This window comes from Pinus tabuliformis, chromosome J (assembly GCF_031772625.1).
Source record: "Pinus tabuliformis cultivar Carrire ecotype Pingquan chromosome J, CPIR1, whole genome shotgun sequence".
Lineage (NCBI taxonomy): Eukaryota > Viridiplantae > Streptophyta > Pinopsida > Pinales > Pinaceae > Pinus > Pinus tabuliformis.
Window position 1 is genome coordinate 446,852,662 of NC_142295.1, and position 144,179 is coordinate 446,996,840.

Below are 144,179 nucleotides of genomic sequence, written 5' to 3' on the forward strand. Positions count from 1 at the left end.
GGATGACATGAACCGCCGCCAAAGCAAGCTTCTCGACATGAGCATAGCGAGACTCAGTATTAAGAAGATTCCAGCTCAGATAATAAACCATGTGCTTGTTGTCGTCATTGTTGTCCTGAATTAACACCGTAGAAATATTGGTATCAGTTGCAGCCAAATATAGGAATTAATCGCGACAGTAATTAGGGGGATGCAGTAAAGGAGCACTAATCAGGGCGTTCTTTAAAGCATTGAAGGATTCTTGGGAGACTTCATCCCAAATAAAAGGGATCCCCTTCTTAAGAAGGTGAGTAAAACCTTTAGCAAGTTCGGTGTAATTAGGGACAAACTGACGGAGAAAATTAGCTTTTCCCTGCAAGCTCTTCAATTGCAGCAGTGACGAATGAGGGAGTAGATTGATTATGGCCTCAACTTTCAAAAGATCAATCCCGATACCTTCACGAGACACAAAAAAACCTAAGAGTTGGCCAGACTCAACACAAAACACACACTTGTGTGGATTGAGATAGACATTATAATGCTTACATCGTAAAAAGATAGCTCTTAAGTGATCCAGATGGTCATGATGTTAAGCCGAATGAGCAGGCAAGTCGTCGAGTATGGCTGAACAATGTGTCGAATTTCATGGAATGTATAGGACATTTCTCACTAAAAGTTAGTGCCAACATTATTCAGAGCAAAAGGAAGCTTTTTGTAAGTGAAAGTATCCCAAGGATAGATAAAGGTTGTTTTATGTTGATCGACAGGTGAAATTTTAATCTGGTTATAGCTAGAAAAACCATCCATGAACGAAAAAATCTTACTTCCAGTGCATTCGTTGATAAACTATTCGATGAAGGGAGTAGGATAATTGTCCTTACGACACGTGCGATTGATATTGCAGTAATCAACACAAACACGTATCATGCCGTGCTTTTTGGCAACAGGGATGATATTGGATACCCAATATTTCAATGGAATATGATAAATGAAACCTGCTTTTAAAAGCTTCTCTACTTCTGCTTTGATAGCAACAACCTTTCGAGGGTGCACAGGGCGAAGTTGTTGCTGAATAGGCTTAACACTAGGATAAGTCAGAATCTCATGCACCACTATGGATGGATTGATACCAAGAAGTTCCTTGTATGACCAAGCGAAAACGTCTCGGAATTCTTTAAAAAGTTGAGTATAAATCTTGATCTCATCTGGAGAACAAGAAACCCCTATATGGATGTTCTCAAAAATTCCCGGTTTAACGGAAATGTCAAGAGGCATCGTAGTAGTGATGTTTCTCATATTACCCTCTTACAAGACTTCATGTACTTGGATAGGTGTTTGAAGTGGAGTTGTAGGAGAATTCACAGAGAATGAAAAACATACGCTTCAAAACAGGAAGGCATCTCATCGAGGCTAGGGAGAAAGGGAGAACGATGATGTAGACTATTCCATGGAACTTCATCCAAAGACATGACCTCCACGATACTCTCGTCAATGGGGAATGTCTCGTTCAAAGGATCCAAAAAATCAAAAGAACGAAGCCAAGGAGATGGAACGTAAGTGTCCAGTTTCATACTAAAGACAATATGACTTTTTGAAGCAGCCATCAAAGCTAAAACAATTTCTTGATAATTTATCTCCAATGGACTTAAAGGCATAATATCGCCTAAAGAGTCAATTTGATCATCAGTAGTGATAATCCAAGGATCTGTAGAGTCCGAGATCATATTGACTAAATAAATATTCATAGGTGAGAGAGAAAAGGTACCCATTAAAGCAGAGTCTTTGAAGAGACCTGCTCCCACACTCTCGTAAGGAATCTCAGTATTGCCCACATAAGAAATGTTACTGTTCGATGAACCAAAAGAAAAGAAAGATAGTTGATTAACCATGACAAATTTTCCTTCATGAGGACAACGAAGCACACGGAACAAATAAGACACCACACAAAACATGGCGTGAGTCGAACTTTGCCTGAGAAGAAGGTTGTAGTTGAGATGGGAATCTACAACTTCCACTTCTAATTCAACAATATTTCCTTCTAATGTAATCAACAAATTCACGAGAATACCGTATGGTCATGAACCTATGCCATCAAAGGCTTCCAAGGTGTTCGGAGATTGGTTAAGAGGAGGAGAGCCAATGGATTTCTAACACGAAACTAACATGATGCAAGTCGAGGCACCTTCATCAATAACTGTTCGATGGATCGTCTTTCCTTTGATAAGGACCTAGATTAGAAATGCAATTTGATGAGGAAGATGAGGTACATGATTCTCCAGATTGAAAGTAATCAAAATCGAATCAGAAGGATCGATAACACCTATGGTAGACAACAATGACTTCCACTGCATTAGACAAGATTGAAGAACCTCCAAGGCAGACATCGCCGAAGGTGCCTGAGCTAAATCCTCAACACTATTGTAGTGTTGCGCAACTCTAGCATTCAGATTGAAATATGACTTTCGAAGAACACCTTTGGGGGGTGGTCAGATGATAGACTCACTGTTAGGGATCTCGATATGGAGTGAACCAGAAGAGGACGGAGCAAAAGTAGAAGGCGTATCAGTGGCTTTTTTCTCCATCATTTGTTTAGACGCGACTTGATAGTCCTTAGTTTGAGTAGCGATCGAGATAGGTGATGAACCTTGCATCATGAACACTTGGGAACCTGAGGAAGCAGAAGACAGAGGTTGGTCTACCAATTAGGTCTGCTGTGATGGAAATGGTTCTTTTAAGATAGCCAGAGTTCCTTTTAGTAAGCAACTAACTTCAGATCGTTAGGGACAATCCTTAATGGAATGATCCTCCTCACAAATGAGGCAAGAATACTTTAGCTTTCTTTAAGAAGCATCATCAACAAAAGATTTAGGAAGGTCCTATTTTGGGGCATTGACTTTGGCCTTACCTTTTCCCTTCTTTTTACCTTTTGAGGTTTTGTCTACTGCGGTAGACTGGGCATCATGTACCTTAGATTTTTTACCAGGACTGGACAAATTCTTGGAGGGATTATTGGAATCAGTGTTCGAGACTGATTTTTGCTTCGAAGAAGCTTTCGCAGGAGTTTGAGACATGAAACCAATCACACCGTCAACAAGTGGTGTATCTGGAGACTTCGATGTTGTTAGATCTGATGATGATCTCGGAGCCTCGAGTAACATCTAATACAATGTGCTAGATCGCGAATAGACCTGGTCTAAATACTAGGCATGAGCAATAGCTTGCTCTTCAGTAACACATCCGCCCATGGCTATGTCCTTAGCAATTTTGTTAACGAATGATTTTGTGAACGATTATGTCAACAACTCATATGAAATCTCAAACTTGATGAGGCGACGTCGACGTCTCCATTCATGGATATGATCAGAAATGTGGGTCACGGTGTCTTTCTTAAGTGACATAAGCAAATGAGTGCCAGTTTCATAACGAACCGACAGTTGGAAATGAGCGAGGAAATCCATAGCGAGAGAGTTGAAGTCACTGTAGGTACCTCGAGGCAATTCAATGTACCATTTAGTGGCAGAACCTATGAAAGTTTCTTGAAAGAGTCAAAGATGGATAGAATCATCAACATACGAATTGGAGGAGCACCAGATATGATATGTCATCACATGGGCTTGTGGATCCTCCTTCGCTTTCCCTCAAATTTGGGGCAACTGCTTGGAATTTTAAGCAAAACTAGAGGCCAGTAAGGCGAATGAAGAATGGGATTATTCATAAGCCTCGAAGCATTGGGCAACTCCAACATAGCCAAGAAAGACAATTGTGTGTTAAACAACATATAGGGCTTTTGAGGAGACCCAAACTGTGGAGTCCATCCTTGTTGGTAAGGATTTTTCCCCCACAGTGGAGGATTTCGTCCATATGGAATCTAGTTTTTTCCCCACTGAGGGTTACCTTGCCTGTAAGGAGGATTCTGTCTTGGGTAGGTTTGATACTGCCTTGCCTTTGGTTGTTGATGAGCATTGTACGTGGCATACGGGTTATAAGGATGTTGAACCTCTTGACCCTAGACGTAAGGAGATTGACCCTGGTCATGTAGGGGTTGGCCTTGACCTTGCAAAGGTTGACCTCGCTGATACGCATATAAGGCTTGCAGCTTCCAAGGATGAACTTGTTGCTTCAAAGGCTGGTTTGCTGTTGTAAAGGTTTCCCTTGCTGCTACAAAGGTTGAACTTGCGAGGACAAAGGTTGGGAGGACTATTGCAAAAACTGTGACTGTGGCTGCAAAGGTTGCTACGACTGTTGCAAAGGTTTCCCTTGCGGTTGTAGCAGTTGTACTTACTGCTGCAATGCTTTCCCTTGCTACTACAAGGATTTCCCTTACTGCTGCAAAGGTTGTCCTTGTTACTGCAAGGGTAGCTGGACAGTTCCTGGGGTTATACCCTAATGGTATTGATAGTTACCGAATTGGATCTGGCCCTATCCACCAGGCATAACGGATTGACCAGGCTGAACATAAGGTCTAGCTTAAGGAATGTGAGGTGGATTAGCCATGTTTTGTGAAACATATGGTACACAAGCCGGTTGGAATGGAACTTGAGCCATATACAACTGCTGATATTAGATGTTACCTGACCCAGATGGACCAGCAGGGTTAGGAATGACACCATAAAAAGGTTGATTCATTCCAACCATGTGAGTTTGTAATCCAATCAAACTGGTTTCACCTAACATGAGAGGAATATTCAAAGCTTACCCCCCAGGTGGTGGCACAGTTTGTCCACTCGTTGGAGGGATAGAAGAACTTACCGAGACCTGACCCAAGACAGTGATCTAGATTCGGGTGTGAAGAAGGACCCTTCCAAGACCTTTTACTTTCTTGACGTGTTAAATTGCAATTTAAAAGAACATTAATGAATACATCTGCATACTATAAAAAAGAGGAACATAACAATCATCAGCACATGAGAACAAAAGTCGTTGATAACAGAGTTCATCCAGGAGGGACTACGTCTCCGGGCCCTGGTGTCAAGATGGTGTAGGCCGCTGCATTATGTGTTGTCAATAAGGTGATGTACACAGAGATGATGTCTCGATCATACAAGGAAGAATGCCCTCACGCAGGAGTGGCTCTAAGATATGTTTCACAACTAGAACTCTCAATCAAAAGACTCCTATTAGTATGACACAAAAAAAAGCATGGTGCGCATCCCACCAACATGGCACAAAAGGGATGTCAGAGCAAAACACATGCGTGACGACAACAAGAGTATCCCAGCGACATACGACAAGGGATCTCAAAGCATGACATAAAGAGTTATGACAAAAAGTACATCACATAGAAAGATTTTGCATCAAATCAAGCAAGGAATCATGACAACATGTAATAAAAAAGATCCTGCATCAACATCAATCATGGATCTATACAACATAATGCAGAAAGAAGAAGTACATGAACAAATCATATACCTCACAACCAAGGGCCATATGAAGCAAAGGCTGTCAAAGTGCTGAAGCTTGCTGAAACATTGATCTCACAACATCGATCGCAAGAAGAACATTGTTCGCACATGAAGATGGACATTTGCACTAGCACTTAGAAAAGTGGCTGAAAGAAGAAATGAGATAAAGAAAAATCTGAATACACCATTAGATTTTTGGCATCGAGTAGTGCTGAAACGATTGTCCAAAACCTGAATTCTGAGAATTTGAAAATTCGGAGTTCAAGGAATCATTTAGATTCCCTCGGGATTCCTCAAAGATTCTATTTCAGGGATGGACTGAAAATCCGTTGCTCATATGTAAAATCTGATTACACCATTATGATCCCTGCAGAAAACCATGAAAAACAAGTATAAACTCAACCATATTCTGACAAAATGATTTTTTACCTCCTTGGGAAAATTTCATGGCTCATGGTTCCGCTCCCTGTTTTTGCTGAAATCATGGTTCCACGTGCATTCTGAAAATGACTAGAAAATGCAGACCTCTAATTAAGAAATGAACAACACCATTGTGTTCGTGGCGAGGAGAGGTGTAAAAACCATATAAAATTTGTCAAATTCTGACACAATGAAAATTTTGCCCTCTTGCAAAATTCATGGTCCCTGCATTCAAAAATTATTAAACTACCTCGAAATCCATGCCCTATTCTATCTCGAAATTTGTGCAATCCTTCTCCTCGGTGCACTGGTGAGCTGAGTTTAAATATAAAAAAGTGGGCAAAATTTCTAATGAAAAGGTCGTTGCCCTGTTGGTGGCGGAGGAGCCTAAGGAGGTGGAGGTTCCAGGTTCCAACTCCTGTGGAACCAAAATTAATCACGTCACCAAAGCTGTTTTTCTAATAGCACGCAGTTATGATTTGAGGCGCGTTCAGTTTGGTTTTGTTAACCGCTATATTAACATAGTGCGTAGTCTAATGAGGCGAAGGAGTTGCTTGGAAAGTTATGGGAATTCCGATCATATTTAGAGAAAATCCGGCAAAGATTTTTGTAAATCCAAGTTATAGTTGTTAAACTTCAAAATTTTAGGTGTCCTAGATGTTTTCGGTGGTGCTAAATCCATTTCTACCATCAAAAACATGATTCAAACATTGCCTCTACAAGATTTTTTGATATTTTTTTGCCCGGATTCCGTCCACTTTTGGCCGTCCGGGCAATTCCTCCATCTCGTTAGACGAGGCCTTAACATAGCAGGCATAACCATTTGAGGTGTTGTATTAAAATGGGCGGGCATTGGTTTAAATGAAGTGTGGGGTGGTTGGGTCCGTGCCCCAAGGGCCGACCCACCATCCCTTGACTTATACACGTGACTTGCTTCCTTTTGAAGTTTGTTTATATTAACCAAATATATATTTTAACCATATTTCATATATGGTTTCACCATAACCATATGTTTTTTTTTTTTTCATATATGGTGTTTGTTTTTTATAATATTTTAATATAAAAAAAATTATATATTAACTTTTTTTTACTTTTTTTTTTGTTAGGTAAGCACCCATGGGGATTTGAACCAGTGACTTATCGCAAGGAGTGCCTTAACAATACACCCATTCACCGTCAATCCAAAACCACGTGGGCTTAACTTTTTTTTACTTTAGTTAATATATAAAAATGATTTTGTTATATAGTTTTGATTTCTTTATTGTTTTTATATAGTTAAGTTAATAACTATATTAAACAATTTTTGTTATATGGTTTTAACCCCAAAATGATTTTTGTTTGTTGTGTTGTTTTAAGAGGCCAATGACGGACTGCCATGTGTCAATGGCTGATGGGCTACCATGTGGGTCCCACTTGCTTACTGGGATGCCATGTGGCACATTGTGGGCCCCACTTTTTCCCTTGTCATGTCAAACTTTGAAGAGCTCTATCTTTTGCATACAGCTCGGTTTGGAAAACCGTTCGCACCTCTTCGATCAGATGACGAGATCTACGATCTGGTCTTGGGTTGAAGTCATTCCGATGAATTTGATTTTTGAGCATCCTTGAGTCCTCCTTGTCCTGTGTGTGTTCCCGAGGATCCACTTGGATCAGACAGTTGGTTGAACTGGAAGAGTCGGTCGAAATGACGAAAAAGGTTGAGATGGAATGGTAGGTTGAAGTGTAACTGAAGTGACTGTAGTTTGTACAATCAGTGGAGAGGTCGTGTTTTGAACAAATGGCCCTGATGTAGGCATAGCGTCGGAAGACCAGATGGGGTTCTGATACAATGACGAGGCACTAGGAGTGCCCGAAACCAAATGAACTAAAGATGTATTACCATGTGGCAACATGGGCTCACTAATCTCAGGATAAGAGAGAGACGTGACTCTTCCTGTATAAGGAAAGCCTTCTAGAGGGGACTCATATCCCTGCTTATCATCTACGTGAGGAGTATGGGTAGTAGAGACTTCCGAATGACCCGGAGAGGAGACTAGGATCTCGCCTTTTGACTCCATAGGTGGAAAAAACTAGTGACGAGGAACTGGAGATGAATGAGGAGATAAATCCAAAGGAATACTAGGCCGATCGTACAGGCTGTAAGGGTGCTGAGGAGATATCACAATAGGATCGAACAATGGGTTTAGTGGATAGATAACTAGCCGCTGCGGACTTTCCGGAGTCTGCAGACTCTCGGGTGTCTAGATAGGATTATTAGAGAAATCCAGATTAGATTCTTGAGGTGACCAAGAATCTGATGGAGGTGGATGAGAAGGCAAAGGTTGGATACTCAGAACAATTCCAAGTTCAACAGCTTGATCCTCAAGCGACCGAGGAAGTTCCAGATGAACTCCTTGGGAGGACCCTTCAGTATGAGACAACAAAGGGGAATTATGAGACAGACTCAATGGTTCAGTCATGGTGGCTTCCCCTCAACAACAGAAAAGGAAAGGAAAAATTTTGATTATGGCTTTAAAAATCTTGAAATTAACAGGGAATTACTCAATTTGGTCTAAGAAGCAACTGCTCGGGATTGACATGTTTATCGTGGGCAATTAAATTTTAGAAACAAAAATTTGACTTTTCATCTTTTAAGAGTCGAGAAAAGGGCGAAAAGGTGACTCTAGTCGCTTTCAATAGTTTTGCAAGCTTGAAAGGACAAGTTGCTCGATGATCTTCTCAAATTTAAAGAGTTAGAAAAGATCAAATGACTTCTTAGGTGAATCTAGGTAAAATGAGTACCAAGTAACCATGAACTGCAATATACACCTTAGCCAATAAATTGACCAAGGACTTGATGTACGTACAGGATATCTCCCTGAATGTTGTGTTCGGTGTGTCAGGTTTACAAGGCGGCAGATTCGGCTTCCTATGGATAAAGGATTGCAACATAGGGGGGTCTCCCTTTATATACACGACGATACAGGGAGCACAAGTCTGTGCTAGCGCTGTCTAATGCCGAAGCAAACAAAAACTACTAAGTTTTAAATACGTCAGAACACGTCTCTAACCTATACCACTAGATATGATTGTTAATGTTTCAAATTCTCCTTAGGTTAATTGATAGATTTTAAAGTTGATCTTGTAATTATGTCTCAATTTCAAGGCCTTAACGATGTTACCTCTTCCTAAAATGAAAACTAGATGATGAAATGAAATCCTTCAATTCGATGAAAGCTATCTATGTAGGGAAGAAGATCACTCAAATCATGCATAAAACCAAATGCAAAAATGCATCCATGACACTCTTCAAACGCTAAATGCAAAATATGAAATCTAATCTTTCATATGATAAGAAAATGCAATGCCAAAACAAATCTTAAAGCAAAATTTCCTTAAGATATAATGATGATTTTTCCTCTTTTTCAAAATGCAACTAATGTAATCTAGTGCAAAGGAAAATTGAGTGCAAGTAGGCCAAGAAATATGACAATCTCTTTCACATTAATGATTTGAATGCAACTCAAATTGCCTCGAAAATTATGAAAAGAATAGCACTTTCACTTTCACTTCGAAACACAAAAACTTGAAAACAAACATTTCCTTTTCATTCCAATGACACAATTGATTTGTAATCTATCGTTCATAAAATGAAGCTTAAGTAACTTTTGCTATATCCACTAATGAAAAAAACTCAAGGCACAAGAACCAAAAAGTGATCTGCAAAGTATGTCTGAACACACAAAGACTCTTTAACACAGGCAATCGATCTCTAATCTCTGATGGGAAGACCAACGAGTGTACGAAGGTTGACCTAGAAGACGTAGAATCCTAAAAGGCTAATCAAACTCCAAGGACACTCAAGCCAAGTTAAAAGACATTGGAAATCAGACAATGAGAGAGTCAATGAAAACACACTGGTAAATCACAGGGGGAAGGCAACTAGAACTAAAAATAAGAGAGAAAACCCTAAATTTCTCAATTTTATGCAATCATCGCACCTGTCAGGAGTGTCACACGGAATGAGTCGTTCTTGCAGACAAGACCGACCTCCCTAGTGTCTAATGATATCTAGTGACAAGCAAGCCAATCAAATCCTATCTTTCTCTAAATATGCAGTTTATAAATAAGGCAAACAAGTGTTTTAGGCCTACCTTGGGTCCAATGCAAGTTTGTGGAAGCCTCGCTCCTTCGATCCAAATGAGCTCTCTTGTAGTGAATCTGCAAATGCAAACAAGCACACAAATTAAATAGCACCTGAAAAGCCAATATCATAAAGCATACTTATCATGATGATCAAGGAATTCATGAAACAAATCACATAAGACAATTTGTTGAGAAAAATGAATCTGATTGTATTAATTCAAATCAAAGAAGAACTTTACAACCTGTGCCTTGATGCTGTACAAGCTCCTCCAAGGGTCCAACAAGAAGTCTCCTCTACTTTGACAAGTTTTACTCTCTTCCCAATGAAGCCAAAAGGTATGTGATCTCTCCTCTCAAGATTAATGAGGAAGTCTCAATTCCACCAGCATTTACCCTAAAAAATGTTCAGCTTCTAACCTCCCTAGCAACCAGCCCAATGCCTTAATTTATAGTGCAATGGAGGGAAGTTACTAGGTCCACCTTCAAAGGGATAAAGCCCTCCTTCAAAGGGATAGCTCCTCTCATCAAGGGATTAGATCCTTCTCTTTTGGGATGCATGAACCACCTAAGAACGAACCATCCACGTCAAAATTCCTTCTAGAATCATCTAGAATTAACCCAAAGTGAGTTTTTTAGAATAAACTTGCACCTTTTTGACTTTCACAAGGGTCCGCACCCACTCCTTTAGAGACAGAGCAGGCAGGTCCGCAGGTAATATGAACAGGGGGTGCAGGACCACAGGGAACAGTGAGAGAAAGTGCGGAACCAGAGCTTTAATGATTTTTAAGGTCTTTCTCTCATTTTCAAAGCTTGGCATGAAGAATTGAAGTTTGAGACTTGCTTAGGAGGATAGTATGAATGATGATACACCCATACTGACTGCAAATAGTCATGGTGACAATATTTTTGTGTAACAAGAAGTAAAGTAGCAATCATCGTTACTGTAACTAAAAAACTCGCGATATCATCGTGACCATCAGGGTCAAATCCGCGATGGTCGAGGAAAACAAAAAAGAAACTCAAAATTTTCAAAATCAGCTCAAGTTAACAATCTTCAGGCCTCTACCAAACAATGACATTGACTACAAACAACCAATGAAGTCCAAAAATCAATGGTTGATCAAACTCGTCAAAAGACAAGGTAAAGGAAAGGAAGGAAAGGGTCATAGGCTCCCCAGTGGAGTCACCATTTTGTTGACAAGGTTAATCCTCTTTGTGGATAGAGACGATCTATCTAGCCCAATGAGTGGGTCTAGCAACTGAAGGGACAATCAACTAGACATCTTCCTAGATTATAATTTAAAAGTAGAACAAGAGAGAAAGCCTGCCTTGCTCTGATGCTAATTCGATTTCCTTTGTTGAGATCCTTGAACCGCTTGTGTCATGGACTTGTTCCTGCTTCTTCCAGCGCTTATGTACCTGTACAAGTAACCAAGAAACAACAAAGCATGCCAAAACCAATAACAAATCCAATAATAACCTATTTAGCTGATCAAGGAATCCCAAACCAATACATACATGAACATATATATTTTGGGAAGATGAACCAATAGTTGTATTATTATTTAAAGAATAAAGGGGAAGCTTACAAGCATAGCCTTGATGTTGAAAGGCTCTCCTTGAGTGGTAATCCAAGTCCAAGCCAAGAAACTCTCCAACATTCCTTCTCCAAGTCTAATGAATAACCTCTAAGCACAAGTTCAACATAGGGGTGCAAATGGACGTAGATAAACCATTTGGGAATGGTAGAGGGGCAATTTATAGGTTGGGAGGGGGAGTTAGGCCTCCTCCAAAGATAGGATTAGGCCCAGATCTCAAGGAGGTAGCTCATAGGGATGAGACCAAGAGGTCAAATTAGGAGGATTTTACCTCATCTATGCGAAACCAACTCTAGCTTGCCACTTTGGGAGCTTCTAGATGACGAAGCTTCTCATCCTGTTTAGGAAAAATTCCTTTTTGGGACCATCGTGAATATGAGAGACAACAGAGCGATGCCATTGCTAGTTTAACAAGGTGCAACAGGCGATCATCGTGATTTTGGGCTTCATAAGGGCAATGACCCTCATTTTAGGGTTTCATGAGCCATTTCTTCAAGGAAAGCTCCAGATATTTTCCAAGTAAAGTTAAAGGAGGGATATGAGATGTATACATGGATGAGTATAATGTATAATGATCATGTTTCAGGCACTTCAGGGTATGTCATAGGGAAGTGCAGGAGGCATGAAAAAATATTGTGTAACACTGCCCTAATGAAAATCCTAACCTTAGTAACATTAGTATGCACCAGCCATTTCATGATGGCCTCCATCTTAGAAGGATCTATCTTCAATTATCCTCCACCGATCACATATCCCAAGGACTGCTGCGCAAACTCACACTTCTTGAGATTTGCTAACAATGTTTCCAACACCTATGTCAAATGTGAAATATGCTCCTCCTGGGTAGCACTATATACTAGTATATCATCCAAATAGACAATAACAAATGAATCTATGAAACGGTGCAATAAATCACTCATTAATATCATAAATGTAGCTAGCACATTACATAGGCCAAATGGCATAACTAACCACTCATACAAACCTCGTCTGGTTTTGAAGGCGTTCTTCCATGTATATTCTTCTTTGACTCGAACATGGTGATATCCAAACTTCAAGTCCAATTTGGTGAAATACTTTTTTTTGTTGCAACTGATCTAGCAGATTGTCTATCATAGGTAGGGGGTATATGTTCTTGAGCATGATTTTATTCAATGCCCTGTAATCTATACACATCTGCCATGTCCCATCCTTCTTTAGCACAATGATGATGGGTGACCCACATGGTGATGTACTCGTTCGAATGACACATTGTTCCAACAATTGCTGCAACTGTTTCCTCACCTCACTTGCTTCTATAACAGACTACCTATACATCCCAATATTTGGCAATGGGGAGGTTGGCAATAGCTGGATCTCGTGCTCCACTTCTCTCTTAGGGGGTAGCTCTTTAGGCTCTCGGAACACGCCCTTGTATGCCTGTAACAAATCCTCCAATTATTTTTTTATTCTTATTAGTACACCCCTCTAGGGATTCCTTGCCTCTTATTGACTCCTCTACAGACTGATTTTCTCTTAAAAACAATAAAACATATTTCTTGTTGGAACTAATCAATTTCTTGGCTTGGTTGGCACTTACAAGTGAAATTTTCGACTTTCCTTTGTGCGCGTTGATGATGAATGATTTTCCATCCTTGGTTAGCCCTCCTCATGAATATTGCATCACACATTTACATGTATGGACTTCCAAACACTACTCCACATACATCAAGGGTAACCACATCCAAATCTACTTCATTAATAAAATCAACACTAATAGCAAATCTAATTTTACACTGGTTTTTACCTTCAAATTTGCACCCTTATGTACCTATCCCAGTGGATATGAGTTTGGATGATCCGAACTTAAATAGGCATGCAACAACTTATAAATATACTCATAAACATAGAGATGCAGCAGAAAAACACTTCATTTCATTAATAGAAAAATACTGAACTATGCTTACAAACAGAACGGAAATAAGATAGCTCGGGCGATGGTAGCTTATCTCTAAGAAGAGATTTGGTGGCTGCATGCCTCTGAACTGAGTTACAATGAGGCTCAGGGCCCTTTTTATTATTGAACAATAAGAGAAAAGCCTTAAACAACCAAAACCCTAACCCAAGGAGATGTAACACCAAGAGTTTATGGGCCCTGTTGGGGTTAGTTGGGCAGCCAACTTCCAGGGGTCGTAACTTGGTCATATTATCTCCATTTGATGTGTATGATACCTTGTTGGAAATGCCTCTTTGAGGACTAAAATTTCTGATGTGATTACCTTTGAAATAGATGCATTAAGTTTTCTAAAAAAACGTTGTTTAGGGCCTCAAAACAACTCCAGAAATTTAGGACCCGAAAATTGCCAAAAATAGTAAACTGTGCTATAATTAAGGAAACTGAAAAACTGAAAGCAACAATGGTGAGGGTCCAAGTGGAGTAGGCGGGTGGCCACCAATATCCACCTAGATTAGTCCTCCCCCCTTAGAAAGAAATGGTCCCCATTGCGTTGAGTTCCTCCATGAGATGAGGAAACTTCTGCTGAACTTGGTCCTTGGTGAGCCATTTGCCTTGGTGAAGGAGTTGGCCTACTTTGACAACTCGATATAGTTGTATCCTCTGTTTCCGAGTGTTCTTGATCTATGTGTCCATGATCTGATCAGTTGTGGCCTGTTCCATGCAGTTTGGGTTGAGCTCTGTTGGTGTGAACTATTCTGCAATGTCAGATGTGTCTAACAATGGTGGAAAGTATGGCCGAAGGCGATCTACATTAAACACTGGGTGCAGACCAAGGAACGATGGGATGCTGAGCTCAAAGGAATTTTCCCCGATGACCTTGGTGATGGTGTATGGCCCATATTGGAGTGGGCAAAGCTTGCGGTGGGGTCCAACAAGGCGATCCTTCTGCAAATGTAGCCAAACTTTGTCGCCCACCTGGAATTTGTGCGATAGTCGATGTTGATCATGGTGCTTCTTGTACTTAGCATTGGATCCATCTAATATATCATGGACCTATTGGTGGATGTGTTGAATGCGCTTAATGAAGCTGTTAGCCCTTGCAGCTTCACATTGCACGTGAGCCGAATCTAGGTGAGTGGCTGCAAATGGTATGGCCACATCAATGGGGCATAATGGCTGAAATACCAACTGTACCTAAAAGGGGCTGTGGCCTGTTGAGCTTTGGAGAGTTATTTTGTAGCTGTGTTGGACATAGGGGAGACTTTCATCCTATGTGTGTGGATGCTTCGAGTTGTACATGCGCAGAATGTGTACGATCATCATGTTGACAACCTTTGTTTGGTTATCGGTTTGGGGATGGAAAGCCGTGTACTTAGTGAGTTTTGTATCCAGCATCAACCAGAGACTTGACCAAAATGCACTTAGGAATCTGATATCTCGGTCTGAGATAATGGAATGTGGGATCCCAAAGTGTACCCACACTTTCTCAAAGAAGAGCTTAGTAGTGGCCTATGTTGTGATACTCTTCTTGCAGGCTGCCATGATGGCCATCTTAGAGAATCTGTTGATGAGCATGAAAACAAAATCATTGACGTGCTTAGTAGAAGGAAGGTCTGACATATAATCCATGGAGACATATTCCCAGGGCCAACTAGGAGTAGGTAGAGGAGTATAAAAACCTTGCTTCTTGATGGTCGGTTTGGCAATGGCACAGGAGGTGCAAGATCTAATGTACTTCCCAACATCCTGACGAAGTTTCGGCCAATAAAAATACTTCTACAATACCTCCACGGTCTTCTCTACTCCGAAATGTCCAATGACCCAACTGTAGTGCGCCTACCAAATCATCTTGGCATGCTCATTTAAGGAACACATATGTGTCCCAAGTGGCATAATAGTGCATCCTGAAGGTGAAAACTTGGAAATTTCTTCCCTTCTACGAGTCTCTGGTATATGCTGCTGAATTTTGGATCGCTCTTGTAAAGATGTAGCCACCCTGATGTATCGTGCCCACAGGAGTCGAGCACAGTGATTAGTGCCATGACCGGTGGTTAGCTAAGGCAATCAACAACATTATTCGTGCTGCCCTTCTTATATTTAATGTTCAAATGGAACTGTTGCAGATAGGTGGACCGTTTTCTGATGATGATCGTTTTGCAACTTCCCTTGTGTCTGTATGAATTGTAGAGGCCGGTGGTCTGTGTGGATGACCGTTTGCTTCCCCAGAATGTAATGCTTCCATTGACGGTAGGCTTGCACAATGGAATAAATTTCTTTGTCGTAAGTGGGTTACTTTCGGACTATGTCTGAAAGTGTCTCACTATGGTAAGCCACTAGATGCCCATGTTGAGTAAGAACTACACCGATAGCATAGTCAGAGGCATATGTCTCAATCTGAAATGGTTGTTTCAGGTTTGGTAATGTGAGTACTGGTGCAGAACATAGGTGATTCCCCAACTCAGAGAATGCTCGCTATTGGGTTTCCAACCAAAATAACTTGGCTTTCGCTCTGCCCTTGGTGACTTGACTTAAAGGCCAAGCAATATGAGAGAACCCAACACGAACCTATGGTAGAAATTGGCAAGACCCAAAAAGCTGCGAGCTCTGCTAGAGTGGTTAGGGTTGGCCAATGCCGAATGACTTGTATCTTGGATGGGTCCACATGTACACCCTGATCATCAATGATGTACCACAAATATTGAACTTGGGTTAAGCCAAAGGTACATTTCTCCAAGTTAGCTCACAACTTGTGTTATGGAAGGGTTTGAAGGACCTGTCGAATATGATGGAGGTGCTCTTCCCAACTCTGGCTGAAGATCAAGATGTCATCTAAATACATCACCACAAATGCATTGGTGAAGGGCCGCAAGATGTCGTCCATCAATCTCATGAAGGTTTCAGAGGCATTCATTAATCCGAATGGCATGATCAACCATTCAAAAAGGCTCTTGTTGGATTTGAAGGTAGTCTTCCACACATTGGAGGGTTCGATATACACCAGGTGATAACTTGATTTCAAGTCAATATTGCTGAAATATTTGGCCCCCTTGAGCTGGTCTAGAAGGTCATCAATCCGTGGGATTAGGTACCTATTCCGGACAATGATCTTGTTCAACGCCCGATAGTCAATACAGAGCCTCTAGGTCCCATCCTTTTTCTGTACCAATACAATCAGGCTCCCACAGGGTGATGAGCTTGGCTTGATGTGCCCTTTCTGTAGTAGTTCCTGAATCTGCCTCTTGATCTCATCATTCTCTAGAACAGAGCGTCGATAGATCGGTCCATTGGGTAGCGATGCGCCCGGGGTTAGATCGATGGAGTGCTTGACCTAACAGTGTAGAGGTACCCCTGTGGGTGAGGCGAAAATGTCCCTGTACTCCTCCACGACCTTGTCCATCTATTGCTGCTGTGCAGAGGAGCCCTGCTTGGAAGTCGTGGCCACAACCTTCTTCTTGCCTTAGGGGCAAATCATAAGGAAAATGAATTTCCTGGTCTGGGAAATGATCTTACTGCATTGCTTTGCAGTGATCAAAGAGATGGTGGTAGGCGGGGCTACCTCCGGTATCCTGTACAACTTATTAGCCAAAGTAATAATCAGAGAGCAAGGTCTAAAATCGTATACAACATGTCACTTCCACAAGTACAGTTGTCCTAACAATACATTAGAAACTTCAAGAGGAACAACGTCACACAATACCTCATCTGTGAAGGGCTTGATGCTATAGGGTAGGCGACACTATTGGTTGATGCGAAGATCTTGTCCTTGGTGAAGCCATCCGATGGTGGACGACTATGGATGTGTTGTAGTCTTTAGGCCCAGCCGCTTCACGACTTCTGCTCAAATGAGGTTCTTTTGTCTCTTGCTGTCGACAATGAACTGCAACATAGAACCCTTCACCCACATCTGTGAGTGGAGGAGGCATTCACCCTCATATGGATCTTTAGGCTCAATTTTCTGGATCTTTGTGGTGGCCACGGTGGCATTGGGCTTCGCATCAATGATCTGCTTCCCTTTGTCAATCCCCTTATCGGGTTCTGATTCAGAGTCGGAACCTACATCTGATTCGGAAGCCTTCAGCTTAGCCACCAGTGACTGCTTGGCCCGACACTCACTTGTATTGTGAGTGGAGCTCTTATGGAACTCACACCATTTTCCCGTATCCTTCTTCATCTTTGTGGTGTTGTTCTTTACTTGCGGCTTCAGCGGGTTGTCCTGGGTAGCCCCACCTTGGCTTGGTCCCTTGTTTTGTGGTTTGGGGGCACCTTTCCCTTGCTTTGGATTCGCAGATCCAAAGTCTCACTTCTTCTATTTAAACTTCTGCTCAATCTTTACAGGATACGCCGTGTTGAGCGAGGAAATGTCTAGGAACTCCATCTCGTCATGGACATACTTGTGTAGACAGCCACAGTACTTGAGAACCAAATGCGCTTAGTATCCTTGATACCTAGCTTCGTGCGAAGGGTATGGAAAGTATTTGTGAACTCTGACACATCTTGGTCCCTTCCTTGCCATAGCGTGGTCCACTTTATGTATTTATCTTCATAACTCCCGACAGGGTAATACTGTTCCTTGATGGCGTCTCGGAAATAATTCCAAGTGGGTGCAGCTGAAAACAATGAGGGTTCACTCTCGTCCTTTTGTTCACAGTAGGTTTCCCACTAGTCCTTGACGTGTGGGGTGGATTTGAGAAGTGCAAACGTAATCTTTTCCCGATTGGAAAAGTCATGAACTAAAAAATATCCTTCCAATAGATTTAACCATTTATCTATGGCGTCTGCATCTATGAGGCCTTCGAATATGGGAATATCAAAGTTAACTTGTACCTTAAAAGGAGTGGTGCCTCTAGAGTGGCTACTGGATGAAGATGCATCGCCTGTGGGTAGCCATCGAAGGATATGGGAAAAGTTATCCATCATCATGTCCCTTTGTCGCTCGAGGGCTTCTTTGAGCAACATTTTGAAAGGATCTCCTACCCCCTCATCTTTCTTTTCTTCCACCATGGGAGGTTGTCAGGTTTTGCGAGGTTGATCCTGCAATGGTTCAACCAGATCGAGCCCTAACTCCTTATACCCTGACCTCGTTGGGGACATGCAAAGAAAAACAGAGAAAGAGCAGACCGCTCTGATACCACTGATTTGAACTTAAACAAGAACACAACAACTTACAAATATACTCATAAACACATAGATGCAACAGAAAAACACTTCATTTCATTAATAGAAAAATATTGAACTATGCTTACAAACAAAATGGAAATAAGATAGCTCGGGCGATGGTAGCTTATCTCTAAGAAGAGATGTGGCGGCTACATGCCTCTGAACTGAGTTACAATGAGGCTCAAGGCCCTTTTTATTATTGAACAATAAGAGAAAAACCCTAAACAACCAAAACCCTAACTCGAGGAGATGTAACACCAAGAGTTTATGGGCCCCGTTGGGGTTAGTTAGGCAGCCAACTTCCCAAGGTCGTAACTTGGTCATATTATCTCCGTTTGACGCGTATGATATCTAGTTGGAAAGATCTCTCCAAGGATTACAACTGCCAATGCAATTACCTTTGTAATTGATCGATGAATTTTGACAAAAAATGTTGTTTAGGGCCTCAAAATGGCTCCGGAAGTTTAGGACCCAAAAAGCTGCCAAAAATAGTAAACTGTGCTACAACTAAGGAAACTGAAAAACTAAAAGCAATAATGGTGTGGGTCCAAGTGGAATAGGTAGGTGGCCACCAATATCCACCTAGATCATTAGGTGATCATGAACTTCCAACCCCAACTTCTTGACCAGATCTGCTGCAATGAGATTTTCCTGTGATCTTAAGTCAAACAGAGCATCAATCTTCGTCTTCTTGAACTGTATCTTTACATGGAAGGGTTTGATCTCCTTCTCTTCCTGTTGCTGAAGGCTACTTAGATTCACCTCCTTCTACACTGACATACAAATTATCTTCTCATCCATGTCCGAGCTGCTTTCAACTTGGTTGTTCGATTCGGTGGCCATGAGATTCTTCTTCTTATTATATTTCTTCTTGTTCTTTGGGTTTAACTCTGGATGCAACTTCTAGCACTTCTCCTCTATATGGCCATCAATGTTTCAGTGGTTGCTAGGATCTTTGCACTAGTGTGCTGTGGCTTCCGTCTTTTTAAATTCCCCCCCTTGTTTCTTCTTCTTCCCCTCCTTAGAAGCGTCTTGTTGCTCCTTTTGCTTCGATCCACTTGATTGAGCTCTTTTCAGACCTATGTTCTCTAGGTACTGTGTCTGTACACAAGCCTCGTCCACCATTTTGGGCTTGAAAAACATCACTTTCTCACGCAGATGGAAGTGCAAACCCCCCAAATACTTTAGGAGTACATCTAGGCTCTTTGGAGAGATACCCAAAATTATAGCCATCTTTCTGAATTCTGTTATGTACTCCTACACGCTTTGGCCTGACTTTTGCCTGAAGTAATTCCACCTGATCCACTGGTCCTCCACGTACCCAATGGGATAAAATTGTGACTTAATGAGGGTTTTGAAATCCTCCCACTTAGTCATTGGAGGGTCTCCCTCTAACCTCAGGGTTTCTATGTGGCTCTCCCACCAAGTTATTGCATGGCCCTCCAATTTCAGCAGCGCAAATGAGATCTTCTGCCCTTCCTCGATCTAATGGACACTGAAATAAACTTCCAGTTGTTGAATCTAGTGATTCATCTTTGGAGCATCGATCTCACTGTGTTATGGCTTGATATCAAATTTTGCTTCCACTTTAAATATGGATTAGTCCACGACACTCAAATTGGGTTGATCTTTTCCGAGGTATTTCTTCGGCTGGTTATCTGTGTCTTCTTGATCTCCCGATCCCCCTTCTGATTTGTCCTCTGCATTTGAACCCCCTTCTTCTCCAAATATCCCCATATTATTGCTTAGGGCCACCATGAGGAGGTTGACATTGTGGTTTATATCCGTGACTTGTTCTTCGAGCCGCGAAAACCTCACCTCTACAGGATCACGAGGTTCATTTACAGATTCATCGCCCATGATTAGGGTTTTAAAATTTTTGGCCTCGCCGATCTAGATCCCTGCAATATCCACAAAATACCCAAATAAACCCACTCTAATACCAAATTATCCATGAACTGCCATGGTTATTCCACTAGAAAGTTCATCACAACATATCTGATAATATTATATTAAAAATATGAGATTCTACACTATTACAGTTTTATTTAATTTCTAGATCTGTAAAATTAACTATAATTAGTGTATGCATGTAAAAGTAAATCAATCAGAAAAGTAGAGAATGACAAAATAAGCTCACACACACATAATACACAAGATATGCTCTTTGGGAAACCCTTTCGGGAGAAAACCCAGCTGGAAGGTGAGGCCGCTTCGCTCTCTTTCTCTGTCTGGAAATATGGATGCAGATACAAAGAAGTAATGTTTGTGTCCCGTGGGCTGCTACAGTGCACATATCCTCTCTATATGAACTACCTCCTATCTCTCTTGGCTATCTTTTCTCAACTATGGAACAAAATGCTCTCGAAAGAATGGAATGCCTCTTCCTCCTAGTGGCCCAACTATAATACAACCCGATAACCTACTAGTGGTTAAGTTTGACTACATCAACTCTTAATTAGAGCTACAAAATGTACTCTTCTAGAGTATTTTACATCACAAACACGTGTTTATCCCCTTTTCCATGAATAATGGGGTTGACGCGGCATCTTCCCAAACTATAGGTGTGAAAACAGGAAGGTCAAATTCTAAGTGGCTTAAATTTTGCATACGGACTCCGATTGACACGATTCTTACACCGTTGGAAATATTTCTGTGTGTAGAATAGCATGAAACATTGTTTCACTTAAATGGCAAAGTTTTACCCCCAAAAAATGTCGTTTGATGCCTCAAAACACTCCCAAAAGGTTTTAGACCCCGTTTTGCCAAACTGGGTCCCACTAGTAAAAATGCTCTCGTGAGCTGATTCCTCCACTTTTTCCACTCCAAATGAATCGATATGGATGAAAAACAATATAATGATACAATTCAGATAATTTGATGTGTGACACCTGCCTTAACTAAAACATGACACTTTGATTTTCTCACAAACTTGACCAAAATACTTAGAGAAAACACATGCAATGACTCTTAATACTTGCGATGACATCATGCAAAGTCGTAGTAGGCTCCTAAATTTGGATGTAGGAAAAAGTTTTTGGAGGGCGTTGTAGCATCGACAACACTTGGTGTCACACTAGTAAAAGTCTATCTCCTATGCCTTGGTTAATTCTTTCGGGCAGGGTCTAGTCCTTCAAGGAGTATTGATTCATCATGCAGATTACTTTGGTTTCCCCACTTAACCTATGCATAAACATAGTTCCATCTGTCCTTTCTTGGTTTAACACAAACATAGAGCCCACCATATCGCAATGTTTCGAATCAAAAGAAGGGTAATGGAGTTTACGAGCTATAGATATTTAGAGTATATTTTTTCATCTTTGGTGTTGCTACGCTACTAATAGGCCTTGAGAGTACCCTAGTGGAGTCAGTTCAGGAACACAAACATTGCTCTGCTTCCAATGAGCCTAGACAGTACCCGAATGGAGTAGATTTCTTCACTTCCCTCCACAGGAAGTCTTTCTCTTCTTTCACCCTTTATTTATTTATTTTTAAGGAATTGTGCATCAACACTTATTTATTTCATGGGTGGAAGATGGATGCCGACTTATTAAGGGCAGAGGAGGTTGTCCCTTCAAAGAAGTATGTATAAAACCTCTGATATTGATTTGATCATTTAGATTTTTCCCTTGTCCTTCTCTACTGATTGGATTAGTGTGGAAAAAACTGAAACATAAATAACCGAGTGAAGGCATAAGGTTTCCAGAATAGAAACATATATCATGGCTCGACACAAAGCTCTCCTTATGGAAGGATCATATTTTCCTCCAAAACATCATCAACCAAAAGGTGTAACCAAGATAAAGTAGGACCGAAGGTTAGGCAAATGTTATGGTGTCACAAGACTATTTTCAATTTAGCCAAATGCAATGAAGCCAAAAGACACGTTTACACATGAAACTTATTTACATAAATGAAAAGAAACAAACAAAATAATGAACAAAAGAAAGGAATAAGAATAGATTATGTACATAAGGTAGGGCACATCCCTAGACCATCATTGAAAGTATTATTTTAAATCTTAGCCATTTACGGGAAGAGAGTCAGTCTTCCCATCTGAAGATTGAAGACGATATGTGTGATGGCCAAGATTCTCATGCATGGTGTATAGTATAATCCACAGGGGTTGGAACTTAGTATGTTTACCTTTGTATTTGTGGGATTTATCCCACTTTAAGAACAGTTCACCCACATTGAATTCATTTTTCCCTGCAGACTTCTTGTCAAACCATCTCTTGAAACGACTTTGATGGAGAGAAAATTTTCTTTAGCTTTAATTATTTCTTCCTGTAGTTTGAGGAGGGTGTCTATTTTACTCTAAACCAATAGGCATGGCTTACCTTAGGATTCTTGCAAAAGTTTAAGGGTAGGAAAATAAATATTCAGGGGTAGGATGGCTTCCTTTCCATACACTAGGAAGTAAAGAGATGTATTCAGATAAAGCTTACGTGTGACTTGATCACCCCATAGGGTGTTCGCCAAAGAAGAGTGCCAACTCCTTTGTTAAGGTAAAATAGTCTTTTTGATAATACAGATAAGGTTCTTATTGGTAGACTCTGTAAGGCCATTTCCTTGTGGGTAGTAATTAGCAAAATTTTTCAATACAATTCCATTTTCCAATGCAAAATCATATAGTTTAAACAATGAAAAGTATGTTGCATTGTCAAAAAATAAGTGAAGATGAAATGCTGAACCTGGTAATGATATTTTGTTTGAGAAGTTAAAGACCTCCTGATCATTCACTTGCTTGAGGGGAACCGCTTCTATCCACCACGTGAAATAATCTATAACAATGAGGATATAGCGGTGTTGCTTTGATGAGTGCAGAAAGATCTCATCGATAACATCCAAGCCCCATTGTTGGAATAGTTCTTCTACAACAATAGGTTGTAATGGGGTGATTGGCTTCTTTTCTCAACAATGCATTTTTGACAGACCAGACACTTTCGAGCATAAGCGTGAGAATCTTTGAAAAGTGTGGGCCAATAAAAATTGGACCACATGACTTTATGCATCGTAATGTCACCGAGAAGTTCCCTCTAGCTGGTCCATCATGAAGGTCATACAATACATTTTATAAATTTGGTGCTTCTAAGCATCTGAGCAGGACTCCATTATAGTGCTTTTTGAATAGCACCCTATTTACCAACTGATAAGATATGGCTTTCAATGTAATTGCCATCTTCTGTCTCATAGATAAATGAGAGGGCAGAGTACCATGCTCAATATATTGTCGCCCATCTACGTGCCAAGAGTTTGGGATGTTAGTGGGGGTAGCTCACTCAACATTATACATATCGATCTACTGCTCCCACCTAGATGAATCATCTTCTAGTGTATTGACAACTTTTGTTGCTGGATGGCATAGACCATGTCCATAGTGTTTGAACTTGAGATCATACTCCTGTAAACCAATCATCTAGTTTGATCTTCTTTCAAACACCTGATGTTGAACAAACAATGATTTGACTGTTAGGTGTGGGACAAAGATAATACAATGATTTTTCAAGATATAGGGTCAGAAGTGTTTCATCGCCTTGTAGACTGTGTAAGCTTGTTTATCGATGGTGGGATAATTAAGCTCAAGTCCTTGCAAGCTGACACTCATGCATGATATAGGGCTCTCATTATTTTTATAATCTTTCTGTCTAAGCACAACGATGAGAGAACTATCAGAAGCGAAGGTGTAGAGAAAGAAATCCTTGTTGAAGTTTGGGTTGTACAGGGTTGGTGCTTCTACAATTTCTTGATTTATACAAGAAAATGCGTCCTTTTCCTTCTTATCCCACTTGTATATTTCATCCTTCTTCATCATTTCTAGGATTGGCTTTACTATCTGGGCATAGTCAGAGATGAATTTGCAGAGAAAATTTATCTTCCCCAATAAGGACTACATGGCTTTCTTATTCACTGGGAAGGGAATCTTTGTGATGGGCTTGACCTTTTCAGGGTCCACTTTAATCCCACTTTTCGCAATGATGTAGCTCAAGAGATTTCCCTTGGACATTGCGAAAATATTCTTCTTGGGATTAATAAATATCTCGTATTTTCAACATCGCTAAAAATTTACTTCATATGATGCAAGTGGTCAGATCTCTTTTTTGAAAACATCATGACATCATCAAGATACACCACTACAGTCTGACCAATCAAACCACGAAATGTGATGTCCATCACATGTTGGAATTTTTCACTAGCATTCACAAGCCCAAATGGAATTCTTTTGAAAGAAAAGGTGCTCCTCTTCGTTCGAAATGTTGTTTTTAGTTTGTCATGTTATGACACTAGAACTTGGTTGTAGCATGAAAATCCATCAAGAAAAGGAAACATCTCTAACCCTGATACTGTCTGTAAAATTTGCTCCATTGAAGACACCAAGTAGTTATTTTTTTTTCAAGGCGTGATTAAGGCTATGGAAATCCACAGACGAGCATATTTCCTTGGACTTTTTCTTCATTGGGACCAAATTGGAGAACTATGTTGAATGTTGCACCTTATAAATGATCTGAGCATCTAACAACTTCCTTAATTGTTTCTGAATTATAGGCTCAAGCGTTAGATGAACTTTCCACAAATTTTGTTGAAAAGGCTTGGCCCCTTCTTTAATCAAAATGATGTGTTGTATTATTCATGTGTCATAAGTTTTTAGACCGTTGTATGTCCACAGGAAAACATCTTGGTACAGATTGAAAAGGCGAATAAAGGCTTTCTTCTCTTGAGGTGTGCGGAAAGTATCGATATTGACAAACTTTGGATCTTTCTCTTTGCAAAGGTTAATATGTTCACGCGACAGAGTGGCACTGTGAGTCTTCACATTCACCAGTTCTCAGAAGTGATTATGCAAGTCATACAAATTTTATTGTGACACCACACCCTTAGGCACGGAGTTCTCTTTTCTTTCTTGAGCCGCATCTTGCAGTGCTTTGTCGTGCTCGTCTTCGTCAATGGCTGCATCTTTAAACATATTAACGTTCCCCATGAAATGAAATATCTACTGGTCATAATTGAAAATGCACAAATTACTAATATTATTATGGACGAACGACTTATAAAAGTATTCAATAGAAAAACCATCCCTCATCGATGCCAACCTAGTAGCAACATTTTCTCATGCATATGCAACCACATTATGTATTCTAAAACATAAACAATATTGAAAGCTTAGAATTACAAAATAAAATGCCATACCTCCTGTTGATAACTTTTCAGATTAGGTGACACACGATGTATAGTATTTTGTACCTATCGTACGATAATGTTAGAGTCACCTATTGCTTTAATAACTCTAACTTTGAGGTCAATGGATTTCTCGAGGCCCATGATGAGTGCTTCGTATTCTGAGGTGTTGTTGGTGCACTCAAATTACAAGAGGAAAGAGATCAAGTGTTTCCTCTATTGTGGGTATACTAAAACAAAACTAGCACTAGCTTCCTCTTGTGTCTTTAAACCATTAAAGTATAAAACCCAAAAATAAGAAATACTAGAGCTATGTCCTATAGTAGTACTACTAATATCTACTGTGGCTAGGTCATTTTTGCTAGCTGGACTGAGAAGGAGTTCCAGTTGTGTATCTAATGGGACTGGGGAAGGTTGAGCAAGATGGAACCCAAGGTCAGTTTCCAAAAGGAAATTTCCAAAAATTAAATATGCAAAAGAACCAGGCTCGTTATGCCCCTCGAAGGGTGTGATAGTGTGTTTCATGTAAAGTTATGATTCTACTTGGATTTGGTTATTCCTGCCCTTATATAGAAGGCACAAATGTGACCAATCGGTAGGTAAATACCCTTGTAATTTTCTAGACCAATCCCTACTTAATAATACACTGTAGGCTTCGGGGATGTCCACAATCACTACGTTTATACATTGGTGAATTCGTTGATCAGACAATAACATAATACGAACATTCTTGAGTTCACGAATAGCTTGGACAAGAGACCTGTCTAGCTAAATTCTCTTTGCATCGATTTTATACCATTTGGCATTGATTTTCATAGCGACAGATAATGGAATTATGTACATAAATGCACGAGAATCAATTGTGTACATTGTAATTGAAAATTTCGAAAGAATAAAAAAGGAGGGCAAAGAGTGTTTGCTTCTAATATTACAACATTAACTGATTCCAGGGAACCAAAAGACTTACCAGACACCTTCTGAGGAAGAAGCATTATCATCTTATGAAGGTTGTGAAAGGGCTCAAACAAGTAGTTCCCACTGGCCTACTATCCTTGTAAGCTCGAAGATTGAAATATTTGCACGAGCTTTCTTCATATCTTCCACTATGTTGTAGTCAACTATTTCATATGTAGCAGGCATTGCTAAAGTGTCTAAAGGAGTGACTTTATTTGATACTTCTGAAATGGTATACTTTCTTTTGCCATTGGTGGGAGTGTTCTTCGTTGTATCAACATTTCCATACTTGCTCGGAGTGTTTTGAGTAGGGTTGACAAGTAGTGTGATTTTTCTTAACAATTGTTCTTTCAATTTATTCCTCGTCAACTCGTGTTCAGAAACATGCCCTTGACTTCTCAACTTGTATCGACTATTTTTCTTCTGAGCCAAGGCCTCATTTAGTGGTGGTTCTTCAACATTTTTATTTTCAGAAGTGAATACACAATTGATAGTGTTCACTGTGTGTCCAATACCCGCAATCTCTTTAGTTGTGGTGGGTTCTTCCTTTTATTCCATCTGCTCATCTGAAAGTATCGTGCCAATAACATGCATAGTTAGAGCATTCATGTTGTGGTTCCATTATGGGCATGTCTTTTCTAAATGATATTCTTGATGAAAAGAATAATATTGGTCCATGGCCATGCTTTCAACATTAAGCACAACATTTGAGCTCTAGGCAGACTTAGCTGGCTAATTACTGCTATTGTTGTTATTCCTTCTCAAGAAGTTGAACTTGGGAGGCTTACTATTGACAGTGGTCTTGCTTGTCCTTTGTTTTAACTCTACCAACTCATTGGATAGAAACTTGATGGTCCTGGTTAAGCTTTCAATATCAGTAGCTTCTTCCTCCTTGGCATTTCTTGAAGAGGCATGAGACCTTTTACAATCTTCCTTGGAGTATTTATACAATTCATCATCAATAATGACTCCAATAACATGCAAGTCATTTTTTACTGTGATGGCTTCTTCAAAATTATGCACCAAAGTTTCTTTCGCAACTCTCACAAATTGTGAAATTCTTGTTGGCAAGGAAAAAGTGTAGTAATCAATTGTGATTGATTCACTAGGCTTCATATCTAGTGAAAACTTGTTCAATATCTGATTGACCCTTTGATTTTGTTGGGTTGTGTTATATTCTTTCCACGACTAGCCTACGTAGTTAATCGAGGGATTAGAGAGGGGTGAAGCCCCCCCTTCGTTGCACTAATTGCGAAGCGAGGGGGTCACAGGGGGCGGCAGCCTCCCCTGTCTAGGGGGTTTGAGGGGGGCAGGTAGCCCCCGTCTACGGGGTTCGGGGCAACGCGCTAGGGAAATTTTTTTTGGACCCTATATTAGGTTGGGTGGACCTACCTATGGTTTTGTGCATGGTTTTCGAACATGGTTTTGGACGTGATGGTTTTCGGTCCATGGTATTGGATGCTTTGACATGTATAAATATGTATTGTAACATTGAAAGGAACATAATGAAAAATCAACTTGGTAGTCTTGGTTTTGGGATCCAGGGAAAAATATCTGTGTATATGTGTTTCATGTGTTATGCTTTCACATTGCTTATTTTCTGTGTTTTAGAATTCGTATGCAGGTAATTTTTGTATGGGGTTAAAACCTGCATTTGGTATCAGAGCTATTTTGGCTTCAAGGGGACACATTTATTGCTGAGGGGTTTTGCTTGGGCCTATGGTAGACCCTTTTCAGTGCGAGATCTACAGGATCAATTTTGGTGGTGAAAGGAGATGGTGAGTAGTGGAAAGATAGAGATCAAGAAATTTAATGGTCAGAGTTTTTAGTTATGGAAACTCAAGATGGAAGATCTATTGGTGGATAAAGATCAATGGATCGCGGTAGATCCAGGTACTAAGCCAACGGGAGTATCCGATGAAGAATGGAAGAAGTTGGATTGGAAGGAAAAGAGCACAATATGATTGTGTGTCTCAGATTTAGTATTTTTGAATGTATCAGGGGAAGCTACGACGAAGGCTTTGTGGGACAAGTTAGGGACTTTGTACCAATCTAAGTCTTTGGTGAATAAATTGTTCCTATAGAAAAATCTGTATAACCTGAGGATGAAAGATGGAGACTCAGTGGCAGAACATCTGAACGCATTTAATAATGTGGTAAGTCAGTTATTATCTATTGATATTAAAATTTTAGATGAAGATAAGTGCATCAATTTGTTGTGTTCTCTACCAAATTCATGGGATAGTCTGGTTATTGCAATAGGTAACAATGCAACTTCCTTGCAGTTTGATGAAAGAGTCTCATCCTTACTAACAGAGGAGATGAGACAAAAAAATATGGAGAGCCAGAATGGTGATGCCTTTTCTGTACGAGGACAGTCCCAGAACAAAAACAAAAAATAAGTCATCGAGTGGGAGATCTAAATCTCCAGGAAAACCTGTAAAGGTGGTTTGCTGGAAATGCGGAAAGGAAGGGCACTACAAAAGGGACTATAAATCTAAAGCTCTTGACAAGGGAAAGGTATCTGATGATGCTCCTTCTGCAGAGGCGAAAACCACCTCAGATGAAGGTGGGGATGTGTACTGTTAGCTCTGCTACAGTTTGCAACATTTGATGGATAAAATTAGGTCAGGGAGTGCTAGTTTGGGTTGCAAAGGGTTTGCAGTAGTTTATTTCATCCTTCCCTTTCATTTTCTCTTTTCTCCTTATAACTCCCCACACCTCTGTTTCCTCCATCCTCTTAATCTTCTTCATTCTCCTTTAAACCCCGCTTAAGCCCTGTTTCCGGCTCTCGGGCATTTTTGTTTTAACACTATTAAACCCCGTATAACCCATTTTCCCTTGGTCCCGGGCCCGAAGTTAAACCTACGAATCCATGGATTATATAGCCGCGCGCATATAATAAAAATCATAACCCGCCGGGCCCTCACCTGTCACATCATCCAACAAATATGTGCGTTGATCCTGGGCCGTCCGATCCTCCACCTCATGATCCGACGACGTATGCAGCCCCCGCCCCGTGAACTTGCAAGAATGATAACCCGAGGGGAAAGCTATTTCCCCGCTGTCCCATCTACCACGCGGCACCTTATTACTGGATCGCGCCATCATGTACGAAAACCGCCCTTCCCCCATGAGCGGTGTGGGGAAACTGCTTACCACCACCGTACCCTCCTCCCGCGCACTATCTCTCGCGCATATTCTGCTTCCGTCAGCCATTGGATCATTCCCGCCGCGATCCAATGGCCATCATTCATCTGTTCACGCCTTCTCCCGATAGCCCACATACTCCGATCTCCGCCGTCCATTTTGTCATCCAACGGTTAATATTCATGCCCAATCCATCGTCCATTTTCAATGCATTTTCCGTGTTTTGAGCCTGTCCTATGTACGCGAAGAAGGAAGGAGGACATGATCCAACAATCTGCACATTGAATTCTTAGCAACCACATTCAAAGAGCAGCACGGCCAAGGATGAGAAGGATATACTTGAGCAGATAAACATGGCATTTCACCTGTTTGTGAAGTACAGCAGAGCAGCAAAAAGGTCATTTGTCCATTAAAACAATGAAATTGTATCAGAGACCCATATCTACATGTAAATGCGGTTGGTGGTCAGTCATGACCCCTCCATGCATAGGTTAGCAGAGATCCTTTGTAATCAACCTTCATATATACACAGAAACAGAATGTAAAAAGGTTGATGAATGTTATTCTGATGTAGACTTCAACTTCTGGAGACTGTAACTACTATGACACCTGCAACTTCTGGTCTTCATTTTCAGCTAATGCAAACTTCTTTTGCTGTTAATTTCTCACTTTCCACTTCTTCTTCTTTGTTCCAAGTTGTGCCTGTTATGCATTTATTCATGTGTTGTTGATGTTTAGTATTATAGGGGCTGTCATCCCACCTATGTGTTAGAATTTAGCTGTATCATTGAATTTGTATGCATGTTTCTATTGTTTTAATGCCAAAGAGTTGTAATCATGTCTGTGCATTAGGAAATAGATTTACAGACCTTTAAACTGGTTGCAGCTGGCCATCACAGGGTCCTGTGCATCTGCTGGTGTGATCAAGTATTCTCCATTATCAAATTTTTCTTAAACTATGAGTAATTGGTGGTCTAAAGCCTTGTAGTCTGGGGGTGTTCACCCATGTCTGGGGTTAAGCACAGTAGAAGTGGTTATCTGGCTTGAATATGCAACATTTCTTTCATTCATCCACCATTTTCCAACATTTTTGTTGAGTTTGTAATGTTCCCGAGCATCTCTGAGATACAACCTAGGAGAGTTTCTTGGGGTGATAACATTAATTGGCATCGTTTTCAGGGAGAGGAGAATTGAAGCTCAGCATCCCTGGGAGAACGACATGGTCTCAAGCTTTGATGATAGACAAGGTTTGAACACAGTTTCTGGCTGTAATCATCTATCTGGCAACTCCATTGGGGAAGGCCATCCTTTGGCGACTCCAAATTGAAGTTCTGGCTCAGTTTGTGAGACATACTCGAAGAAATCCTCAGAAATCACCAGCTGAACCAGTACCTGACCCTGAGAGGACTGTTAAATCGAAGAAACCATCATAGAAAGGGGCATCAGGATCAGGTAAGCCTAAGAAATCTCATTCATCTCTAAAAGATAAAGTTATTGCTGAAGATTTACAGTTTGAAGATTTAGAGCACAACACTGTTATTAAGGAAATTCCTTCAGAGATTAATATAGCCCCTTTGTCAGTTAGTTCCCCTTTGAATCTCAGTCCAAAGAAAACTTCCCATTCAGTCCAAAACATCCCTTTGTCTCTGCCATCCATCACATTATTTCCTGCTATTCAATCTGCCACTATTCTTCCACATATTCCAATCATGGCAGGACAACAAGCACCTACGAAGATAGAAAGAATTGTTGCTGCTAGATATGGACCTTTAGTCTTGCCTGTTCCTTTAAATCCTATGCCTATGGGAGAATATCAAAAATATATGCCTAAATTCACTAGAATAGAGGGAGTAACAACAGAAGAACACCTAGAAGCTTGTTACAGTTATGCTGATAATTTAGATATAAGTGAAAATGATGTGTAGATGAGAGTGTTTGTCCAGAGCCTTGATGGAGAGGCCAGGAAGTGGTTCAGAGAATTACCCCAGAGATCTATAACAGATATTAAAGCATTAGATGATGCATTTTTGAAGAACTGGGGAGATAAAAAAGACCTGCTGTATTACCATACTGAGTTTGGTAACCTGAAGAGGGAAAATGGTGAATCTTTGCCTGATTTTAATAAAAGATTTAATCGAATGTATAGTAAGATACTAGCAGAGGTAAAACCTACTCCCACCTCTGCCAAACTCACTTATGTGAATGCTTTTGACTCAGATTTTTGCCTATTGTTGAGAGAAAGGAGATGTGCCACTCTGTCAGACATGCAGGATGTAGTTCTAGAAGTAGAGTCTAATATCATGGCTGTAGAAAAGCTCAAAAGTCAAGCTGGCAGGAGGAGATAGAGAAATCAGGCTTCTACTTCTTTTGCATCATCTTCAGAGCCTAAATTAGACAAAATGACTAAGATGATAGAGTCATTGGCTGCTGAAATTTCTAAGCTGAAAGTTGAACAGAATTTAGAGAAAACAAGGTAGCTGAACACATTTGCTCCAAGAAACCCCAATCCATTCAGAAGAGCAAATGAGTATAATGAAGAGGGGTGAAGATTCAAAAGAAGATTAGAAAGCTAAAGCTCCTTTCCAAAATGTAGTCATGGAGGAGGAACAATTTGAAGAAGATGAGGATGAAATTCACTGCATGGAAGATAAAGGCAGCACTGCATTTTTGACTTTGGCCGCTTATGAAGAGTCTTTGTTGCAGGAACAAGACAGTCAAGAATGGGATAGAGAAGCTGTCCTACAAGCTAAACAACAGCAGAGATATAACCTGAGGTCGAATGCAAAGAATGTCAAAGAAAATTCTGCCCAAAGCGTTGATGTCCAAGCAGAATCACAGAATGCCAAATACAAAAGACCAGCAGCTGATCCAATCATCCTCAAAGCTCCAGTTCAAGAGGTAAAAGGTTTTGATAAGTTACAAACTTCTTTTAGCTTTGAGTCAGAAGTACAGAAATTAAAAATATTTGTGCCTCTGGTAGAGTTGGTGAAGAGTGAAGTATTTAGAAAGGCTATCATTGAAGCCCTTGCGCTAGAAACCACACAAACCTCCACTGACTCTGTTCATTTGCAAGATGACAAGCCTGCCATTGTGCTTAGCCCTATGATAGAACCTGCTGATAATAATTCTCCATATTTTTATGCCTACTTGACCATTCATGATAAAATCCTCCACAATTGCCTGCTAGACACAGGGGCCAGCCACAATTTAATGCCTAAAGCTGTCATGGAAGAGTTAGGCCTTGATATCACTAGACCCTATCATGATTTATTTTCTTTTGATTCAAGGAAGGTGAAATGTCTTGGATTGATTAAAGATCTAGCCATTACCTTAACTCAACTGCCCATGAAGAGTATGATGATGGATATTGTGGTAGCAGATGTCCCTCCTAAGTTTGGCATGCTGCTGTCCAGAGGGTGGATTAAGAGACTAGGTGGGACATTGCAGAATGATCTATCTTATGCCATTGTCCCAGTGTTTGGAGGAGAAAGCAAGAGATTGTACAGAGAAGCATAGCTGGCATATATCATTAGTGATGAGAAGAATCCTACAAATTATCCGATTTATGCAATGGACACTGATTTTGGAGCATGTATTCTCCAGATAGAAGAATCTCAGAAGGCCTCAATGCAGCTCAGGAAACCAACAAATCAGGGCAAAGAAGAGCAAGGAAGTTAGGTTTGGGATATGTTCTTTGATGGAGCATGTTCCAGGGAGACTGCAGGAGCAGGGGTGGTGCTAGTATCTCCACAACAAGAAAGCATTCAACTATCTTTTAAGCTGGTTTTCCAAGTCACAAACAATATTGCAGAATATGAGGCTCTGCTGTTGGGCCTTAATGCAGCAAAAGACAGAGGAATCAAGAGTATAAAGGTATTTGGAGATGCTGATATGATTATCCAGCGAGTAAATAAAACATTTCAAGCAAAGCACCCAAGGCTGAAAGCATACAGAGATGAGGTATGGAGAATCAGAGGTTCTTTTCATTATTTCTGTATTTCATATATTCCTAGAGCCCAAAATCAGCTTGCTGATTTCCTTGTTGTGTCTGCTAGTCTGTTTATTCCTCCCATGCCTCTCAGACTAGTTTATGAAGTGGAAATGAAGTATAGACCATCATTGATAATGTCCAGCATTGGAAAGTTTTTAATGATGATGATGAGATAAATAGGTTCTTTCAAGTCATTGATGAATTTTCAGAAATGCAAATTGACCAAGAAAATGAAGCCTTGCAAGAAAGCCCTCAATCCCAGCTTAGAAATAAGATTGGTAAAGACAGCATTGTCCAGCTTCCTAGTAATCATATTCCTAAGGGTCTAATTCCTCTTGAAAGACTGTTTGATCAAAATGATGTGCCTATAAAAGTTTCCCAAAAAGAAGACCAATCTGCAGTCTGTAAGCATGATATAGGAAGTCCAGGTCAGCCTAAATATGTAAATTTGTCCACTCATTTGTCTGCTGATCAAAGTGCTGAATACTGCAATTTAATGAGGCAGTTTGCTGATGTGTTTGCTTGGGAGTATAATGACTTGAAAACATATGATAAGAACATAATTAAGCACAAAATCCCTCTAGAGAAAGACACTATTCCTTTCAAACAGAAGCTGAGATCAATAAATCCTATGCTTCTTCCATTGATTGAAAAAAAAAATTAAAAAGTTGTTGGCTGCCAAAATCATATTTCCTCTTAGATATTCTAAATGGGTAGCCAATCTAGTGGTGGTGAGGAAGAAGAGTGGAGAAATCAGACTGTGTGTTGATTTCAGAAACTTGAACAAATGCTCGAAGAAAGATAATTATCCCTTACCGAAAATGGAGCATTTGCTGCAAAAGGTCTCAGGAGCCAAAGTAATGTCTTTCTTGGATGGTTTTTCAGGCTTTAATCAGATTGCTGTGCACCCAGATGATCAAGAAAAGACTGCATTCACCACTCCTTGGGGCACTTTTATGTATGCCAAAATGCCTTTTGGGTTGATGAATGCTGGAGCCACCTTTCAGAGAGCTATGGATATAGAATTTGTGGGAGAGAAGGATAAATTTGTCTTTATCTACCTTGATGACATAACAATATACTCCAGCAGCCATCAAAATCATTTACAACATTTGAAAAAAGTGTTTTTGAAGTGCAGGAGGTTTGGAATCTCAGTTAATCCCAAAAAGTCACAATTTGCTTTAGAAGAAGGCAAGCTGTTAGGACATGTTGTTTCTGCTGCAGGTGTCCGAATTGACCCAGAAAGAGTGAAAGCAATACATACTTTTTTTGTTCCTAGATCGAAAAAGGATATCCAATCCTTTCTGGGCAAAATTAATTTTGTCAGGAGGTTTATTCCAAATTTTGCAGAATTGGTGAAGCATATTACCTCCATGTTGAGGAAAGGATCAGAGGTAAGATGGACTAATGTAGTAAGAAAATCATTTGAGTCTATTAAGAAAGCTATAATGGAGGCTCCCACATTAATAGGTCCAGATTATAGCAAGGAGTTTCATGTATTCTCATTTGCCTCTGAAGAAACCATTGCAGCAGTGTTATTGCAGGCAGATGAAGAAGGTTCAGAACATCTAGTAGCATTTTTCAGTAAAAACTTGAGGGATGCTAAACTGAGGTACGATATTATTGAGAAACATGCATATGCTCTTATCAAATCCTTAAAAGCTTTCAGAGTTTATATCTTGCATTCAAAGATAATTGCATATGTGTCGTCTGTTGTAATAAAGGATGTCTTGACACAACCTGATGCTGATGGAAGAAGGGCAAAATGGATCGCAAAAATGATAGAATTTAATATAGAACTAAAGCCCACCAAGCTGGTCAGAGGTCAGGGTCTTGCCAAGTTATTGGCTGAAGAAAATTGCAGATCTTTAGATATTGATTTCCTGTGCACAATTGTAGAAAATGGTCAGATAGAGAAAGAAGAGGAAGAAACAGCTGAAACAGTGAGGAAGCAGTCAGTGGCCGAAAATCTAGTTTCATGTAATTGGTATACTGCAATAATTAATTTCTTGTTGAAGCTAGAAATCCCTTCATGATTTACTCAAAGTCAAGCCATAACCATAAAGCTTAGGGCAGCTAAATATTGCATCAATGAAAATCTGCTTTACTGGAGGGATCCATCTGGAATATTTTTGAGGTGTCTAGACAAAGAACAGTCAAAAGAAGTTATGCAGCAGTTTCATAACAGCATGTGTGGAGGGCACCATTATTGGAAAACTACAACCCATAAAATTCTCAGAGCTGGGTACTATTGGCCCACTTTATTTTCTGATGTGTTTTCTTTTGTTAAATCTTGTGACAGGTGCCAAAGATTTGAAGGAAAATAGCAGTTGAAGTCCCTGCCCTTAAAACCAATTCATGCAAAAGGACCTTTTCAGCAGTGGGGTTTGGATTTCATTGGAGAAATCAATCCACATTCCAGTGGCCATCATAGATGGATATTAGTAGCCACTGACTATTTTACGAAGTGGATTGAAGCAATCCCTACAAGGAAGGCTGATCATAATGTGGTCATGAAGTTTTTGACAGAGAATATCTTCAACAAATTTGGTTGTCGACATAAATTAATAACAGATAATGCAACAACCTTCAAAGCAAAAGAATTGGTGAAAATGTGTGATTCTATGGGTATTAAAATTGTTCATTCCACCTCATATTATCCACAAGGAAATAGTCTGGCAGAATCCTCTAATAAAAGTCTAATCAGGATAATTAAAAAACTGTTAGAGGACAATAAAAAGAAGTGGGATTCAAAGCTCAAATATGCACTGTGGGCTGACAGAGTGACCATTAAAAAGTACACAGGGAATTCTCCTTTCAAGCTGGTATATGGTACTGAGGCTGTATTCCCAATTCAATTAACTCTCCCTGTGGCAAAATTCCTTCAAATAGAACAGAATGAGGAAGAAGAAATGGCAAAGAGAATCACTGATTTAGCAGAGGTGCATCAGATTAAAGAACAGCTGGTTGAAAAGGCTGCAACACATCAGAAAAAGATTAAGGAAGCCTTTGACAAGAAGGCAAAGATATATAATTTTCAGGTTGGAGACTTGGTTTTGAAGTGGGATGCACTGAAAGAAAAGAAAGGCAACCGTGGGAAATTTGATGCTTTCTAGACAGGGCCTTTCATCATTTCACAGGTTCAAGGGAACAACACATTCATACTGAAAAGTATGGGAGGTGAGGCAGGTTTTGATGGCCCAGTTAATGGGCGTTTTCTAAAAAATTATGTTTTTTAAGGTCTTTGGGCCTTAAAAGTTGTAAATATAGTGTTTTGATCAGTTTTAGTATAGATGCAAAAGACTCCATGCCCAATGGAACACTAGGAATTTTGGCTAATTTGTTTTCAGTTGGAAAGGCATTGGTCTGCAGGTTCTTGAGACCTCACAGGGAGGATCTCATCCCCAGAAGGAGCCAGTGTTAGCTCTGCTACAATTTGCAACATTTGATGGATAAAATTAGGTCAGGCAGTGCTGGTTTTGGTTGCAAAGGGTTTGCAGCAGTTTATTTCATCCTTCCCTTTCATTTTCCCTTTTCTCCTTATAACTCCCCACACCTCTGTTTCCTCCTTCCTCTTAATCTTCTTCATTCTCCTTTAAACCCCGCTTAAGCCCTTTTTCCGGCTCCCAGGCATTTTTGTTTTAACACTATTAAACCCCGTATAACCCATTTTCCCTTTGGTCCCAGGCACGAAGTTAAACCTACGAATTCGTGGATTATATAGCCGCGCGCATATAATAAAAATCATAACCCACCGGGCCCTCACCTGTCACATCATCCAACAAATATGTGCGTTAATCCTGGGCCGTCCGATCCTCCACCTCATGATCCGACGACGTACGCAGCCCTCGCCCCACGAACCTGCAAGAACGATAACCCGAGGGGAAAGCTGTTTCCCCGCTATCCCATCTGCCACGCGGCACCTTATTACTGGATTGCACCATCATGTACAAAAACCGCCCTTCCCTCATGAGCGGTGTGGGGAAACTACTTACCACCACCGTACCCTCCTCCAGCGCGCTATCTCCCGCGCATCTTCCGCTCCCGTCAGCCGTTGGATCATTCCCACCGCGATCCAATGGCCATCATTCATCTGTTCACGCCTTCTCCCGATAGCCCGCATACTTTGATCTTCGCCATCCATTTTGTCATCCAATGGTTAATATTCATGCCCAGTCCATCGTCCATTTTCAATGCATTTTCCGTGTTTTGAGCCTATCCTGTGTACGCGAAGAAGGAAGGAGGACATGATCCAGCAATCTGCACATTGAATTCTCAGCAACCACATTCAAAGAGCAGCACGGCCAAGGACGAGAAGGACAACCTTGAGCAGATAAACACGGCATTTCACCTGTTTGTGAAGTACAACAGAGCAACAGAAAGGTCATTTTGTCCATTAAAACAATGAAATTGTATCAGAGACCCATATCTGTGTGTAAATGCGGTTGGTGGTCAGTCATGACCCCTCCACGCATAGGTTAGCAGAGATCTTTTGTAATCAACCTTCATATATACTCAGAAATAGAATGTAAAAATGTTGATGAATGTTATTTTGATTTAGACTTCAACTTTTGGAGACTGTAACTACTGTGACACCTGCAGCTTCTAGTCTTCATTTTCAGCTAATGCAAGCTTCTTTTGCTGTTAATTGCTCACTTTCCACTTCTTCTTCTTTGTTCCAGGTTGTGCCTATTATGCATTTATTCATGTGCTGTTGATGTTTAGCATTAGAGGGGTTGTCATCCCACCTCTGTGTTAGAATTTAGCTGTATCATTGAATTTGTATGCAGGTTTCTGTTGTTTTAATGCCAGAGAGCTGTCATCCTGTCTGTGCATTAGGAAATAGATTTACAGACCTTTAAACTGGTTGCAACTGGCCATCACAGGGTCTTGTGCTTCTGCTAGTGTGATCAGTATTCTCCATTATCACATTTTTCTTAAACTATGAGTAATTGGTGGTCTAAATCCTTGTAGTCTGGGGGTGTTCACCCATGTCTGGGGTTAAGCACAGTAGAAGTGGTTATCTGGCTTGAATATGCAGCATTTCTTTCATTCATCCACCATTTTCCAACATTTTTGTTGAGTTTGTAATGTTCCCGAGCATCTTTGAGATACAACCTAGGAGAGTTTCTTGGGTGATAACATGTACTTGGCTTCTTCAAGTACACAAATAGATCATGAGGCATGGCTGATTGACTTAGGTGCATCCTTTCACTTCACTCCCCATAGAGAGTGGTTCTGCGAGTATGAGAAATATGATGGTGGTGATGTCTTCTTAGGGGATGACAAGAAGGCTAAAATCGTTGGTCACGGAAAATTCAAGTTGAAGTTGCAAAGTGGATGGGTTAGAACACTTTCGGGTGTTCTACATATTGCTGCATTGGCCAGAAATTTGATTTCTGTAAGCAAGTTGTATGATGCAGGTGTAAAAATAGTGTTCGAGAAAGATACCTGCAAGATGGTTTAGGGAGCACTGGTATTGATTCGAGGAGTTTGTATTGGAACTCTATACAAGTTGCAAGGTAGAACTATTGTTGATGGGTGCAACTGTTCTATGGTTCCTGAAAGTGGAGCAAAAAATCTAGTGGTATCTGGAGAGAAGACCATGTTGTGGCATCAAAGACTTGGACATATTGGAGAGAAGAGCCTTCGAATACTTCATGGTAAATGTATGGTAGAAGTTATGAGTAATATCTCTCTGGATTTTGACTTCTGTGAAAATTGTGTATATGGGAAGCAGAATCGGGTGAGTTTCCCCTCTAGTGGTAAGAGGGAGAAACAAATATTAGAGCTTGTGTACAGTGATGTGTTTGGACTTGTGAAGGTTCCATCATTGGGTAAGTCTATGTACTATGTATCATTTATAGATGACTTCTCAAGGAGTACATGGATATATTTCCTTAAGAAGAAATCTGAAGTCTTTGATAGGTTTAAAGAATATTTGGCTCTGGTGGAAAACCAGACAGAGAAGAAGATAAAGGTGTTGAGGTCAGATAACGGTGGAGAGTTTTGCAGCAAGGAATTTGAAGAATTCTGTAAGAAGTGTGGTATAGCATGACAGAAGACTACTCCATACACACCTGATCAAAATGGAGTTGCAGAATGAATGAACAAGATGTTGATGGAAAGGGCAAGAAGCATGCTCAGTGGTTCCAGGTTAGGACAAGAATTTTGGATAGAGGCGGTGGAGACAACATGTTACCTGGTCAACAGATCACCTTCATCAAAATTGGAGGATAAGACTCCACAAGAGATATGGAATGGTAAGAAACCCTCTCTTTCACATCTGAGGGTATTTGGATGTGATGCATATGTACATGTTCCAAAGGAGAAAAGAAACAAGTTGGATAGTAAATTTGAAAAGTGCATCTTTATTGGGTATAAGGATGGTTTAAAGGGTTATAAACTTTGGAACCCAGTAACAAGGAAGGTTGTGTATAGTCGAGATGTGGTGTTCAGAGAGGTGAAATATGTTATTAAACATGAAATCCAACCAAAGGAACCTGAGAAGATAGAGTTTGAGCTTAAGGAGGAAGAATCAGACTCTACAACAGAGGAGGAATAAGAAGATGAAGAGCCACAAACTTCAGTTGTGAGAAGATTAGTTCAAGAAAGAAGATAGCCAGAAAGGTATAGTCCATCTACTTTCTATTCAAATTTTGCTTTATTCCATTATTGATGATGATCCCATAACTGTGAGGGAAGCAGTAGATTTAGAGGATGGCAAACTCTAGAAAGAGGCCATGGTTGATGAAATGGCATCTTTGCAAAAAAATGAGGCTTGGGATTTGGTGGAGTTACCGGTTGGAAGGAAACCCATTGGCAACAAATCGGTGTTCAAGAAGAAGACAAATGCAGAAGGAAAGGTGGAGAAATACAAAGCTCGGTTGGTAGCAAAAGGTTATTCCCAAGTGTCGGGAATTGATTTTGGTGATATTTTTTCTCCTGTTTCCAAGGTAGCTTCTATTAGATTACTTTTATCTACTGCTACTGCTTTTGATTTTGAGGTAGAACAGATGGATTTGAAGACAAAATTTCTTCACGGGGATCTGGAAGAGGAGATCTACATGAAGCAACCTGAAGGTTTTGTGGTGAAGGGTAAGAAAGAACTGGTATGTAAGTTGAAGAAGTCTTTGTATGGGTTAAAACAGTCACCAAGGATGTGGTATCAGAAATTTGATACATTTATACAGGGACTTGGCTTCACCAGAAGCAAAGTAGATCACTACGTGTATTTTAAATTAATAGGTGACCATGTTATTTATGTGTTCTTGCATGTGGATGACATGTTGCTAGTTGGAAATGACAAAGAAATTATCTAGGATTTGAAGACCCAATTGTCCTCCAAATTTGACATGAAAGATCTTGGTGCTACAAACTATATTTTGGGCATGAAAATTAAAAGAGATTAGGTAAAGAGGAAGCTCTGGTTAAACCAGAGGAAGTATGTCAAGACAATATTGTAGAGGTTTAATATGTAGGATAGTAAACCAGTGAAGGTTCCTATTCCTGTAGGTGTGAAGTTATCTGCTGAACTGTGTCCCAAGACACAAGAAGAGGAAGAGGACATGTCCCATGTTCCATATGGTAGTGCAGTCGGTAGCCTGATGTATGCGATGGTCTATATTAGACCAAGCATTGCACATGTAGTGGGAGTATTGAGCAGGTTTATGTCAAAACTAGGAAAGGAGCATTGGACAACAGTGAAGTGGGTTTTCAGGTATTTGTGTGGCACTAGTGATTATGGTTTGTGCTACCAAGGAAGACCAAGATTGGATAGAGTGTTGGATATTCGTGGCTTTGTTGATGCAGAATGGGCTAGAGATTTGGATCAAAGAAGATCTACAAGTGGGTATGTGTTTAACCTATTTGGAGGTGCAGTCAGTTGGATGAGTAAGAAACAATTTGTAGTGGCACTATCAACTACAGAGGCAGAATACATGGCAACCACTCATGCAAGCAAGGAAGCCGCTTGGTTGCAAAGATTGTGTTCAAGTATGGGGTTAGTACAAGGAGCTATAAGGATAGATTGTGACAGCAAAAGCTCAATTTTCTTGGAAAATAACCCTGCTTATCATTCAAAGACAAAGCACATTGATGTTTAGTATCACTTTGTGAGGGATATGATAGAAGACAAAAAGGTGTTGCTGGTAAAGGTGGATACTTTGAAGAATACTGCAAATGCATTGACAAAATCTATGAGCTCTGAGAAGTTCTATTGGTGTAGAGAAACAATGGGCATTGTAGGGCTGGATAAATGACTAAGCTCTCTTGTGGCCCCCTGTGGAAAGAAAACAACAAGTGGGAGGATGTTGGGTTGTGTTATATTCCTTCCATGACTAGACTATGTAGTTAATCAAGGGGTTAGAGGGGGGGCGAAGTCCCTCCCTTTGTTGTGATGATTGCGCGGCGGGTGGGTCACAAGGGGTTTGAGGGGGGTGAGTAGCCCCCATCTACGAGGTCCGGGGTAGTGCTCTGGGGAATTTTTTTGGGACCCTATATTAGGTTGGGCAGACTTACCTATGGTTTTGTGCATGGATTTTGCACATGGTTTTGGACGCAATGGTTTCCGATCCATGGTTTTGGACGTGATGGTTTTCGGTCCATGGTATTGGATACTTCGGCATGTATAAATATGTATTGTAACAATGAAAGGAACATAATGAAAAATCGAGCTGGTAGTCTCGGTTTTCGGATCCAGGGGAAAATCTTTGTGTATATGTGTTTCAAGTGTTATGCTATCGCATTGTTTATTTTCTGTGTTTTAGAATTCCTATGCAGGTAATTTCTGTACGGGGTTAAAACGTACAGATTTAAATCCTTAACTTTCTCCTTTTCCCCCATCTTTAAATTCTCAAACTCCTTTAATAACATGGATGACATTTATCATCAACAAACTTTTCAAGGAACAACCTTTTAAACCCCCTCCAATTCTGGATTGAATTTACATGAAGACTATGATATCAAACAATTTCTTTACCATCTAAGGTACAAGGAAAGAGTCTACATGAAACATCGTCATAACACACCTTGAGCATCTGCAAGTGTAGGTAGAATTTATCCAAGTGGTCTTCCGCCTTGATCACCTTATCAGGGTCATATTTTGTTAACAAATTTTTCAGGTGGCTTGGAATCTTATGTAAAATGCCCAGAAGAACGAGTGGGCCTTGAGTCATCCAATCCAGATCGATCTTGGTTTTCCATGTTCTCATCTCTATGTTCCTCCTTCCCTTCAAAATCTGAGGAATCTTCTCCTTGACTATCTATCCCATGGAAAATGTCGTCCGAAATAAAAACATTATCCTCGTACACTTTGTTGAAAGGTGGAAGTTGATCAATATGTTTTGTGTTGTCTACATATTCTACTAACTCTTCAAGAGTGGAAAAAACCAGATCTTCCACTATAGAAACCATTATAATACTACGATTTGTTTCTTTTCTCTTCAAAAAATGAGGAAGATTCTATGCTTCAATAATTAGCCTGATAATCTTCGTAAACTGAAGGGTTATAGGTCGAATTGCCTGGATCTGCTCATAAGTAACTACGGAGGTTGGTTTCAGGACAGGCTTAGAAGATTCACCTGTTTCAAGAATATGAGTCGGAAAGGTTCAAGGAATGTTGTTGCCTTGTCCGGAAGAAGAATGATGTGGGTGTGTGGAGTTACCAGCCATAAAAAACTGGCTACCCTCCTTCTTGTGAAAAAAAATGTTGACAGTGTTGGACCTTCCAACATTGAAGGGGGGTCTCCTCGATATTAGGTCCCAATTAGACCTCATATAGTTTGGTGTAGGATTCCCCTCCATAATGTGGTCCCAATTAGACCTCATAGCAATTGTGTTTGGTGAATGTTCGGTTGCAGGTGTATCAAGGTTCTTCTACTAAATAACAAAATAAAAGTGAGCCCTCTAAGAGAGAGGTAATAGTACCACCGTAGCAGAGACACACGCAACAATAAAGATTCATCTAACATCCAGTGGAATAGTCCACAACTATGCGATGACTGTTACAACCACTAGAACACATTCTCAATATTATAAGCACTAAAATAACTGAAATAGTTCAACTATTTTAGTACAAGTGAAAGAAAACATGAATCATAAACATTTATAGAATAGTCTTACAAACATTCATAATCCATGCATAAAAATGTGTTGGTCATCATATTTCAAGTATTAAGTAAAAGTCCTAAGATACATGAATACAACGAATATCACTAGCGCCAATAGTGGAGCATTGGAGCCACTACTTTCTCCCCAAAAGTACTAACTTTGTCTCTCTGATTCCTTATGGGAGAATCCAAGGTGAAAAGTCCCTTTCTTGTATAATGAGGGTGTATATATAACAAATGGGGTGATCCTTCACCTCCCTCGTGACTCTTGGACTACCCTCATGATTGTTTGACTTCTCTATGATTTTTCAACTCTCACATGACTCTCCATATTTTGTACATGACTCTTCGACTTTCACTTTACAATACATTTTCCAATATGGAATTACATAAACCACAAAATTATGTAGCACATAACGACTCTTAGCATGACACTGATGACATGGAAATTTCAAGCATTCATTGTTGTTGCTAGCTATATGTCTCCTTGAAAGATAGAACATGATCTCTTCTTTCACCTCCATATGGTTTAGAGATGAGAAGTCTTCAGTGTTAACTTGATCTTAAGTTGTTGTCACAATATGATGTCCCTTTACTTCTTCTTGACTAATCAACTTGTCTTTGCAGCTACAAAGGTGTATTCTAGCATGGTCTCCTTTTCCACATCCTTCATCATCATCCTATCATAGCATGATAAAATACCTGCGACTGCAATCCACTCATGACAAGAAGACATCAGAATGATAAAACGTCTAAGATGTTGCATGATGATCCATTAACTGAGCTAGAACTGGGTAGCAGGCTGAGAGAGAGACTCAAGGACTGCACAATTGCACAACTAAGGTAGTTAAGGGTTAGGATTGAGCCTTGATACTATGCAACACGTAATTCAGGCTGGATTGGGCTTGACAATTGTGCAGTTGAGGGATTCAAGAAGTCAGTTTGATGGCTTGAGCACTAAGTTTTCCCACTGCATATTTCTAGGAGGATAGGAGACCAGGTGATTACGCACTTGTGCATTTTAGGAGCTCATGTCTGAGACTTGAGGACTAAGACTGCACAATATGTATATTAGGCTTGGTTAGGGGAAAGATTGCATAGTTCTGGAGCTCAGGGGCTAGTCTTGAACACTGAGATTGCGCAGTGCGCAATTATGGGAGGCATAGACCACATTGCGTAGTGCCAAGAGACAAGGTTGTTTCTTGAGCACCGAGGATTGAGGTTTCGCATTGTGCAGTTTAGGCTAGCTGAATGAGGCTAAGTGGCCATATTGGGGAGTTTTTCCAGTTTTGACTAAGTGTTGGATCAGTGAGATGTTGTTGTACAAAAGCAAGACTTGAACATGATCACACAATTTGATTAATTGACAACAAAATATGGAACAATTAGAATACATGAACAACATACTTTTCCTCAATTCGACAACTCTGTGATGGCCTACACTAAGTGTGACACCAAGGATACACTTTATGACGACAGTGACGACACTTGCGTGATAATGCTTGAAACTTTGGAAATGAGTGCACTACATGTTTACATGGTAAGTACAAATAATTAACATAAATATTATCCCTTGGAACAAACCAAAACCACACTTGTGCGATGTGCGACACTTGACTTAGCTAAAAGACGACACTTTTATTTTCTCACAAATAGGACCAAAACACTTAGAGAAAACATATGCAATGACTCTTAATAATTGTGACAACAACATGAAAATTCAAAGTAGGCTTCGAAATTTGGATATAGGCCAAAATTTTTGGAGGGTGTTGTAGTAGCGACAACATGTCCTTATTTTTTTGCTTGAGGGAAATCTTTTTATATGGTTGTAGTTTCAAAAATACCCAATCCCCATTTCAAATTCCCTTCACTGCGATGCTAATCTACTTGTTGGTTCATCCATTTTTGTGCGATAAGCAAGTTGTTCTGCAATATTTTGAGAACCTCTTATTGGTGCTCTATATTGTCCTGCAATGCTTGAATCTTTATAGCCCATTTTCAATAGTGATGCAATGGATGGAGGATGATATCCATAAATTTCCTTAAATGGGGACATTTTTGGTGAAGTATGGAAGGATGTGTTGTACCACCATTCTACTAATGACAACCACTTGAATCATTGTGTATATTTATCACATGTAAAGCAATGCAAATATTCTTCTAAACATTTACGACAATCTTAGTTTCCCCATTTTATTGAGGATGATAAGATGGGTTATGAGCCAATTGAATACCCAAAAAAGGAAATAATTTTGTCCAAAAATTCTAGTGAAAATTGGATCTTTGTCACTTACAATAATCTTCAATATTATCTGTTGGACTAATTTCCATAAATTCTTCTACCATTGTATTTGATTTAAAAGGAGGAGGAATAGAGAAAAATGGGCACATCTTTTCAATCTATCTACCACTTCCATGATGACATTGATTTCGTTAGCTTTGGGTAAACCTATAATAAAATCCATTGAAACTTCTTCCAAATTTTGGCTTGGTATAATTAATGGTTGTAAGAGCCATGGGGTCTTGATTGTGTCTCCCTTATACTATTGGTAGATCACACATTCAACCATAAATTTTTGCATTTTTGTTTTAAGAGCTTCTTAGAAAAAATATTTCTTGATCATACGGTATGTTTTCAAGAATCCTATATATCATCCTATAGGAGAAATGTGTAATTCCAAAATGACCACCTATTTGAGTTGAGAATCTTGCATAAGTGATATTGATACCATAAAAAATCATTCTTCCACATAAAATTTTCTACTGCAATGGGGTCCTCTTGTAGTTTCTAAATGATCTTACGTATCATCTCATCATACTTCCATTTTATCCTTTTTTCTTCCACCCAGTCATATTGCAAAATAGAAATGGCACATAGTAAACCCCCTCTCCTCCTCTTTCCTTGAGAGTGCATATTCTAGGATATTTTTTTTTTTGCTTTGTGTAGACAATTTCAAAGTCATAGCCTAGCATCTTTGTAGCCCATTTTTATTGATCTTCTTAAGATATTATTTGTTACAAGAAGTAACTAAAACTAACACGATCTATTTTTACTTTGAGGTGTCTTCCTAATAGGTATGGACACCATTTCTATTGGAGAATGCAATAAGGTAGTTATTAATTCAAATTATCCTTAATCTTAATAATTTCTCGTGAAATTTATTTAACTTCTTGTGTTTCTTTATTAGATCCTTTCATAAAACAATTATCAATTTCATACACATTAAAGACAATGGAAACAAAAATTAAGCTCCAAGCTAGGGAAAAACCCCTCTAAGGGGAAAACCCAAAAAAATATCTTCTCTTCTTATAGAATCTGCTTCAAATGAGAAAACCAAGACCCAAACCTGAATACCAAAGCCTCTTCTTGCACCAAGTCAACCATCCAATAATCCCTTCCAATTAGGTCAAAGTCCAACCAAGTCAACACGAGTCAAACCCTTCCAGAACTGCACCAAACTCAAAATTGTAGCCCCCAAATTCAATATTTCAAAGCTGCAATAGACCTGAAACTTTGGCCCATGCAACAACTCAATATATTTACACATGTGAGAGATATTAGGGAAAAACCTCGACCAAAACTTTGATTTTTCTTCCTTCTTGCTTCAACTTCTTTTCTCCTTTCCTTTTTGACATTGACTTTCTTGACTCATGAAAATAAATATTTTGACATGAAAAACATTAGAAGCATGAAGAACATTATTTACCTAGAATACCAATCAAAAGACGCATGAAACCCATGCTTTAAAATAATAAATTTTCTTTCTTCTTTTTCTTATTACATAAGATATACATATTTACATGAGTACAATGACAATTATGAAGACCGAAACTAGTTACATTTTCCAACAATTTCTTAACTGCACGTAGTATGGCCAACATTTATTTTTCATAGATGCATCTAAGTAAGTTCTCTCCTTTAAGTTGTCTACTTTCAAAGGCAAGGGACCTTCCTTATTACATCAAAACTACACCAATGCCATGGCCTAAGATATCACACTTCACAATGAAGGTTTTTATGAAGTTAGGTGTGGCTAAGATGGGGGTTGTACACATAGCCTCTTTAAGCTTTTCAAAAGCTTTGATTGATTCTTGAGTCCAAGAAAATGCTTCTGTCTTTAATAATTTCATTAGAAGTGCTGCTATTTGACCACAATTCTTGACAAACTTGTGGTAATAACTTGTGAATCCTAAAAATCCTATAGTTTATTCAAGGTTTTAGGGATTGGACATTCAATCACAATTTTAATTTTGTTAGGGTCCAATTTGGCACTCTCATGAGATACAATATGACCCAAATATTCCACTTCTTGAACTAAAAAGGCACACTTGGAATTCTTTGCATATAGTTTCTCTTCCAATAGTATAAAGACCTTATCAATATGTCGTACATGCTCCTCTCAAGATTTGTTGTAGATTATTATGTCATCAAAAACTACTAAAGCAAATTTTCTAAGGAAAGATATGAAAATAGAATTCATCAAGCTTTGAAATGTTGAATTTTCACTAGTATGTCTAAATGGCATAACAAAAAACTCATAATGTCCTTCACGTGTTCTTAAGGTTATTTTGGGAATGTATTCTTACTTCCTTATTATTTGATGATATCCTAAACGAAGATCCAACTTAGTAAAGAAAATTTCTCAATGCAATTTATCTAACAATTCATAACAAACATAAGAAACTTATCTTTAATTGTCCTTTTGTCGAGTTGTCTATGATATGGACACATAAGCCATGAAGAATCCTTTTTATAGCCATCACCACTAGTGAAGAGAAAGCACTTTGGCTAGGTTGAATGATCCCAACCAAATATTTCTCGAATCATATGCTCAATCTCACTCTTTTGTGCATATGGATACTTTTAACACCTAATGTTAGGTAGCACACTTCTAGGTTTATAATGAATATCATTCCCATGATTTCAAGTAGGTAGAAGACCCTTAGGCATCTCTATAAATTCCTTGGAATGATTGTTAATAAAATTTTTGAGATCTACTGGAGTAGAGGATATGGATGTTTGAACATATAAATAACACAAATGTGTAATTACACCATGGTGTCACTTTTTGAGTACTTTTCTCATGATATTAGAGAGTATAATTTTGGAGGGTTTCCTTTGGATACCTATAAGCTCAACTTCCTTTCCTTCTAAGTAAAATCTCATGAAACTATCATGAAAATGAAGGGTCATTGTTCCCATGATTGTAACCCTTGGAACCCTAATACAACATCAACACCACCCATTTGGACTGCAATCGTGGGACTATCCAATAAATACTCCCCCATATTTAGATCAAAACTATGGCACTTCCCTAAGCAATTAATGTTACTTCCATTCGTAATCATTACTTGGAACTATGGTGTTGGAAATATAAAGTAATTGAGAAGTTTTTCCTGTTCATAATTGATGAAGTTATGGGAACTAGCTGAATCAATCAAATATTGTTACCTTTTTCTTTTTAATATATCCTTCTATCTTGAGGTTTGTGGAGTACTAATGCTAGCCAATACATGGAAAAATATTATAGTAGTAGTCAATTCTATCTCTAAATCTTGTGATGATTCCAATTCTTGATCTTCTTCCTCTTCATAGTCTATGTAGAACAAATCATTTTCACCACACTTATGCCCCTTATTATACTTGTTGTCACAATTGAAACATATTCCATTTACTATTTTTTCATATGTTTGTTCAGGTGTGAACCATTTTGGTTTAGTGGGGTTAGGAAAGGAAGCATGATGTTCTCTATAGTTGTCAATGACCACTCTTCTAGTAGCCATATTTTTCTTTTAACTTTCCTTGTGAGACCGAAAACATGATCTAGGGATTTAGGTTCCAAGAAACACACTTGATCTGAAAATGAAACTTGATCGCCTTCTGACACTTTGAAAGTATGATAAATTTGGATCTTTAAACATTAACTTAATTTGCAACTTTTCCAACTGTGAATAGTTAATTTTTCAATGAACTTAAAGATGAAACAAAATCACATGAAACCCAACTTGAACAAAATGAAGAAGAGAGAAACCATGTGATAACAAAGTTCACCCCTCTTGGGCTACATCTCTAGGCCCTGCTCCAATGGCTAGGTCGATTTATTGATCTTAGCAACAAAAAGAGTAGATTACAAATCTTTGATTCATAGAGTAAACCTCCTTCTAGAGTGGCACTTGTTTATCCTACAAAAAAAATTTCTCCTTCAGAGAACTCTCACTCACAATTGGCTCAATAGCAAAGACAATAATAGCTTCAAAAGAAAAAGGACTCTCTCACTCAATGTGGCAACAGGTCCTTGTACTCATTTTGAGATTAAAAGCACAAAATTCAACTACTTCACAATGAAGTGTTGAAATAGTATTTTCTCACAAACAAATTGAGCATAAACTGAAAATGGATGCTCTAATGAAGAAACAATTTTTGTAGCTGTGTCTAGAAAGCTTGAAAACCCTTGTCTAGGCTCTTTCCATGCTCAACAAGGTCTCCATATGGCCTCAAAATAGTCTTTTTCTACAACACAAAAGGACTTGACTCTACAAATTGTCCAACATGCAATGCTAAAATCACAAAAAATAATGTTTTCATTAAATTTAAAACACCCAATACCCCTGTGTAGGCTCTTCTTAGGCTCAAAAAGATTGAAAAATGGCCAATTTAGGCCTCTTGAACATTTATCTATTATTTATACTACAAAATGACAAGACTGGCTAACTGAGAAACGAAGCGTGCCTTTTGGCAAACCACTGAGCGAAAAATTCACCTGGGACTGGTGATGATTCCACCACAAATGGTGCACATTGTTGCCTACTTAAATGCGCCAATAACACTTAAGCACCAAATTGTGTAGAAATTGCTTGCAGATTCAAACTGCAGATTGTAATATGCTAAAACAATTGAATTGAATCTACTCTACTCATTAGCAGAAACAATAAATGATCGATGAAATGACGAAGCATAAAAGAGAAAGAATCCAATCACACATAACACAATAATTTTTAGGGGAAATCCACAACTAAAAACCATTGCTACCTGTATATTGCATTAATCATAAAATATGAGAAGATTACAATGCTTTGCTCAAGCCCAAGCAACCTCTGCACAATCTCAATCTATTTCACCGCTTCACAAATAAGCCCTAGCCAATACTTAGCCAAATATGATGTCTGCCAAGCTCCTATTTCCTTGTGCAGCGTCCTAGGGAATTAGCCCATATTTAATTGGGAAATTCCTCATCCATAACTGCGCAATCCATCATATGCCTTCCTCTGATTGCATGCATCACCTGTACAATTCAAATGATTATATAACTAATAAGACACTATCCTTGAACTCCAATCTCAACTGGGTCTTTCTCTAATCTGACATGCATGAGTTAATTATGAGTGAATCTTCAGTTTACTGGTTGAGCAGTGCTGGTTACACCCCACTACTGGATCTCCCACTAATTCCTCCATTAGTTGGAACTAGTTTAACTGAATTTAAATTGGTTAAATTGAATTGAATAATTACAACTCAAAATAACTCAAGCTGGGCCCCTAAAATTTAGGAACCACTCTACATGACTCTAGATAGGCTTCCAACTCGAATTAATTGAGCCAACTAATTCAAATGAACTTAGTTAACTATTACAAGTTTCTATGAGAATTATAATTGCAATTTAATTCCTAATTTAGTTCAAGGACAAAATTAAATTAGTATTTCATTGTTGATATTGTCAACACTCCCTCTCAACAGAAAGGGATTATATGCTACCCCGATCCTGCCTCTGTGAAACTCGAATTTTCATCTTGACAATGCCTTTATCAAAATCTCTGCATCCTACTCATTTGTAGGAATGTATTCCAGCAACATGATTCTCCTCTGCACACAACTTCGTAGATGGTGATACCAGATGTTGATATGATTAGACTGATCATGAAAAACTAGATCCTTGGAGAGTTTGATACAACTCTGGTTGTCACAGTAAATCACTGTAGGATCCATCTGCTAACCAAATAACCAACCAGGATTTTCCTCATCCAAATAGCCTCACAAGTTGCTTGACTAGAAGCCATGTACTATGCTTTTTTTGAACTAAGTGCAATTGATCTCTACTTCCTGTTGTACCAAGAAACTATTGCTAACCCAATACTAAAGATTCCCCTTGATGTGCTCTTTATGTCGGATGGAATCCTTGCCTAATCTACATATGTGAAGCCTTGAAGCTTCAATCCCTCTACTCGTATGTACCAAAGACCAAACTGATTGGTGCCTTTGAGGTATCTCAACACATATTTAGCTGCCTTCCAATAAAGTTTGGTTGGCTTAATCATGGCTTAGCTAAGCTGGTTAAATGCAAACGCATGTCCGGTCGTGTGTTCACCAAATACATCAGTGAACCCACAAGATGTTTATAAATATTAGCCTCCACTACTTCACTTGAAGTAGCATCTTCCTTCCTCCAATTACCTGTTAAGGAGTCTCCATGGGTTTGCTGCTCTCCATGTGGAACTTCTTCAGTATCACATTGGCATACTTTCCCTGAGAGACAAACAATTCCTCATCTCTTTTCCAAACTTCCATACTAAGAAAGTAATGCATGAGCCCCAGGTCCTTCATCTCGAATTCTCTTGAAATATCCTCTTTGCAAGACTTTATCAGCTTCTCATTACATGTCAGCATCAAATCATCGACATATAATACTATAATCCACAATTTACCTTCAACTACAATATGGTAAAAGTTTGCATCTGTTTCACTTTTGGTGAAGCCCAACCCGGTGAAATAAGTGTCAATCCTGGTGTACCAAGCATGAGGTTCTTGTTTTAGTCCATATAATGCTCGCTTGAGTCTGCACACATGCAACTCTATGTTGAAGGTATCAAATCCTTTCAGCTGCTCAATATACACATCTTCCTCAATCATACCATTGAGGAATGTTGTCTTCACATCCAATCGATGTATCTTACATCCCATTTGCATTGACAGTGCTAGAATATATATGATTGAAGAGTACCTTTCTACTAGAGAAAAGGTTTACTCGTAATCAATTCAATCCACCTGAGAGAATCCTCTGGCCACAAATCTAGCCTTGTGTTTCTCCACACTCCCATCCGTCACTTGCTTTACCTTGTAAATCCATTTGGAACTCACCACTAACTTGTTTGGTGGTCTTGGGACTACTACCCAACATTGTTTTTGATAATAGAGTCATACTCCTCAACCATGGCATCAACCCATACTAGTTGTTGCACTACTTCCTCGAATGAGGATGGCTCAACCTCTACACTCCCTCTCATCATAGCCATGTGGCCAGTGTACCAATTTGGCAACCTCCTTTGCCTACACTGTGATGTGGGTGCTTCCTTCCATCTATGGAAGTCTCTACATGATTGGGTCCTTCCACTCTTTGCTCCTATATGTGTGGTTGCTCCACATCATCCTAAGGTTAATCCTTTGGAGCTAAAATCTCCTCATCTTCATGTAACTGAAGCTCCCTCTCAAGGGAACATCTCATGGCCTTCTCTTCATCAAAATTGACATCTCTACAAACCACTATCATCCTGTTGAATGGCAGGTACACCTGATAGTTGTGAGGTGTATCAGTGTACCCCACAAATATACCCAACTCAAATATTGGCTCTAGCTTTTTTTGTGCATCTTTGGTAACATGAAAATAGACTGATGAACCAAAGATCCTGAAGTGTGCCACATGTAATTTCTTACCTGAAAAATCTTCTTTTGGTGTACTCATCCCAAGAATTCAATGAGGGATTTTTTTCTGCAAATAAACAATTGTGTTGCATGATTTAGCCCACAAGTGCAATAGTAGGCCCTGATCATGTAACATCACCCATGCCTGTCCCACAATACTTTTGTACTTCCTTTTAGCCACTCCATTGTATTGTGGGTTATGAGATGTTATTAACTCCCGTTGAATGCCTTCTGATGCACATAATTTCTTGAATTCATTCAACACTTATTCTCCACCATTATCGTTCTGAGAGCTTTAATTTTCCTGCCAGTATCTTTCTCGACACGTGCTTTAAATTCACAAAATTTAGTGAACGTCTGATCTTTCTTCTCCATGAATAAAATCCAGCACTTATGAGAAAAATCATCAACAAATATTACATAATACCTGTGCTTGGTCATGGACGCTGTCGAGAACGGTCCACACACATTTTAGTGAACTCGATCAATGATCTCTTGTGCTTGACTGTATTTATCATGAAAGGAAGCTTTGGTGTACTTCCCCAGTGTACACCCTTTACATGTGTCTCTCTGCCCTAGTGTACCTTGGGAAGTCCTATAGAAATTTGTTGCATGATCTTCAAAGCTCTGTCGTGTAAGTGACCCAATCTTCTATGCCACAACTCACTGATGTCTCGGCTCTGCACCTTTTTTGCTTTAGTGCTCAAAGTAGCATAGTCTTCTACATCCAATTTGTATAGTTTCTTCACTCGAAACTTGATTTGCTTCACCTATCTTGAGGCTATGTGACGAAGGAAATCCTTTCCCTTACTAAATATCACATCGTATCCACAATCCTCCAACATGGAAACTGAAACCAAATTCTTCTTCAAACCCGGAACATACATGACATATTTTAATGTGAGAGGAGAACCAAAATCCCTATGAAAGGTAACAAGACTGATGTTAGTCATGTTATACCTCCCATCATCTCAGTGTGCATCTGGATGTCCTTCTCCTCCAAGTCACTGAAAAACTATTTGCTTTCGGTCATATGGAATGAGGCTCCACTATCTAGGTACCACTCACTACCCATCACCGATGTCACCATGCAAGCAATGAGGGTGAGATCCATTTTGAATTATGAAGCAAGAGCTTCACCTGCTTCCCCTACTAAGGGATTCTTACTAACCTTCTTGTGCGGACACTTTGTAGCATAGTGTCCCAGCTCGTGAAAATGGAACCATTTAATCTTCAACATGTCCTTCTTCTTGTCACCCTGACTAGAATCTAATTTGGAATGGGATCCATCATCATCATGCTTAGATGAGGATCCATCTCTGGTGTTTCGTTGAATCTCCTCTTGCACCAAGTTGGACGAAAATCGCTCCCACTCTTGTAGCTTCTCCCTCCCATTAACTGAGTCATGGTAACTATGCCAGCTCTTGGGAAGTCCTAGAAGTGCTATGCTCACCAGATTTTCTTCAAAAACTATAACACTGACACTTCCAAGCTCATCATGACATTGGGTGAACTTGGTCAAGTATTTTGGTATTTTTTCACCCTTCTCCATCTTAATATTTCTGAGCTTGTCCTTCAATGCTAGCTTCATGTGGTCACTATTATTTTGAAATAGGTCTATCAAGGCCTTCCACATTGCAAATGGAGTTTCCTTACCATGGAGGTTCGAGACAATATGATCTCGAACTCCTTCTAGGATAATCCTTCTCGCCTTTTCCACACACTTTCTCCACTCTGCCAGATCCTAAGCATCAGTTGGCTTAGGAATATATTTGTCTATGAATTCCTTAAGCCTATTGTCTTCCAACATTGCCTCTATCTTGTCCTTCCAATCAATATAGTTCAAACTACCCTCAAGGGCATATTCAAGTCTCAATCCATAGAACGACATCTTGCTAGCTCTGAAGTATGATACTGCAAATTTGATTTCTCCTGCAAAAGACAAACTCGTATTCTCCTCTTCTATAGTTATTTTAGCTCTGATACCATGTAGAAATTCCTTGTAGATTTAAACTGCAAATTGTAATATGCTAAAAAAATAGACTTGAATATACTCTACTCATCAGCGAAAACAATAAACGATTGATGAAATCACGAAGCATAAAAGAGAAAGAATTCAATCACACATAACACAATAGTTTTTTAGGGAGAACCACAATGAAAAACTCCTACTATATATATATATATATATATATATATATATATATATATATATATATATATATTGCATTAATAAAAAAACATGAGAAGATTACAATGATTTTCTTAAGCCCGAGCAACCTCTGCACAATCTCAATCTATCTCACTGCTTCACAAACAAATTCGAACCAATACTTAGCCAAATATGCTGCCTACCAAGCTCCTATTTCCTTGCGCAACTTCCTAGGCAATTAGCCTATATTTAATTGGGAAATTCCTCATCCTTTACTGTGCAATCCATCACAGGTCTTCCTATGATTGCATGCACCACCTGTACAATTCAGATGATTATACAATTGATAGTACATTGTCAGTGAACTCTAATCTCAATTGGGTCTTTCTCTGATCTGACATGCATGAGTTAATTATGAGTGAATCTTCATTTTACTGGTTGAGCAGTGTTGGTTACACCCCACTACTGTAGGTTACTTCCCACTACTAGATCTCCCACTAAATCCTCCATTAGTTGGAACTAGTTTAACTGAATTTAACTCAGGTAAACTAAATTAAATAATTACAACTTAAAAGAACTCAACTTGGGCTCCTAAAATTTAGGAACCACTCTACATGACTCTAGATAGACTCCCAACTCGAATTAACTGAGTAAACTAAGTCAAATTAACTTAGTTAACTATTACAAGTTGTTATAAGAATTCAAATTACAATTTAATTCAAGGACAAAATTAAATTAGGACTTTCTTGTTATTATTTTCAACAAATTTTCATCCCTGCTCTTGGGCATGTGGGAGGCCATGTGGCCAGGAGGCGGGCCACACGCCAGCTCCTCTGGTCTTGGCCCTCCGCTCCACTAGACCGATGGTTACGAGTAGTTCTAGTGACCAGGGGCGAAGGCTTAGTCCTCCCACCCAAATTCAAATTTGAAATACCACGTCCATTTGTAAACCTCGTCGGTATGGTCATATGGTAACGAAGAACCAGGGGCCAAGGCCTACTCCTTGCCCCCTCCACTATAGCCTTCACCTTCACTCTTGATGTGGGAATATGGGTATGTAATGTGATCTGGGCCAAGGCCATTTAGGTGAGCCCGCCAGCCCAAACCCTCCCCCGACCCATAAAACCACTGTAATTTAAATAAAATATGTAGACCATACATGCCAAGAGACATGGCGCAGTGTAACAATATGGCCGTTGGTTTGTTTGTTGAAGGTCGTGGGGTCGATCAGACCCATAACCATATTTTATATGATTTACAAGGGTCGTGTGGCACCCTCCCATTGGGTCACGTGGAGCCTCCCCATTGGCCCACATCAAATCAAACAAACAATCACAATTTAACACATGGAAATATACAATGTTTCCACTTGGAATCACAGGATTGGCCGTACTACTCATTGTACCTTCCCAGTTAGATGATTACATCAACATGACATCATTATACGGCCTACCCAGTTAGCAACCCAATCAACCCTATAAGTTGACTTTTTAGTTGCTTGCCAAAAACTTTAGAACACAATAACTTTCGCATATGATGTCAGATTGAGGCGATTCAAGCGTAGTTGGAATCAGAATGATGAACACTGGTTTCGTGCGATTTCCAACACTTTTATTTTTGAGAATATTTTGATCCCCGAGATCATTTTGGATCAACACCTCATGTTGGATGCTCTCCTTTAAAGTTCCTATAAATAGGTCTAACAAATTATCCTCTAAAATTTTCTTTATCCTCATACTCAACTTTTAGATTTGATGAATGTGATATGTAATTTGAATTTTTTGTCAAAGATTTACCAATTAAATGTATTTCTCTTAATATCCCCACAATGTGCTATCAATTCCTCTGTAAAGATGGACCAAGATACAATAGAATATTTTTTATTTCCTTTCACAAAGCCATTGATACCATACAAAATTTATCTTGTTCTAAATACATGGATGCTACATTTACCTTTTGCAAGGTTATCACTTGTTGTAGATCAAAGTATTGCTCCATTTGGAATATCCATTTTATAGGGTCATTACCAGCGAACTTCCTCATATCAATCTTTGAAATAAAGTAGTTCTTTGGTGCTGAATTGAAGCCCTCATGATGTGGATCTTATATTAAAAAATAATGATTATGGTTTTGCGATTCAATATTTGTGTTCTCCAATTGTGATAAAATACTCCCCATTTATGATTGAATTTCAACGCACTTGTTCTCCTTATTTTCATGATTTCTTGGGATATCCATATATATTTTTAAGAATCCTCTCCAAGAGAAGATTTTTCCATGGAGTTCATCTATTTTTATATTTATTTCTTGATGGTTTTTTGTATTTCTTCCTTGTTTCCCTCTATCTTTTTTCCATTTTTTTATTGATCCTTGCACCTATGACAATTAGCTTTACAACTTGGATACCTAGTATTGGGCATCTTCTATTTCATTATGATCATGGATGGGATTTCTAGAGGTTTAAGTGGTGAAGTAAATTTTAATGCACCCTTAGGAGCCATGTGTATAGATAATAATGTTCCACTTTTTCTCTTTATCATAAATTTTGAATCAACAAAACTAGATATTCCAATAAAAGATTATGCCAATTGCAAGTTGCACACCTTTCAAAACCCTAATTTGCAGATTATCCAAATGGCTGACCTTTTTGCCAAATTATATTTGAAATTTTAGCCCTTCTAAATTAGAAATTTTGAACTTTCATACTCTTATATGTCTTCTCTACAATTCCATATGTTTGACCAAAATTTTGTGTGCCAAGTGAAAGTTATGGTAACATTCCCAAAACTTGCTGGTTTTGGGCCTATTCCCAAGAGAGAAGTTTTATAGTGTGCCACATGTCCAAATTTTTAAATATGATTGTGAAATTTTTATTTGAGTTACCTTGGTGTGTCTCCTCAAATTTCTGAAAATTTCAGTCTAAAATTTCTCTAGGATAAAGTTACAACAAAAATTCCAAGATCACCCATTTGAAACTTATGTTTAGGACTATTCACAAACCTTAATTTTCACATGGTATGTCTCCAAAAATATAATGAATTAGAATCTAAAATTGTTTCTAAATGTGCCTCGAGAGCTCTCTTTAGTCTATTAAAAGTTTCATGGTTTGACGTGTCCAAGAAAAAAATTGTAGCAAAAATTCCAAGATCACTCATTTGTAATTGATTTCAGGACCATTCAGAACCACTAACTTTTATAGGGTATATCTATGAAAGTATATTGAACCAAAATATGTAATTTTGAACTAATTTAGTTTGAGATATCTTCTCCATCATCTCAAAATTTTACAGTTTGAAACTTCCTGGAAAAATGTGATAGCGAAAATTCAACAACGACTCATTCAAAGGAGCAATATCCTAGATTCATATTCTTTGATACCACATGTTATGAACCATGCACCTAAAATATATAAAAAGTTAATAATTATATTCTACTTGAGGGGGGCACCTTCTTTTACAATGAATACAATGTATAAGACAAGATGAGGTTATCCTAAGACTAGGTCTTGTTGGTGTATATATATAGACACAGGGTACAATTATAGTAAAAGGGTACAATGAAACGTTTTGGCTTACATAATAATATAACAATAGAAATATAATAATTTAATATCTAGGGGTTAATAAGGGGTTTCGGGGTTAACATGGGGCTTGTATAGGATTTAACATAAACTAACATGGGGATTGAACTTGGTAGAATGATAAACAAATTTACAAGTTTCCTAGTATAAGACAACAAGGAACCCTATGATGGCACACCCATATTTCATATCTTGGAGAAACTTTAAATGGAGCACTTACTTTTTATCAGGAACCTAGTGTGTCCCATCCATTTTTCCATTTAGAAACTGAGACTCTTCTTTTAGGAGAATGGTGGAATACTAAAGAAAATATTAAAGGGATAGAACCCAACATCTCAGGTGCCTTCACAATAAATGGGCTTCCACAATCTCTTTACAATTGTGCATGGGAAAATTCAATATTTTGACTTTTTTTTTTTTTTTTTAAATCATAATCTCACAGTTGTTTCCCCATATGCTATCTACACGAAACCATATAAAATAAATATACTCGTGCTTTTTCTTGGATAGACAATTGATGTATTACTAACAACAAATGAACCATTGGGGCATTACTTCATGATAGCACGAGCATACTTCTGAGCATTAAGAGTTCCCTTTGTTGACATGATGGCAATTACTAGACTTCAATACCGAGACAATCCAACCACATTATACACATAGCGCATCATGTCATTTCTTCTTGTTTTCATACATTATACAATACCCCTCATGTCATTCTTTCTTGTTTTCAATGACTTTCAGGCTACATATGATTTCTCATGATAGAAAGTACCAAGGTCTCGCAAATTGTAGACATATATCTCTTCCTCTTTGGCTATTTACTTCTTACCATAATTTGTTTAATGACATCTTTAGGGAAGCATGTCCAATCACGGGAAAGACTATCTTATATTTAAAGAGACATCCAACTGGGAAGGGTCAAGGTGGTTGTAGCAATTACCCTTGATCTGTATCCATTCACATGAAAAACTATCTTATATTTGAAGAAGCATCCAACTAGGAAAAGGTTAAGGGGATGCAAACACTATCCTCGATTTCTAATTCATCTGTAGTAACAGTAATTTATTGCAATCCATATGTTGTTGCATATGTCTGGGTTATTAAATTTGGAAAATTTTATTATCACTCTCTAATGAGGTTCACAACAACCACTTTTACAATGTATTATACATTTGGAGATTTCAATAATTACAATGATCATGACTTAGCAACTTGGTATCCTTTATTCTAATACGGTTCTATAATATTTCTTTTTGGTAACCAAAATAACCCAACAACCCCCTGACACCTAACTTCCCAGGGGCTAAGACATGTCCTCCTCTCCATAGCCCTATCTCTAGTTGCAACTCCATACTAAATCACTCTGTACTTGTCTTGGAATGCAACTCCATACTAAATCACTCTAGATTCCAAGGCTTATGCATATTTTCACATGACATGTTTCACTATATTATTCTTGGTTAGGGGTTTGGATAATATCAAGTTTGCATTGTCTAGTTTCCTATATAAGTATGTTTTTCATCCTAATAAAATACAAAAAGATAATGTAAAATATAATTAAAAAAAATAAATAATTGATAAATATATTAACATAAAGATAACTAATAAATAATTAAACAAATAAACTAATGTAAAAAAGAGAAAAAATAGCTAAGGTAGGTTTTCCTTACATAAAGAGAAAAGGATTAATAATGTAATGATTAGTTGAATAAATATATTAAAGATAAATTAAAGAATTTTCCGCTTAAACACGAGGAAAGTTAAGATGTTTTGTTATTTAGAAAAAATGGAGATTAATAATGTTAAATAATATTAGATAACCAATTAATAAATGAGTGTAGATTCATTTTAATTTTGAGTCTATTAAAAATGTAGAGCGATCAAATCACTTTTCACTTTAAAATATGTTTGCACGTCAAGAGAGGGATCTTCTCACTCTAAAAACTTGGTACATCTGGAGTTAAGTTGGATCTAAGCTAGTTTAGTTATTATCATTATTATATTTTATTTTTTATGTAATTTAATTGAGTCAATTTGTTTAAACACTACAATGCAAAAATAATTAAATAAATGTATTAAAAAAATTAGAATTTGGTGATACTTTAAATTGTATTCTTAAATAGGCATAGTCTAGCTTATCCACGAAATATATTTTTTCATGGGAAAAAAAATTTCAAGAAAGAATGTGATTTTTGTGTGAATGCTATTTTTGTGTTGTTTAAAATGCATTTTCGAATGCATAAATGGATTGAGCACCCTAAAAAGCCATCACTCGAATTATATAGATCAAACAACTTAAACTCAAGTTTTTAAAAACCATCACCCAATTTTTGTTAAAATTAACCAAAAAAAATACAGTGAAAAATATTATTTCATTTATAAGTTAAACCATTCCTATTTAAATATAATAATAGATTTAACATTAAAATTAACTTATTCCTAAACCTTTTAGAATATATAAATATAATTTTTTCAACCAACCTTTAATTTATTTATTTTTTCCCTTTATTAAGTTGTTATATAATATTATAATATATATATATATAATTTCTTCAACCAAACTTTTATTTATTTATTTTTCTTTTTTATTAAATAATATTATAATATCACATATGATAATAGCATATATATATATATTTTATATTACATCATAATCCATATATAATATTATAATATGATATATGACAATAGCATAAGAATTTTTTATATTACATCATAACCTATAGAATAATATATATATAACCACTCCCTTATTTATTTAATTTATTTTGCTTGTTTTTTTGAGTCTCCATATAAAATATTATAATATCACATATGACAAGAGCATAAGAATTTTTTATATTACATCATAACCCATAGAATTATATATATATATATAACCACTCCCTTATTTATTCAATAATAGAATTATATATATATATATAACCACTCTCTTATTTATTTATTTATTTTTGTTTGTATTTTTAATCTCTTTTTTACTTTTTTAGTAATCTCTTATTTAATTTACTACAGTTTTATTTGTTTAAATTTTTTTGTTTGTTTTTATGGGTCTTCTCTTTTTTACTTTCTAGTTCTTTTTTACTACACTCTTATTTATTTAAAATTTTTGTTTATTTTTTAGTCTTTTTTTACTTTCTGTTTTAACTATTTATTATTAATTTTCTTGTAAATGCTCTCATTATTTAAAGTTGATTAAAGTTGATTAGTATTCATACTATTAATCTATTTACTCTACGATGGGTAAAGTGTCCACTCGAAATATGCATATAAACAGCTACACAATCAAAAAATTCAGAAAATTTAATAACATTGTTATTTTTCACTAAAATATATTGCATTACAATATATTATTATTAGATGGCTAGACCTAATTAAAGGAAGAATTGATCAGCTAGAACACGAATTGGTCCCCAAACAAGAAATTTCTGGTAATAGTTGGTTTTGTTTGTATTTTCTATGTTATTTCTAGCTTGAAATCTAGTTATAGTGTATGACATTTTGCTTTTTGTTTTCATATATCTCCTAGTTAACAAATCCCATTGGAAATATATCTCCTAGTTAACAAATCCCATTGGAATGACATGGGGAGAGTAAGACAAAATCAGTAAAAAGTAATGTAGAATCCGTAAATCAAATGTAATTGTTTGACCAGATAATAAAATCCCTGTGATTGAATATATATATATATATAAATTAAATAAATATGTAAAAAAGATTTTAAATATTTTATACAAACTTCAAATTTAGTCTCTTTAGGGCATCTCAAATATTTTATACTTCAAATTTACTTATTCATTGACTTCAAATTTACTCTGTTTGGGGTAGCTCAATTGGTAATGGTTGTGGAAATGAAGTCTCACCAAATCAAAGGTCTCGGGTTGTCTCACTGAACCAGAATTCTTAGGTTCAAAACTTGTGCTATCCCCAGATCAGAATGAAAAATTAGACATAATGAAGATGTAATCTTACCCAGCTTAAAAAAACAAATTTCAAATTTATAAATAAATAAATTTAAAGTAAACGGTCAAAAAAGACACATATATAAATTACTATACATAACTTCAGATAAATACATTAAAATAAAAAAATACCGAGTCAAAAGTCACGTACATAAATTACTATACATAATGGAAGTTAGATAAATATGTTAAAATAAAAAAAATACTGAGTCAAAGATAACCGCCTCCCATTTTGTATTAGGATTTGGGTTATATAAGAGAGGAGAGTGAATCTGTATGATGTGACCAGGTCTCTTGTTATTTCCAGTTTTCTTTTATTATTTCATATCAGCTAGGTTGGGTACAGTGGGAATATTATGGGTTCCCATAGGACTTTGGTGGTCCTGCTCGTGTTTACTGTAATTTTGGTGATAATGTCTGTGCATCCAAAGGTGGAAGCGCAGGATTGCAATGGACTAAGCCTGCTGAGTCCGTGCTCCGACTTTTTAACAAAGGGGGCGGGTCAACCCCCTTCGCCCTGTTGCCAAGTTGTGCAGTCTCTGGCAAATGGAGCGACAAGCGGCCCTGCCAAGCGACAGTCATGCGAATGTATCAAATCAGAAATTTCGATATTACCTGCCATGAAAGATTCTGCCCTCACCAGTCTCCCTTCCAACTGCCGTGTCAATTTTCCTTTCCGCCTCGGCAAGAACATGAACTGCAGCGGGTAAAACTCGCACTTTCTTGATTTTCTTTATTTTCTGCAATTAAGTCTCGCACTTTCTTGATTTTCTGCAACAATTAAGTCTCGCACTCTCTTGATTTTCAAATTTGATTCCCTTTTGTAATGCTTTTAAATTTTCTCTGAATTGAATGTGTTTGTGTAATGACTCTCGTCGCTGCGCGCAGATCATAATCAGCGGGCCGAGGACTTGTGTGACACCCAGTCAGTGACGTTATTTTCATAAATTTTTGTCAATTACTTTTAGTGATTTTTATAATTACTGTGTGAAAGAAAGAGGGAACTTTCTATGACAAGTTATATTTTTTTTATAAACCCTAATTAAGAAAACTGGGAAATGTGAATTCGGATAAAAACCCAATAACGAACTTGTAACCTCCGGACAGTTGGGGCAGTTTCGAAGTCCTGGAGACAAAAAAGAGTTCAGAGGGCATGAGGAGGGGTTAGTAAGGAGAGAGGTGAATACCACCTAGAGAAAGAGAGTGTGAATACTGTGCTGCCTTGGGGAAGGTTATTTGGAGCTGGCTTGGTGCTGCCTTGGAAAGATTATCTGGGGCTGCCTTGGGGAAGATTATCTGGAGCTGGCTTGGTGCCAGTGGAAACCTCCCTGTCAGAGAGAAAATCTGACTTTTCCAGGCTGGACTACGGGTTTTAAAGCCTGAGAAGTAACCTGTGAGAGGTTACTCTCAACAACTGTAACGGAAGGAGGAAGCTCGGGGGAAACTTGGACGTGATTGCCAGTTCCGTAGGCGAGGAGGTGTGGTCCTGTCCGGAATTCACTTTCTTGGGAAACTGAGAAGGCATCAGATAGGTAATTCTGTTTATGATATGCTTTCTGAGAATCCAACAGATAAGATTAAGTAATTCCGTTTAGGTTATGCTTCTGAAAATGCATCATATAAGAAAAAGTAGTTCTGTTTATGTTATGAGAATGCATTACATAAGCCAAATAATACTGCTTATGATATGTTGCTGAGAGCCCAATAGATAAGTAAAGAATACAGCTTAAGTAAGAAAAGACTGCTTTTGTTATGTACGTATGAATTAAACATGTAACTGGGACAACAAGTGGTATATGTAAGACTTACACAGCACTTATTTGAGTATGCATTCTTGGACAAATAAATTGTGCAATGGATAAGTAAAGAATACAGCTTAAGTAAGAAAAGACTGCTTTTGTTATGTACCTATGAATTTGTTATGTACCTATGAATTAAACATGTAACTGGGACAACAAGTGGTATATGTAAGACTTACACAGCACTTATTTGAGTATGCATTCTTGGACAAATAAATTGTACAAACTGATAGAGCATACTGTGAGATACACCTGTCTAACAGGATTGAAATGTTAATGTTATTTAACCCATAACCAACAGAGACACTGTGACTGATAAACTAAAGTAAAGGGAGTAAATGAACTATGTTCATAGTGCCAATACACTGGTCTGAGGGTAAGTGAGGTATTAAAATACCTATCCTCCAGCCAGGGTAACCTGTTCAGGTAGATTGACCCTCCTGGAGAAGAAACCCCAATTTCAAAGAAAGAGCTCCACTGGGGAAACTGGGAGATCTCCGATGTAGAAATCATATACAGCGAGCAAATGCAAATAACAGTATTCGTTAAAACGATAAGAATGAAACCCATAACTCTGTTTATTTATAGAATGAACTGTAAAGAGAGATATCAGCAATCTTATTCATTAACTGGAAATGAGTAAACGTGTGAAACACCGAGGAGATGTAACAGCATGACTACCCCATTTCTTCTAGACATAAATACATTTTTTTAAAAAGACTAATACAATTGCTGAAAGGGCGAAAAGATGCTCCAGAACTTAATTAGGCATTGAACTGAATGAATATTATTACTATGCTGGGAGTGATCTTGAGGGACAGAAATAATTTCCGCATACCTCTTGGTCGCTGAAATGCAACAGTCATAACGAATACAGAGTATCATCAGCCTAAACCAAATTTGAATGTGTCAAACCGTTTAAATTACATTGCAGAAAATAAATAGTCATAGTAGATCTTATACAGAGAATTTGTAATTAAGGCAACAACCGTGCTGTCGGTTGTGAACCATTAAACTATATTCTGGGCCGAGGATCCTCAAACCAGAGATTAAGGCTAATTTTCTTCCAAACATTCATAGGGGTGGGGTGATAGCTTCAGGAAGCCCTAGGATACCGCAGGCAAGTTCCGGTTGTACAATAACTCATTTCACTATCAAACCCTCTGCTGGAAGAGGAATAACCAAACATGTTCCACAGTAATAAAGCCTACATAGCTTCAAAGGAAATCGTAAGACAAGCCTTAGGCTGAGCTCGCCAACCTGAGTGAGAGAAGTTGTTCCTGCACTTCCGGAGTTCTTGATAGCCGATAACACCAACCCCACTTGGAGTTTGTTGGGGTTTGTTGCTGGCCTGCAAAAACAACCCATGAAAACAAGTAAAACCCTGGTTTCAAATTAAACATTATAACTCAGAAGATAAGAGCTTCCAGGGTGAGATTACCCGAGTTCTGCCGTGATGAAATAACGGGGAAGAAACAATGTTCAGTGATACCAGGCCAGAGCCCTAGAAACAAGTTCTGTGGATCCTGTGGAGGATAGCTGAAGCAAGCAAGAACAGTTCTCATTCATATTAATAATTTCTCATTCATATATATATATATGAGAGAAGGTAATGCTTATTTCACTAAATTTTACAAGCTTAAATGATATTTGGTGGAGTTAATATAATTTTGGTTTCCATATATAAATTTTAAATAGGTATAATATTAATATTTCTTTAATAGGAATGAGAATTCTCATGAAAAAATGTTATTACATCATATATAACTATATATCAAATATAAATACATTAAATATTATGTTAGATATTTCCAAAACTTGAATATTATAGAACAATTTCATAAATGCTATTATATCACGAGTTACAACGTAGGTTAATAGTGCACCTATCACTCTTTACAAGTCTCAATGGACTACACTAGTGTAATGTAATTTTAATATATATATATATATATATATATATATAATTTACTTAATGAATTAATTTCAATAGTGAATGAGGGGAGGAAGGATTTTGTTGCCTTTGCAATTTTTTTTTAGTTTTGTAACTAAATCACTCTTCTTTTTATAACATGATCAAATAGTTTGATGCAACCTTCTGCTTCCAATCCCAAGATTTATAGATATAACCCTAAGATTTATAGACAAAATCCCTTGCAAACCATGACCCAATCAAGGAAACAAAGGTCAGGAAGTTGTCTTCCTAAAGCTATAGTAGACCCTAAATTTGAACTTCAATCTAGCTGCATTGGGAAATATATCCAATACATGTCGGATGATATATTTAATACATGCAGATCACACACTAATTGAGAAATTTCTCAGTATTTGGCTTTCAAAAGAGCTCCCTCTCACTAGATTCAACTAAAATGGACATGGGGAAAATTAAGTTGGAATTGGGGGCCAAAGGATTCTTTACCATAGTATTCATCAACATTGAAGACAAAACTCAGGTATTTGAAAATGACTTCTATTTTTTTAACTTGGAAAGGTTGTTTCACTGCTTTTAATTACAATTCTTTGTGCTTGATAAGGAATATTTTACTGTAGTGCCACTTTGGATCGGGATGTATTCACTACCTCGAGAATTCTTGGATCAGGAAACTCTAGTTAACATAGGAAATTATCTTGGACATTTCATCAAAGCTTCAAAACCAACTAAGTAAGTAATGTACATTTCTCATGCTTGTATTTTTGTATACATAAATATTTTTAAGCCACTTCCAAAATCCATTGGTATTTATTATCAGGATGAGCTTTGGAAGCAACCCATGGATTATGAGCATATCCCTTTTTATGCTAAAGATGCCATGAAAATAGTCATCTTTACCATAATTTCCCTCTGCTAGTTGTAAATGCCAACCTTGAGTCATCTTCCACTCTGGATGATGAGCATTTTACAAAAGTTGGAGGTAATCCTAAGAACCCTAAATCCCGGACCTCATAGCCCAACCCCTCAGTGGAGAAACCCTCTTCCATAAATCATTTTGACTCCCCCCACTAGATTCTCCTAACCCCCTTGACTTCACCATTTCATGAAATTTTCATGCGTGACCCCAATTTGCCCCCATCCTCCTTAGTCGTTTCGCTCCCCTCTTATGTTGTCCCCCTGCCCTCGATGCTCCAATCTTCCCTGCAAGAGGACCCAGATTGTTGAATCTTCCTTAGGCCTTAGATTTGGTTTGAGACTAATCACACACATAAACACACTAGGAACCCTGAACTTTTTAGCACTTTGCACAACGAAAATCTTCATTAGTGAAATCAATTAAGTACACAATGATTTGAGCCCAAAGCTCGATTATTTTATTAATCCATCAATAAAAGAATCATGGGGCTCTTGTATCAAGGATCATGGCCCTCAATCACTAGTAAAACTAGTATACATAGTATACAAAACTTGGGCTTGTGAACTGCTTCTTCAAATCGCCAAATTGCCCAAAAAGAGACAAGAACAAATACACAACTTGTTGGAGAATCCCTTCTCCTTCAACCCTTTCAGCACACATTTTCCTTGACCCCTGTTAGGTCCTTTTCCTCTTTAGGCCAGTTGCTCATGAGGTATTTGACCCATCAAAGACATTCTACATTGCCCTTCAAAACATTAGCTACTCAAAGTGACTTTATCCATTAACCCACTGCATATTAGCCCATGAAATACACTATGTTCATAACTTTGTTTATGAACATACTTTACGATCTACCTTTGCAATTATCCAACATAAAATTGAGAGCTCCTATCTGCAACCTTCAACACTTTTGGATTCTCATCCAATATCCATAAGGGTCTTGACCTTTTACGTGAAGATTTGTTCCAATCTGAGGCTACTTTAGGTCTTTGTTTCCCCTCCTCCTTATATGCACATATTCTTGATAATTTTTCGCCCCTTTCTCAACTAGCCTAAAGCCTTGACCTACCTATAACAGAGAGACTAGGGCTTCGACCCTCTCAAAAACACAGAACAAACTTTTGTTAGGGCTTTAACCCCTCCTCTTGGAAATAACAGCTCTTTGATACCCTTGTCCAGCACCCCCTTCAACTCGGTCTACTTTAGACATGTCGAGAAGTGATTCGATCATCTTCTAGAGATTCTCTCTTACATATAAATGCTCCAGCTCAGCTCTCCTTTAGGTTTGTGGCTCTCTTATTCACAAATGGATGAGTTGCAATGTGTTTTAGCTCCAAATGTTGCTTCAAACTCTAACTCGGCCCTCCTACAAGTTACCACAACCACCTTTATCTCTTGATTTTCCTTAGGATTGATCTTTTAGGTCATGGCCTTCCTTCAAGTTCAGGCTCCACCTCCTTGAGTAGAATTGCTAGGGTAGAAACACTTCTTAGCTTGTCTTCTCTTGGTCTAAAACCCTAGCTCGACTTCTTCACAAATTCAAACCATTGCTTGTAGCACTCTCTCTGATCTGCGACCATCCACTAGGGCACTCTTAGCACAAGATAGGTTGCATCTCTCTTGCACACAATGTGCGAGACCTCGCCTTAGGCCTCCTTTATTTATCGTTTTCCTTGGATCACTTAGGAAACCTCTAAATCTAGGTTTTTCACTTCTCAACCCTTAAGAATAAATAATTATTTATTTTAGGTCCTAAACCCACATCTTGGGTCCAAAACCCCACTTTTGGGTAAATTTCCCAACAAACTTCTTTTTGGTGGGTTATCCTCTCTCAAAAATACCTTCTGAGCTACCCAAATTCTAATTCTAACATGGATCAAGTTAAAATGTGAGGCCCTGCATATTTCAAAGTTTTCCATGCCTTAAAATCAAATTTTGCCATGCCTTAAAATCAACATCAGGGCTATCCAACACATTTCCACTTGGAGTGTAATCCCATTCATTGAAGGATCCAATAAAAACTTATAGGGAGTCAATAAAAAAAGGTAGGAAAAGCAACCAACAAATCTTGGACGGATTGGGGGGTATGTTGGTTAACTCAAGATGAAACAGGGCAATCATGTATGTCCTCCCTGCAACCAAGATACCCCCTCCATGAAAATCATCTCATGGAATATCATAGGCCTCAACCACAATAGAAAATAGAGGCTCCTCAAAGCAAGATGGTACTCTGAAAACTTCATGGCCTGCTTTGCAATCCTTTTATGGTTAATTTTGATTTTTCTAAGTACTTTGATATCCTATGCTTCTCTATAGTTATGGTTTAGTCTTGCGAGTTAAAGATTGACTTCAATGCGAATTTAACCCATAAAAAAAATTTGAATGAGGTAAATAGGTTTAAACATATGTAGTAAAACAATGAAAGTCCACATTGCTAGGTTGTATATTAAGTAATAATTTCTACTTTTGAGAATAGAAAAATGAGATAATAAACTTTCAAAATTTAATCTTAATTGGCCAACTTATTATAGCTCAAAATTACATAAACTAAACCATACAAAATTATAATTGCACAAAAGATTTTATCTAAATTAAAACATTAATGCTAATAATCAAACTATTCTAATATACTCTTAAATTTATCTTATAGTTAATTCTTAAATTCATCTTATCATAACAAAATTATTAAAAAAAAATTCAACGTGAAAATGTTGATTAGTTATCACTTTTTCTCTATCACCTAATTAAAATCAATATATCTATATTAAAAATTATACTCTAAGTGTATCTATGTTTTTTAAATTCAACATGAAAATATTGATTCCTTATCACTTAATCTATATCACCTAATTAAAATCAATATATCTATATCAAGAATTATACTTTAAGTGTATCTATGCTTCTTCCTTAGAATTTGTGTGTGCATATCTCAAATGTGATATCCCTATATTTAACTAGTAAGAATTTTAAAATAATTTATACAATCCTCAATAAATAATAAGTATACATTAATATTGTTAACTTCTATTAAAAGTGCTTTAAAAAATAACCATTGAGCTTAAGATCTAATTAAGAAGATGTATGTATTCTTGAGCACAAATACATTCAAGATGGAAGTAATCTTAATTTATTTTACCTTCTTCAATTAGCACTTTTGTTTTAGAAAAAATAATAACGATAAAATTCCCCCTATGTATGCTTGAGCGCAAATACTTTTAAGATGGAAATAATCTTAACTTATTTTATTTTCTGAATTAAGACTTTTGTTAATTTATTTTATTTTTAAATTAATATTTTTATTATAATAATAATAATAATAAAATTTTATTTTTGTTTTATATCTTGAGCACAAATTTTTTCAAAATAAAAATAACTTTAATTTATTTTACTTTCTTGAATTAATATTTTATTAATTTGTTTTATTTTATTTTATTTTCTTAAATTAACACTTTTTTTATAAAATAATAATAACAATAAAATTTGTTTTTTCCCTTTCAAAAGATAATTTTGTTATTTCAATTTCGTTATATTTTTATTATTTTAATATGTACAACATATTATAAAGAAAGAATTTGGGATGTGTAATGATATTTATTTTAATGAGAAATTAGCAAATCATATATTCTTTTTTCTATTATATTTTTTATAATTAAATTTTAAGTTTTTAAAATATAAATGTTAATATTTTATTTTAATAAAAAAATATATTAAAAATAATTATAATTTTATTTTATAATATATATTTTTAATTATAATTAATTTTGGTTAATAATTTTTTTTTAAATAATTATATATATATATATATATATATATATATAAAACTAATCCTGCTTCATCCATATAAAAAAAATTTAATAATTTTTAAAAACATTAAAATTTTTAATATTAAAATAAAATTATTTTTTCACTTTGACTAGTGAAGCATCATGATATTCATCTTTCGATCAAATGTGAACACTTCCATATCCTCTTATAATATGGAAGACCATGTCACCAATCATGTTTCATTCACTAAATGTAATAACACTTTCTTATTAGAAATAATTAGATTTCAATATTTATGTTTTTTTATGGTGTTGTGTAATTTTTTTTTTATTTTACATATTTTCACATAGTTTCTTATATTGCATAATCTGCTTTCTACTTGACTTGAAGTCCCAATGTTGATTTTTTAGTGTATATTTTGTTTTAAATCAATCTACCTATCATACAAAAATTAAAAATTCCATTTGATTTTCTGGAAATTGAATGGCATATGTATGGTCTAAAATGTCAATTTTAAATATGGATTTTGAAATATTTCTCATAAATACAATATTGAATTAATGGAGTTTATAATAAGTTTATTTAAAGATTTCAAATTTCTCCCCGATGGACTTAACACTTGAACATATTCTTTAATACCACTGTATATTGCGTCTAACTTCTTTCATAAGGACTTAACACTTGAAAATATTCTTTAATACCACTCTATATTGTGCCTAACTTCTTTCATAAGGACTTAATACTTGAATATATTCTTTAATACCACTCTATATTGCGCTTAACTTCTTTCATAAGACAATAAAAATTCACTCAAATGGAAAATTTAACCTGTTTTCCCAAAATATAAAGTTAATCGGTGATAGGACAAGATTAAGAGATCTCATTTTCATCAAAATTGTAAAATTCATGACACGAGCAATCTCTCTCATCCATAATGCACCTAAAGATTTGTAACCAACTTAAGAACATGGATATTGAACCAAATTAACATTTTATGAAGGCAAGGGATTAAGTTGGGAAGGTGCCCTATGATAAGACATGGATGCTTGCGAAGCTCGACCATGGAATATCAAACATTTTAAGAACATTATTGAGGAGATCCATAAGGAAAAATCATCACACTGAAGGACCACAACCTATGAAAAATTGAACATAATCTCTTTATTGAGTTATTCCTAAGGTTATTGGTAACTCATGATTCGCTAAACATAGTAAATCCACTAACAATAAAATTTAGGAGCATTATGTATGATCATATACAAGTAACACAATTTGGAGTAAACAAAATCAACTTCTTACACCCTAAGGATCACATCTTCCTCAATATAGGATATGTTGACGGTGCTGGACATGCCAACATTCAGGGGATTACCCCGGTATGAAGTCCCAAATAGACCTCACATTGTTTTGTGTGGGAGTCCCATCCGGTATGATGGCTCGGTTGCCATTATCTTAAAGATTTGCCTCAACTATTACTTGTCAACACAAGAGAGTGGTCTTCTTTGTCTTTCAAGAAGTGAGGTTTGCGTGCCTAGTGATTGTAAGTGTCACTTGTGTCAATGGTTCTTTCACCATAGAGGGAGAGGGTTGGAGTGAGTCCCAAGTTGGTTGGGAGTAATCCCAACTCTACTAAGAACACACAAACAGGACATGCACAACTTCTAGCGGAACAGTCCACATGGATGCGATAGTCACAACACACAAGGTAAGATAACACGTATAACACTTAGCGGATTAGTCTGTGCAAGTAAAACGGTTGTTATAGCAAGTTTTATGTGAAAGGTCTGTCTGATGTCCAGGAGAGTAGTCTACACGGGCGAGACAACATTAACATCATATACACCACATTTGCATTAACATATATGTATTACAACAAGTGAATTAGTTCAAGTGTTAAACACAGGTTAAAGCAACATGCATTACAAGTGTTAAATTAGTCTTACAACAATTACAATACATGTGTGAAAACGTGCTGGCTTGTTAGCAAGCTTTTGAATTAAACGAAAGTTCCAAGACATGTCGTTACACCATACATCACTAACCTCGCGTGCGGGGCATTGGAGCCACTACTTACTCCTGAAAGAAATGATTACAAACTCTCAAGGCTCTGCGGGAGGAGCTGAGGTGAAAAGTCATTCGCATGTACAAATGAGGGGGTATTTATAGCCAAGGGTGAAACTGACCCTTGTGGCTGTTCGACTACCCTCATGACTATTTGTCTTCCATGAATTTTCGACTTTACATGATTCTTCATACAACAAGTGGGTCTCTTGGACTTCCACGTTACATTACATTGATTGACAGTATGGCCCACAGTAGAGATGTGGACAACATGACTCATGACATGACTCGACATGACAGTGCTGGTACATTTTTGTTGCGCATGCATGTCGAGCTGCAATGTTGTTGGTGATGGATGTCCTCATGGTGTGTCACAGCTTCACCTCCGCATGGCAACATGCGCAGAGTCTTCGATGGTCATTGGGTTCGCTTGATGTTGCATTCACACGTTGCTCCTTGCTTGTATGTTGGAAGGCTTGACAGGTTTGTCTGTTCACGAAAAGTGCATGTTCATCCGTCCATCCGTCCGTGAACACATCTTTGCATGATCGTTTGTTCGCGAGCACATCCCTTTGCATGCATTGTTTGTTCGTCCATTTGCGAACCTATCCTTTTGCATGTGCTCCCTTTGTTCATCCCATTTGTCATCGCGCCACGTTTGTTTGTGTACCTGTATCTGCAATAACTCATGACGAGACGACATCAAATCCAAAATCCTCCTAGTCTACCATGATACGTTATCGTTTCAGATGCAGGTGACCAGGAGAGGAGACAAGGTTGGAGCTGGGATGGAGGCCCCAGGAACTATTGATGAAAACTACATAAGAGTCACTGGGTGATGAATATGGGAAATATGGATCGATAGTGACTATCTGTGGGGTTTGACTCAGCTGGGGGACAAAAATACGCAATTTTTGGGAGGAACAGTTCGGGTTGTGAAAAGGCTGGGCAAACAAAATCTGCACAATTTCTGGAATGAGCGGGCACCAAGAGCTTGGCAGCAAAAATTGCGCAATTCTTGAGGGGAACTGACAGTCAGCTGCTGGGTCACTGGCATAAAAAATTGCACAATTCCTGAGAGGAACTGGGCAGTCAGCTGTCGGGAGCTTGGAAACAAAAACTGCACAATTCCTAGAGAGAATTGGAAATCAATTGCTGGAGCTTGGCAATAAAAACTACGCAATTCCTGAGGGGAACTATCAGTCGGTTGGCAAGAGTTGCTGGCGGTAAAAATTGCACTGGTACTGGGAGGTTGGCCTGCTGGTCACCTCTACGCAGTTTCTGAGTTGAGCGGATTACTGGGTAGCAGAGGACTTGCTCATGAAAACTGCACAATTTTCTGGGTGAGCAGTGAGTCCACTGTTGGGAAGGATGGATGGAAAAACTAAGCAATTTTCTGAGGGGGACAGGGACAGGCACTGGGTGTCTGTCCGGCCTATCTGCGCAATTTTCTTAGTCAGCGGAGCAGGAAAGTTCTATAGCCTTTGGGCAATTTTTGAGGGGAGTCGGTCCCGGGGTGGCTGCCAGGTCAAACTCTCCGGTTGACCAACATGAAGGTTGATTGATTTGCTTGCAGGCAACGCAACTTGAAATGGCTTGCTTGGTGCTTTTGCATTGTTCTGGGTGACAGTCGATTGAGTTGATGATGGGGTGATGGTCCGGCTGTTGGGGGGGATTCGATCATCAGAAATTCAGGAAAGTGACTAAGTGTGTGAACGAGCGAAAGATGCATATGTGATCTTGCAAACACACAATTATATGACTTAATGATGAGACGACTCAAACCATCCAGACACACATGCTAACATGACTGACCAACAATGTAAGCGAAAGCGCGACACTTGTGATTGATCATTGGTCACTTGCGCGATAGTGTATGTGACTCCGTGTGTGAGTGCAACAAATGCTTACATAGCGAACACAACAAGTACACACGAAGCGAAGACCTTGAGTATGATTAGAACAGGTCGCAAGCATGACATTGACATCAACATGCAAAAGCTTGGGTGAAATGATCAAGCAAGGTCGTGTGAAGACTCACACAAGGCCACGGAGTGAACCCGAGTGTGTGTAGTCATCAATTGAAACTCTCAAGGGAGGCTCCGAAATCAGGTGCGGGCCAAAATTTTGGAGGGTGGTTGTAGCCGCTACAACACTTGGTGACACACTGGTAGAACTCCACCTTCTCTGTTTTGGTTTATTGATATCATAGGGCCTTGGTCTCTCGGGGAGTATTGAATCACTGTGCGGGTTACTTCGGCGTCCGCACTTACTCCATGGACATACATGGTTCACCTTTTGCCAACTCAATCAAACACAATCAAAATTCCATCTTGATCACAGTGTTTCAAAATCGGGAAGGGTAGTTTGGCTAGCGAGTTGAAGGTTTTCAGAGGATAAGTTTTTATCTCTGGTGTTGCTCCGCTGCCAGCAGGCCTGGATAGTACCCCGACGGAGTCACACAGGAACACACGCATTGCTCCACTGCCAGCGAGCCCGGATAGTACCCCGACGGAGTCACGCGGGAACACACACATTGCTCCACTGCCAGCGAGCCTGGTCAGTGCCCCGGTGGATTTGCATGCTTCACCTCTCTGTGCAGGAAGCCTTTCTCTTCTTTCGCCTTTGTAGTTTTTAAAGAGGACTGTGCATAAGCACTTATTTATTTTTGGGGCAGAAGAGGGATCCCAACTTATTGAGAGCAGAAGAGGTTGTTCCTTCAAACAATCATGTAAGACCTCTGACATAGGTTTGCTCATTTAGATTTTCCCCTTCTCCATTTCTACTAGTTGGATGAGCTTGAACACATAGAGCAGAAAACTAAGTACAGGCATGAGGCTTCCCAGTTTGGACACAGGTTCATGGTTGGACCAAAACTTTCCTTGCGGACGGCTCGTATTTTCTGTCAAGACTTCATCAGCTGAAGGTTATAACCAAGCACAGAGAAGACAGACACAAGACTAGCCAAGTGCTACAGTGTCACAAGTTTCTTCAAATCTCAGCCACATACTCTATTCAAAAGCCAAAACGCAGTAGTTGGTAGCACTTATTTCCAGAAACAAAAATAGTAAGGTATCAAGAAAACCAAACAAATGAAAACAAAAATAGTAAGCAAAGCAAACAAAGTGAAAACAACAACAAGCAAGCAAAGCAACCAAGTCAACAAGCAAACAAACATGCAAACTAGAAAGAAAAGACAAGCGAAAAAAAAACACTACTCCTACTCCTACGTTAAATGGTTGGGGTTATGTGAAATGAAATTTCCAGTGAAGCCACTGTAGGCGTACCCAACCTGCAGTCACAAAGATACGAGTGATTAAAACAAATAAAAAATAGTGTGCAACATAAAATGAAAAAACTTGAAAAACTTGCACATGAGAGAGAAGATCTCGCATGTGGGCGGAAGAATGTGTCACAACCACCCAACACACACGCTTACCTCTTCCATGACTACCATTTTTCAACAAACCTCGGAGGCCTCTTGCGAGTGTGTGTTGTTCTGCACCAAGTTTCTTAGTGAGTGTGAGGAAGGACTGAAGCTTGTTACCTGCAACACGACTTGCCAAGTAAGATTGTTCCAGCCATTCAGCGATTGGATCATAAAATTCGTGATGGTCGTTTTGAAAGATTCATGATCTTTGAGAAGATGGATTCCTGATTTGAGAGAGGGGATCACGATGGGAATCTGACACGGATATATAGATCTGGTCATTCTCATCAGTCATGTCAAGACAATGAGGGCTTGCCATAGCCATCAGCGCAAGCTGAGGTGCCTCACTTGCTTGACAAAAATCTAAGAATAAAGATGTTACACAGTGAAAATCATAGTGTGCGAAGTGACTGTCATTGGATGTAATGTTGGGAAAATGATAAACTACATGACAACCACCCAAGGTAGAAGAAAAATCAGACCAGTCGATCGAGATGGTAGATTCCCAGTTTGACATGAACAAAGAAAATTTTTGAACAATCGTGCGAATGCTTTGAATGAGGGAACCAAGTTCGTTGTCCACTAGACATGATAGAACACCCACCTGCAACTGGTGAAAAAGTGCGCAGGCATCATGGTAATCACAGAAATGTAGAAAGGATGTCAGCACTGTGAATGTGTGAAACCAGTTGGGGTGTGGTGAAATGAGAGTAACTTGATTTGCGTGATAGGTTGTGTTATCACCCCAAGAAACTCTCCTAGGTTGTATCTCAGAGATGCTCAGGAACATTACAAACTCAACAAAAATGTTGGAAATTGGTGGATAAATGAAAGAAATGCTGCGTATTCAAGCCAAATAACCACTTCTACTATGGTTGACCCCAGACATGGGTGAACACCCCCAGACTACAAGGCTTTTAACCACCAATTACTCACAGTTTGAGGATAAGGTGATAATGGAGAAGACTAACCACATTAGCAGATGCACAGGACCCTGTGATGGCGGACTGCAACCAGTTAAAAGGTCTGTAAATCTATTTTCTAATGCACATACAGGATGACAACTCTCTGGCATTACAAGAACAGAAACTTGCAAACAAATTCAATGATACATGCTAAACCCTAACACAGAGGTGGGATGACAGCCCCTCTAATGCTAAACATTAACAACACATGAATAAATGCAAAACAGGTACAACCTGGAACAAGAATAAGAAGTGGAAAGTGAGTAATCAACAACAAAAGAAGCTTGTATTAGCTGGAAATGCAAACCAGAAGTTGCAGGTTACACAATAGTTATAGTCTCCAGAAGTTGAAGCTTACAACAGAATAACACTCATCAACCTCATTACATCTTGTTTTTCAGTATATATAGAATTTGTTTACACAATTGCTCTGCTAGGCTATGCGTGGAGGTGTCTTAATTGACCACCAACCGCATTTACAGTTAGATATGGGTCTTCTGCTACAATCTGAATGTTTTAATGAACAAAATGGCACTTTCTGTAGTCTAGTGTACTCCTTGAACATGTGAAGTATTCTCTGCATGACTTTCAATAACTGCGGTAGTCATTTATCTGCTCAAGGAGGTCCTTTTTGTCCTTCAGAGGTACACTGAGTTGAATGCAGTAGCTGAGGGTTTAATGCTCAGGTTGTTGGATCGTCTCTTCCTCCCTCCTTTGCGTGCACAAGACAGGCCGAAAACACTTTAACAATACCTTGAAAATGAACAGGAGCCGAGATAAAACACTGGCCGTTGGATGGATCAGGTGGACAGCCTAGATCTGATGGCGGGAGGCGATGGGAAAGCACAGAGGCGAGATGGATTGAATATTAGTTGTGGATCTGACAAATCGGATGGCGAAGATTAGATTTGAGAGGGATATCAGGAGAAAACGAGAATGGGTGATCGAGGGCCATTGGATCGCGGGTGGCAGATCCAACGTCTGACGGGAGCAGAAGGTGCATGACAGTTAACGGGTGGGGAACTGTATCGGAAGGGCGGTAAGTGGTTTCCCCGCACTGCTTTTCGGGAATGATGGTTTACGTACAAGGAGGAACGATGCAATTATATTGCGCCGCGTGGCAGATAGGTCCGGTGGGAAACCGCCTTCCCCACTGCCTAACGGGCATGCAAGTTCACGGGGCGGGGGAAGCGAAAAGCGTCAGGTGATAAGGCGGGTACAATCGGACGACGGGATTTAATCGTACGTTAGCGAATGTGATATGACAGGTGAAGGCCGCAGGCTCGGGCTTTATTAAAGCGTAGGGCTATGATTTATTATATGCGCGGCGACAATGGATTAAAGCGTTAGGGCTCGAGTTAAAATGAAAAGAAAGGTTAATGCGGGGTTTAAAGGTTTTAAACCAAAAGAAGCCCGGGAGCCCGAAAAAGGGGTTATGAGGGGTTTATAAAGTTAACATGGGGTTTTTATAAGGCAAACAACAATAATGAAGATAGGGAGAATAAAGAGAAAGAAAGGGAAGGAGGAAAGGGGGTTAACGAAGTAAAAGGAATAAGGCAAATGAAGGGGAATGATGAAGTAAACCGCTGCAACCTCTTTGCAACCCAAATCAGCACTGTTTGACCTGATTTAATCCATCAACTGATGCAAACTGTAGCAGAGCTAACACTGGCTCCTTCTGGGGATGAGATCCTCCCTGTGATGTCTCAAGAACCTGCACATCAATGCCTTTCCAACTGAAAACAAGATAGCCAAAATTCCTAGTGTTCCATTGGGCATGGAGTCTACTTTGCCTGCACAAAACTAATAAGAAAAAAATATTTATAGCCTTTAAGGCCCAAAGACCTTAAACAACATAAACTTTCAAAAACCCCCATTAACTGGGCCATCAAAAACTGTCTCTCCTCCCATACTTTTCAGTACGAAGGTGTTGTTCCCTTGAATCTGTGAAATGATGAAAGTCTCTATCCAGAAAGCATCAAATTTCCCATGATTGCCTTTCTTCTCCTTCAGTGCATCCCATTTCAAAACCAAGTCACCAATCTGAAAGTTATTTGTTTTTGCCTTTTTGTCAAAGGCTTCCTTGATCTTTCTTTGATGTGCTGCAGCCTTTTCAACCAACTGTTCTCTAATCTGATGTATTTATGCCAAATCAGTTATCCTCTTTGCCATGTCTTCTTCCTCATCCTGTTCTGTTTGAAGAAATTTTGCCACATGGAGAGTTAGTTGAATTGGAAATACAACATCAGTGCCATATACCAGCTTGAAAGGAGAATTCCATGTGGACTTTTTAATGGTCACTCTGTTAGCCCACAATGCATACTTGAGCTTTGAATCCCAATTCTTTTTATTGTCCTCTAACAGCTTTTTAATTATCTTGATCAGACTTTTATTAGAGGATTCTGCTAGACCATTTCCCTGTGAGTAATATGAGGTGGAATGAACAAGTTTAATCCCCATTGCATCACACATTTCCACCAATTCTTTTGCCCTGAAGGCTGCTGCATTATTTGTAATCAATTTATGTGGACAACCAAATCTGTTGAAGATGTTTTCTGTCAAAAACTTCATGACCACATTATGATCAGCCTTCCTGGTAGGGACTGCTTCAATCCATTTTGTAAAATAATCAATGGCTACTAATATCCACCTGTGCTGGCCACTGGAATGTGGATTGATTTCTCCAATGAAATCCAAACCCCACTGTTGAAAAGGTCCTTTTGCAATTATTGGTTTTAAGGGCAGGGACTTCAACTGCTGTTTTCCTTCAAATCTTTGGCACCTGTCACAAGATTTAACAAAAACAAATACATCAGAAAATAAAGTGGGCCAATAGTACCCAGCTCTGAGAATTTTATGGGCTGTAGTTTTCCAATAATGATGCTCTCCACACATGCTGTTATGAAACTACTGCATAACTTCCTTTGACTGTTCTTTGTCTAGACACCTTAGAAATATTCCAGATGGATCCCTCTAGTAGAGCAGATTTTCATTAATGCAATACTTTGCTACTCTAAGTTTTAAAGTTCTGGCCTGACTTTGAGTAAATTCTGAGGGGATTTCTATCTTCAACAAGAAATTAATTATTGTAGAATACGAACCACACGAAGCTAGATTCTCGGCCACTGACTGTTTTCTCTCTATTTCAGCTGTTTTTTCCTCTTATGCCTGACCATTTTCTATAATTTTGTATAGGAAATCAATGTCTAACGATCTGCAATTTTCTTCAGCTAATAATTTGGCAAGACCCTGACCTCTGACCAGCTTGGTGGGCTTCAGCTCAATATTAAATTCTATCATTTTTGCAATCCATTTTTCCCTTCTTCCATCAGCATCAGGTTGTGTCAAGACATCTTTTATTGCAGCAGAAGGCACATATGCAATTATTTTTTAATGCAAGATATAAACTCTGAAAGCCTTTAAGGATTTAATAAGAGCATATGCCTGTTTTTCTATAATATCATACCTTAGTTCAACATCCCTCAAGTTCTTGCTGAAAAATGCTACTGGATGTTCTGAACCTTCTTCATCTTGCTGCAATAAAACAGCTGCAATGGTGTCTTCAGAGGAAAATGAGAAAATATGGAACTCCTTGCTATAATCTGGGCTGCTTAGTGTGGGAGCTTCCATAATGGCTTTCTTAATGGACTCAAAAGATTGTCTTGCTGTATCAGTCCATTTGATTTCTGCCCCTTTCTTCAACATGGAGGTAACATGCTTTACCAGTTCTGCAAAATTTGGAATAAACCTCTTGACAAAATTAATTTTGCCCAGAAAAGATTGGATATCCCTCTTTGATCTAGGGACAGACAAAGACTGTATTTCTTTGACTCTTTCTGGGTCAATCTGAACACCTGCAGTAGACACAACATGTCCCAAAAACTTGCCTTAATTTAAAGCAAATTGAGATTTTTTTTGGATTAACTGAGATTCCAAACCTTCTGCACATTAGAAACACTTTTTTCAAGTGCTGCAAATGATTTTTATGGCTGCTGGAGTAAACTGTTATACATCAAGGTAAATAAGCACAAATTTTTCCTTCTCTCCCACAAATGCTATATCCATAGCTCTTTGAAAGGTGGCTCCAGCATTCATCAATTCAAATGACATTTTGGCATACATAAAAGTGCCCCAAGGAGTGGTAAATGAAGTCTTTTCTTAATCATCTGGGTGCACATCAATCTGGTTAAAGCCTAAAAAACCATCCAAGAAAGACATTACTTTAGCTCCTGAAACCTTTTGCAATAAATGCTCCATCTTTGGCAGAGGATAATTATCTTTCTTGGAGCATTTATTTAAATTTCGGAAATCAACACAGAGTCTGATTTCTCCACTCTTCTTCCTTACAACCACCAAATTGGCTACCCATTTGGAATATCTTAGAGGAACTATAATTTTGGCAGCTAGCAATTTTTTAATTTCTTTTTCAATTAGAGGAAGAAGCATCGGATTTATTGGTCTCAGCTTTTGTTTGAAAGGAATAGTGTCTTTCTCCAGAGGGATTTTATGCTGAATTATGTTCTTATCATATGTTTTTAGGTCACTATACTCCCAGGCAAACACATCAGCAAATTGCCTCATTAAATTGCAGTATTCAACACTTTGATCAGCAGACAAATGAGTGGACAAATTCACATACCTAGGCTGACCTGGATTTCCTATATCATGCTTACAGACTGCAGATTGGTGTTCTTTTTGGGTAGCCTTGTAAGGCACATCATTCTAGTTAAACAGTCTTTCAAGAGTACTTAGACCCTTAGGAATATGGTTACTAGGAAGCTGGACAATGCTGTCTTTACCAATTTTATTTCTAAGCTGGGACTGGGGGTTTTCTTACAAGGCTTCATTCTCTTGGTCAATTTGCATTTCAGAGAACTCATCAATGACTTGTAAGAATCTACTCAACTCATTATCATCTTCAAAAACTTTCCAATGGTGGACATTGTCGGGCAAGGATGGTCTATACTTCATTTGGACTTCATAAACCATTTTGGAAGGCATGGGAGGTATAAATAGACTAGTAGACACAGCAAGGGAATCAACAAGATGATTTTGGGCTCTAGGAATGTATGAAATATAGAAATAATCAAAAGAGTCTCTGATTCTCCATACCTCATCTCTACATGCTTTCAGCCTTGGATGCTTTGCTTGAAATGTTTTATTTACTTGCTGGATGATCACATCAGCATCTCCAAACACCTTCAGATTCTTGATTCGTCTGTCTTTTGCTGCATTAAGACCCAACATCAAAGCTTCATATTCTGCTATGTTGTTGGTCACTTGAAAAACCAGCTTAAAAGACAGCTGAATTCTTTCTTGTTGTGGAGATACTAGCACCACCCCTGCTCCTGCCGCTTCCCTAGAACATGCTCCATCAAAAAACATTTCCCAAATCTGACCTGATTTCTCCTTCTCGGCCTGGACTGTTGGTTTCCTGAGTTGCATTTTGGCCTTTTGAGATTCTTCTATTTGGAGAATACATGCTCCAAAATCAGTGTCCACTGCATATATAGGATGATTTGTAGGATTCTTCTCAGCACTGATGATATATGCCAACTGTGCTTCTCTGTACAATCCCCTGCTTTCTCCTCCAAACATTGGGACAATGGCATAAGATAAATCATTTTGTAATGTCCCACCTAGTCTCTTAATCCATCCTCTGGACAGGAGCATGCCAAACTTAGGAGAGACATCTGCTACCACAATATCCATCATCATACTCTTCATGGGCAGCTGAGTTAAGGTAATGGCCAGATCTTTAATCAATCCAAGACATTTCATCTTCCTTGAATCAAAAGAAAATAAATCATGATAGGGTCTAGTGATATCAAGGCCTAGCTCTTCCATGACAGCTTTAGGCATTAGATTATGGCTGGCCCCTGTGTCTAGCAGGCAATTGTGGAGGATTTTGTCATGAATGGTCAATGAGACATAAAAAGATGGAGAATTATTATCAACAGGTTCAATCATAGGACTGAGCACAATAGTAGGCTTGTCATCTTGCAAATTGACAGAGTCAGTGGAGGTTTGTTTGGTTTCTAGCTCAAGGGCTTCAAGGATAGGCTTCCTAAATACTTCACTCTTCACCAACTCAACCAGAGGCACAGATACTTTCAATTTCTGAACTTCTGACTCAAAGCTGAAAGAAGAAGATGACTTATCAGCATTTTTTTACCTCTTGAACTGGAGCTTTGAGGATGACTGGATCAACCGCTGGTCTTATTTGCTTGATACTCTGTGGTTCTGTCTGGACAACAGCTCTTTGGGCAGAATTTTCTTTGACATTCTTTGCATTCAACCTCAGATTATATCTCTGTTGCTATTCACCAGTTTGTAGAACAACTCCTCTGTCCCACTTTTGATTGTCTTGTTCCTGCAACAATGATTGTTCATACTCAGCCAATGTCAAAAATGCACTGCTGCCTTTATCTTCCATACAGTGAATTTCATCCTCATCTTCTTCAAATTGTTCTTCCTCCATGACTACATTTTTGAAAGGAGCTTTTACTTTCTGTTCTTCTTTTGTTTCTTCACCTCTCTGCATTATTTGTAACTGCTCATTTGCTCTTCTGAATGGATTGGGGTTTCTTGGAGCAAATGTGTTATGCTGCCTTGTTTTCCCTGAATTCTGTTCCACTTTCAGCTTAGAAATTTCAGCAGCCAATGACTCTATCATCTTAGTCATTTTATCTAATTTAGGTTTTGAAGATGATGTAGAAGAAGTAGAAGCCTGATTTCTCTATCTCCTCCTGTCAGCTTGACTCTTTAGTTTCTCTGCAGCCATGATATTAGATTCTACTTCTAGTGTTGCATCCTGCATATCAGCTAGAGTGGCACATCTCCTTTCTCTCAATAACAGACAGAAATCAAAGTCAAAAGCATTGGCATAAGTGAGTTTGGCAGAGGTGGGGGTAGGTTCTACCTCAGCTAGTATCTTACTGTACATACGATTGAATCTTTTATTAAAATCAGGTATTGATTCCCCATTTTCCCTCTTCAGATTACCAAACTCTGTGTGGTAATACAACAAGTCCTTTTTATCTCCCCATTGCTTCAAAAATGCATCATCTAATGCTTCAATATATGTTATAGATCTCTGGGGTAATTCTCTAAACCACTTCCTAGCTTCTCCATCAAGGCTCTGGACAAAAACTCTCATCCACACATCATTCTCACTTATATCTAAATTATCAGCATAACTGTAAAAAGCTTCAAGATGTTCTTCTGCTGTTACTCCCTCTGTGCCAGTGAATTTAGGCATATATTTTTGATATTCTCCCACAGGCATAGGATTCAAAGGCACATGCAACACCAATGGTCCATATCTGGCAGCAACAATTCTCTCAATCCTCATAGGTGCTTGCTGTCCTACCATGGTTGGAATATTTGGAAGAATACTAGCAGATTGAATGGTAGGGAGTAATGTGATGGATGACAGGGATAAAGGAATGTTTTGGACTAAATGGGAAGCTTTCTTTGGACCGAGATTCAAAGGGGAACTAACTGCACAAGGGGCTGAACTAATCTCTGAAGGTTTTTCCTTATTAGCAGTGTTGTGCTCTAAATCTTCAATAATAACTTTATCTTTCAGAGATGAATTAGATTTCTTTAGCTTACCTGATCCTGATGCCCCTTTCTGTGATGCTTTCTTCGATTTGATAGTCCTCTCAGGGTCAGGCAATGATTCAGTTGGAGATTTCTGAAGATTTCTTCGAGTATGTCTCACAAACTGAGCCAGAACTTCAATGTGGAGTTGCCAAAGGATGATCTTCCACTAGTGGAGTCGCCAAACAGATCATTACAACCAGAAACTGTGTTCAAGCCTTGTCTGTCATCAAAGCTTGAAGCTGTGTCGTTCTCCCAGGGACGCTGAGCTTCAATTCTCCTCTCCTCGACAACGGCGCCAATTAATGTTATCACCCCAAGAAACTCTCCTAGGTTGTGTTTCAGAGATGCTCGAGAACATTACAAACTCAACAAAAATGTTGTAAATTATTGGATGAATGAAAGAAATGCTGTGTATTCAAGCCAGATAACTACTTCTACTATGATTGACCCCAGACATGGGTGAACACCCCCAGACTACAAGGCTTTTAACCACCAATTACTCACAGTTTGAGGATAAGGTGATAATGGAGAACACTGACCACACCAACAGATGCACAGGACCCTCTGATGGCCGGCTGCAACTAGTTAAAAGGTCTGTAAATCTATTTTCTAATGCATAGACAGGATGACAGCTCTCTGGCATTACAAGAATAGAAACCTGCAAACAAATTCAATGATACATGCTAAACCCTAACACAGAGGTGGGATGACAGCCCCTCTAATGCTAAACATTAACAGCACATGAATAAATGCAAAACAGGCACAACCTAGAACAAGAAGAAGAAGTGGAAAGTGAGCAATCAATAACAAAAGAAGCTTGTATTAGCTGGAAATGCAGACCAGAAGCTGCAGGTTGCATAGTAATTACAGTCTCCGAAGCTTACAACATAATAATACTCATCAACCTCATTACATCTTGTTTTTCAGTATATATAGAATTTGTTTACACAATTGCTCTGCTAGGCTATGCGTGGAGGTGTCTTAATTGACCACCAACCGCATTTACAGTTAGATATGGGTCTTCTGCTACAATCTGAATGTTTTAATGAACAAAATGGCACTTTCTGTACTCTGGTGTACTCCTTGAACATGTGAAGTATTCTCTGCATGACTTTCAATAACTGCTACAGTCATTTATCTGCTCAAGGAGGTCCTTTTTGTCCTTCGGAGGTACACTGAGTTGAATGCAGTAGCTGATGGGTTAATGCTCAGGTTGCTGGATTGTCTCTTCCTCCCTCCTTTGCATGCACAAGACAGACCGAAAACACTTTAACAATACCTTGAAAACGAACAGGAGCCGAGATAAAACACTGGTCGTTGGATGGATCAGGTGGACGGCCTAGATCTGATGGCGGGAGGCGACGGGAAAGCATAGAGGTGAGATGGATTGAATATTAGCTATGGATCTGACAAATCGGACAGCAGAGATTAGATTTGAGAGGGCTAACGTGCGAAAACGAGAATGGGCGAATGAGGGCCATTGGATCGCGGGCAGCAAATCCAATGTCCTACGGGAGCAGAAGGTGCATGACAGTGAACGGGCGGGGAACCATACCAGAATGGCGATAAGTGGTTTTCCCACACCGCTTTTCGGGAATGATGGTTTACGTACAAGGAGGAGCGATGCAACTATATTGCACCGCGCGACAGATAGGTCTGGCGGGAAATTGCCTTCCCCGCTGCCTTACGGGCATGCAAGTTCACGGGGCGGGGGAAGCGAAAAGCGTTAGGTGACAAGGTGGGTACGATCGGACGACGGGATTTAATCGTACGTTAGCGAATGTGATATGACAGGTGAAGGCCGCGGGCCCGGGCTTTATTAAAGCGTAGGGTTATGATTTATTATATGCGCGACGATAATGGATTAAAGCGTTAGGGCTCGAGTTAAAATGAAAATAAAGGTTAATGCGGGGTTTAAAGGTTTTAAACCAAAAGAAGCCCGGAAGCCCGAAAAAGGGGTTATGAGGGGTTTATAAAGTTAACATGGGGTTTTTATAAGGCAAACAACAATAATGAAGATAGGGAGAATAAGGAGAAATAAAGAAGTATAAGGAATAAGGCAAATGAAGGGGAATGATGAAGTAAACCGTTGCAACCTCTTTGCAACCCAAACCAGCACTGTTTGACCTGATTTAATCCATCAACTGATGCAAACTGTAGCACAGCTAACAGGTTGTGCGCTTGTCATCACACAGGGAGATTGCTGATGTGATGAGTGGGAAAATTTGACGTGCGAAATTGCAAAAATACCAAGGATCCGATTACGAGAGAGAACATCTGATAAGCATGATTCTAGATAAAGATAGTCTTTGAGATGATAAACTTTGTTGTCCCATGATTGAATGAGGGATGGACACTCCCAACCCGAATTAGATGTAAGAGAGGTGCATGAAGACGAACATGCTATAATGGAGTCATGGATTCGATCATCAGTGAAAATATGAAATTTTGAAATATCACACCCAACATAGTAAATATTCTTTACATGGAGATCCACATTGAGTGCAACCATGCAGATATACAAATTGTGCGTGAGAAATGAGATCTAATTTGGCTGGGCGGGCTTACCAGAGTCATGAGGCCCTGACATAACCATCAACGACATTAAAGTGCCTCGATTCCCTGACACGTCCCAAAACTTTCCAGAATTGAAAAATTGCATTTTGAGATGTGAACCAGATCATGCATGGCTTGAGGATGGTTGTTGTTACTGATTTCAAAACTGCTCTCAAGATGACATCGATCTCTATCACATGCTTCATCAAAATTTTCAGCAAGCTGACTTGATGATCTCTCTTCATGCAACACACAAGATGATGATGAGTGGGAAGAGTCTTGTGTGTTGAGACTATTTTCATTGTGGACAACCTCATTGCCTTGTGTCGATCGAGGATATAACTCAAGGATGAAGAAGCAAGAGAACGTGGAATATCTTTGACGCATGTTGATGTGCTGTGAATGATAGGACACACGGGCAAGTGAGGTGTAGAGGAAGCTTCGATATGGATGTTTGCTTTGACTGGTGTGCATTCCAGATTTGAGTTAGAGTGTACATGAGATGATAGTAGATCATATGATGCACTTGGGCATTCATCACAACATACGGAAGCGTGGGAGTGATGGCAAACCAATATTGGAGGTTGATCGAAAGAATTAATTATGCATGATGTTTCACCAAGATTCACAGATTTAGAATTGATCAAGAATGGAGGCTCAATGTTTTGAGAGGAATTGATTATGTCTTCTCCGTCCTGCTCCTCCGTTTGTATGATGAGAATGCCTTGCACATGACTACAACTTGAGCCAACAACTCGAGAATTAAGAGAGTGCACACAACTAGCTTGTGAAGTAGATTGCTCAAGCGAGTCATGGTGTAAGGAGTCATGGCTTGTAGATAATGGAGGATGGCAGAGATGTAGATTAGACTCAAGACTTGGGTTATGAACGGTGATGTTCTCTTGTGGAATGGAGAGATGAGTTTTCGCCATATGCTTTCTGAACCATTTTGGAATTTCATCCATTAGGGCAGGAGACAGCCGAGCAAATGGGTTGGGAATATGCTGCACAAATTTCTCAGCTTTGTAACGGCTGCGATGAGGGACCCGATGCGTAGATTTCTTAGATAAGTGGTTGCTACGAGTGGGCACCCTCTTCAAGACATGAGGTGTCTCATGATTTGTAAGAGTCAAGGAAGAAGGAAAATCAGGAGGTTCATCGTTTCGGGAGACATGAACCAAGCGTTTAAGCTCTTGGCTCATGAAGTCAAGGTCCACAAACTATTCAAGAATTTTGTGACATAGGTGAAGGAAGTGGGTAACAAATTCCTCAATTGATTCACTCTTAAATGAGAGATTCTTTCATAGACATCTTGGTGGTCACACTCATTGAAGGGTTGATGGAGCTCCTTGAGGAAAGTGAGAAGGGAATGGACGGAAGCAGGTGGCAGGGTATGACACCACCAATTAGCACGACCTTCAAGGGTGAGGAAGAAGAGTACACAAACAAGCTCATCACTATTGATTTCGTGAGATTCATAGAAATGAAGAAAATTAGGAATGTGCTCGGTTACAAACATTCTATCCTCACCATCAAACTTTAACAAGGACAAGTGATCGAGAAGCTCATCGAGGATTGATAACTGATTGAGGGAGAAATGAGAGAAACACCCCGAGAGCATGAATTGTGTATTATTCATTGGGTAAGAGATTCAACCTAGATGTACGGGCTCAACTTGTCATCTGGCCCTCCTTCTAGTGCCAAAATGTTGATGGTGCTGGACCCACCAACATTCAAGGGATCACCCCAGTATGAAGTCCCAACTAGACCTCACACCGTTTGGTGTGGGAGTCCCATCCGGTATGATGGCCCGGTTGCCATTATCTTAAAGATTTGCCTCAACTCTTACTTGTCATCACAAGAGAGTGGTTTTCTTTGTCTTTCGAGAAGTGAGGTTCGCGTGCCTGGTGATTGTAAGTGTCACTTGTGTCAATGGTTCTTTCACCGTAGAGGGAGAGGGTAGGAGTGAGTCCCAAGTCAGTTGGGAGTAGTCCCAACTCTGCTAGGAACACACTACACAACAGGACATGCACAACTTCCAACAGAAAAATCCACACAGATGCGACAGTCACAACACACAAGGTAAGATAACATGTATAACACTCAACGAATTAGTCCGTGCGAATACAACGATTGTTATAGCAAGTTTTATGTGAAAGGTCTGTCTGATGTCCGGGAGAGTAGTCTACATGGGAAAGACAACCTTAACAACATATACAACACATTTTTATTAACATATATGTATTACAACAAGTGAATTAGTTCAAGTTTTAAACACACGTTAAAGAAACATGCATTACAAGTGTTAAAGAATAGTCGTACAATAGTTACAATACACATGTGAAAACGTGCTGGCTTATTAGCAGGCTTCTGAATTAAGCGAAAGTTCCAAGACGCATCGTTACACCATACATCACTAACCTCATTTGTGGGGCGTTGGAGCCACTACTTACTCCTCAAAGAAAATATAGCCAAGGGTGAAAAGTCCTTCACATGTACAAATGAGGGGGTATTTATAGCCAAGGGTGAAACTGACCCTTGTGGTTGTTCGACTACCCTCATGACTATTTGTCTTCCATGACTTTTTGACTTTACATGACTCTTCATAAAACAAGTGGGTCTCTTGGACATATGGCCCACAATAGAGATGTGGACGACATGAGTCATGGCATGACTCGACATGATAGTGTTGGTACATTCATGCTGCTGCTGGCGTGCATGTCTGGCTGCAATGTTGCTGGTGATGAATTTCGTCATGGTGTGTCATAGCTTCACCTCTGCATGGCAACATGCGTGGAGTCTTTGATGGTCGTTGGGTTTTCTTGATGTTGCATTCGCATGTTGCTCCTTGTTTGTATGTTGGAAGGCTTGACAGGTTCGTCCATTCGCGAAAAGTGCATGTTCGTTCGTTCGTCTGTCCGTGAACACATCTTTGCATGATCGTCCATTCGTGAGCACATCTCTTTGCATGTATTCTTTGTTCATCCGTTGGCAAACTTGTCCTTCTGCATGTGCTCCCTTCGTTCATCCCATCCGTCATCGCACCATGATTGTTTGTGTACCTATATTTGCAGTCACTCATGACAAGACGACATCAAATCCAAAAACCTCCTAGTACACCATGATACAAGATCGTTTTGGATGTAGGTGACCCTGAGAGGAGACAAGGTTGGAGTTGGGATGGAGGCCCCGGGCACTGTTGATGAAAACTACGCAGGAGTCACTGGGTGATGAATATGGGCAATCTGGATCGACAATGACTGTCCATGGGGTTTGGCTCAGCTGGAGGAAAAAACTGTGCATTTTTTGGGAGGAATAGTCTGGGCTACAAGAACGCTGGGCAGGAAAAATCTGCCAAATTTCTAGAATGAGTGGGCACCATGATCTTGGCAGCAAAAACTGTACAATTCCTGAGGGGAACTGACAGTCAGCTGCTGGGTCACTGGTAGAAAAAACCTGCACAATTCCTAAGAGGAACTGGTAGTCAACTGCTGGGAGCTTGGCAGCAAAATTGCACAATTCCTAGAGGGAACTAGTAGTCAGCTACTGGAGCTTGGAAGCAAAAACTGCGTAATTCCTAAGGGTAACTGTTAGTCGGCTGCCGAGAGCTATTGGCGGGAAAAACTACGCTGGTCCTGGGAGGCTGGCCTGCTAGTCACCTCTGCACAGTTTCTGAGTTGAGCAGATCACTGGGCAGTAGAGGACTTGCTCATGAAAACTGCATAATTTTTTGGGTGAGTAGATGGTCCACTATTAGGTGGGCTGGCTAGAAAAGATGCGTAATTTTGTGAGGGATACAGGGACGGGAACTAGGTGTTTGTCCAACCTGTCTGTGCAATTTTATCAGTCAGCGGGGTGGGCAAGGTCTGCAGCCTCTACGTAATTTTTGAGGGGAGTAAGTCCCGGGGTGGCTGCCGGGTCAAAGTCTCCGGTTGACCAACATGAAGATTGATTGATTTGCTTGCGAGCAACACAACTTGAAATGGCTTGCCTGGTGGTTCTGCGCTGTTTTAGGTGATAGTCAATCGAGTTGATGGTAGGGTGATGGTCTGGTTGTTAGGGGGGGATCCAGTCATCAGAAATTCAGCAAAGTGACTAAGTGTGTGAATGAGCGAAAGATGCATACGTGATCTTGCAATCACACACTTACATGACTTGACGATAAGACAACTCAAACCATCCAAACACACATGCTCAACATGACTGATTGACGGTGTAAGGGACAAGCACGAAACTTGTGATTGATTGTTGGTCACTTGCGCAACAGTGTATGTGACTCTGTGTGTGAGTGCAACAAATGTTTACATAGCAAATTGTTGGGATGGGGTCCTCTGGGTCAGTTTTGGGGTTAAAAACCCAAGTTTTGATGTAATTGTTGTAAATGATTTAAAGTCTCCGTGAATTGTGGATGCAGATCACGTAGATGATTAGGAGTAAAAGGGGTTTTAGCCCCTTGTTTATGTAAATTTGAGTCGGCTTGTATAAATAGGTGTGTCTTAGAGAGTCTAAGGAATCATGTTAGTAATGGGTCAATAGAAGATAACATAGAGAAGTGGGTTAGATATGAGAGAAAGGCTCTGTAGCTTATTGTGCAGAGGCCTAGATAGAGTCTGCAGTTGACTGCACAGATCCCTGCAACCGAGTGTGCAGGGTAGTTTTGAGTCTGTAAATCCTAACTGAAGATCAATAAAGAAGATTATCGAAGAATTCCTGTGTTTATTTGTTTACTTCTATTTAATTATGATTGATATATACTGTGGATGAATAATGTATTTATGAAATATTGATCTAATTTTTGTGCAACTCTATGAAATAAGTCTTAATAACTGTACGCACTGCATGTTAAGTACTTTCGCGAAGATTGTGATACATGCTATTATGTTTATTAAAATACTTAAGTAGATCTGTGTGAGCTCAGATCTAGGGTTATTTTTTGATGCACGTGAGTGGATGATTTGACTGTTAAGGGTCCGCAAAAACCATTCGTAGACCTTCGCAAAGGTGTAGAGGCTTTTCAAAGGGAGTTGTAGTACCAAGACCTAAGGGCCTATAGATCTACGTGAAGGCAGATCTAGGGCACTAAAAGTACATCACACTCGTCTTTGGATGTAGAAAATTGGTTCTTGCATCCCCCCATACTACTTCGGGTGAGACTGCAGCTTGCGCTACGCAGGTTGTTGCCGAAAGGGCCAGTAGTGTAGGGATTTGTTGGTTGGCGCAACTAAATCTGAACCTAGGTCAGGACTCCCTAAGCCAACAAATGGTTCCATTGTTGGGACCTAGATCTGCTTGAAGGAGATGTGTGATGTCGCATCATTGGAATCCGACGAAGAAAAAAATTGAGAAGTTGCCGGATAGAAAACTTCATGAATTCGCGACGCAAGAAAATAGGAATCCGTGCCTGTCAAAGGAGTAGTGGTTGGATAGATATTTGTATATGGAAATACACGGAATTTTCTTTTGCACCTTTCTGATTGAACTATACGAGTGGTTAGCTAAGTTCGCAGACTACCAAGGGGGTGGAAGCTTGTCTCTCCAATAGTGTGGACTCCAGAACTAGTACGATGATTATAAGCCTCCAAAGACAAAATCGTGCGGGCTGTCGATCACTGGCTTGATCGAATTATAGGAGGATTTATTAAAGAATTCGCAGTTGATTCCTCAGTCTGCTACAACGAAGCAGAGTGATCCTTCTTCAAGGGACTGCGAGATAAGTATCTGATATCTTTGAATACCTGGATTAAAATGTTGTTGTGTGAAAAATGGGTTATGACATTGCCTTGATGTTCGGAGCTACGGGAAGTGGAAAACTCTTCAGAGATCGAGAGAATTCAGGTCCTGAATATAGCCCATCGATTGGACCTCATTTGAGCGACAACGAGGGAGCGGTACAAGCCTCACCACAGAGTGCTATCCAACTAATAAGACAAGGTTTTCCGCGGGTGCATCATCCATCCACTCCACCTCCACCTTCACCTCCATCACATACACCTTCGCCCACACCTCCACCACCGCCACCGCCATTCAACATGTCGAACACAATGAAGTTGCCAATTTTCAAAGGTATAGGGAGCGAAGATACATATCAGTTCTAGTTTGTTGCGATTGTTGTGTGGACAACATAGCATATTACTAATGACAATATAAAGAAGTTGCAGTTGTTTACCGCTTTGCAGGATCGCGCGCTGATGTGGTATATTAAGTATTGTTCTGATCATCCTATGGCAATGCTAGCAGAGACTAAGGCTGCTTTAAACAAAGAGTTTAGTAAGCCTAAGTCTGACTCGCAGTCAGTAGTTGGATTTAAGGAGATCATGATGAGGGTTGATGAGATGCCTTGGGAGTTAGATCAAAGGTTGAAATGCATGATCCATGAAGCTAACATGCAACTCACAGATGGTTAGCATCGCAAGTGATTTATAGCCTTGCTTCTGCCCCACCTAAGGATTGTTGTGTCGCAGCAGAAGATAGGAACTAAAACAGAAGCCCTGGAAATCATGAAGAGGTTGCATGCGACGCCTATGCAGGATGCGACCTTGGGGGTACAACAAATCCATTCTCAGTTACAGAGCCTATGCTTAGAATTGTAGAGCTTGAAGAAAGATAAGGAGGCTAAGCCAGAGGTGCGCGCAGAAGTCTAGTGTCTGAAATGTAAGAGCCAGGGGCATGATAAAGACCACTATCCCGTATTTGCGAACTATATCACAGGAGGGGGACCAATCCCCCTAAGGACAGAAGCTCTAGCAGAACCGAGCATGGGGGTTGCACTATGGTGCGCTATTTGTCAAGTGGCTAGAAAACACGCAATGGATAATTGCCATTTGCTCCAAAAGTTCATTCAGACACCACAACAGTTGTTCAGCGACTTCTGTAAACCAGTGGGTCACGATGAGCGCCGCTAACGCAACTATGAACTCATGATGGAAAGAACGCCTACATACCGAATGCAAGCAGAGACTCGACCTCCTGATCAGGGTGCTAGAGGAGCGTGCAGAGGATATCAGGGACGAGGATGAGGCAAAGGAGGAGGAGAGCCTGGTAGATGTCAGGGTCAGGTTATTTGTTACAACTTCGGAACACCAGGGCACTATGCGTGGGAGTGTCAGAATCAGACACGCTTGTCATGTCAATACTGCAGCCAGTTTGACCACACTATAGAGGAATGCTGGATGCTGATAACTAAGATGTAGGAGAAAAAGGTGCAGCCTCAACAACCTACGCAGAACTTACAAATGATGAGAGATGAGCCCTAAGAGGAATACCAGAGCGTGAACATAGTGTTGAGAAGCATAATAACAACTGGTGATGACAAAGGAAAACAACCTGAGGAGGAAGGATGGGTTTGCAAGGCCCCATAAAAGAAGCTAGTTTCGATTTGGCGTGTGCTAAGGAAAATTTTATGGAAGCTAAGAAAAGCTTCGCTGAGGCCTCCACCTCAGGAAGCCAGATCAAAGTGCAAGAGATAAGCACGCCTACAGAGGTGTATCCCTCTGTGCTTACCACGTTCTTGGAGAGCTGCATGAAACTATTGCGCGATAGCAGATCTATGAAAGGCCTCTAGGAAAAGAAAATGCCCCTTATGGACACTACGTAGTAAGAAAAATTGGCAAGCATAAGGCTAGAACAGGGTGCGAGATGAGGCTCATCGCACATATAGGAGATTATGAGATGGACTAGGTCATTCTGGATCTAGGGTCTGACGCGAACGTCTTGCCTAAACAGACATGGGAAAGAATGGGGAGACCTGTGCTACAATGGTCTCTAATCCAGCTTAGAATGGAAAACCAACAGAAGATCATTCTTATGGGATGACTATATGGAGTAACAGTGGATATAGAGGGTGCGAGTGTGCTAGCTGATTTTGAAATAATAGAGATCGTTGATGATAGTAATCCATACCCTGCGCTCTTCGGAATTGTCTAGGCCATTGACATGAATGGAGTCATCAACTTGAAGAAGAGACAATGTCATTTGAAAAGAAATCGCTCCGAGTTGTAGTGCCATTGGACCCTGCAGAAGGGGCGCACTACACTGAACCGGTCCGCGATTATGAAGAAAGTGAGGATGAATTAGACCAAATCTACAAAATAACAACGCGAGATCAAGACTGGATCAATCCAATAGCAGATGGACGGATTGCATGGGACCGGGAGAGTTCCTGCACCTCTGATTCAGATGAAGAGTTGGAGCATTGGCAGAATCAACTGCATGAAGTATCTACACTGTGCTACAATATGATGACTAAATCACTGCGCTGCATTTTGTCTGAGGTCAGGAATTTACCTTATTATGATGGGTTAACTGACGTGGATAAGTTTTTGGATGCATTTGAATGTGAAGTCCCTGAGCATCACCGCTTCCAAGCGTTAGACTTGGCATTGTGCGCTACGCCCGCACGATGGTGGGGTACACACAAGGATAGATTTGATGGATGGTGAGATTATAAAAGAATGATGAGGATACAGTTTGGGCAGCCTAACCTTCGATTGACTGAGAAATATGATGGGAGGGATGATCTGCGTGATCACCTAGCAAAGTGGACTAAAGCTTATGGAACAGAGCTGCAACCAGAGTGGGTGCACTTATTTTTCCATACTTTAGACACAATCCCCATGAACTAGTATTTGGAGACAGAGCTCTGCCATGGCACCGCGGAGTGGGATATATTGAGGGAAGGATTCTTAATGACCTTCAGTTTTGAAGATGGGTTCAAGAGAATTGATGAAGCTCTGTAGGAGATTAAGGCAGTGATCTTCAAAATACCACAAGAACCTCTGGAATGGGTCCAACCAGATTGGAGCACCCAGCTGTGCCATGCGCTGGAATGTTATAATGTGACCACTAAGGAGGAGGATGAAGATCCAAGAAATATTAATATTCCAAAGGCCGAAGGGCATCGTGAAGTCGAGGGCCCACAAATAGACAACCCGGACATCACCACATAGCTGAAAACCAAGCAATGAACATTGGGACTGAAGCATAACTGAAGTTTGCGAAAATTTGAGATTATTGGGACGACACTACTCTGGATAAGGTTGCTGAGTTACTCCGCAAATATCAAGATTTGTTCCCTACTAAGTTTTCGGACTTGAAGGGCATAATAGGAGACTTGGGTGTTATGAAAATCACTCTGAAGCCAGACATGAAGCCTGTAAAGCAGAGGCCATATCGCTTGAATCCTAAGTATAAGGAAAAGGTTTGCATAGAGTTGAATAAGATGCTGGTGTTAGAAAATTATATATTATGGAGCAATGGAATACATAAAATATTGTAGAAATATAAACACAGAAAATGCAGAGAAAAAGAGAGACACAGATATATGTGGTTCACCCAGTTTGGGCTACGTCCACGGAGAAACAACCAGTCCTTCCTTTTATATTATCTAGCAAACTGAAGAGATACAACCTACAGCAGATCCGCTGTAACACCCTATTTGCTGTCAATCCCCTCTCTCTTCCTCACTCAGAATACAAATATACATAGACGCAATTCAATTCCCTCATATATAGTGAGGGGTTGCCTTCTAGGGCAAAAAACCCTAAATTAAACATAACTTCTACCGTCAGATCATCCGTCTAATGAATGGCCCAGATTTACTAGAAATTACTAGACTTTTACAAGGCAATTTTACATCTATTTTTAGCTTCGGGGGTGCTGCCCCCAAACCCCCGCCAAGGGACCGCTGGCCCTCGGACCCCCCAGCCGGGGGGGATTAGCCCCCCCGGACCCCCGCGGGGGGGACAAGTTCCCCCTGCGTGGAGGGGTGTACAGTCTTCCTAGGGTATACATCCGGCTAAAACCTTTGAATACAGAAGATAATCAGGCTCCACACCCAACAGCTGGAAGCAGGCACCATAGAACCAGCTAAAGAATCTGATTAGGTGAGCCCTATGGTGGTTCAGGAGAAGAAGCAAAAGGGCAAGATAAGGATTTGCGTAGATCTGAGGAAGCTTAATGATGCCTGTGTCCATGATCCATTTTCGACACTGTTTAAGAATGAGGTATTAGACAATGTTGGAGAGCAGGTGGCCTACTCATTCATTGATGGCTTTCCGAGGTACCATTAGATCAAGATCGCGCTAGAGGATAGGAGAAAAACGACCTTTGTGACAGAATGGGGTTGTTTTCAATACACTGTAATGCCATTTGGACTCAAGAATGCGCCTGCGATATTTTCTCGCGTAGTCATCACAACGTTCAAGGAGTTTATTCATAAGTTCTTGGAGGTGTACTTTGATGACTGGATGATGTTCGGACTAGTAAAGCGCCATGTAGCAAGTCTGCGCTTGATGTTGGATATGTGTCGCAGATACCAGATCGCGCTGAATCTAAAGAAGTGCATATTCTGTGTTCCCTTTAGAATCCTACGGGGTCACATGGTGTGCAAACAAGGATTGATGGTGGATCCTGTCAAGATTGTGGTGATAGTGAATCTGGAGGCCTCGAGGAACGTAAAGTAGCTACGCGGAACATTGGGACATACAAGATATTATAGAAAATTTATCAAGGCATATGCTCAGATTACCGTGCCTATGGAGAAGCTGCTGAAGAAGGATGCAACATTATGTTGGGATGAAGAATGTCAGCACAAATTAAACGTTTTGAAAGAAAAGATGGTCACAATGCCGATCTTGGTCTTCCTCGCTTGGAAGAAGGAATTCCATGTACATGTCGATGCCTCTTGCATTGCATTGGGTGCAGTGCTAACAAATGCGGTGAGGGGGAAATGGACCATCATATAGCCTTCGCGCGTAGGAAGTTATCGAAGGCTGAAAAGAACTACTCAATGACAGAGTGTGAAGGATTGGCCATGGTGTATGCGCTTCAAAAGTTCAGGCACTATTTGTTGGGCGGACATTTCAAGATGTACACGGATCATTCTGCCTAGAAATACTTGGTCAATAAGCCTGTGTTGGGGGGGAAGATCTGCGAATGGTTACTACTATTCCAGGAGTATGACTTTGAGGTCATTGTGAAGTCAAGGAGGTTGAATGCAAGACCTGACCATCTATTGCGGATCAAAACAAAAGAGCAACCTATTAATTTGGAGGAAGGTTTGCTTGATGCGCAGCTCTTCGCGGTGCTCGCAGCAAATAATCATTTTGCAGATATCATTCATTTCTTGACTATGGGGATGGCTCTGGAAGGGTACACAAGTCAAGAAAAGAAGGATTTAGTAGTGCGCGCGACAAACTTTTCAGTAATTGCGAGACATTTGTATAAGATGGGTGTAGACGAGATATTACGAATATATGTGCCAGATTTTGAGAGAAATAGAATTCTCGCTGAAGCTCATGGCGGAGCTGCGGGAGGACATTATGCAGGAAAGACAACTGTGCAGAATATTTTGCGCACAGGTCTATGGTGGCCTACGTTGCATAAAGATTCGAAAGTGTATTGTAGGGCATGTGATGTATGTCAAAGAACTGGTAGACCATCGCGGAGGGATGAGTTTCCACTGAATCCTCAAGTATCATTGCAACCATTTGAAAATGGGCGATTGATTTTGTTGGGCCAATTCATCCCCCAGGAAAGAAGACATGTGCGCGCTACATCATCACCGTGACGGAGTATCTAACCATATGGGCAGAGGCACAACTGGTTAAGGATTGTACAGGGGCTACAACAGTGAAGTTTTTGTTTGAATATGTCTTAACTAGGTTTGGTTGCCTAAAAGTGTTGATGAGCGATAGAGGTACACACTTTTTGAATGAGACGATCAACGTGCTAATGAAAGAATATCAGGTTTATCATCAGAAGAGTACACCATATCACCCATAGGAGAATGGAACTATTGAGGCCTTCAACAAGATTTTGGAGAATGCGCTGACGAAGATCTGCACAACACAACAAAATGAATGGGATGTGCGCGTACTTGTGGTACTATGGGCATATAGGACTACTTGCAAGAAGTTGACAGGACAAACGTCGTTCAAATTGGTCTATGGTGTAGAAGTCGTGATGCCAATGGAGTATATCGTGCTTAGTCTGTGCATAACATCTCTCACAGGTATGGCAGATCAGAAAGCATTGGAAGAACAACTCGCACAGTTGATGGAGCTTGAAGAGGTCCGATTCTTGGCTGGATTCCATCAGCAAGTACAGAAGGAATGTGAAAAATCCTGGCATGATCGTCACATCAAGCTTCACATGTTCAAGGTAAACAATCTAGTATTGTTATATGATAGTAAGTTCACTAAATTTCCGGGTAAATTTCAGATGCATTGGTTGGGGCCATATATTATCAAAGAAATTACAAATGGAGGCGCAATTCAGCTCGCAAAGTTGAATGGAGAACCTTTTCCGAGAAGAGTAAATGGAAGCTGCTTGAAGTTGTATACAAGGGATCCTGCTCAATGACTATATGACAACAGGACAATCTCAGTGCTCCAGGTAGTTGCAAGGGAGTGCGGGACTATAAACTACATTGTTAGGATTGGAGGACTACATGGTAGGAGGACTGCGCAGAGGATGATAAAGATGCAATCTATGACGTTGCGTTGTGGGGGCTATGCTATGAAGGAAGGTACCACACAACACAGTAGAAAAGTGACCTTTGGGGTCACTGTTCATGATTTGACAGCCAAAATACGGTTAAGAGGAGTGGGCTAGAGGCATTTAAGGCTAAAATATTTGAAGATCTGTCACCAAAACAACATTAATGGTCGAAATTTGGGGGGAACGGTCGAATTTGAATTCAAAAACCCCTATAAATTATGTGTGCCGTCCAACAGAGAACACTTTGCACACTTGGAGTTTTTGTTGATATTTGTTGTCTGTCGCTTATGATCCAAGCATTTTGGGAGGAATTCTTCGCCCACATAGACGTTTACCTAGAATCCCGTGAGCTATTTATCGAGAGGATGATTGCCACCAACCCCGCAAAAGCTTTGAGTTTAGAAGCTGCTGTATCCGACGCCACAGACCCTGAAATATCTAGTGCTAAAGCTACACCTACGGTGCCCATGGTGCCGAGGTCGCCAAGGCCGCAATAATCCATGGCAAAGGAAAAGTAGAAGAAGCAGTTACATATACACGCTTCCCCAAGGAAGCATACCACGACACCAACACAGAAAAAAGACAAGCAACTAACAAAAGGAAAAGAGAAGGTTGTAGACCTGGAGGCAAAAGAAGGACAGGGAATAGAAGATGTTGATGCCGAAGGAGTGGAGCCCCTCACAAATCTCCCTCAGTATATCCCTCTGAGGAAGGGAAAGGCGAAGATTACAAAAGACCCAGACTCTAAGAAATTTATCATTTCCACACCCCTGCTACCTGAGTAGGTGCCTTTTGAAGGTTTGTGGCTCGCGCAAGTCCCGTTACTGAAGATGGAGGACTGGGACCTCTGCGGCTCGCGCGAGTCTCGTTATTGAATATGGAGGAATGGGATCTAGCGAATCACGCTAATTTCCCACACTTAGCGACAGATAACTTCATGAAACAAGTACATTATGAAGACATGGGTGTGACATCACTGGAAATAGAGGAATGGGCCCACGATGTTGAGCAATCTAGGCTGCTCAACTTGCTTTGGGTGCCACATTACCACCGCACCCCAATTAACACAACTTGCATATGCCAGCTGCTCACTCTGGTGCATGATGGATGTTTATGGCTAGGAGGGCCTATACCCATCACAAATATGCTTATCCACAGGATTACCCACCTACCTCATGAAGGTCTGAATCTGTCCAAGGATTTTGGCGGAAAGATAGGAGAGAAGGAGTTGGCTGAGCGCATGAAAAAAGATTATGAACTTGTGAAGAAGGCACGAGGGTATTCCATCCTATCAATAAATGACCCTGCAATTCAATTGGCCATGAAAATATTGGTTGGAAAGGTGATGAGAAAGTGTCAAGCGGGTGAAGTTTCAGCGCCCATCGTGTCGCTAGCGGCACAATGTGCGATAGGCATACTATTCAATTATTCCAGGTACCTATGCCAAGAATTCCTCGCGAATTTCTGCGAGGCCTAGGATGAGACCAAGCTGTTCCATTATGCTTGGTTTCTACTCTCCATTGTGTTGGTTGCATGGGAGCTATCGAAGGACAACCAATTTCCATTGTTGGAAGAAGGATTGCTGGAGGCTGCGCAGTTCGCCTCCCTATGGGCTACAAAGGATCTCGCACGTGTCACAGAGACTAAGATTTTTTGGGTCCTGATAGAAGCAAGTCTCCATATGGTAGTTAACTAGTGCCCAAGGTTGTCCCCAACCTTGTACATGTAGTTGTCAGCCTATGCAACATTCAAGGCTGACTTCCACTGGATCTATATCCAGGCACAAAAGGATCCCACACAGAAGTGGTATGACTTGCCCTATTTGGTAATGGAGTTTGATGTGCAGGAGGTAGTGGTGTGCCGCTTCATATCTAGCTACTGGGGCAAGCATAAGTGCAGAGAGTGCGGCCGCAAAGAGAAGGAAGGAAGTAGGCAAGCAGGTTGCACAAAACTTGGTTGCGAAGATGAAGAATGATGTTGCAGAAAAGGCTTGGTTCGAGGAGGAATGCGCTGCCAAGGAGAAGGAAAAACAAGAGCAACGCGAGACCTAGAAAGGTGACAAGTCACCTCCGACAACAATAGAAAAAGAAACAAGGCAAGGCGGTGAAGGTGAGGAAGGGCAGTGCACCCCCTTCATTGTGAAAAGGTGAGAATTGGAACAAAACGTTGGATCGAAGAAAAATCAGAAGACTCATAAAACACAGGTTGACCCCCTGGTGCTCACAGAAAGCGATCTCGATGAGATTAGTGATAAAGTCATGGACGTCACCAGAAAAGTACTGCAACAGTTGAAACATCAGTACATACAAACTTTAGGCGAAGTTCAGAAGGATCTCTGAGAGTTGCAGATCCGAGAAACCGAGATCCAAGCAGATGTTGGAAAAGTGAGCGACACAACAAGCAGTTTGGTGCAGGGTCACAATACATGTGCGGAGATAATTCCATGGCCATCGATGGATGTGTGAATCTTCCCCCTGCCTACAGGTTTAGTCTGTGTCAAAACCAGGAGCAATGCACCTTCCTTGATAGGGTCCCAAAGATGGGCCTGAACCTTGCCGCAATGCAATTGGATTCATTGCAAGTGCTACTACAGGGAGTCGTGGAGGAGCTTTGCCTTCAGGAACAATGAGCACTTAGTGTTGTCAGCGAGATCAAGGTTAATAATCAACAACTGTTTACTGAGAAGACACAGATTTTGGAAGAAAAGGAGGCACTCCAGGTGCACAGTTCACGATTGGAGTCAGCAGTCGCGGAGGCATGCAAAACTGTGCCTGAAGTCCATATTCCCGAGGGCGCACAATCAGAAGCGAAGATTAGAAAATTAGCTGCTGCTGTGCGTGAGGAAAAAGTGGAGGTTAGTCTAGTTCAATTTGAACTCAACATGAAGATAACCGAGCTACAATGAAGATGCAGCCATCGACTCCGCCGGAGGTCCAAGAGCAGTGCGGAGCCGCGATTAAGGAAGGCTTGGCTACTCCGGACACCACAGTTGCAAACCACACAACAGTATTTGAGTAGGCCATGGAGTTGGTCACTAATCTACCAGAGGATCCAAACTTATAGATATTGAATACTGAGATTAGGGAGATGTAGAAGTAGTACGATGAAGTCAGGGCAACGACGCGCTCCATTACACCAGCGCAACGCCTAGCCAAGTTGCAGGAGGCAAAGCAACTCCTCGTGCAGGTAGAAGCATCACAGCAGGAGTTCTTTCTTAAGGCTAGGCTGGAGCCTTAGTTGGAAGAATACTATCAGATCTCGACAAACATTCAGGATAAGTTAAAGGGCTTGCAACGGATGCCGCAGACGATGAAGCTTGCCGGAGAAGGACCAGCTACAGAGAAGCTAGTCGAAGAGGTCAAGCAGGCAGCTACACAGAGCGCTATTGAAGTTGTTGTAGTGTAGGTGGAGCTGGGGGATCTTCGCAGCAAGATCGCAATGCCAACCGAGTGATTCGAGGGTTTGTCACGATCTTTGTGTTGGGGGCCTGTTGGGATGGGGTCCCTTGGGTTAGTTTTGAGGTTAAAAACCCAAGTTTTGATGTAATTGTTGTAAATGATGTAAAGTATTCGCAAATTGTGGATGTGGAGCATGTAGATGATTAGGAGTAAAAAGGGTTTTAGCCCCTTGTTTATGTAAAGTTGAGTTGGCTTTGAGATCCAATAAATAGGCATGGCTTAGAAAGTCTAAGGCAGATCATGTTAGTAATTGGTCAATAGAAGATAGCATGGAAAAGTGGGTTTGATAGGAGAGAAAGGCACTGCAGTTGAGTGCACAGAGCCCTAGATAGAGTCCACGGCTGAGTGCGCAGGGTGGTTTTGAGTCTGTAAATCCTAACTGAAGATCAATAAAGAAGATTATAGAAGAATTCCTATGTTTATCTGTTTACTTCTGTTTATTTATGATTGATATATGCTGTGGATGAATAATGTATTTATGAAATATTGATCTAATGATGTGTGACTCTATGAAATAAGTCTTAATAACTATACGCACTGCATGTTAAGTACTTTCACGAAGATTGTGATACATGCTGTTATGTTTATTAAAATACTTAAGTAGATCTGCGCGAGCTTAGATCTAAGGTTATTTTTTGATGTGTGTGAGTGGATGATTCAATTGTTAAGGGTCTGCAAAGACCAATCGTAGACCTTCGCGAAGGTCTAGAGGTTGTTCAAAGGGAGTTGCAGTACCGAGCCCTAAGGGCTTATAGATCTGCGCGAAGGAAGATCTAGGGCACTAAAAAGACATCACACTCGTCTCTGGATGCAGAAACTTGGTTCTTGCATCCCCCCATACTGCTTCGGGTGAGACTGCAGCCTGCGCTATGCGGGTTGTTGCTGAAAGGGCCAATAGTGTGGGGATTTGTTGGTTGGTGAAATTAACTTTGAACCTAGGTCAGGACCCCCTAAGCCAACATGAACACAACAAGTACACACGAAGCAAAGAGCTTGAGTATGACCAGAACATGGTCGCAAGCATGACATTGACATCAACATGCAAAAGCTTGGTGAAATGATCAAGCAAGATGGTATGAAGACTCACACGAGCTCACGGAGTGAACCTGAGTGTGTGCAGTCATCAAGTGAAACTCTCAAGGGAGGATCTGAAATTGAGTGTAGGCCAAAATTTTGGAGGGTGGTTGTAGCTGCTACATATACAGAAACATTCTTAGAATCTAACGAAGAATATATATCAAGAACTAGTTAAACAAAGTCTTGTACAAAGTTATGTTACGTAGATTTCATGTTAGTTTTTGTAGCATCAAATGTGTTCTAATATCAAAACTTTGTGGGGAGGCTAAAACATAGGATTTCTCCATAACCCATAAATCGTTTATGGAAATTCCACCTAGAAGTGTCTCAATTATATTATTAGCCTATTTTTAAATATTTCCTAAGTCTAAACTTAGGAAACAGGGTTAATTAATCAATATTAATTGAGAAATGTGTGAATCATCTAGAAACTCACGGATCAACATCGATATGATCTTATCCATCGATTAAGATTTAATCTTGGTCATTGGAGTCCCAACATAAGATTATAAGAAGAAGTCGAAGGGTAGATGGAGAACACACACGCAAAGATCAATTTCCTTGGAGAGTTCCAATAGCAACTGTTGTCAAAAGAGTTCGAGATTCATAAGGGAAGCAGAGATAGAGAGGGGTAGGGATAGTGAAGTCAGAGGAATATTTTTCCAGATTTGACAAGTACATTGCAGAGAGGCCAAATTTTTTACAGGAGGTTGCATAGAGGCAACACAAAAGCTTCAAAGGGCAATTCATTTTTATTGGGGTGAACCTAGTTATCAATTCTATAGGCCGGAAGACACTTCCAAAGTGTCAAAGAGACAATTTCCCAGTTAGTAGCAGGTAGGATGGCTTGATTTGCATAAGTTTCGAGCTAAAGTGTTTGAGGGATTGCATAGAGGTGATGTAGGGCCTGCGCGGAGCTAGGTGGACAACTTGCTTTTCAGAGGTAGTCAAGTGTCGAGATTGCTCGGAGAGAGGGTAATTTTCCTCAAATAATTTTTGCCAGCATTTTATTTGCAGGATAGTCAGTATTTGGCATCCAGAGTGTACTCATATTATTTCACTATTGCATAATAATAAAAACTCTGATTTTCCCAAGTTGGGTTTTTCCGGGGACTTTTGTCCAAAAATAAGTGTGTCAATTTTTTATATGTGTTAGAATATTTATCAGTTTCTACTGCTATTATTTTTCACAGTTTTATTTGTGACGGTTGTAGTGTGATTTATTCAATATTTGTCGTAGCAAATAAATTATTAATTAATTAACAATTAGAATAATTAATTCTAGTTCTTGCAATAGGATTGTAGACTTGAAAATTTCACATGGTATTAGAGCGTGATTGATTAGGCGGGGAAGCTTAGAAGCATAAGCATAAATTTGTTTTTCACAACAGGACGGATTTTTTGAGGTTGTGCAGAGCTTGAGCCAGGAAGATTGAGTTGCTTGGGGAATTTTGATTTTTCAGTGCAAGTTAGTAGAGAAATTTGGCTTGCTAGTTGAGTGATTCCAACAAGTTGAGGGAGTAGCAATAGCTCAGATGTTCGCTAAGAATATCCCTTGTTTGGGCGTAGAGGGTTTTGTAGTAGTTTGTAGAAGCCGAATCAACGTCGAGTAGAAGAGAAATAACACACACTAGGGGAAATTTCTCTTAGGGGATTTCAAGTTTTATAGATCCGATTTTCTAGTTGCAGATTGGCAGTAGTCGTGAGCAATTTTTCTCACTCCAATAGGGAGTGCAAATAGTAGATCCAGCAGTCGAGCAAAGGGAAAGAGAGATATTTTCGACCAGATTTAAAGATGGCCACAACTAGGCTTAGAGATAAGGATAGATTAGAGGGAACCAATAACTTTATCATCTAGAAGGCTAGGATGTCTTTCCTACTGGATGAATAAGGCCTGAAGACCAATGCAAAGAATGTGGTTCTAGTTCCCCAGGATGCTTATCAGTTGAAGCAGTATAGAAAAAAAAAATGGCGAAGGCAAAGCGGTTGATCCTAGATGGAGTCTAGGACCATATAGCTTCACATATATATCGAAATGTACTACCAAGGAGATGTGGGATGCTCTTGTCCAACTATATCAGGGTACTTTTGAGCAGTGGAAGATGTTCCTCCCGAAGAAGCAGCGGAGCATCAGGATACAGAAGGGTGAAGGCATAAATCCCTTCCTCACTAGGATTCAGGAGGTCTGAGATCAATTAGCAGTCATTGGGAAGGCACCCCAACCCACATAGCTTGTACAGTTGACACTGAATAGTGTCTCAAAGGATTAACAGGTCTTCGTCCAAAGTATATTTGATAGAGACACATTTCCTAGATATAACAGAATGTGGGCTGACCTACAACGGGAGGAGTTGAGGCGAGCTATGTGAAAGAGCACCATCAGTGGAAGTAGCATCAAGAGTGTGAAGGGTGAATAGGAGAATGTGGCCCTAATATCAAAGGGCCCAACCAGGGACAGGGGGAGAAGATGAAGAAGAAGGAGCTATCTAAGGTCAAGTGCTTTAGGTGTGGTGAGCTCGGTCACTGCGATACGCAGTGTCCTCTCAGGAAGAAGGATAAGCAAGAGAAGCAAGACCAGGTGACAACATCCACAAAGATAGACAAGATATCCTCCAGGTTGGACGAATATTTTTCTATGGTTGCAATTATACGGCTAGAAGAGAGGCGGGGTGATTTGGAGCTCTAGTCCCAGAGTTGCAGAGTTGGGTAGAATCTATTAAGGTATCCTCCTCATGGATAATTACCTTGCACAGGGGCCCACAATGTTCAGTAGTAGGATGGACAAATGTCAATGATGTAGTTAGATACCTGAGTGATAGTTGCAGACTAGTAGAATTCAAGTGTTGAAGAGCGAAGTGCAGTGTTGGCAGTAGAGCGGGAGGCTGAATAGCAGAGTCAACAACAACGCAGATTCTTCCGTGGACAGTGCAATGGCTAGTAGCAGTCATATGCTTAGGAGACGGATGTAGCATGAGATACAATTGATTCAATATTTAGGATGCTTCTCAGTTACAACTATTGTAGTAGCAACAAAAAACATATGAGAGAGAGTTGTAGTGCATATGCAGAGTTGGCAGCTATATAACATTGTGAGCAGTGGCACAGATGCAGCATTAGAGTTGTGCAATGGCTGGTGGGAAGTGGCAGTCAGTTACAATGGCCATACATTAGTATCGTACAAAGAGTGATACAGAGACAAGGTGTTGTAGCAGTAGTGTAGCACTAGAACACCTTCATCGCTAAGAAATAGTGTTAGTTTTTGTAGCATTGAAAGTGTTCTAGTCTTGAAACTTTTTGAAGAGGCTAAAACATAGGATTTCCCCATAACCCAAAAATCGTTTCTGAAAATTCCACCTAAAAGTGTCTCAATTAGATTATTAGCCTATTTTTAAATATTTTTTAAGTCTAAACTTAGGAAAATGGTTTAACTTATCAGTGTTAATTGATAAAGGTGTGAATCATCAAGAAACTCACAAAGACAGACTCTAATATGATCTTAGCCATCAATTAGATTTAATATTGGTCTTTGGAGTCCCAACAAAAGATTATAAGAAGAAGTTGATAGGTAGATGGAGAACACACACACACAAATCTATTTCCTTAGAGTTTGAATTTTCGAGTAACAATTGTTGCCAGAAGAGTTTGAGCTTCAAAAGGGAAGCAAAGACAAAGAAGGGCAAGGACAGTGAAGTTAGAGGAAGATTTTTCCTGATTTGGCGAGTACATTGCAGAGAGGCCGAAATTTCCCCAGGAGGCTGCGTAGAGGCAATGCCGAAGCTTCAAAGGCCAATTCGATTTTGCTAGGGTGAAGTTGGTTATCAGTTCCAGAGGCCAAAAGATACTTCCAGAGTGTCCGAGAGACACTTTTCCAGTCAGCAGCAGACAAGACGACTTGATTTACAGAAGTTTTGAGCTAAAGTGTTTGAGGGACTGAGTAGAGGTGACATAGCGTCTGCCCAAAGCTAGGTGTACGACTTGCTTTTCAAAGGCAGTTAAGTGTCAGAATTGTTCGAAATGAGGGTAATTTCCCTTAGATAGTTTTTACCAGTATTTTCTTAGTATTTGACATCCAGATTGTACTCAAATTATTTCAATGTTGCATCTCAGTATTTGGCATCCAGATTGTACTCAAATTATTTCAATGTTGCATAATAATAAAAACCCTCAACTACTACACCGATTTTCCCAAGTTAGATTTTTCCCAGGGACTTTTGTCCAAAAATAAATATGTCAATTTTTTATGTGTGTACATATTTCTTAGTTTCCAACACTATTATTTTCCACAATTTTATTTATGAAAATTGCAGTATGATTTTTCGACATTTTCCATAGAAAATAAATTGTTAATTAATTAACAATTAATTTTACTCAATATTTTCCATAAAAAATTAATGGTTAATTAACAATTAATTTTAGTTACTGCAATACGATTTCAAACTTGAATTTTTCACACTTTGAATATCTTTCCACGAACGAGCATGATTAATGATATGTGTAAAAGTCATCTTCCTGCAAGTAGTACGAACGAGCATGATTAATGATATGTGTAAAAGTCATCTTCCTGCAAGTAGTAAGAAATTTTTATCAAAATATAATGTTCAATAGGAATTTAACAACGCTTGAAAATGTTTAATGACTAAACAATAAGGTTAGCTTAATTCTCAAGGAAGTTCAATATATTGGTTAGCTACCAGGTTAGATATGGAAGTTCAATATATTGCTTAGCTACCATGTTGGATATGGTATGTTGTAAACGTGTAATTTTAATATTTTCACTTGTAATTTTATTTTCATTTCACTTGTAATTTTAATTTTATCTCACCATAAATAAGTATGAGATATTGCTTCATTTTTATCGCACCATAAATAAGTATGTGATATTGCTTCCTGTGATATTTATTCATAAAATGAGTTTTAAAATGTGAAAAAAAAGTCAATATATTGTTGGTATTCTTGGTATTAAAAAGTATCAAGGAGTTTATAAGCACCGAGGAACTTAAAAATTTGTATCTAATAAAAATAAAAAGTTTTATCGTTATTGAGGGACATAAAATGATATCTAGTAAAAACTAGTGCAACTATATAAATTGAATGGATGGTAAATGTTATAGGCATCAATCCATAATAAATATCAAAGCACTTCATAATACATTTGTTATTTAATTTTTTTTTATAAAATTAGGTAAATTAGAACTTTAATTTAAATTATTATTATTAATTTTTAAAGATATATACATTTAAAAAAACATGGAACAAGATTCTTATTCATGGATATTTACCCCTACTTTATCATAAAAATTCTTAATCATTACAATATCATGGGTCAATCTTGTGGCTTGGCAATACCACATGCCCAAAAAACCACAATTCATTTTATATGACATTCGTTCAAATGACATTTTTTTAATTAATCAATTTAATTAAAAGAGCAAAAATGGAAGCCCCAAGAGTTAGCTTAATTGGTCAATCAAGTGCCTCGCCAATACCACATGCCCAAAAAACCACAATTCATTTTATATGACACTGGTTCAAATGACATTTTTTAATTAATCAATTTAATTAAAAGAGCAAAAATGGAAGCCCCAAGAGTTAGCTTAATTGGTCAATCAAGTACCTCGCCAATGGGAGGTCAAGGGTCGAAACCGAAAGCTCTTGGGGTCAGGTCAGTAAATAGGCTGAGGGGTGTGACCCCCTTCTGGTGGGCATTGTTCGATACTACTATTAGGAATATTCTAAAATATTCCATGGAGGTTTAATGTGTACCACCCACTTTATACTAAAAATATTCTAAAATATTCTATAGAGGTTTAATATGTACCACCCACCTTATAATCAGTGGTAATTAAATTAAAATTTTGGAAACCCTATTTCAAAATAAACATATCTATTAACATAATAAAAAATTATTTTATTGAAAAAATATATTTAAAAAGAAATAAAAAAATATTTATCACTACATATAAAATTAAAAATAATCTATAATATTTCATAAATTTACCAGATATATCACAACTTGATGGAGTGACCCCCTTCAGGTGGGCGTGGTTCGATACTACTATTAGGAATATTCTAAAATATTCCATGGAGGTTTAATGTGTACCACCCACTTTATACTAAAAATATTCTAAAATATTCTATAGAGGTTTAATATGTACCACCCACCTTATAATCAATAGTAATTAAATTAAAATTTTGGAAACCCTATTTCAAAATAAACATATCTATTAACATAATAAAAAAATTATTTTATTGAAAAAATATATTTAAAAAGAAATAAAAAAAAATTAAAAAATATTTATCACTACATATAAAATTAAAAATAATCTATAATATTTTATAATTTCACAAATTCACAAGATATATCACAACTTGATTGAGTGAAAACCCATTAATCATCAACATTTATCATAATTTCACAAATTCACAAGATATATCACAACTTGATTGAGTGAAGACCCATTAATCATCAACATTTATCATAGTAAATCATATAATTTTTTTTAATTGTGTAAGACAAATATTGGTGAATATTAAAATACTCAACATTTATTATAGTAAATCATATAAATTTTTTATTGTCTCTATAGTAAATCATATAAATTTTTTTATTGTGTAAGACAAATATTGGTGAATATTAAAATACTCAATTCATAATTATGTATGGGTTAATATTTAGTCACATAATTTGTTACTGTGAAGATTATGATCAGATAGAGAATATTTTTTTGAATAATTTTAGAAAATTGTTTGGATAAGAAATAAACTAACTCTTTATTTAGGATGCGGTTCTGTCAACTATTTATGATTGTGTCAACTATTTATGATTGTGATAAGTAATGTCAACTATTTATGATTGTGATAAGTAATATATCTATTTTTAGGTAAAAGTTGTCCAAAATAGAAAATTGGGATAAGAAATATACAATTGTCCAAAAATAGAAGATAAACAATACAGATATGATGAGGATTCTCTCAGCTTTACTTGTTCTAAATATTAAGTTGATTTCACCACCACCTTTTTTGAGGTAATGGACAGTGAGAAAATTATGGGTCACCAGAAAGCTTCACTGGTACTTCTTGTGTTCACAGTTATCCTGGTGATAATGTCCATGAATCCAAAGGTGGAAGCACAGGATTGCAATCAACTAAGCATACTGAGTGACTGCTACAACTTTTTAACGACGGGTGCAGGTCAACCAACTCAGTCCTGTTGTCAAGTTGTGCAATCTCTGGCAAACGGAGCGAAGAGCAGATCTGCGGAGCGACAGATATGTGCATGTATCAAGTCAGAAATTTCTATAGTTGCATCGTCCATCAAAGATTCTGCACTCGCCAATCTTCCTTCCAAGTGTCGTGTTAATTTTCCTTTCCCCCTCAGCAAGAACATGAACTGCAACAGGTGAGACTCCTACTTTTTTCTTGATTTTTTTTCAACTGCAACATGAACATGATTTTCAAATTCGATTCTCTTCCATTCTGCTTTTCATTTTCTCTAAATCGATTGTTTTTTTCGCTGACTCAGTTTATGATAAGCGGTTTCTATTCCGTCACTGGACGCAGATTATGATTAGCCCAGGCAAAACTCTCAAAGCCATCAGGGGATCACAATTTGCTTGACCACATTACACACTAGTGTTTAGCCGATTGTATTTGGATCTTATTTTGTTTGGGCCATATCAGCCTTTAACTGACTATATTTTTTTTAGCATGTCTCCTCTCCTTGATCATGATAAGTGGTTTCTATTCCATCTTCTATTCAGTCACTGGATGCCGATTATGATCAGCTCAAGTAAAAAAAAATAGTTTGCAGCCAAAGGGCATTTAAAGGCCTGAAGGCCACCAAGGGATCGCATCTTGCTTGGCCGTATTTCTGACCGTATTTGGATCGCATCTTGCCTTGGCCACATCAGCACTTAACTGACTGTATTTTTTTTAAACATATCTGCTCCCTCTGGCACTACAACAACCACGCTTATTGTGAGGTTTGACCCTGGGCCTTCTTACTATAGAAGGCCATCCTCAAGTATCCTCAAGTAATTATATTAATAAGATTTGACAAATTATATCATAATATTAAATTGAATCAAATTTCTTATTATTGCTCCATTTTCAATCATTTTCTTTTAATATAAAAGCCGAAATTTTTCAAAAATAGATTTAGTCGATGAGGGGAAGAAGAGGAAAGCTTTTCTGAAAACTCATATACACCCTGTCCCTTATCAATCTGTCTTTCCTTTAGTTTTGATAAATGAAAATTTTTGTGTATTTTTCACTAAAGTTGTATTCATAATGGGAAAAAGATTCGTATATTAAGTTGAAAATTGTTGATTGTGGTAAAAAAAAAAATATTTTTGTTGGTTAATTTTTTAATTTAAATTATAATAATTAAATTTTAAAATTATAATCAAATTAAATATTACATAAATAAATAAATATATATATAATTAAATTTTTAAATATGAAAATAATGATAATAATAATAATTTAATTTTAAAATTATAATAAAATTAAATATTAAATTTATTAGTTTTAGTTAAAAATAAATTGTTCAGGTTCTTTTTAGACTGTTGTAGCCCTAATATGATAGACTTCAGATTTATATATTAGGCTGAAATATGTTGGTTGTTGCAGAAGAATATGGTGTGGCATTTTAGAATAGCTACAATGTCTTTCCAGTTAAATATAAAATACAATGTCTTTCCATTTAAATATAAAATTCAAATAATAGTGGAGAAATACATTTATTTTGAAAATTTTCACACAATAAAATAATATTGAGTATTAATTTATTTAGTGTTAAATATTTTTTAAATAATAAAATTTTAAATTAATTATTGTTTTTTTAAGTTTTTTTTTTTTTTTTAATTATTATTAAATCATTAAATTTATTATTTTAAATTTTATTTATAAATTTTTGAATTATATAGTTTTTAATGAATTGATAAATTTAATTGTGTTTAGAAATGTTTTTCAGCCTAGTGAATATTAAATAAATATTTTATTTAGTTAAATAAAATAAAAATAATTATAATAATAAAATAAACTAAAAGTAATAATTATATTTATTAATAAAAATAAAAATAATACTAAGTTAAATATTTTTATTTTACCAAAAATCAAATAATGAAAAAATTAAAAATAACTGGTTAAAACAAAAATAATTTTATATTAAAATATTAAAGTAAATTTGACTTGGTCAAGTTATTGGTGTTTTTGAGCTTCACATGGTATTCATGTGGAATATAGCCAATTTAAAGGAGAAAAATAAACCAACTTAGGTCCATCAATCTAATAATAGCGGATCAATTCTCTAGAGATTCAAATCTCTTTTAGAGCGAAAAGGGATTTGATCCCTCTCGCGGCTTGTTAGATCCGGTTTATAAATTCCAAATCACTTGTAATTATAAAAAGATAAAAACACATTATTAAAATATTAAAATTATATATATATGGAAAGAGTAAAGTTTCTTACCTAGCCCACTCAAATTTACAATTTCAAATAATTATTGGCATGGTTAATAAAATTTAGGAGAAATTAAAGATTCTTTCCACTTTTTCTGTGGAATTTGGTGCTACAAATTTTGGTAAGGTTGTGAATTTAAGTTGTTTACAATGCATTATTAAGTATATAAATGGATTCAACCCCCTAAAATCCCCTGTGGCATTCCATTTACAAATTACATCAATGGCATTGTAGGCTTATGAATACCACATGCCCAAAAAACCATTACTCACTTCACATAGCACTTCTTCATATGAGGGTTTTTTAATTAGTTAATATAATTAAAAGAGAAAAACGGGCATAATTACTTTAGAGATAAATCTCAACATTTGATTTGTGTATACTACTATGAATATTCTAGAATATTATGTGGACGTTAAATCCCTATCATCCACCTGATAGTTATTGATAATTAAATCAAATTTCTAAAATCTCTATTCCAAAATAGAGACACCAATCAACGCAATTTTTATTAAGAAATATTTTTTTAATTCAATATAATAAGGGGGTGACATTTGAGACAAATAGGTCACCACCCCACCTAATTAAAGAGCATGGGATGTGGCAGTCCGTCCCCAAGAGGAGTTAATGGACGCAATGTTACACAATGAAAATAATGAGTTTTAATGTGAATAAATATCATGGAGCGGACTTAAGGTGGTGAGATAGTGAAACATATCTCAAGTTGAGTACTTGTGTGAATCTAGTTGATTTTAAGATCTCCCCTATGACGCTTCACATGTAGTGCATCCAATCTAACTATCTTTCTCAGGTTGATCTATAGAACTCGATAGAGGTGAGGAAGGTGGTGAATGAAGTTTTCATGCGTTGGTGGACTTGGAATGGTCATGTGCTATGTTTGGTTTATGTTGGCTTAGAGCTTAGATGGTGGAGTTTACAACCTGGGGAGTCGGTCTTCAATTCATTCTACCGGGAAAAGAAATGGTGCGGGGATAAATTTCTAATTCCTTACGTCCTACTTTCTAATGTTTCTTGGTTTTACAAAAGCAAATAGGATAGGAATGACTATTTTAGAATAGATGGATTTGTATAGGCTCTTGTTAGAGTATTAAGTTATCCCAGGTCGTTTAAAAATATGTGACCACATTACTCCTTATAGTCTCAATTACGTTTTTGGACTGACTTTGGATTTTTGTTTGGTATGGAATCTACTATGTACTAACGAATTTTCATTCCCATCTACCCAATCAGTTATTTGGGAAGTCCCTTCCCCTTTATAGGGAGAAAATCTATTTTTCATTCGTAATTCTCCTTTGGAACTCAGCTTTGTTGGTGGCTTATTTTGGTTAGGCATTGAGATGTTAGTTGGTGCACCCTAGTGTGGATAATACCTATTAGGCTTCTAGTTTATCAAGCAGCAAGAAGGTTCATGAATCCAGTTTTTTGTATCCACCTAGTCACTGTGTTGGAACCAAGATTAATATTGAGAGGGGTGGGGGTGAATCAATAGTAATAAAATTTACACAACTTTATAACTTTTTCTCCAATATATTAAGCAATTCATAATCTAACATATAAGCAATAGATATGAAAATGCAACTTCAACAAAAATCAACACATGAGAGCCATAACATATGAAGTAAACATGCACAATGAGACAAAAATCAACACATCACAAAGGAACACAAGATATCTAGTGGAAAACCCTCTCTAGGTCAAAAACCACCCTTTGTTGTTGTTGTTGCTCTGCTTCAAATTTCATTAATCAAACAAATTGCATTTTACATCATCATAGTTGGCTATGTCTAGCAAGGAAGTTTCTCACTCTAAATCGACTTTGTGAACACCTATCCATTCGAATCCCCTACCCCCAACAAGCCTCACCCAACAGCCATTGGACTATGAGAATTCTACTCCATTTACTAAAACTACCGATACCCATTGGAAAGGAACACTCATTCCTTCTTTACAAAGGTATCACGATATGTTGATCCTCTCGAGCCACATTTTATAATATTTCAAATTGGACCCCTTGGAAAAGAAAAAACAACCTTTGAATTAAATAAGTGGGCCACCTGCGTCCCAATCTATGCAACTCAACTTGAATCAATACATCAACATCAACTCAACATACCAACTCTCAAGCAACAACTTCAATGAACAATCCGTAACAACTCAACTCTTGACTACAACCAACAACAACACCTCTACACATCAAACATATATTAATTCAACACATTCATCCATAAGCATACTTATTTCACATCACAACACATACACTGACTTAAAACCCTACAGCAAATCATGACAACACTCTCACATAGAGGCTACGACAACAAATAATCCTACAAACACAAATATCAGTGACATGACCATCAAACTATATTTTTCTTTGCTTCTCTACCAACAATATTTGATCCATGTGCTCCATGCATATTGGATAACCTATGCAATAGACTTTGCAAACTCTATCTTTGACTACAGATCAAACTCTTCCTTTTCAATCAATGAAAAATTGGCCTATCCATGCTCCTCACTGATTTCTGATCTTAGTAGTTTATTTATGTGTGTGCACATCTCTAGAAAATCAACCTCTGTATCATCATCTGTTATAGGAGGTCGCCCTCCACTCTTTGCACAAACCTATGCTCGCCTTATACTACCTCACCAACAATACAATGGTCGATATGCTCCTCTTTTTAAACAATTTGTGCCACTAACTCCACTACTCAAATAATCAATGAATTCACACCTCAAACTTTATTCTAACTTGTAGATTTAGTCAATTAGAATCTTTTATGCAAACCAAAAGTAATTACCTTGGTGTCGATCATGCGGAATTACTCAGATGCATGAGAAATCCGAAGGAATTTCATGTTCAAGCCACAACCACACGTATAATTCTACTAGATCTTGGTTGAAACTACATGGATAAGCCTTCTTCCATGTGGTTGGAGGCCTTCAGCCACGTGCACAAGCTTAGCTCCATGCGGTTGGGGCATAGGATGGTCAAAACCCAAAAACTCCAACTAAGAACTCCCTCCAACTTCTTGCTTACCTTCTCCAACATCTATAAAGCTTGTCGAACACATGACAAGTCTAAAAAAACACCTCAGAAACTGTTTTTCACCTCAACAAACCTTCTTCAACTAGACATCTATGGCATCTCATAACATGGGCTTCTTCAACTCATTGTGCATCTTCATTGCCACTCAACTTCATATGACAACATTGAAACATTGTTCCTTACATATGCAAGTACCAAGAACATCAACATATCTACAATAAACAAGATGACCAAACCATTGCATGGATCATGAGGACTTAGTGTACCAAACACCTCTGCGTGAACTCAAATTTTTTAGACCATCAAACATCTACATCATGAAAGCCACTATAAGCAGGTTGACATTAATGTCAACCAACAACACTACATCACAACATCAATTCCAACAATCTCCCCCTTTGGCATTAAGGGCAACACCAGCTGAAGCATCCAAGCAACCTCTGGAAACACTGAACTCATCACTATCTTCCCCTTTGAAATTAATGTAAAATTCCAAAAGTCAAGCAACTAATGCTCTGCTGAACAACTAGGGGCTACATAGCTAAATAGATAATAACTCCCCTTGATCTGTCTGCAATATATCTCCAAGCAACAAACACTCTCACTCAATGAGTGCATGACAAGAGGCAAAAACAATAACTCACTCTCTCCTAAAGGAGAAACAACACGCTCAACTCAGCAGCAACAAATGTATGTATCCAAGTAGCAACAAACTCAACCAACAATGCTAACCACATCAACCTGACTCTCAACCAAGGTAGCATCATGATCATCAATAACAATATAACATGAGTAGGATCACTCTCTCCTAATCTCAAAGAGCAGAAACATCATCATCACCAATCATTAACCCTTCACCAAGACACTGTATCAACACATACATAGCAACGATCATGATCATAACATCTCTCCTCAAGTAGAAACAACATACCATAAAACATCACGAGCAATATGGTGTGGTCATCAACACACTCTCTCTCTCTGTCTCTAATAGGTGAACAATTATGCCATCATCATGTCTTTTCTCACTGAATATGCTCCTCTTGAAGATGTAAAAGAGGCTACAATTGTCTCGCCAAGATGCTGAAAAAAATACTTTTGCAACAATCATTTCCTCCATGCCACATGCAGGAGGCTACTCCAAGAGAACCAAGGACTATGACCCAAAAATATTTGCAATGAAAGTACAAGGATTCATAGGCCTATTACATGACTACAAAAGTGATAAAATGTGACTGTACAATGCCTCCTCACTTATACATGAACATCACTCATATGACTCCACTAATGACTCAAAAGTGATACATGATATTACATGGCTACATAATGATTCTAAAAGCCCATACATGGTTGCAAGACATAACATATACCAGCTGAAACAAGGCTGAAATGACTCTCAAATCTCTCTCTCTTGAGACAATCTTGACTCATGACCACACATACAATATGACCCATGACTCACAATTCTCTCCATTTCATGGATCACTCAACCAACATAATAAAGATAAGCAATGATAATACATGGCTTCATAATGAGAGTATAGAGCTATAACTCAAAAGTATAATGTTGTGGCAATGCAAATAATTGGCCTATGATCAAGATATATAAATGAATAATTGCATGCCAAAGGAGTATGCACAATTTTTCTCCAAAAATTTAGTCCTCGTCATCAACAACACATGTCATAGACTAGAAATTTGCATCATGAATAGTTAGTAGCACCAACATCACAAGACTCCAAGTATAAATTATAGCAGCAATTCTCCATCAACATGCATCAATGAGCAAAAAAATACTATTACCCATCCACATGGCTCAATCAAAACTATAACCTCCAGCTGAAGAGTGAGCAACAACAAGCCTCTAATCATCATGCAACTATAATATCACAAAACATATATATTCCAACAACACAACCTTACTTAAGCCAGAAACAACAACACACATGCATCATGAGAAGTAATATCATCAATGACTCAACTTCAATAATTTGATCTGAAAACAATAATGCGACAAAACCATAAGCAACTATTCCTCAAATAAAATCAGCAGCAGTAACCATGCAACCATGTTTCTGCAACACTATCTCTAGGCATGAAGTTACTATCAATCATAGGTGAATAATATGCAATGCAAGTTCCAACCATGCTCTCTTGATAGAGAGTGTGCCAGTAAGCATGAACCTCATCATCACTAGCAAGTACATGTAAAGGTCCCCAAGATAAGATCCTCATATGCAAAATTTGAACATAAATCCTTAACTTAATTTGCATGGCATGGCATAATATATGGAAACTATAAATCTACATGTCTTCAAGGTAATATGATGTGCAAAATGACATATTTCTTCATGGATATACAACGTGGAGGACATGACTCATGAGAGTATGCATGTAATGTACAATACTTCATCCATTAGCACCAACACAATATGCAAAAACTATGCAACGATACTCCTCAAGAATTAACAAAACTAACTAGCAACCCCCTAAACACATGCAAACTTCAATGATTCTTCCTCATGAGAATGATGACTATCAAATGAAACACAATGAGTGAGGATTTCAATGGAGTAGTATTATTTACGCAAACCATCACCAATCTTGCCAACAAAATGTCTTGCATGATATAAGTGTTAGATTTGCAAATTATGAAAACCATGAGAAGCTCCCCCTGAGAATGATCCATCACTCCATTAACCTATTTTGCTTGTTGCATTAACTCTTGTTAGTGTGCATAGATAGAAAAAGAATCTTCTTCTAACATGGCTACAAATATCTTCAATCACGAGATAATAAAAAATATAAATAACATGTAATTATTCAAACCTTGTAGAACTCTCCCCGGACATACGTGCTTCTCCTTCCATGCCTCAAACTAATATTGTGGAGCTAAAACACTTAAATGCGTGATAAAATTTATTCTCTAAGCTGCATGCCTATCACATTTGGCTTCTCTTGAAGCCACCTCTTATTGGGCACAAGACAAAGATCTACTCCCCCTGAGTAGATTATATTTCTACAAAACATGTATCTTTCCTTAAAATTCTTTGAAGAGCTAGTTCTTTGCAACTCATCTTTTCTCCTCCATTCCTTATTTGTCCTTAGCGATGAGCTTGCTTATTTTGTAGGCTTGGTCTTGTCATATCTGCAAGCTAGAGCTCTGTGGCCATGTTTTCCAACCAACAATCTTTGTTTTCTTGAAAAATATTTACATTCAACAAAACGATGTCCATAGTGATTGCAAGAAAAACAATAGCTAAAATAAATTTCGATACCTTGGGTTTAGATATGCCGGACCATAAACATTTGACTACTTCCTTACTTTTCTGAATTGTTGTATGTTATGGTTGTGATCTTATTTTCTTTGTTTCTACTGATAATCTCTTTTCATCTTTGGCTTCCTTTGATGATGTTGCACCTTGATTGACTTCGATGGTGGTGAACTTGTGATTGTCTACTACATGGCTATCCCCCACTTTCTCCTTTACCTTCACAAGGCCAATTCTCCTTCAAAACCCAATCTAGTTTTGATAAGAGGAGATCTTTGACTGACAAGAATCGCATCCAAAATTCTAGTACTTTTCTCCAACTTTCGATATTGGGATAGTTGATTATTTTATTTTTCAAGATCACATCACAAGAGGCTAATTCCACTTCTAATATTGCATAATAGGCCTCTAGATCTTACAGTTTTGAAAATATCTCATTTTCCTTGATGACTTATTCATGTTGGATATTTAGATCAATGATTTCCATGGCATTACTCTCATGGTTTCTCTCACTATCTACTTGAGAGAAAATTGGATCTACTACTGCAATGAATGTGGTGTCTTCTTTTTCATTCTCTTTCTCTTCAAGAGTGCAATGGGGTTGTTCAACAATTTCTGAATCTTGAAACCCTTCTCTTCCATACAAACTATGCAAATTGTCCATGATTGTTTTTGCAGTCACGCAGTGTCTCACTTTAGCTACATCATGATCTCATAATCCTTTTAAAATGATCATCTTGGCTTCCTGATTAAATTCATCCCACATACCATATTCAAACGAAACCATAATATTCACATCAAGAGTTAAAAGGTATGCTTCGAATTTTACCCTCCAAACTATATAATCTGATCCATGTAGAAGAGGAACTCCATCTGTTGCAAGTTTTCCTTGGTTACCCATGATCTACCTTCCAGTGGTGAAGAAGCACTAGAAGGAACCATGCTCTAATACTAATTGTTGGAACCAATATTACTACTACGGGGGGTAGTTAATCAGTAGTAATAACAATTACACAACTTTATAACTTTTTCTCCAATATATTAATCAATTCATAATCTAATATATAAGAAATAGATCTGAACATGCAACTTCAACAAGAATCACCACATGAGAGCCATAACATATGAAGTGAACATGCACAATAAGACACAAATCAATACATCACAAAGGAACACATGATATCTAGTGGAAAACCCCCTCCATGTCAAAAACCACCCTTTGTTGTTGTTGTTTCTCAGCTTCAAATTTCATTAATCAAACAAATCGCATTTTACATCATCATAGCTAGTTATGTCCAACAAGGAAGTTTCTCACTCTAAATCGACTTTGTGAACACCCATCTATTGGAAGCCTCTACCCCCAACAAGCCTTTCCCAACACCCATTGGACTATGAGAATGTTATTCCCTCTATTGAAACTACCAACACCCATCGGCGAGGAATACCCATTCCTTCTTCACCAAGCTATCACGATTTGTTGAGACTCTAGGGCCACATTTCATAATATTTCAAACTAGACCCCTTGGAAAAGAAACAACAACCTTTGCATTAATACAATCAATACATGGGCTACCTACATCACAATATCTGCAACTCAACTTCAATCAATACATCAACATCAACTCAACAAACCAACTCTCAAGCAACAACTTCAACAAACAATCCTCAACATAGCAACAACTCAACTCTTGACTACAACCAACAACAACACCTCTACACATCAAACATATATTAATTCAACACATTCAGCCATAAGCATATTGAGTTCACAACACAACATATACATTGACTCAAAACCCTGTAACAAATCATGAAAACCCTCTCACATAGAGGCTACAACAACAAATAATCCCTGCAAACACAAATATTAGTGACATGACCATCAAACTGTATTGTGCTCTTCTTCTCTACCAACAATCTTTGATCCATGTGCTCCTTGCATATCAGATAACCTATGAAATAGACTCTCCAAACTTTGTCTTTGACTGCAGATCAAACTCTTCCTTTTCAATCAATGAAAAATGGCCTCTCCATGCACCTCACTGACTTCTAATCTCAGTAGTTTATTTTTGTATGTGCACATCTATAGAAAATCAACCTCTATATCATCATCTATTGTAGGAGGTCACCCTCTATCTATGAAAAAACCTTTTCTCACCTTACACTACCTCACCAACCATACAATGGTCGAATTCCTCCTCTTTTAAACCAATTTGTGGCACTAACTCCACTACTTAAATAATCAATGAATTCACACCTCAAACTTTATTCTACCTAGTAGATTTAGTTAATTAAAAGCTCCTATGCAAACCTTGAGCAATTACCTTGGTTTCAATCACGCAAAATTACTCAGACGTGTGAGGAATTCATAGGAATTTCTAGTTCAAGCCACAATCGCACACATAATTCTACTGGATCTCAGCTGCAACCGCATGGATAATCCTTCTTCCATGCAGTTGGAGGCCTTGAACCCGATGCAAAAGCTTAGCTTCATGTGGTTGGGGAAAAGGATGGTCAAAACCCAAAAATTCTAACTCATAATTGCCTCCAACTTCTTGCTTACCTTCTCCAACATCTATAAAGCTTATCCAAACCATGAAAAGTCTGAAAAGAACACATCAACAATAGTTGTTCACCTCAAAAAACCTTCTTCAACTAGACATCTATGGCATCTCATAACATGGGCTTCTTCAACTCATTGTGCATCTTTAATGTAGCTCAGCTTTAGATGACAACATTGAAACATTGTTCTATACTCCTGCAAGTACCAAGAACATCAACATATCTACAATCAACAAGATGACCAAATCACTGCATCGATCATGAGGACTTAGTGGACCAACCACCTATGCATGAACTCAACTCTAGTAGGCCATAAAAAATGTGCATCATAAGAGCCACTACAAGCAAGTTAACATCAATGCCAACCAACAACACTGCATCACAACATCAATTCCAACACACCGAAGTCTCTAAATCCTAGGGAGGTTGCAATTCTAAATCGTATTTCTTTTCATTGAATTGGGGGGGATTCAGGACCTAATCTTTTTATATACCCTCCCTCTATGTCTAAGTTCATGCTCTTTAGGTGGCAATTTTCCATACATATAATATTTTTCATTTATATCTAATATTGGCTACTGTCAAGTTTTGTTCATTGATATTGTGGGAGATTCCTGCTCTTTAAAACACTCTTTTTGGAAGGGAAAATCTCGGGGGTCGTTATTATGGTTAAATAAGGAGGTTTAAATCCTAATCACCTCTACTTTAGTTGTTAGGGCTTAAATGGAAGCTCCTTTATGGAACTCTCTCTCTAAAACAAGACATATTTTGTGTACATGTGAGGGGTGGTTGCATCACTTGAAGCCTGAACAATACAATGAACTATCCATGAATATTCAATGTTTAGTTACATCTACATTTGTCAAAATTTCACATCAACGGGCTAGGGTTTGCAGAGGGTAGACTACTATCAAGAGAGGCCCAAAGGGAGCACTCTCATAAGCAACAACATTTGCAGGACTTTGTAGGGCACTATAGGGAGCTTACACCTGATCCTATTCAAGAAAAAATTGCGAGAGCTTAGAGTGAAGCTCCATCACATAGATCCTCCCTCTTTGAAACTGAAATGTTGATTAAATGGGCAGACTAGATCCCTAATACAAGGCACACCAGAGGGCGTTTCAATCAGTATATGCAAACAATATATTTATACTAGCAGATGAAGTTCATCTTAGGACGCACACTAGTGGACAAACATGAGCATAACGCTGATTTCCTCCATTCTCTCGAGCACCTTCATAGCCACTTGAGCACCATGGATCGCAGATAGGATCTGATAGAACAACACCTCAACTTACCAACCATGGGAAGCAATGCTCAGGAAAGGCAAAAGCCCATATTCGATATTTGTTTCTGACTCAAAAACTACAAATTGATTCATCATGTTTGTGTTTTTTATATTTTATGTTGTCAGTCTCTCTAGTAAGTACATCTAAGGGCAGAACTCTTGTTACTCTGAGTTTTTTGTATCCTCCTCTTGTTTTTTGGTATCTTAGTCCTTTATTTGGACGATTCTTTTTTGGTTATGCTCAAGTCTCCCTAACAAGAGACTAATAAAGATTAGATGGTTAATGATGTAATATCTGGCGTTTTTAGTTAATACAATATTCACCTTAAAACAATAATATAATAAATTTCTGAAATGTATAATTTAATGAATTTATTGTTTAGATTGAGTATTTTATATTATTAATACATTTAAGATTTTAAAAAGAAATAAATCATATTTTTGAAATAATAATAACACATTTTTGTAACAATGACATTGAAGATCAAATTACAATTATGTTAGGAAAAAAATCAAACTCTTTGAAAATATATATTTTATAAATTATATATATATAATTATCTATCAAAAGCAAGAATTATTTTATAAAGTATATATATACTTATCTATCAAGGACAAGAATTATCCAACATATTGAACGGAAATTAATATACAAGTTGTATATGCCCTAAACTTGAGCACACACGTGTCGTCCATGATGGGACTGCCCAAGACATGCGATGCACGATGGTACCTGTAAGGACCTGTAGTCTTTAGTCGCGTTTCGACTTGAAGGTGCGAACTCAACCAAAGCGTGCGAAGACGTCATGGTAAAATATAAGTGCGTGGAAGGTTGGGCGAGCTACTTATATGCGTAGAGGCATGGGTTAAGAATCATGGAGGCCGACCAACAAACATGGTGAAGCCGACGATGGGTGAAACGTTTAAAGGTAGGCCGACTTAAAGTTTTGTAGCGTTTGCGATGATGGTTGAAGGCGTGGGCAGGTCAGCTGGGTAGCTGCAACCTCGCCCTACGCTCATATATATTGGAGGAGCGTTGAGCTCATGTAAAGAAGGTACAGGTCTAAGTGCGTGGATGTAAAGAAGGAAGGCACAGATTTGGTGATGCGCTCGTTCTTCGGCGAGGCCACACATAAGTAGATCACTTCTTGGTTTTGGGTGAGGGCGTGGGCAAAGTTCGCCCACCAAACGAAGAGAAGGGCGTACATGGGTGTGTGGCGCCCGGGTTGTGTGAAGGAGCGCCCAACGGTGAACGAAGGCATGGGCGCCCGGTTTGTGCGACGACTTGGCACGAGTTCTTGGGTGACTCGGGTGAGCACCCACCCATCGTGCAAGTGTGCACAGTGTGACTTGGTGAAGTGTTGAGATTGTGAACAAAGGCATGTCTCGGGCAGAGGCACCCGTGTGTGGAGACTTGGAGGGGTGCCCAAGTTGGGAAAACAACACGATCGTGCGACGAGGTGAACAAAGGGTTGGTGAGTCGTGCAGTGACTATGCGGAGCTGCCGACGAGCTGGGCAACCGAGTTTGCCGAAGTTGGAAAATTGGCTAAGTGTAAATTTGGGGTTTCCCAAGATTTAACTTGTAAAGCTTTGTAAAAGTGGAGATTGTGTAATATATTGATTCGGGCAGACTCATATTGCAGGGAGTTGCACCTCCCTTTATACTATTGTGCATTTCTCTTGTATAATGTTGTTTATGTGAATGTTATGGGCTTTCACTTGTATAAAGGAACACATTAATAATACCTGGTAACGAAAAATAAAAATAAGTATGGAATGTTAGGCGTAGTCTACAATCATAAGTATTGGTGAAAAGAAAACGATTGGTAGTGCCGCACCTCACTATAAGCGGTTGAAAGACTACCACAGGTGTAGGGGTGTGATAGGTGGTATCAGAGCTAGTGTCGGGGAGCTGGTGCTGGTGTTGAAGCGTTGAAGCTGATACACACCTGCACTTCATGACAGGTGGTATCAGAGCTGGTGAACTGAATCAAGGAGCTGATTCTACAAAGACCGAAGACTTGGCAGGAAGCTCAAGTTTTGCAGGTGACGGGTGGAATATCAGGGTGATTCAGGTGAATGGTGAAACAGGTTTAGCAGAGGTGAAGCATCGTGCTTGGACCAAGGTGAACGACAAGGCATGGCAGGTTTGGAAGAATGTGAAGGGAAGCTCTTGCTTACCTTATACAGGTTGAAGTGGATTAAACAAGAGAATCCCCTGATTCGAAAGGAACTTGAAGTCTTGGAAAAGAATGTTGAAGACGAACTTCTTCAACTTGGTTGGACAATGGAGCAAGATGAAGTTGCAGATTGTGCTGACAAGGAAGAGGAAGCCGTGATGATCGAGGATGTTGCAGATGTGACAACGATGGAGGATGAGCTTGAGATTGATCAAGTTGGACCAGGATCGTACAGTTTGCAGACATGGATGGATGAGGATACTCACATGGAGGAGCCTCATGATGATGATGTAAGTACTATTGATGCTTGTGTTTCACTTGAGCATTTGGTAGATGGACCGTATGCAGGGAAGGGCAAAGTCAGTTTGCGATGCTAGGGAGGATCTTACCATGGATGTCTATGATGAGACCTTGTATGGAGAAGCAAGGATCATTGACTGTTGCAGGACTTGTTGGGGTTGTTTGTGACCTTATGGCAGAAGGTACAAAGGCCTGTGACAAGGGAGGAACATGATGATCGTTGCGGAGGATTGGGTCATGCTTTAGCCACATGGAGAATTGGCTAAGTGCCCGGCATGACTCATGGACAGATTGAGGAGGGCACACACTTGAGGTATGATGATACTTGGGTGGACTTCTCATGGCCGAGACCAAGAGCAAGTCTTGGTGGAACCTTTAGTGGGGGAGCTATGATGGAAGGGACTCGTGATGATGATGATATGGTTGGGTGACCGAGTTCACTAGACCGAAGATTGTAGACTTGGATGAGGATGATCGATTGTTGTGATGGGTCTACTTGGTTGGACTACATGGGCAACTTAGTCATGGACATCAGGTTGGAAACATGGAGCATGGAAGTCTTATGCAAGGACATTATGCAGAATCACTTGTAGAGATGTCACTTATGGGCATCCAATGAGGAGTGCCAAGGCAGGGATGTTGTGCAGATGGATTTGCTGGTGTGACATGGAGATGTTTTACTTATGAGCCGATGGAGAGGTTGTGCACTCTTGTACAACAAGGCCATGGACTTGGATGGAATTGTGAGCAAACTATGGAGCATTCCTACTACATGGAGAGCTAAGGCATCTTGCAGAGACCTTTGGGCCGAGACTTGTATGCTTTTGAGATGTTGATTGGAGATGACTCATGGAGCTCATGATGACTTGAGGTTGTGACTTTTAGGGACTTCATCTATGGTGGACTTAGAGGATCTGATGCATTGAGGAGCTGAGGTCAGAAACTTTGATTCAGGATGGGGTGCATACTTTCAAGTACATGTATGGGAATGGCTTGAAAGAGTGACTTGATGTGGAGGATCAATATGAGACACTTTGGAGTGATGGAGTTACAAAGATGATGATGCCTTGGTGACAAAACTTGGGCATGGGTTGAGCCGAGACTTAACCACTTTGACACATGGGGGCTGATTGATCTATGATCATGGGTAGCACATGGATAGATGAGACAGGTGTATAATTGTTTCTATGGAAGACTTGAGGGATGGCACATTGCAGATATGATGGAGGTTGCTTCATGGACCTGGATGTGGCACATCGAGAGTCGAGACATGATCTCTTCACATTGAGGAGATACACATATGGATGATGATGTTGGGGTAGATGTGGCTGATTTCGTGCAGCACATTAGTGCCAAGCATCATGGGCAGCATGTTGCAGATGAGATGGAGACTACTTCATGGACCTAAGCATGAATTACACTTGTATGGAGATAGATTCTTGATCGAGTAGAGGATGTGAGGGGATGTTCTGGGAAACGACTGATGATGGCATGAGGATGTGCATTCTCATGGTTTGAGCGTGACAGTTGGATTAGCTACCCAACTAGTTTAGACATGGGGGACGTCAGTGTACAGAGATGTGTTAGCATTATGTTGGAGTATCATGGCAACAGTTCACACGAGGACGATACATGATGAGGTCGACACGATATGTTGCAGGAAGCATGTAGCTTGGATGGAAGGACCAGCCTTCCATGATGGGGAGCAGCATGTGGAGATTGCGACGAGATGGTCGATGGTCATGGATTGAGATGATTTCCAATGTATGACATACCGGTGGGGTGTATACCTTGGTATGGTGATCTTGGTGACAGATGGTTGCCAAGACGAGACATGATGGAGACAGTGGTTCTACATATGTTGCAGGGATGTTTGCAGTATGTGGAGGAGTTGACATCATGGATGAGACAGATATTGATATTGGTCTTGGTGGATGGCTACCAGGATGGTATGTTGTCAAGGACAACAATGACTTCAGGTGGAGGAGGATGTAAGGACCTGTAGTCCTTAGTCGCATTCCGGCTTGAAGGTGCGAACTCAACCAAAGCGTGCGAAGATGTCATGGTAAAATATAAGTGCGTGGAAGGTTGGGCGAGCTACTTATATGCGTAGAGGCATGGGTTAAGACTCATGGGGGCCGACCAACAAACATGGTGAAGCCGATGATGGGTGAAACGTTTGAAGGGAGGCCGACTTAAAGTTTTGTAGCATTTGCGATGATGGTTGAAGGCGTGGGCAGGTCGACTGGGTAGATGTGACCTCGCCCTACGCTCGTATATATTGGAGGAGTGTTGAGCTCATTTGACCATCGCTTATCACAAAAAACTCACTCATGTAAAGAAGGCGCAGGTCTAAGTGCATGGACGTAAAGAAGGAAGGCACAGATTTGGTGATGCACCCGTTCTTGGGCGAGGCCGCACGGAGGTAGATCACTTCTTGGTTTTGGGTGAGGGCGCAGGTAGAGGTCGCCCGCCGAATGAAGAGAAGGGTGTACACGAGTGAGTGGCGCCCGGGTTATGCGAAGGAGCACCCGACAGTGAACAAAGGCGTGGGCGCCTGGTTCGTGCGACGACTTGGCACGGGTTCTTGGGTGACACGGGTGAGCGCCCGTCCGTCGTGCAAGTGTGCACGGTGTGACTTGGTGAAGTGTTGAGATTGTGAACAAAGGTGTGTCTCGGGCAGAGGCGCCCATGTGTGGCGACTTGGAGGCACGCCCAAGTTGGGCAAACAACACGATTGTGCGACGAGGTGAACAAAGGGTTGGTGAGTCATGCGGCGACCGTGTGGAGGTGTCGACGAGCTGGGCAACTGAGTTTGCCAAAGTTGGAAAATTGGCTAAGTGTAAATTTGGGGTTTCCCAAGATTTAACTTGTAAAGCTTTGTAAAAGTGGAGATTGTGTAATATATTGATTCGGGCAGACTCATATTGTAGGGAATTGCCCCTCCCTTTATACTGTTGTGCATTTCTCTTGTATAATGTTGTTTATGTGAATGTTATGGGCTTTCACTTGTATAAAGGAACACATTAATAATACTTGGTAACAAAAAATAAAACTAAGTATGGAATGTTAGGCGTAGTCTACAACCGTAAGTATTGGTGAAAGAAAACGATTGGTAGTGTCGCAGCTCACTATAAGCGGTTGAAAGACTACCGCAGGTGTAGGGGCGTGACAGGACCACCTGAACAAAGGGGCGTGCACCCAGTGGAAGACATGGTCTCTACTTTATCAGGTTGTGTACATTAAATAGCATATTGGGTAATTACTATTCTATATAATTGTACATTGAATAATAAATTGGTTCGTTTTCCAGTGTACATTGAATAACAAATTGCATATTGAAAATTTATGCGATAGGAAACTTCAAGGGAGATCAATCGGAAGTGAGTTTAAAGGTTAATATGGTATTACAGATATCATTAATGGATGAGGTATGAATATTTAGCAAGCGAGCACCATGTTTGGGGAGAAGGGTGCTAGGCCTCTAGGCAAATTTTAAGCTTCACATCGAGAGTCACATGCCTTTCATGTGGCACATCATTGGATCCCTAGGCAAGGTAAACCAAAACCAATTCATTCGTTTTTATTATTTGTAGGTGGACGGTGGGTTAGGGAAGTAAGTACACACTTTAGGGGTAAAATGCCTTATGCCCTTTTGCGATTATGTTGCCCATCCCATGGTGGATTGGTTGATTGCTCCATCACCATTTGCAGAAGAAGGAAACTCATTTATGGCCAAATAATGTGATAATGTTTTGACAGTAAGGAACATGGGATATTGACAAACATTTGTCTTGCGATGAAGACATTCTCATTTTGTTATCCCAACCTACACAATTTAATCCTCACGTCCCTGACTTCTTATATCTACATGCTCATGGAAGCAGGGTGGTGAAACATTTGTGGTAAGGTGGTCAGTTGTGAGTTATACTCTACTTGGGGCAGAGGTAAAAAGTTTGTGTGTTTCTTTCTGCTTTCTTCATTAAGTTTGAGTCACGGCAGTGGGAAACCAAGGAGATCCTTTTGTTATAGAGTTTATATTGTTTCATCTAACCCTCATTTGCTGGTCAAATTTCTCATTAAGCACAAGGGAAAATTATCTTTGTTCCCTTCATTCATAATTTGGGGCACGGTCTGGCTTTTGAGCTAGTGGCGATTTTACCCTTGGTGGATCTCCAGTATTAAGAACATATCGACATATCTTTTCACTGTCTAATTCTTGTTTGTGGGGTGTGGTATCAAGGTACCTTCTCCATTTCGTTTTAGTAGGGTTGTGGCTTTGGTTCTTGGTCAAATTTTTAGTATTTGTTTCACTGTTTAGGCTCCAAACATTTTCTAGTTAGGTACCCTGCCTTCCTTCATACACTGGGTAAAGCAAAGTTTAGGGTATCAATATTTTTATCACTACACACGTATGGGGTTGTTTAGTCTTAAACCAAAAACACATATCACTTTTCATCTAGTCCATCCTTTAGAGTTGGAGGCTCATTTCGAACATAGGTATCCACGGCTTCCACCTATCCAAGGGGATCACTGTGTCATGGTCCTTGTTTGTTTCATTTGTAGGTTCATTAATTTTAAGGCTCCATGTAGCATCTTCTGCGTCGCATGGGTGTTAACTCTATTGGCCCTTCCTCGATGAGAGGACAACGTTTATTTGAATGGGAATCGGTTGCAAGGTTCTTTGATGCAGCCCAACTAGAAGTTCAGAAGGAAATCCTCCATCTGGAGGCAAAGGAATTTGGTAATCGTGCTTATTTCTCTAATTCGAAGCTTGGCAAAACTAGTCTCAAATGGGTTCTCCACCTGGGAAATTTCCATAAAATAATACTTCATTTTCTTCATTCCATCACTCATCATCGTCAGTTGGATACTCTGCTTAGTATGGTCATCAGAGATAAGAAAATTGACAATTATAAGTTGTTTGCGGGATAGGAGGAGATAAAAATAATTCTTCAGGACATCATATATAATTTGGATGATAAAGTGGTGAGACTGATTATGACGCTCATCAATAGTTACATTATAAGGGCCATGTTTCCATCCTCCAGCTTTAGAACTATCTCTTTCTCACATTTATTTACTTTTTTTGTTATATTATGCTTAGTGAGAAGGGTAAAATATGTTTTTCATGGAATGTGGCCTAATATGGTTTAATTGCAAGAAATGGAGAAATTTTTAGATGATTTATATGCAACGGCTTGAAGTAGACAACAAGGAGAGAATCTAGGGGGGTTTCCACCTCTTTAACTCCCTCAATCAACCCAAGATCACATCACTATCTCTCATTAGCTCGAGGTCATTGTTGTCCAAGAAAGTGAAAGTAATGAGGAACAAGATCCATCATTCTTGAGTTGTAGGAGACAAATATTCCTATTTTCTAGGGAGCTACTAATAGCTACCCTCTTGTATAAATATGAAAGTAGAAGAGCTCATTAGGATTTGAGTTTTGTTTTCAGCTAGGTAGCTATTGAGCTCAGGAATTTGGCACTGTTATTTGATGTATTAGACAATGATTCAATGATAATGAGAAGTTGCTTGTTGATTCATCACTGAGTTAGTTCTAGAGGGCTGAGGCTCTTAGGTTTGGGCCCAACCCAGTAGTTTAGGTCCCTCTTGTGTATTTGTATCTCTTTTAGTTTCAGAGTATCGCTTAGTTTCTTGCATCTCAATAGAGAATAATCCATCAAAATATGTGATTGCAACCTCTACCCCATCTTTCTCATGGGAGCATGAATAAAAGGATTTACAACCACAACCCAAAAGAATTATGTTTATGATTTATTGGAGGAAGAGTTGTGTTAGTCACCTTATTTTGAATTTTCTTGTTGTAACTTGGGAGTTGGTTTATTGATTAGATTAGATAGCATTTCAATTCAACTCATCTTTTCCACTACTAGTTGTTTCATTTATTTCATTGATAAATGGGTGTATGCATGTGATGATTGTAGGGATGTTTGGATCTGTAGGAAAGGGCACCTTCACCACCTCCATCTTGGACTCCCTCACCTTCTCTTGTGAACCCCAAATTCTGTCCCAAAAATTATGTTTCATGAGATCATTTTCCTAGGGTCACTGAGAGCATCCCTCCTAGTGCAAAACAGGCCTTCAAAAGGCTCTGAGCTTGGCTAGGGGCTTTGGCCACCCTTCACTCATTTACCTCAAACTCCATCCACCTTTTCCATACCCTTAAACCATCATTTTCACCTCTTAAACCTTCTTGGCATCCCTCCTGTAGCATTACAGGCCCTCCTATAGCAATATAGGGCACCTGTAGTAGCCTCCTGTAGCACACCTGTAGCAGCCTTTTTCTTCACCAGTTTTGATCCTTACTACAACTTGGACTTAGTTTAGAAGGATGTTGACCCCAAATTTGATTTCATGATCAAGGGAAACTCCTAGGCCACTCCAAACCCTCCTTTTCTCCTCACTGCAAAAACAAAATAGTGTTAGTTTTCTTATCACAAATATAATATTGATTTACATGCAAGTGTGAGCTAGTTAGATGGTACATAGAATCTTGAATTACAGTTTGGTAGGTTATGCAAGAGAGATTAACTTCTTTTTTGCAAGTAGATCTGATAACTAGATGGATGATTGCAAGATAATGTAGTTTCATTTTTGCAAGTAGTTTATCTCTTGCCTTTTCATGAATTTTTTCAATAGCATTTGCAAGTTGAAGTTAATAGCATTTTCCTTTTCATAGTTAGAGGTAGCTTCTAAATTGCACCTTCATTAGCCAACTTTCATTCTAATTCAGTAGGAGGAATGGTCTTAGAGCACTATTGATTAGATGTCCTAGTTGAGGGTGGCATGAGTAGAATCCCATCTACTGTGCATATAGCACTGTCACCTTGAATTTTGTACAAACCCCAGGTTGATAAATAGAGTTGAGGAGCCCTTGGGAGTTGCAACACTCTTGGTGCAATACTAGAGTTCACCAACTATCTAACATTGAGCATTACCTGGTCTCAGATTCAGACACTAAATCAAATGAATGTTGTGACATGCTGACTATCATCAATGATTTAGCTCCAACATCTCTAAACACCAACTCTTCTGCAACATCACTAGTTATTATCCTGGAATAAAAGGTCCACTTTGCAACTGATCTATGGGTCTCAGAGTGAAGGTTTTTGTTTTTTTTGTGCACAGTCTTAGTAGTATTTTTGCAAATACCAGTGTTTAGAAGGCATATCTATAATGGGTTACAAAATAGTTTTTTGGTAGGACTGGTAAACAAGATAAATTAGTTGTCAACAACTACAATTCTCAAGATTCTAAGTTTAGTTTATGGGTAAATGGTAATTTTTGAAAATTTTGTTTGAAACAAAACCTTGGGATAGTGAAGATTTACCGAGTCATTTGGAAATCTTATGAAAATTTTCTTTTGAAAAATTTGCCATATAAATTGTTCTTTAGATAACTAAAAAATTAAGTAATTATATTTTAGTGAAAGGAGATGTAATATAATAAGTTATCAAAACTAGCTTTTAATTAGCTAACTCGTTATAGCCCAAGATTGCATGAGGTTAGACTAAAAGAATTTATAATTGTGCATAAAAAGTTCTAATGAGACTAAACCATTAATATGAATAATGAAAGTTTCTTAATTTATTCTTTATTTAATTCACTCTCAAGTTAGTTTTTAAATGTTGGAAAAGTTGTTAAACATGCAAATGTGAATACTTTGTCCCTTATGAATGTCAATATATTGTTTTTATATCTCAAATGTGATATTCTAAAAGTGCATATAGCATTGTCACCTCAAATTTTGTACAAACCCCAGGTTGATAAATCGAGTAGAGGAGCCCTTGGGAGTTGCAATGCTCTTGGTGCAATACTAGGGCTCACCAACTGTCTAGCATTGAGCATTACGTGGTCTCAGATTCAGACACTGAATCAAATGAATGTTGTGACGTGCTGACAATCATCAACAATTTAGCTCCAACATCTCCAAACGCCAACTCTTCTGCAACATCACTAGTTATTATCCTGGATTAAAAGGTCCACTTTGCAACTGATCTATGGGTCTGAGAGTGAAGGTTTGTGTTTTTTTTGTACACAGCTTTATTAATATTTTTGCAGATACTAGTATTTAGAAGGCATATCTATAATGGGTTACAAAATAGTTTTTTGGTAGGACTGGTAAACAAGGAAAATTAGTTGTCAACAACTACAATTCTCAAGATTCTAAGTTTAGTTTATGGGTAAATGGTAATTTTTGAAAATTTTGTTTGAAACAAAACATTGGGATAATCAAGATTTACAGAGTCATTTGGACATCTTATGAAAATTTGCTTTTGAAAAATTTGCCATATAAATTGTTCTTTAGATAATTAAACAAATAATTAATTATATTCTAGTGAAAGGAGATATAATAAGTTATCAAAACTAGATTTTAATTAGCTAACTCATTATAGACCAAGATTTCATGAGGTTAGACTAAACGAATTTATAATTGTGCATAAAAAGTTCTACCGAGACTAAACCATTAATATGAATAGTGAAAGTTTCTTAATTTATTCTTTATTTAATTCACACTCAAGTTAGTTTTTAAATGTTGGAAAAGTTTTTGAACATGTAAATGTGAATACTTTGTCCTTTATGAATGTCAATATATTGTCTCTATATCTCAAATGCGATATTCTAAAAGTGCCTATGTATTTGAAAATAGTTTAGATGGTCATTAATGAATAATATGTATTTGAAAATAGTTTAGATGATTATTAATGAATAATAAGTATTTTAATTTATATGAAATTTTATTTTTTTAATCATAACTATTTTGATTTATATGAAATGTTAAAATCGTTAATTTCTATTAATTAGAAAATTAATTTTATTTGAAAATAATTTAGATAGACAATAATGAATAATAAATATGTATTTGAAAATAGTTTAGATGATCATTAATGAATAATAATTATTTTAATTTATAAAAAAAATTAATATTTAATCATAAGTATTTTGATTTATATGAAATGTTAAAATCATTAATTCTTATTAATTAGAAAATTGCATAAATTACTAGAGACGAACGAAGTTAACTGTGATTAAGAAGATGCATTTGTTTTTGAATTACAAGAACATTTTAAATTAAAGTAAACATAGCTTATTTTATTTTCTTGCATAGTATTTGTTTACAAAAAATAATAGTTAATCATTTTTTTTCCATTTTATTTTCATATTTTAACTAATTATAGTTTTTTATTCCAATATGTAAGGCAGTATATCTATCTATCGAAATGTTAGAGATACATTGAAATTAAAATTAATAAGGAAATTTAGAATATGTAATAGTGTTTTTCTTGTGACTAGATTTCACCTACCATGTTATATTTACTACATCTAAATAAAGTAAAATCAACAAGGAAATTTAGAATATGTAATAGTGTTTTTCGTCACTGATATCACCGATCATGTTTTATTTACTACATCTAAATATAGTTAAGCTTTAGGAATTTCTAATACAAATGTTTACTATTCTTAAAATTGAATTAATTTTCTATCTTGAAAATAATAATAATTATAAGTCGTTTCAATAATATCTTTTTAATTTAATTTATTATAATAAATCTTTTCTATAAAAAAAAAAAAAAAAAAATTGTTTTTAAAAAAGATTTGATTTATTCATATAATTTTTTATTTTTTTTCCTCAACCAAATGAGAAAAGACATTTTCATTTATTCAATCATGATTTTTTTTTGGTAAATAAATAAAATAATCTATATCCATATTTGAAAGAAGTATTACCTCTTTAATAAACAAAAATTAAAATTAAAAAAATATTATTTCTTCTATTCATCTAGCAAGCCACATCACATCCTATGCTTCCATAGTCATGTAATGACAACTCACAATATATTTGCTTTCCCTATAATGTGAACAATTGCATATCCTCATATAAGATTGAAGACCATGCCACTAATCTTCCTAAATCTAAGGATGATATAAGGAAACATCCTTATAAACATAAGGAAGAATGGATTTCAAGAACTCTTTTAGCAAAGTATTACCATACAAATTTATCTGGCATAAACTTATCCTATGTTTTCACTCTTGAATGTGATTAATAATATAGGTTAGATCCATCTTCGTACAAGTATTAAGAACTTTTATCCTAATATCATTTTCAACAAGAAACTAACAATCCTTTAAAATGTTCATAGATAAAACAATGGAGGTAGTTTAATTCTCTCCCAGAAGTTCAATGTACCAAATTAGCTACCACATTAGATAGGGTAGCTTCAAAAATTCTAAACCCGACATTATCAATTCTAATTCTATTTTCATGTCACCAAAAGTACCCATGTGATATTTTTATAATTATTATCCATTATCAACTCTCGTTTAGGTAAGGGTGGCTAATATAAGCCTTAGTAAATTTATACTATATACATCATAGGATTTATTGCACTAGATGTAAAATTTCCCCATGATTGAATTTGAATATGCGTGTTTATAAACCTAAGTCGAACATTATTATTGAGTAATGTATTTTCCTAATATCCATGATTATAGAGTGTTATCAATTGATATGTTAATGTTGAATCAACAAGGCCACTCTATAGTGAAAGGACATTATTTGGATGGAAGGACCTTTTCTAGGTCTACCTTCAAATGTCAATATATCATAGGTTCATTTAATGAGCATATTAGGCCTAATTACATCATGACTAATGGTGTCATTTGTTAACCATGAAAAATCCAAAGGTTTAAAATAGAAATAAAGGGTAACATCATAAGCATAATATAGCTTGACTATAATTAGTTGGGGATGAGCTAGAGGGAGATTCAAATTCCTCTAGGATAATTCCCACCTAAAGAGATACCTTTTACTTTAGTGTTATTTAATGATGGTATAATGCACTATATGTTTTTTTATGAGTGTAGGAATTTGTTGAATGGATGAGCTTCACCACTAGAAGTCTAAGAGAACATATAAAGTTGTTCAAAATAATGAAGTTATAATTTCCTAAACAAATAAAACAACACACCCATATGAAAAATTGTTAAACTTTATGAAAATAGAGAAAAGTAAATCTTTGAAATTTTCGTTTACCAAGGGAATTGAAATTCATTGGACAAATGTTAAATAAGTGAAGATAATGACTTTTTTTAATCCAATAGCATTCAAGCCCATTGTAATGTAATTCCTATCAAGGAATCTATTCTAGGTCAATGGCCTAGAGTTCTGGATGTTGTGGGATCATATATATTACATTGTAAATGATGAAATTTAGAGGCACGGCTCTAAACATTTTGTTCATTTTCCAAGTTAAAGGTTTCCAATGTAAATATTTGAGTATTACATGTAGTTTCCAATGTTTACTTTTCATTTTTATAAAGAATTGATGTATGCATTTCTTACTATAAATATTTAAAACTTACACTAGGGATGCCAATTGAAACTATATGGTTAAAAGGGAGGGAGTTAACAAGCTCTTATATATCATTGTCATTGATATATTGATTAACTTATGTAGGTTAAACAACCAATATATTATCTTTGTGTCCCTTATTTGGAATTTAAAAATCCCATCGCATGGGTATGGGAAGGAAATCTAACTCTTAATCTACAATAATGTACACCATTGATGGAATAGTTGAAGGTTCTTGTTAGCTTGCACAGAGATGTTATTATGGCTCTTCCCCACTTAATCAACTCTATGTAAAATTTCAACAAGCCTAAGTGAGTTTAAAACCACCCACCTAAAAATAAGCCCATGGCCTTAGCCTAATCCAATGTTGGTGTTCTAGACCAAAGAAGAAAAGTCTAGGCTAATTTTATTAAGGAAGTTTATTTTACGTTATGTTATTTAATATGATGTGAAGTGTCTACTCTTCATGTTTTTTGTTTAGAAAATAATTAGTTGAAATGAAAAACCTTAAAGGAAAATTTCTCCTTGACAAAACAATTCTTCACTTTCCTCTAATTTATTTAACGATAAAAATTAGAAACCAAGTATCACAAATAGAAAGATAAAAATTTGCACTCGAAACCCTTGAAAATTTCTATTAAAAAAATATACTTTTCAACATGAAAATATATACACAAAATGAAAGGACACAAAAACTTTGGCACTAGAAATGATATAAATAGGAACTATTAGACAATCAAATAATGAAAATACTATCATTGTTCCTATAGGGGACTACACAAGTTTTCTAAACAAGCTCGTGATTTTCCTTCACAAAGATACTTGGCACACCAGAGTAGACAAAACAATTATATAAATTAGAGACAATTAAGAAAAATAAAATTCATTGAACATAGTTATATCTTTGGATATCCATGGATATATGATCAATAGAGACTAGGGTAGAGAACCAAAGTGAAATTGAAACTAAGAAATCCCTAAAGTCAATCTAAAGATAACATCAAAACAATAAGAATCTCCGCCCTAATTGAGTCGACATTTTACTAGTGGGAATTTTGATATAATAAATACTACTCGCACCCCACTAGTATATTCAGATACAAATTGTATAAAATAATAAAATAAGAGTTTTACTCTTTCAAACAAAGTAATAAAACAAAATTCAAACTAGGGTTTGGGGCATAAGGGAAAACATTGACCTAGTAATGCATTGATGTTGAAGATTCCTCCAGGATTGACTATTGAGATGGCTAGGAAATAGAAGTGGAAGAAGATATCTCAATGTAATCCCATACGTAAGATAAATAAAGCCCTTTAACTACTTTACTAACATGGAAAAAACATATATCTATCCCATATAAATAAGACAAAAATCGTTATAATATACTTGGTGATTCAATGAAAGTAAATGGATCCAAAACAACATAAAAATTAATAAAAAAATAAATGGGGATTAAATTCCTTTAAAATAAGAAAGAAATTATGTCAATAGATCATAGTCAACATCCCTGGCATTGTCTTGTAGTGTATTCTTTTCCCAAAAAAGGTTAAGTTTTCATGACATAGAACATGGGGTAAATGTACTTTGTATCATTTTTACATTGTAAGCATTGTCATTAGCATCGTTATATTTTATGCATAGAATCATCAAGGTAATTTTTTATCACTATCTAAATCTCTAAAGCACCTTAAGTGTCATTTTTTACACATAAATTCTACAAAAATTGGATGTTACTCAATGCACATGAAATTTTTTACTGACAGTCCCAATTTGGAAAATATTAACATTTTTTTGGGTCCTAACCTTATTATATACCTAGATTCCATAATATTCACATTGATACTTTTCCAATAGTACAATAATCACCTTAATGAGAGCTCATATGAGAAAGTTATGCCTCTCAAAAGTTGACTTGTTGAAATTGACCACCATAATTTGAGAGGATGCCATGTCAACCCCCATAATTCATGGAAAAGGAGCTATCCACATGGTCATAATTAAGAATACTCTAGAAGAGTCGATATTGTAACTCTAGTTAAGAGTCAAAGGAGTCAAACTTAACCATTAGTAGGTTATCAGGTTGTGTTATAACTAGCCCACTAGGAGGAAGAGAGGTTTCATTCTATTCGAGCTCATTTTGTTCCATAGATGAGAAAAGTAGTTGAGAGTGGATAGGGAGAGAGAAAAGAAATAGGGCTTGTGGATTGTAGTAACCCATAGGCCACAAATATCACTTAATTGTATTTGCATCAATTTCCATGCAGAGAAAGACAGGAAAGCAACTTCACCCTCCACCTGGGTTTTCTCCTAACATAGTTTCCCAAGTTATATCTTGTGTTATTTTATGGTTTGTGAGTTTTATTTTGTTCTTATATATTTTATATATCACATGAATAAGCATAACATTCCAATTAACGAATCCAGGAATCTAAGGAAAAATTAAACCTCATAGTGTATATTTCAGATATTAAGTATAGTTTCATATTTTATATTGTAATACTTTCTAGTGGAATGTTCATAGTAGTTTATAAATCATAATATTGAAATTAGAGTAGCTGTCCTTGGGTATCTTGTGGGGAGTTACAAGGGATATATATTGGCTAAGCTAAAAGTCTTAAACCCCCATCCATAACAATAGATCTATTAATAATCCTCAAGATCTGGCAAAGGAGATATTTCTGCAGCTAAAAGCACAAGTCACAGACATAATGATCTATTTTTGTATGATTAGTTTTGTTGTGCTAATAACAATTAGATATTTATAAACATATGCTTGCTTATTGCTTCTTGTGTTGAGGTTTCATTAACTATTTGTGTATGCAATCAAGTAAATTTCCTTAAGTTCAAAGTGACATTCATGAGAAAAATAGCTTCAAAAACAAATACTGAAAAATAGACATTCAAAGTACATCAAACCATCAAAGAGACACTTTAACAGAATGTTTTGACGAAGGAATTCACCCCTCCTGGGCTACATCTCCTTGGTCCATCTTCCATGGCGTGGGCCTCTGTATTAGATCAATGTGGAAAAATGTTGTTTTACAAAGTTCTATGGCTCCTGATACCTGCACCAATGTGTTCAAAATGTCCATATTAGCCAAGAACACCTCTTCCTGAGCTCTATTTGCTCAAAAATTGACTTCTCTGTGGCTCAGTCAGTGTTCCTAGAAAAGCTCCACTAAATCTGGAATGACTCCAGTTAGCGCGCTAAATTTGGAGGCATGCCCAAATTTGGGGGCACCGCCAAATTAAACTCAGAGTTAATTAAGGTTAAATGCACTTAATTATTTTTTTAACTCCAATTAGCGAAAATTGAAACCGTTATGTCTGTCGATTTAATGGGTTGTTCGCATGCGATATTAATGTCACATTAATTGTTGTGGCCGGAACCATCAGACCGTTGATCGTTAGGAATTATGGTATCGCCTTCACATGGAAACAACAAACCGTTGCAGATTTGTGAACTGTCCGTTGTGCTAACGTTTCATGTTACAACCCTTGTGTTCACATGTTAACTATCACAGTTTTTTGGTATGTGAAAGCTGCTAATTAACGCTAAATGTTTGTGGTTATAACGTTGCATTCACATGGGGGAGGCCTGGCTTGCGGGCTAGCCCTCCCCTAACCGCCAACCTCCAAACCGCTTGTCTTTAAATATAAACCACGAACCCATTGGTTAAGAAACATGGTGTAGAGGAGTTGGTAATGTCGCGGGGATGATAGGTCGGAGGTCCTGGATTCGACCCTAACCTCCACCATAATATTTTGTTCCAATGTATAAACCTCCAACCCAACATTTTGGAGGTGCCAAGTGGTGGCCTCCGGACTTGCCATGTGGCATTCTTCCATTGGTCCATAATTAAACCAATAGAAACACACTAACACATCACCTGTACAACCCAATCATATGATGAAACTTGTCCATCCCTGATTCACCATTGACCAACATTGACCATTCCTAGTCACCTGCCACATCAATAATACAGACTGTTGACTGTGCAGTGACTGGGCATTTTTTTTTGCAAATTTCGCATGTTTGGCAAAGTGATCAGAACACAATAAATTTCTCAGACAAACTCGATTTTCGACGAAATGAGTTGCATTAGGATCATCTTTTCGAGATGGACGCGGTAGTTTAGGTTTCAAGCCATTCCAAGAACTTTGATTTTTGAGCTAAATACTAAGCACTTGGTCATTCCTCCCTACTAGAAGCCTTTTGGACCCCAAAATATACTATCAATTATTCAGCAAGTGAGGATACAACTCCCTCACCTTCTCACTCTGCAACCATTTGGCTTGAGAAGGCTTTTGTCCCTTGAGTCACACTCTAAGGTATTCGACATCCCCTCTCTTCGAAGTCCTAGTTCTTTTGTCAATTATGAGATCCTACTGAAGCTCATCTAGATATTCTGTTGAGAAATCATCTATTGATGGAAGCTAAACATGGTCTCCTTGATCATCAATCAAAGGAGGCTCAAAAAATCTCAAATTATCAACATTAATAACAGAGTATATTTGCATATAAGGAGGCAAATCAAGCTTAAATGCATTGCTACCAATCTTTTCCAGAATTTTACAAGGACCATAACGGATTGGTTTAAGCTTTTTACCTTCCCCTTGAAGTCTGCCTTTTCTAATATATAACCAAACTTCGTCATCAACTTGAAATTTATGATCAACCTGGTGTTTATCATGCTTTTCCTTGTAGTTTCTTTGACTTTTCTCAAGCTGTTCCTGCACTGTATGATGTATCAACTAAATTTTATCTATGAACTTCCTTGCCTTATCAATGCCACTGTGACCATCGATGGAAATATCTTTCTCAAAGATGAAGTCCAATGGTGACCTTGGTAAGTACCCATAACATGCCTCAAATGGTGATGTGTTTGTGGAAGAATGCTTTGCCATGTTTTATGCATGTTGTATGTAATGCAGATGTTCATCCCACAACTTGGGATGTTTGCTGAAATATCCTCTAAGAATATGGATAACTGTTCTATTGACCACCTCGGTTTGTCCATCTGTTTGCGGATGAAAGGTTGTACTCTTCTTCAACTTTGTGTCCATCATGTCCCACAAATTTTAACAAAAATTCCCTACAAATCGAGAATCTCGATCACTTACAATAGAAGTAGGAAGAACAAAATGAACCCAAATGTTTTGGAAGAAAAGTTGAGTTGTTTGTTCAACTGTAATTTTATTTTTACATG

General features: G+C 38.4%; 2 long non-coding RNA genes across 3 annotated transcripts; one reads left to right on the plus strand and one right to left on the minus strand.

The window, feature by feature from the left end:
- The first annotated feature begins 63,622 nt into the window (after positions 1-63,622).
- Positions 63,623-113,303, plus strand: LOC149227736 (uncharacterized). Of its 2 annotated transcripts, XR_016247821.1 has the most exons (4): positions 63,652-64,091; positions 64,274-64,917; positions 112,643-112,850; positions 112,974-113,303. It is a non-coding gene; the product is annotated as an uncharacterized LOC149227736 (long non-coding RNA). The 2 variants fall into 2 exon arrangements; XR_016247820.1 differs by lacking the exons at positions 112,643-112,850; positions 112,974-113,303 and having other exon boundaries at positions 63,623-64,091; positions 64,274-65,017.
- Positions 65,945-66,724, minus strand: LOC149227737 (uncharacterized). The gene is made up of 2 exons (XR_016247159.1): positions 66,626-66,724; positions 65,945-66,535 (listed from the first exon to the last, which is right to left on the minus strand). It is a non-coding gene; the product is annotated as an uncharacterized LOC149227737 (long non-coding RNA).
- Positions 113,304-144,179: the final 30,876 nt, after the last annotated feature.